At 31.7% G+C, this 144,179-nt stretch overlaps 2 protein-coding genes and 1 long non-coding RNA gene across 3 annotated transcripts; 1 reads left to right on the top strand and 2 right to left on the bottom strand.

The window, feature by feature from the left end:
* Positions 1-1,608: 1,608 nt before the first annotated feature.
* On the bottom strand, positions 1,609-4,848 carry LOC134715322 (uncharacterized). Its single transcript, XR_010106661.1, has 3 exons — positions 3,318-4,848; positions 2,457-2,517; positions 1,609-1,959 (listed from the first exon to the last, which is right to left on the bottom strand). It is a non-coding gene; the product is annotated as an uncharacterized LOC134715322 (long non-coding RNA).
* Positions 4,849-24,438: 19,590 nt separating this feature from the next.
* LOC134716622 (toll-like receptor 1) lies at positions 24,439-26,449 on the bottom strand. Its single transcript, XM_063579630.1, has one exon. It carries the CDS (start codon positions 25,702-25,704, stop codon positions 24,439-24,441), a length of 1,266 nt encoding a protein of 421 aa, XP_063435700.1. The 5' UTR covers positions 25,705-26,449.
* Positions 26,450-28,293: 1,844 nt separating this feature from the next.
* Positions 28,294-142,808, top strand: LOC134715321 (QRFP-like peptide receptor). Its single transcript, XM_063577431.1, has 3 exons — positions 28,294-28,514; positions 110,477-110,897; positions 139,875-142,808. The coding sequence occupies exons 1-3, from the start codon at positions 28,482-28,484 to the stop codon at positions 140,561-140,563; spliced, it is 1,143 nt and encodes a 380-aa protein (XP_063433501.1). The 5' UTR covers positions 28,294-28,481; the 3' UTR covers positions 140,564-142,808.
* The last annotated feature ends 1,371 nt before the right edge of the window (positions 142,809-144,179 follow it).

The raw sequence follows: 144,179 nt of genomic DNA, 5'->3' as shown, positions 1-144,179 counted from the left end.
GTGTACATATTGATTGTATATAAATAAAAATTAATTAGTTAACAATTTGTTTGTAAACTTAAGAATGTTTATTTTTAAGAAGCATAAAATGTCTAATGAATCAATGAAATGCAATTGATGATTAACATAAGCTAATAATATCAGATAGATAATTGTTGAAATCGAAATTTTTTTTTTGACAATTGATGAATAATTCATTGTACTGTTAGATGATTATCTCCCTTTTGTAAAATGTTTGATTATCTCCCTTTTGTAAACTGTTTGATTAACTCCCTATTCACTGCAGCATCAGTATGGCTGTGTATTGGCTGCATATACATTGTCAGCTTTCTTTTCCAATTTATGGTTTGTGGATATTTTGATCTACAAATAAAATTTTATATAAATAAATAGGAAATTAAGTCAAAGTTTCTAGCTAATGAAACAGTAAATTGTTATCTCCAGATGAGCAAAGTTGAGATTTTTTATCTTAATAAGAATATAATTAGACAAGTTGCTAAGGTCCTGTGTTATTTTCAGATGAGTACTTACAGTTATGATAGCAACAAGGCCGTTAGAAGGGCTACAGTATGTCTTCGGTGTCCAGAGGAGCACCCATACCAGGGCCCAAGATTCAGAGTCATAATCCACATTTTACTCAAACATGTAGAAATAACACAGGTTCCATATTACTGCTTGCTATGTGGATACAAAACCACCAAGGAGAGTCAGTTGAAGGCTCATCCTGCCTTCCACCAACATCATATAAAACAGAGGGAAGAGGCTATGGCTGCCAGGACTTTTGAGGGGGATAATTTTTACTTCCGCAAGAGTGAGCAACCGTATCAACCAAGGCCGGAGGAAGACTATAAATTGATGAGTACCAAAGGCACCCAACAAGATCCAATTTGCTGTTCATCAGGGGGAAGCACCTCTTCGTTGGATTTGACTGTCATAAGACCTTATGAACCTACCTATGGTCCACCAGAGTCCGATGCTGAGCTGGCCTCATCAGAATCATCCTCAATTCTGCCAGACTTCAGATTTGGGCAGTTGCCTTCTCCGCAAGATTGCACAGTTCCAGTCGAGTGCCAACCGTATGGTCCAGTTCCCGAACCTATGGAAGTTGTACAGGAGGTCCTGGAGCAGGCCTCCACCCAATTATTGACGGATTCCGATTTGGATTCAAGCTTTAGTTTCCTCCGATCACAACCAACCTCACCACTCGTCTCCACTCCCTCTTTAGCCACCCCAGTCAGAGAAGTAATGCTGCGAGAAAGACAGGATGACGAAGATATCCTGCAGCAACTGTTGCCAACAGCTATTCCGCTGGAGATAGACCTCACCCACCCTGCCAGTGAGTGGGACCACATCCCCCTGACACAACAGAGTAGAAGCCCAAGTCTGCCAAAGGAATCTTCGTCTAGTTCGTCCAGTTCTTCCAGTTCTACTTGCCATCACCTGGAGAACCTACAAGAGATTATAAGCACAGGTAATTGTGGATTGACGGTCGAGGTGGGTAAGGTTCAGGACCAGCTCCGTAACCTTACCAACCTTGTGACCACCATGTCAGCACATATACAGGGTTTAAGGAGCGTGGTTAGGCAGCAGGGAGAGGAAATACGGGGCTTGAAGAGCGATGACAGTTGTACCAGATTTGGAAGAAGAAGACCTTACGGATATTCATACAGCAGGAGCCAGAGACCGCAGACACCCTGGAGGAATTAAACTTTTGTTAAAGGTACTTTCATTGTAAATTTTGTTTTAATTAGAATGTATTAAGTATTGTTTTTTTTTATAAGTAATAATTTTTTAATAATGAGAAATATTTTGAACAGATAATGATCAGTAATTTCTAAAAATTAATACCTTTTGAGATTTATCTCCCTTTGGCTACTTTGAATTTGTTTTCTAACTTTAATTTTTGGGGTCTGAGTCTCTGAGGTCTGTTTGGAGTGTGGTCTTTCCTTTCCCTGGTGCCTACAAATATTAATATTATATACTTTATATAAATTCCAATATATAAAACTGTTTTTATAAACAAATCAATTTTAATGTAGGGATAATAACCATTTCTATTTAACTGTAGATCTAGTTTTACAGTATTTAAAACATATACTGTTATCAGTAGCCACTGATTCACTGTTGATACGGTTTGTCCAAGTATCATGTTATTAAAATAATTGTTAGGGTCAGTATTTTCTGACAGTTGCTTAAATTGATTTTTTTTTAATGTCGAATCAGTACAAACTCAAAAATTGTCCTGGGGAATAGAAGGGTGGATTTTTGAAACAGTGTAGAAGGTTTGCTCATAGTTTTTGTCGAGATGACAAAAGGATAATATTTAGCTCAGCCATGTTGTGTTCAAAATTTGTGTTCAAATTTTTAATGAGAATTTAGACTAATTAAAGGAGTCAAGGATAATGTTTGTGAATTAATTATTGTTAAAATAAGTGTATCAGGAAGAAAATGCTTACCATTGTTGGTTAACTGTTTTTTTTTATTTCAATTGTTGATATAAATTTTCTCTTGGGTGAACTGTGAAGAAAATTTAAATAGATATATATAATATGTTTGAGTGATTGAAGCATAAGCATATATGATGAGCAATAATGAGAGGATAATTTATTTGATAAATTTTTAAGAAGAATGAAAGATTGTGTGAAATTGACTGTATTTAATTATTTATTGAATCTGTTATTGTTAAAGTTTCATATTTTTGCTAAGGTAGAATAGGTAAATAAATCATGTTTGAAGCATAAATTCCGAGCTGTAACTGACAATTAAATGATTTGTTGAATTTGTGAGGACACGAAATTTCAAAAGGGGGGATAAAATGTAGCAAGGTACCCCCACCCTCTTTATTTTTGGTAAGAACACCCCTCCCCCTCTTTTGTTTTTGTAAACAGCAAAGAGTATTTAATTTGTAGGTGTAATGCTGTTTTATGACAAGAGTTATATACTGTGGTCTAGACAGCTGGCCAAAACAAAATTGGCTTTATAAATATCTTATAATTGTTTACATATGAGATTCTGTAATGTTTTTGAAGTTTCATTGTTGACATTTTTTTTTTGTTTATGTTTTGAACATGTTCAACAATTTCTATTTATAGCTTGGGGCTCTCACATATTGCTTCTAAGACTTTCTGGGTATAATAACTGTGTATAACTATAGTAGTCAGAGTATGCTTTTAGAATATTGATGTAGTTTTACCTGAAATATGTTTTTCAGGCCGTCTATATATTTTGAGATTTTCCCTCGTTGTAAAAGTTGCAGAAGACGTTCATTCACACGGACTTTTAGTAATAATTGGGCCATGTCAGCTAAAATTACTTACACAAGTATTTTACTGAAGTCGAATTGACTTTCAGAATTCATATAAGATCAGTGAGAAGTTGTAAATTACGGCTTAATCTGTCAAACATCGTGTCACTGCAACTTCTGCCATCCTCGCAATCCGCCATTGTTAACAAGTACGGTCTGCGATTCGATTGGCTGGGAAAACTAAAATTCTTTATTTTTATTCTTTTATTAAAATAACTTTGTACAATATACCATTTTTATGTACATACAAGAATATATATGTGAAACTTATTTTAAAATATGTTTTAATAATCAAATGTTCGATTCTGCTGTGTCAGTAGCACTGTAGCACACTAGCGCACATTTGAACTCTCGTAAGGTCAACGGTGTACTTGTGCAGATGATTTGATTGGTTATCGATCTGCAAATGCACAGTTGACCTAAAAGGGGTGAAATGTGCGGCGCGGGTAGTATAAAAAGGGCCCGAAAACGCTACTTCTACGTCACTTTTCCCATTTTGGCATAAGGAAGGACTCTGTCAAATTTATTCCAAAGAAAAGTAAGACCAGTTATTTTATATAGAAAATATTTAACGTTAACGTTTATCTCTTATAGGAAACGTTATTTTATTCCTTTTTGGAACTTTTAAATGAAAAGTGCATTAATAACAATGCTTTACTAAATTTAGATATTCTATTTGGAAATTATAAAAATGTTTAAATTCACGTTCACGGCAAGGAACAATTATTTAGAAAAGTAATAAAAACTTTTAGAAAAGTTGTTTAACAGAGTCCTGTAAAATTTAAACTTTAGAACAAATAAATAAAGATTCAGAGTCAGAAAGATTATTATTTATTTAAGTTTTCTATACATAGAAGATTGACAGTGTAAACTGGTTAAACATTACATCGTATGTGTTTAGATTCTAAACACTTAGGGAAATACTCAGATACACCTTTATTATTATAAGTATAGTTATAATAACCTGTACAGTTTGCTTATAGGTTATTTTGTGACCCATTACTAGTAAGTTTCTAGTACCCTTGTCCTCTATTTTGGACTTTCATTATTTGTAAAGACTTCAAATATACGTTACTGGTAATGTCTCCAGTATGAATGTTATTAAAAATTACCCCTTTTAGTGACCAAACACCTTAGCAAACTGTACCTTATATATTTACATGTATATATATGTATTGTGATCTCAGTATCTGTGCATCTGGAGAAAAACTAAATATTTTATTTAAGATAGCTCATGAAATAGCTCTGGTACAGTCAATCTAGCATTTTAATGTTTGTCAAATTGAGTAATATATTGAATTTTTGAATGAACATTCTGCCTTAGCAAAATGTTGAAATAAAGTATTGAAACTTGAAACGTATCCATTTCTATTAACATAGACTTATATAGACAGCAGACCTAGATTATATTATTTTTCGGTGTTCATCAATTAATTGGTCAGTGGTGCTTTTGGTCAGTTCTGGAATAGTTTCATGGTCTAATAGTGTTTGGAGATTTTGGTGGTCATTGATACCCTCTATCATCAAAACCCCTTGCGCGCTACAGTATATTGAAAAATGTCTTTCAGGCAATAACTCCTATCTTTTTTAGATCTTAGATTACAATCTTTTTCTAATAAAGATATGGGCCTTGAAAGCAGATGACATCGACTTCCATCTTTATTCACTCGGTTTTCTAACCAAAGATCGGTGGTTATCTCTGAGCATTCCTGCTTTCTCAAACAATGAAAACTGATTGCAACGAACTAGATATAAAGGTGCTTAAAATGGCGTTAAATAACAAGTCATATATCTATAAATTTAAGTTGTTGTTCGAAACATTTCGAAAAGAGCCTGTGTCGATATGAAATAGGACGTTGTTAAACAATTATAGTTACACTACATGCCATGGTAGTCTAGGAAGGTATCGTATCACCAGCAGTGATTGTGATATATGGCTGTGTACATTCTGAATATATGTTGTGTACAAGCTATCATTTTGTACACATTATAATTTGTACAAAAATATTGTACAAATTATAATTTGTATAAAACGTGCCTGTACAAATTATAATTTGTACAAAATTTGACCAAAATTCACTTATAACTTGTACAACAGTTTTAAATATGCATTTTGGTGAAAAATGCAATAATTCACATGATAGAATTGTAATTAACTGACCACACACTAAACCTTATTAACATGATACACCGTTTATAAAAAAAATTGGTGTATTTACTGTCTTCTGATTGGTTAAATTTATTAGTTTTATTTGCAATGTTGTCAATTTTGATGGCGACACGCCCACTCTGACGTTGTGTATTCATACGCCAACATGTGTGAACATTGTTATTGTTAACATAAATAATATTAAATGTTCTTTGAGCCTTATTTTTGATAGAAATTTATTTATAGTTATCAAAGGTACCAGGATTATAATTTAGTACGCCAGACGCGCGTTTCGTCTACATAAGACTCATCAGTGACGCTCATATCAAAATATTTATAAAGCCAAACAAGTAAAATGTTGAAGAGAATTGAGGATCCAAAATTCCAAAAAGTTGTGCCAAGTACGGCTAAGGTAATCTATGCCTGGGATAAAAAAAAATCCTTAGTTTTTCGAAAAATTCAAAGTTTTGTAACATGAAATTTATATTTATTGACAATACTATTAAAAAAAGCTTGGTAAAACCAAACTTTTAAAATAATACTATGTATGTAGACTAATTTAGTATATACATGTGTATTGGTTGGAAATATAAATGATTCATTTTGTGAATAAAAATATAAAACACTTAATCTAATTATACCAATAGTCTTTTATAATAGACTATCATGTATTTGTGTTTCGTTTATCCTGTCTCGCTATGCATTATCTTATATATAAAAAAGAAGATGTGGTATGATTGCCAATGAGACAACTATCCACAAAAGACCAAAATGACACACACATTAATAACAACTATAGGTCACCGTACGGCCTTCAACAATGAGCAAAGCCCATACCGCATAGTCAGCTATAAAGGGCCCCGATAAGACATGTAAAACAATTCAAACAAGATAACTAACGGCCTTATTAATGTAAAAAAAAATGAATATGTTTGTATATATTCTCCTCTTGAACACAAGTATGTGTCTGAGGTTATGCAAAAAATCTTTTGCAGGGTATAATGCTTAATTTTGATTAAATGGTACACAAATAACTTGACTAAACATGTATTTTCTACACTGGTTAGAGGTATAGGGGGAGGGTTGAGATCTCACAAACATGTTTAACCCCGCCGCATTTTTGCGCCTGTCCCAAGTCAGGAGCCTCTGGCCTTTGTTAGTCTTGTATTATTTAAATTTTAGTTTCTTGTGTACAATTTGGAAATTAGTATGGCGTTCATTATCACTGAACTAGTATATATTTGTTTAGGGGCCAGCTGAAGGACTCCTCCGGGTGCGGGAATTTCTCGCTACATTGAAGACCTGTTGGTGACCTTCTGCTGTTGTGTTTTTTTATTTTGGTCGGGTTGTTGTCTCTTTGACACATTCCCCATTTCCATTCTCAATTTTATTATTCATTATTAACAAATATTTTGAAAATTGTATATTTTTGAATATCATAAATATAGTTTTGAAAAAGAATAATCAGTCCCTTGCTTTCATGAAAATGAAAAATCTTGCTTCAATAGTGCAGAAAATGAATAATCTGTCCTCTCAGTTTACAAAAATAAATAACCGATCAAAAACAAATCCTCCTGTCTCCCCTTGGAATATCTAATGGTCGTCCCCTAAATGAATGGCTGTGACTGATAGCTACCACTATGACTGGTCTTCACTATTTCCAATGAAAATTGCACAATAGCTCGAGTTTGCTTAAAACAATTTGAATTCATAGGAATTTTAAAACATGGTTCCCCAATGTAAGTACCATAATTGTTATTGAAGAACTGATCATTAACGTGATACATGAACTGCCCGTAGGACAGATGTCTTGACTAAGACAGCGATAATGTCTATTGACCTCGTTGAACTATAATTAAAAATCATACAAAACTAGAAAACGAACCTATCTGTTTTGAATTCAAGCTCTAACTATTAATAAACTCAGGAAAATTACCTTGTTCAAACAATAATATATTTAAATAAAACACTATAACATTCGTCTTCCGACGTATACCTACGTGTCTTAAATTTAAAATACAAAAAGTATCGGTGAAATATGAAAAAAAAAACATGTTATTCATTCTATGAAACTGTTTGTTTTTATTTTACAGACATAACAAGTATTCGACAACAATTACTATTTTAACTTTTATGAGTCTATATTTATCATTTTACTGTTTTTATACAGTAAATTAATGGTTTTCTAATATTCACCACGTTCTGTTCGTTTGAACTTTGAATTTATATTAAGAAACATCATTAATACCAAGCTTGAGGTTTGTACGCCAGACAAATAATCAGTTGACAAAACAATATTTACCTACACAAGTTATTATCACGAACCTACACTTTTATTGAACCTACGTAGTTTTAAATGAAATCGGTCATGGTATTCATCATTTTCATATTTGTTCAATAAAGAGATATATTAAATTAGCATATTAATAGCATTTTAAATTATACAAAGTCGTATATATCATATGCATAAATTCATAGTTTGTTTTTTTATGAAAGGAGTTCTGATACGGACTGTGTATTGGTGAAATTTTTATATGTAAAAATAATTGAAGTACTGAAGTTATGTAATTTGAATGACAGTAAGTTGTTGTTGATGGTCAAAAGCACTTGTCTCAGAAAAAAATCACATATCTATACCTGAAACTGAGGTTAAAATATTATATATTATTACATGTATACATAATTTTCATCTATTTGTATATAATTCTATTTTAATCATAGTGAAGTGCAATTGCACGATGGACACTCTTCTGTAAAAAGTAGATTTTTCTAACAGATTGGATTTGACTAGACATACATATTTTCCAGCCAACCGATCTTCCATGCAGAGTTATCGGTCCTTGCTCTGACGTTCTTGAGATATTCTTCTGCATGCGTTGACAATTTTGACGTGTGTATAGATATTATCAATGATTTCATATTATTACTTTATGTTCTTAACAAAAATATGTTTAACAGTTTTCTTGAAAAAAATATATTTATAACAATGTTATTTCGCACTCGTTAATGTCCGCGTAGGTATCATGTTTATCGATCGGTTACAAACCCAACCCAAAAGGAACGTGCTGAAAATATAGACAAAAGCGTGACATCGTATTATAAAATCAAACAAATTTGTAACAAAGAAACTCAAAAGACCACAAAGACAAGGCACATACACATTATCAAAGAACAATGACGGGATGTATAAGTAGTCACGTCATATGTAACAGAGTAACACAATAAGGCATATAGACCAAGCATATTAGCAAAAATGAAATTGCAGAATACAAATATGTTTACCTTAGAACAATAAAAAAAATGCTGGGATGTATGAGTACAGCGCCACGTTAAATGGATATCACCAAAATCAGACTGAACAATAAGTAATATTCATACGGACTAGCAGTCGTATATTTTAACACGTTCATATTTTTCAGAAATTTAAAAGAACCTTTAAACGAATATTTGATATGCAGTGGTTTTGTTTTTGAGAATAAATGAATAGTTTTGAAGTGTGCTATTCACTAGAATAGTTCATTCCTATAGTATATACATGTGTCGAGTTATATTAAGTAAATCGTTTACGTTCGGTTTACCTTTGCTGATTATAATATACAAGTGAGCTACTGTTTTTAACATTTTGGAGCCATTAATTTCTAATAGTTTGTACTTCTTTTACAGTACGGTCTACAGTATGATCAATGAGTTTTATCATAAACAGGTTTAATAATTTCAACCAAAAAAAACGTCTCGTTTGTCATGAATGCTGGTACTGAGTTGACCGCGTATGTCAAATTGGAGGTTTGTTAAGTCGCGACTTCTAGGCGTAGGAAGCTGTGTCCGTAGTATATTTAAATTCTAGTTGTGTGGACTATATTAATGGAATCCATTCAGAAAAATTTGATTATTAATGGAAAAAACATCATCAATATATCTGAATGAGAAATTAAATGATCTGGATTCTTTGATTTTTTTGTTTGACAAGTGGTTGAAGAAACTCCGACTCATATTAAAATTGAAAGACGTCGTCAAAGAGAGAAATACAGTTCGATCCCATACGAGGCCGACAATTTCCTGAAAAAACTACCTCACTTTTCAACATTGTTTGTCAACAAAAAACTCATATTGATCACTTGTTCCTCTGTGTAGCATGTTTTATCTTTGTTGAAAAGCAACATAATTTATATTTATATGATGTGAGAGTTGGACTTATTTTGGGAAAAACATTAATTACTGGAGGTTATGTGCAATCTTTGCAATATATTCTTATGCAGTTTGTAAAAAAAATATGAACAAACGGAAACATGAAAAAGTTTCAGAACGATATTAGATTTGGACACATAATTTGTAATGGATATTTCTTTTGCATCTGATGTTGTTTTTCTCGGATATTACTTAATGTAAACAATATTTTATTGTGAAAATAATAGCATAAACATAACACATATGACAGTTTTATTAAGATTAGGAAACAAATGAATTATCAATTTTACAAACTCATCTCATATATGATATAATAAAAGATGAATTGCGTCGATAGTACAGTGTTTTACTGTACTAAGAATTCTAAAATGCATGTTGACAAAATTCAATACTGGTCTACGTTGATACTATTGAATACAAGTTATATAACATCTTCATGCCTTATTAACCATGTACTGTAGTACGCCGATTAAAATTGACTAAGAAAGGTAACACACTGCCACTGAAAGCTTTATTTTTGTGAAGCCCAGGTGGTCGTGTGGTCTAGCGCGACGGCTGCCATGCAGGCGATTTTGTGTCACGATATCTCAGTAGCAAAGGTTCGATTTCCGACGAGGGAAGAACAAAAAAATTTGCGAAAGCAAATTTACAGATCTTACATTTTTGGATTGATGTTTAAATATATATACATACGTCAGTTTATTCATGAATAATTACTAGTATTTAAACCTCAAAGCATGGATATTTGATTTCACACAAATCTCTTCATTTTGAAAATGAATTTGAATTATAAAAAAAGGGTTTTTTTTAATGTCGGGTATCGAAGGTTTTAAACCTCAAATTATGAATAATACTTTGACATGAACATGTAGTCGGCAGAAATTCTTTTAGTAAAGAAACTCGTCAAAGAAACCAAGTATAACATTTTGGACGCCAGACAGCCCTTTAATATATCTGGATCATGTTTTTGGCACTTTTTTAAATTATGTATATAATTACTATACTACTCAATATGCTTAAGGCATATAGCCGATTTCAATGAGCCTAAACTCCTTTGAAACCATAACAAGCTATTTATGATTTTACGTAAAATGTAATGTTTAGTGCTTTGTATATATGAGGGGTTGATTCCTAATGATTTTTTTAGATTTTATTTGTCAACAGATATAGATAGGTTTTTTTTTCTTTGAGTAATTTATTTGAATCCCCTTCGGTTATGTGAACAGATATTATGAAGCTCATACGGTTATTGTGTTAAAAGGGTAAAAACAACTAGTGAAAACTACACTTAGTCACACTTGTCTTTGGGTATTTAAATTTTTTATTTTCCAATCTACATGAATTATATTCCTCATTTTTATCACTTTAGACAAAAATGGAATTTTAATGCATTAACAGTGTACAAATCCTCACCTGTCCACACTCTTTGTTTCAATATTTTCCAAGTTGTACCTCGATTTCGCGAGCATGTTCTAGTGCGATAATATAAGAAGGTTTTTCAACTTCAAAGAGATGTACAAATCTGAGTCAGCAGTCATTGCTAAATTTTTTTAAGAAAACATGCCTGCATTTAGTTTGATGGGAAAAAAATCAAAATGAATAATACATACTAACGTACCGGTATTCCGTAATATGTAAGTTTAATTATAACAGATTTAAGTGCTACAGTTCTTAATAAAGTAAACACGTCTCAATTAAGAATAAATTTGTGAATATCATAAGGTTCCCACTATCTTTTGGCTTCCTTAGTCATGTATCAGTTGAGCACGAAACCTTTCGTATGTATTATGATATTTGCACTGAGAATTTGTTCCGTATTTCGTCAAGGTATTCGATTTGTATCAAAAGCAGCTTAAAATAAATACACACAAAACAGTAACAGATGAAGAATTCAATGAAATAAATTAACTTCACTTAAAGCACAATTACATCCATAGAAGGTTCAAGGGCATGACAATAACATGTAATAACAACAATATAATAATGACATTAAGATTTTCATATAAAATTTAAAAAACCTAAAATTAAAACACGAGCATCTCTAGTGCCCCTGTCCTCAGTTCCATAGTGTTTAATAAATGAGCCTAAAGATTTCACTTGCTGACTAGTTTGATTTAGCATATATTATATTTTATTATCAGAAAAATCTTTGTATTGAGTTTTTAAATCATTAAAAAAGACATTTTTTAAATCATCATTTGTTTTACATTTTTTTTTTAAAAGAAATGGGAATCATCATCTAGATCTTTGCACTTATTACAAAGTCTTTGAAGGCGTGGAATATGTTTATATCTTCCAGTTTCAATGTCGAGGAACTGACCACTCATTCTAAATTTGCATATAAGTTTTCTGGTATCAAGACTAGTGTATGTCATATAAAATTCTTGTTTATATTCAGTTTTTATATGCTAAAACAAAAGAAGTTTGCTATTTTAGTCGAGAGATGATAATTTTTTTATTGTCATAAGTTTACTTAGTCTCCCGTTTTTATTTTTGGCATCATCTTTTGGCTTGTTAATTTTATGTCGGACCTAATAAGATTTACAATAGGTAATATTAGTATATACCTTAATATTTAACATTGCCATAAAAGCACGAGGTTTGGCTAGCCGCAAAACCAGTTTCAACCAACCATATTTTTATTAAAATGTTCTGTACCAAGTCAGTTGAATTATGACTTTCGAACAGCGATTTACTATTTAATTATCCTTATTTAAGTAGATCAGACGCACACGTTGCCTCTGAACATGAGCAACACAGATATGTCACAGGCACTAATTTCTTTCTATTGCATAGTACTAGAGATTATGGAATAATGTCAATAATAATACAAATTTCAGAATGTATAATAAATATGCCTTAAATATCGTATAAAATATCAGCAAATTCTAAATGGAACGGTTCGGATTAACAACAATGTCAGCTACTAGTATTCAACGATGCATATCCTCTAAAAGGAAAACATCGTGTTTACATTTGTCTTATAAGAACAACGAGATGTTAACAAACAAATACTTACACATTGATGACAATAGAGTAAACGAATAATTACCAAATAGAATTCGTGAGATCGATGTTCATCGCTTCGTTGATATAAATCTAGTAAAACTCTCATTTGCGCAATGAAGTAGTTAGATTTCTAATCAGGCGCTTGTAGGAAATCAGTTCAGGTCAAATTTGAAGGATCGTATAACAAATAGTGGCAAAATGGTTAAGGATTTTGTTGGTCAATACATTTCTTGCAAGAGCAAATTGGAAACCATACATTGTATTTGTAGTATAATAACGTTAACATGAGCTTCCTGTTTGTTCTAATGAGATTGTAGATAACAACTTCAGCAAAAGTATACTGTTACGGATTCAATCCGGTATGAATATTAAAAATCAATTTGTAGGTCATTGTAAAAATTAAGAAGATTCTTGGGATCCGAGGGGGGAAATTCAAATCTTAAGTCTTACAATAGCGTAGTCAGTACAAACAAAAAATCACAAAACTATACATGGATACTGAAAACTACAGTTATTAACTTATGGTTAACACATTATCATAATTGAAAATTGTCTTGAATAAATTGAACATACCCTACCGCATTTCTAACAACAATTACAAAAAAGGCTTTTATGAAATCATCCCGGTTAGAATTGATGTTATGTTCGTACAAGTCAAATAATTCCTTCTGACACTTTGTCAAAAACTAAAGAATCAAAGTTAACCAGTTTTAAAATTATTTTATTTCATATTCCTTCAATTTGAGAGCAATCATTTGATTTATAAGCGGTGATTTAAGCTGAGTACCAAAATCTCTAATAAACGAAAATAATTTTTATTTTGATACAATGTAATTTAAATTTCCCCAATCTTGGTAGCTTTATACCAACTTCACCAGCATATGGAATTTACTTTCGGTCTGCAAGTGCTTGCATCTCCTTTTCAAAATTTACAAAATGTGTTTGACCAAAATGAAGAAGCAAGTGATGTCAAAGAACGTCTCTTCCTTTTTTTACTTGAGATATCCAGACCTTAAGGATGTTGCCTACTTTGTCTAAAATAACAAGCTTTCTTAAAGACTGTTATAAAAAAAGTCAAACCACAAAAAAGCTGAACTTATAAATTGATAGTATTATAAATAAAGGAAACTAAAAAGGCAGAAAAAAAAGAGCTTGTTTTCGAGACATAAACCATTGAAAATTTGGTGGGAAATAATTCTCTCTAGATTTTTCTTCCATATAACGTTGGCAACTTAAAGGTTTAAAAAAACTAGGAAAAATAGCAAGGATTTCATAAAAACAATCTGTTATAAATTATGAAAAGAAATGTGAGAATAGAGGACAATTTTGTTTTAATCTTAATACATGGATAAAAACCAGAGGATTCGGAAAATCTGACAAAAAATCAACAAGATAGAGGATAAAAAATCCTTAATAAACCGTATCAACTTCACAAATAATACTAGTTGTCTTGAGGTATAGATTCTAGGTACCAAGGTTGTTAATCATCTCATATACGTGGTAAAGTTTTGTTTTGTTTATCTTTGAAAATTATAATTTGTATCCGCATTTGACGTGGCTCGGTACTTATACATTCAGTATTTGTAACTTTTTTTTGGTGACAGTGATAAAGATTGTAACATAATGATGACTGCTGTACCCTTATTTTTATCATTTTTTACATAATTTGTCTGTTTGTTTTGTTCACACAATTTTCCTGGGAGCTCGGGTTTTTTTCCACTGTAATTCTTTAAATTACAAATGGCAAAAGCATAAGCTCAAAATCCCACAAATCAATCTTATGGTAAACGACTGTCATACTTCTGACTTGGTATAGGCATTTTTTTCGTAGTATATTATGATAAAGCCAACTATAAGACATTCGCTCACAATTCAATTTAGTATAACCACGGGTAATCAAAAGTAGAAAGCAAGAAACACGGTGTCGACACGCCTTAAAAGGTGTACATGATAATATCAATATTTAGACAAAGAAACAGTATGGGCGGTTCCAATTAGCACTCATGACAATCCAAGAACATTTTTGAAGATATATTACCAGGAAAGTTACTACGAGACTGAAAAGCAGCTGCCGTTGTCTTTACATCATTATGACATTTTATGTATTCAGACTTCAATTGGGACATTACATTACATACTCTAGTAAGAACATTGTGGACATAACTTTTGGCTATATCAAATTAATCTACAAATAAACTCCTCATAGATACCAGAATTTAGATAGCACAAAAACACAAAAAAAGTAAAATCACAAAAATACTGAACTCGAGGAAAATCAAAATCCTGTATGCATGCCGTCATACTTTGAACGACAAAATTATTTTTATGTTTAGCTGTGCGAATTTCAAACGGGCAATTTTACATCAGTACTGAATATCTTCTATCCTTTACGGGTAGATTTTACAAACATAAATTAAGTCGTATTTACAAACATAAATTAAGTCGTATAAGAAAAACAAAATTAATATGTTAAATTTGATGTATGCATTTTGTGCTTCTTCGTTACATTTGTTGTTTTTACAGTGATATTAAGATGATAACACATTGTTGACTGCTGTGCCCTTATTTTTGACATTTTTACTCTTTGAGTATGTTTGTTTGGTTCATTCATCGTTGACCATGTAATGGAATTTGATGCGACTGTCATAAAAGTGAGAGGTTTAGCTACTATAAAACCAGGTTCAATCCAATATATTCTACATTAGAAAATGCCTGTACCAAGTCAGGAATAATATAATCAGATGTCCATTCGTTTGATGTGTTTGGACTTTTAATTTTCCTTTTTGAATTTTCCTCGGAGTTTAGTATTTTTGGGTTTTTACTTTTAGAAAGTCCCTAATCACATGGCAAAACACATCAAAATCTAAAAGACAAGAACTGTCATATGCCTGACTTGTTACAGGCATTTTCAATTGTAGAAAATGGTGGATTAAACCTTAACCTCTCAATAGACCACTTTCGAGTTAATCCGTCACCGAAAAAAAAACTCGTCAATTATACGCGCCTTTCTGACGTCATTTACCAGATCAAGGGGGTTGCCTGTATCCCTGCACTACCTACGTTCATCAAGCGTCTTGGTGATCGTCATTGTGCAGGATAAACAAGAAATAAGGTTTGTTCTGTAGGTACTTAATAACACTTCCACAATGACAGCAGTGTTGATTTTCAATTTTGAGAATTCAATTTGGTGAATAATTTGTACAATATAGAATTATAGTTTCCAACCACTCGCCCAACATAGGAATGGATGTGACAATGCCCCTAAACGCAAAAATGACGTTCACTTATACCAGTTTTTGACGGAAATGCATCGAACTCGAAAGTTGCCTTAAACAGACATAATGAATAAAATAGTCAAAATATTGAAATATCTGCAAATGAACTCCTAGTGATACCACAACGTTGCAATAGTTTGCTTTTCTACAGCAATGGCTGGTTTACCACGAGACACATTTGGAAGGTTCTTGTTCCTATGCTAAACGTTAAAAAAAATCGCAAAAGTACTTCTGTTTAGTCGAAAATATGATTTGAAATCTCTACATGATAACTTTGTGGTCTAATGTGCTTTCTCATTCATCTTTTTAAACTGGTATGCGTATAATAGCATTTATGAAAGATGCAGTAAAAAAACTGATTAAATTTTAAAAAGTTTTGTTGTTCTCCTACAGTACATATTTCTATGTTAATATGCAAAGTTACAAGGATCTGTTTTGACGCCATGTCTTAGTTTTTGGTTAATCCGTTTAATTCTTTACTGAAACATGTGTTAAGTTTTACTTTTAACCAGAGGTTATTGGTTGAATTAAACTTAAAACATTTTAAAGAATATTAAACACGCCTTATATACAAGTTTCATTATTGTTATCAATCGAACCTGACTTTACCGAAACAATCTTGAATTTAATACAAATTTTAAATTACCAATCGCTTTGTTGAATTCATGCTTCATTGACCAAAGAAAGGCATTTGACTCTGTATTGAGGACAGCCCTTCTATTTTAACTATGCGAAATGTGAGTAGGAAAGTCTTTTTGCAGAGTAATAAAACCACAATATTTAAATTCAAAATTCTCTTTAAAGTGTAAAGATCATATTTCTGATTATTTTTACTTAACATAGAGGTTCATTCATAAAGTCCCAAATTTTTCAATATTTTTAATAGTGATATTTCTAAAAGGCTTGGAAGATGACAACTCAAGTCCATTGGATCTTAGCAATCTAGGCTCTCTCCTCTTTGCTGGTAATCTGCTTTTACTCTCAGCATCTAAGAAGGGTCTAAAATAGTATATATAAAGTTTCAATGTTTTGTGAAAACTGGCAGCTTTCTCTAAACATTTATAAAACACAAAGTATTTTGGTCTTTCAACAACAAAGCAAAAGTCTGAAACATCTATTATACTTGTCTCTTAAAACGATAAAAAGAGAATGTTTTTAAATATTTAAGTCTTCTGATTAAATCAAATGGTAATACCAGCCATAGCACAGCTGAATAATCTAAAAAGGCAAAAAATGTTTTGTTTTCTATTTAATCATATACTAATTCTCTTGTCAGCCTCCCTATCAGAGTGTCAAATAAGTTATATGACGCCCTGGTGAAACCTATATTGACTTATAATTCTGAAATAACATATTTACTTTGGACTCCTATATGAAAACTCAATCACTCATGTATTTTATAGAATAAATTGTAATGATATTATTCCACTGGTTGAAGAATCTTTACAAACAAAGATAAATATACATTCGGCAGGAATTTATTCTTGGTACTCATTCGCAGATAAATAAAAAAATAACCCAGAAAATTACTCTATTAATTTACGTTTTAAACCATCAACAAACGTGATAAATAGTTTTCAAAAGTACCAGGATTATAATTTTATACGCCAGACGCGCGTTTCGTCTACATAAGACTCATCAGTGACGCTCATATCAAAAGAGTTTAAAAAGCCAAACAAATACAAAGTTGAAGAGCATTGAGGACCCAAAATTCCAAAAAGTTGTGCCAAATACGGCTAAGGTAATCTACTCCTGGGGTAAGAAAATCCTTAGTTTTTCGAAAAATTCAAAGTTTTATACACAGAAAATTTATAAAAATGACCATATAATTGATATTCATGTCAACACCGAAGTGCTGACTACTGGGCTGGTGATACCCTCGGGGACGAAACGTCCACCAGCAGTGGCATCGACCCAGTGGTGTAAATAGTTTTCAAAAGTACCAGGATTATAATTTTATACGCCAGACGCGCGTTTCGTCTACATAAGACTCATCAGTGACGCTCATATCAAAAGAGTTTAAAAAGCCAAATAAATACAAAGTTGAAGAGCATTGAGGACCCAAAATTCCAAAAAGTTGTGCCAAATACGGCTAAGGTAATCTACTCCTGGGGTAAGAAAATCCTTAGTTAAATGTAATATAAGAAAGTGTGGTTCAGAGGAACATGAAACAACTACTTTAAATAAACTTTCAACAAGAAGCTGCCACAACGACAGAAAACCGGATTTATTAAAATTTATTTGTGTCCTTGGCAATAACACAAGAACCATTACCGATAAATGGTGAAAGTGAAAATCGTCAATATCAAATTTGACCTCCATTTTGTCATCAGTATCAACATATTAAAATTTGAAAAGCTTGATTGAATAGTTCATGAGTAAATGCAACAACTTGAATGGAAATGCCATTTTACGATCTTTCAAGAACCATAGTTCCTGAACAGTAAAAGTCAAAATCGTCATTATTGAACTTGACCTTTATTTTGTCATCAGTAACAACATATTAAAATTTGGGAAGCTTTGGTGGCACAGTTCATGCGTAAATGCACGGACACGACTGGAAACTCAATTTTTCAATCTTTCAAGAACCATAATTCCTGAACGGTAAAAGTCAAAATCCCCAATATTGAACTTGACCTTCATTATACCCTAGCTTTAAAAAAAAAGGGGGGGGTAACTGTTTTACCTCTGTCAGTCCGTCCGTCCCATGAATATTTTTCGTCGCATTTTTCTCAGGAACTACAATACAAGAATTTCTGAAATTAGGTTTCAGGATTAATCTAAGTCAGCTATACCGTGTGATGCGTTTTCAGATTGATCACTTGACAACTTCCTGTTTACCGAACACTTGTATGATTTTACACATGAAATCCAAGTTGAAAATTTTCTTCACATTTTTCTCAGGAACTACAATACAAGGATTTCTGAAATTTGGTTTCAGAATTTATATAAGTCAGCTATACCGTGTGATGCGTTTTCAGATTCATCACTTAACAACTTCCTGTTTACCGAACACTTGCATATTTTTACACTTTTAATATTATCCACTTGCGGCGGGGATATCATCAGTGAGCAGTAGCTCGCAGTTTCACTTGTTTAGTTGGTTGTCAGTAACAACATATTAAAATTTTAAAAGCTTTGTTTAAACGGTTCATGAGTTAATGCACGGACAACATTTGATTGCTGGCCGCCCGCCGTACATCCCCAAATCAATAACCGACATTTTTGTCCCAATAATCCGGTTAAAAATGGATTCCTCATCCAAACTTTAAATTTGTCTTAATGGGAAATAAAAAAAATAATTGTCTGTCTATAAAAGGAATATTTTAAAAATTGCAATAATGTCATACATATATAGGCAGTTCCTCTCAAAATTAAAACTAAATGAGCATTCTCTAGGCATTGAATTGGGAAGGTACAGAAACATTCCAAGAGAACAAAGATTATGTAACACATCCTGAACTTTTTGGAAACGATGTCGACTTGGTCAGCAGCTAGAACTAAACAGGTACAAGGGGTACAATCAAAATCACGTGATGGATATACACACACCGGAAGTAACAGTCGAGCAGACCGCTTGAAAGGTAAGTAGTCGTATTTACTTGTTTGTATCAATAAAATTTAATAAATAAGGTAGTGCACCGAATGTCGGATACTATCTAGTTTTGAAATACACAATTATCCTTGCTGTAAAGCGTGCAGTTAAATAAATGCTAACACTTCGACACAGTTATCCGTCGAAAATTTCGAATTGTGTCGAAGTGTTTGCAATAACTGCACGCTTTCTAGCAAAAACAATTGTGTATTTCAAAACTACATACTATCCGACATTCGGTGTGCCAACTTATTAATCAAAATTTAATTGATATAAACAAGAAAATGCAACTACTAACCTTTCAAGCGACGAGTTCAACTGTGACATCCGGTGTGTGTATATCCATCACGTGATTTTGATTGTACCCCTTGATGTATAGAGTTTATCTATAAGTGTTTTCGTCAAAACTCCCCAATTATAAGTATCGTCCTTACATAAAGATTCGAGGGAGGAGGGAGGTTATTAATACAAAATTTGCTACATCATTCAAGTAAATAAGTTACTTTAACGACATAAGATTCTCAAAAGACTTCAGTTTTCCTTTATTCTAGGCTTGCAATTTTTCCTGTTTGTGTAATGGTATATTATTGTAATAACATTCAAGACTTTCTACAGAAATCGCCTCCCTGAATTTCTTCTTTTTTTCAACAAAGTTTCAAGTTTTGGTTGGTTTTATTTCTTGTCCTTCTTGTCGTATAGAAACTTTTGATGATATATTAGTTGATGAATATTTATTACAAATCTTAACAATGTTAAAATCAAAAATAATATTTTGCAATCTAAATGATACCTTGTTCACTATAAATAGTTTTTGCATTTTAATAAAAAAAAAAACTAATTATATTTTCAACATTCGTGATATATGTTTAGACTCTTTTTCAAGAACGTCAATTTTATGTTATCATGTGTCTTAATTTAGATAATTGTTCGTTCATACTAGTATACGAATTTATAAATTACCTTTTTCATACATATTCTGTGTTCCCATACAAAACAGTGATACGGACTTTATTCTTAATGAATAAATCACATTTTCATTGGTATCACTGTCGCTATCAGTTAAAGGCATATTACTTGCATCCATAACTGAAGATAAGCAGCATCTAGATGGGCCAGACTACATTAGAGAGTGCCGCTGATACCATATTACACAGACAATGTGGCCATATCAGTCAACAGTCCTAATGCCAGCATTGCAATTACATAACCAACCTGTTACATTACCTAAATTAAATTCAATCCAGAGGGAATGTATGGCTACATTTGTGTGCCATTGTCAACTCACGTAAATTATCTATGGTGAGGATAGGAATAGCTGTGAGATCAAATGAGTTGACTGTCTGGTAAAAAGTCCTTTTACGCATCAGATTTCCTCCTCTACCGTTAAATGTTGTTGTTCTGTCTGGATTTCCCTAACATCTGCTGTGCCAATTGTTTATTAGCTTATGGATTATGATTTGACAATGGAGATCTACAATCATTGCAAATGGCACACACTATTCTGACAAAATCACCAATAGCTGTTACGTAGTGATAGTTTAATGCTTTATCTAGAAATCTTCAGTGATTAATTCTTCCGTTAGCACTCTCAACTACCCACCCCACTGTGGTTACAAGACGGGACTCTTCTGTTGAATAATGGGTCTGTTCCTTTTGTTTCCTTTAAATATTTTGGCATTTCAACATGCAGCTCTTGTTTTGCGAGGAGCACTCTATCCAGAATTGCAACATCGTTCTCCTGAATCCATTTCTTATATGTTCCTCATTTTTTCTTATGATGTGTTTTGTAAAAGACGCATCATTGTCTTTACTGTCATGTCAGAACGGTACGATCCCAAAACATTTATCACTGAGGTAAAGATCTCCGTAACTGCAGTTACGCATATCAAAATACGGGGGACGATGTTCTGTTCAATTTTTTTTTGTTAATTTTATAATAATAATGTAGTATTCTTCGGTTTTTTTGTGAGTCTTTTTTAACGTTTTACTAAATTTGAAACTGAAATACTAAGTGTTTTTGTCATAATTCAGCTGTTAAATAGAGAAAACAGCCTTCTTAAATATCGTGATGATGTGAGTAACTGCAGTAAATAAATTTTCAATGATATCCGTAACTGATTTTATTTCTAAATTATTCAATCATGTTTGAAATGAAATAACTGTCTCCGGGTATTAAAAGTGTAATAAATATGAATCAGAATTTTTCTTCGAAGTCTTAAAATTATTATATGAAAATATTGATCAGGCTACCAATTCTGATATAGTCAGCAGCATGCAAAGCGAGATTTAGTAGCTTATGACAGATGAAATATATAAGTAAAATTGAGAACAAACAGTCCTTTAGCAAATAAAAAATTCTAAACCTCAAACACACCAAACAAATTTGATTACAACTGTCTAATTCTTGATTTGGTACAAGCATTTCTGTATGTAGAAAATGGTAGACTAAACCTTGTTGTATAAAAAGCTAAGCCTCTCTCTTGTAGGAGAGTCACATAGAATTCCGTTATATTACCAGCAATGTTTTAGTAAATAAACAGACATGACAGAACAAAACAGGAACATATCATAATTTGGGGTACAATGTACAGTCAACATAATTTTTAAATCTTAATCCCTATCAAACAAAATTTAAAACTATTTCAGTAGAGAAACGAAAAATGGCATATAAACACTTTAAAAGATTAAGTTCATAATCCAAATTTGAAGGCAAAAGTACAAAATGACGATGTGTATGAATACTGAACCACCAAAAATAAAATAATCAAATTAAACATCAACATAGAGTAAACTTTAAGGTTAAAATGTACAAAGACAAGACACAATAGCTCAATATCACATAATCAGATGACAACTATTAAGTACATAAACACTACATTTCAAGACCCCTAAGAGTGACTGGGGATTGGAAAAATTGTATCCAATGGTGTAATTCCCCTACAACTTTAGCCAATGTGGAGCGTCCGTTTTGCTGTGCTGGATGCAAAAGTACGCAACCACATCCGATCAGGATGGAGACCTTCAATCAGATGCCTCGTGTAGAGAGAATTCCACGCTCTTTGTACGTTTATAACCCTCAATTGTAACAACTCTTTTGAGGGGTTCAAAGATGTAAGGTGACAAAGATAAAGTGCGTCTTTGTGCAATCTGCCATTCCCGTGGCAGTCCAAATTTCATCGACCTTCATCCAAGACGGCTCCTGATGCAAGACTTATACTTATAGTATTTATATATTTTTTTAACTTTTTCTCGTCCTGAGCATATATGTAATAAAAAGAAGTTGTGGTACGAGTGCCAATGAGACAACTCTCCACAAGAGACCAAATGACACAAAAAACAAGCTAAATTTTATAGGTCACCGTACGACCTGTAAAGATGAGCAATGTCCTTACCACATAGTTTGCTATTAAAGGCCCAGAAAAGACAAATGTAACACATTTAAAACAAGTAAAATAATGGCATTTTTTATGTTCACAAAAAATAAATGACGAAAAACATATATGTAACAGCAACAAACGTCAACCACTGAATTCAGGTTAGGACTAGGCAAATACAGAATATTGCGATGTTAAATATGGTATATGGATGTTTATCTGATATATAAATTGAAATAAAGTTGTTAATTTTTTTTAGTAAATGTAAATAAATGTGAAAAATTTATACAAAAAGTGTCCAACTTTAAAATATTGTCAAGCTCTCTGGAAATGCCCAGAATGCAGGATTTTGTACCATTTCTTCCATACCCTGCCAAAAAAAATCAGTTATTCTGCTTCACTAAAATAATATGCCTAGTTACGGCCTTGACTGATTTTATTATTAAAAAAAAAGTTATAAGCTAATGTCGTCTTATTGAAAAAAGTTTCATGGTCAATAGTTATCAAATGTATCGTGGTCAATATGCTGGAACATCAAGTGATTTGGAACGCAGTCGGTCATCAAATCATTTTAGCATAATGTACAGAGCTTTGAATTTGGTTTTGAGATCATCAGAATAGTATATAAAGAATAGTATTCGGAAGTTCGGTTCTAAAATTAACTTGTAAAATACCCAAGCATGGTTTAACAGATCGCACAGAAGAATTTCGTAAAGATGACAATCTAGATGCAATATCAGTAAACAATGCGTTGGTTATACCTGTCCTCATCTGATGATATAGTCCTCATCAGAAATGGAAGAAAGTTGGTCAAAATTAAGCTTTGAAGTTTGTTTTAATAAAGTAGCTCTTACATTTTTGAAGATAGTAACAATATCTGTCCGGTTAAAGTATGACCAATCATACTTTCCTGAATTTAGCATAACGTAAAACTATGATTTTGTAAATGATATCAAAAACATCTCTGTTTCGAGTCAATAAAAGTGCCTTTGTGAATGAAAGCTTGAGTCCATTCATCTCTTAGATTTTTACCTTGACTTGAATGTTAAAAATGAATAATAACGCTTTTCATAAAATTAAAAAATGCTGTATTTACAATAATTGCCATATAAAACACAATCACCTTTTACCTTAGAATTGTATTCAAGATAGTAATGTAATTTGACTCTTCTATTGTTATGTACATTTAGGAGGGGATAATGTATTGTGCAATGCTAGGCGGTGTTGTCGTAGCTTTCTCAAACAATACAAACTGATCACCACGAAATAGTATAAAAGGACTATAAGTGATGTTAAATAACAAGTCGACCGATTTGTACATGTACAGTATCTTATGCAAGTTTCATTTTAAAATTCTTTGTGAGATCTATAAAATTAACTCTCATAAAATATGAAGCAACAATATATTTATATTGTGTGTTGAGTAAAAAACGTAATTATTACAACAACCATAAAAAGATTAAAAAACATATGAATTAAAAACAAAATAAAATTAGATTTGTTTGACCAAAAACAATCTTTTTACAAACATTGTTGAATACACACGTTTATGATTCTACAGAACGGATACAGGAGGATGCTTCAATGGTTTTTTTGACAGCTTTCATGATAGCAGACCAAAACAGATCTTCGCCTAATCTCTTTTGATATTTCAGATGTGGTGTTGTGTCAAGTAAAGACCTGATAATAGTTGTCATGTGACTTGAATCTATTTGACTGTGCATTATAAGAATAAGTGCCTCTTTCCCATGACGTCGTCTTCTTTCTTGTACAAAGTCTACTTCCCATTGACACCATTCACTTTTTGTAAAGTTATTCGACATAACAACAATAATTTTCCAACTTTTGCCGACATACTTAGCAATGTTGTCTATGATGGATTCTCCAATATCAAAATCTCGTTGGTGTACGCAAACTTTCAAACCAATTTCTTCTAGGCGATTAAGAAGATCGTAATGGACCCATTGTCGATCGGAATCACAGTATATGACAAAAGCATCGTATTCACAGTCTTCGGAAGAACTAAACATGACGTAGCCTTTTCTCTTCCATGCGTTGACACGAAGAAGATACACAAGATTCCGAATGTTTGAATTACAGTTAATAATCAGCATCAACACTACAGTTACAATAAAAACTGACGAAACAGTAACAATGACTATCGTAAAAACATGACTCCATTTTGAGCATTCGGCGTTTGTCGGTTTATAATCTACGAGAAGAAGACCTTTCTTCTCCTCTGGGTAAACACACTGATAGAAATCAGGCCAATCATTTTGTATTATAGAAATGTTCGAAGATCGCAAATAATCAACAAACCATCTCTGAGCACATGTACACCAGAACTCATTATGCGATATGTCAAATTTCAACAACGCCCGTAATAGCTGGCTAGGAAAGGACGATTCATTAATTATTCGTATGTGGTTTCCATCCAAATACAGATGTCTCAATGATGTAAGATTTTCGAATACATTCCGACTCCAGGCTACAATTCTATTATCTTTCAGATTTAGGATTTTTAAAAATGGCATCTTTTGAAATAATCCTTCCGGCAATATCTTAATGCGGGATCCTTGTAAATTCAGTGTTGTCAAATTTGACAATCGATAAAAGAGTCTATTAATTGTCACAGGAATTTTTGATAAAAAATTATTTGTTAAATCTAATTTTTTCAGACTCGGTAGATGTTGGAAAATTTCACTCTTGAAATGGAGTCTATTATGACTGAATATTAGTTCTGTCAAAGAGGGTAATCTAAATGCCCTTTTTTTAACAACAAACAAATGACACATTCTACTTATCCAAAGCATTTTCAAATTTGTAAGACGAGAAAAAATGTCATTTTCTAAAATTTGTAGACGGTTTTTGTCTAAAATAAGATGTTTAAGATTATTTAGACAATTAAAAGATGTCGAAAGCAGTTTACGAATTAGGTTTTCTGTCAGATCCAGGCGAGATAACCTAGGTACTAATGACTGTCCTGCATCATCGGCACAAAAATTGGGAATCTCAAATATGTAATTATCGTATAAAGTTGATTCAGTAACTGCGTGTAAACCACGTGCATTTAAGAACACAATCTCATTTCGAGCAATGTTAAGCGTATTTATCCTGGAAAAGTACGACAGTAAACTACCATTAAAATTCCTGAATTAATTTCCATACTACGACATTCTTTTTATAGTGAAGTTTCTAAAATCAGAAAAGAAGTCAATTGGAAATCTGTTCCATGCATTGTTTTTAAAAATTATATTGTTCATTCGACGTTTGTTTAAACTTCGGAATGACATTTTCAGGGTCGAAATATTTAATTTTCTTTCCTGTGACATTTCTAAATATCCGAGATAATTCAATTCTTGAAATGTATCTGCAGTCAAGTCTTCTATTGAGTTGTTCGTGAACACCAACCTAGTTAAGTTATTGTTCGAAACATTTCGAAATGTTTCCATGTTTATATGAGATAGAACATTGTTTTCCAATTCGAGATTCACCACATACTTTGGTAGTCTTGGAATGTAACTTAAAAAGTTGCATATTGCGCTACGCTGTTTCTTGTTACAGACGCAGAATTTTTTTAAACATGGTACATCGCTCGTTTTTACCAGTATTTGAACATACGTGTTCAAAAGAACACAAAGAAGATACAAATGAAAATACTCCATGTCAACCTGAACTTTCGCATCGACAAGAAAAATGTTGACTAGATGAAATGTATTAGACCATTTCCTTCCAAACAATCTCACATGATTGAATTTGTACCATCATGTGTAATTCTCATACAGAGCAAACAATGCGTTACTTCCTTGTGGAAATATAAGCACTTGAAAATCATTTTTTTCTCTCGATTTTTTGGCATTTGAAAAAACAAGGAAGTCATGATAAACTTTTGTGTAATTCACCCTAATGATAAAAACCCACCTATTTCAATTATTTTAATGGATTCACTTACAAAAATATTATCCGGATTAATCGTGTTGTGAATTTGTGGTTGACATACTTTTTTAGCAATGTTTCATAAAAGTGGTTATAAGTAAGAAATGAATAATCAAAGCGAATATTGTTAAAAAGCAAAAGCAATAACAAAAAACTAGTAAATAAGGAATAAGCAATCTACTTGACGACCCTGTTAAGTACATGGAGAAAACACGATTTTCGGTACTTATACATCTTCGGATTTCAAATGTTTGGCTTTAAGCGTTTCTGATGAAGGTAAATCCAGAAAAGCGCTTCGGACGCAATAAATTATAAAACGTGTTGTTTTCCATTTTTTTTCAAAGTGGAAATATCAATAATTTAAACAAACAATATAATTGTATGTCAAAGGATGCACACATATCATGAAAGCAAGCTGGAATTACTTAACTTGCTGATGTAAATCATTTGACCGTCCAACCTTCTAACACTGGTTGCTGTTTTTCAAAGAGGATGTCATATAGCAACATCAATTTTACAGAACGGCAATGAAGAAAAGTATTTTAAGTACTGCTCTGTACTACGAGAATTGAAAACAAACAGTTGTCGTTTGTTAATGTTTAATAGAGATTAGACCGTTGGTTTTCCCGTTTGAATGGTTTTACACTAGTAATTTTGGGGCCCTTTATAGCTTGTTGTTCGGTGTGAGCCAAGGCTCCGTGTTGAAGGCCGTACTTTAACCTATAATGGTTTAATTTTTAAATTGTTATTTGGATGGAGAGTTGTCTCAGTGGCACTCACACCACATCTTCCTATATCTATATAGTATGATTATAACCGTTTTTAATATAAAGCACAAAGAGAAGATTTGAAGTACAAGTCATAAACTGATTTTGTTTATTTATAGATAATATCACCAAAGAATGCTTGAAACCATTTATTTACCCTGCGATTTGATACATTTTCTATATTTGTGACAAATTTAATTAAACATGTTTACCAATTTCTGATATCTTTATCCCTAAGTAAACTTTATTAATTAAAACAGAGACTATCAAAATAGCACTCTTTTGTTATAGAAAATTGTTTTGTTGTATTTTTTTCATAAACGAATAACTCGCACACACTATTCAAAGTAAGAGATTACAGTTTATAATTCAATATTAAGCATTCAAAGATCTACTGGCATTAGGTGTTATGTTATTTTGTTCTTGATATAAAATTTATCTTTCGGTGCATATCTTATGTCTATAACAATAACATTTCCGAAAATTAGTGATTTGTGATGTATTTTAGATTGTATCTTGTGTTTTATTGGTTTTTATTTTACAAGGTTGTCAAGCGATAACCAAATACTGTTGCTGAAACATTATGAACTAATTTGATAAATGACCGTCTTCCAGATATTCCCATTTGGCAAGTTAATTAACCAGTCTAAAGCTTTCACATGTTTCGCGGTTGTTCTTCCTAACTTAAAGACAGTTTAAACTCGATATCGACAGTTAACGATACTAGTGGAGAACTCTGCAGTTGATCGATATGTGTCGGAAAGAATTGTTGTAAAACATTTAGTCATTATCAGAAAATGCATGTACTATAGAAAGTCATACGACATAAAAACGTTATTTTATTCAAAGTTACACAGAATTCTTGAGATTTTTTTTAAACTGGATGAATGCAGGAAAGAAGTGACAATGAGTTACATAAGGTAAGGGTATTATATTTTTATTTTTTTTAGTTTATTTTTATTTTTGAAGTTTTCTGACCTAAAGCAAATGAACTATTTCAAAATTAATATGTTTAATATTATATATAGCATATAATAGAACATCGAATTAGCAATTGACGATGACATGACTTTCATAATTATGTCATATTAATATTTTATTTAATGCAGAAATGATGATAATTATAACTAGTACTTGAGGTTAACAGCATTCCAACCGTGTAATGTTTCTATTTTATATAAAGCTTGGGGTATTTTGCTTTACAGTAAAACTGTAGAAGTGCAATAAAAAGCCCCGATGACTTTTTGTACCATTTTGTTTTCCAATCTCACTTCAGAATTATTACGATACCTTTAAAGTGGTGTTTAAAGGTTCGTGCAAAACCATTCCGGCATTTTTCAAAACACATGTTTGAGTCATTATTAACTTTTATTTTAAATCAACTTATTTCCTTCAAAGTACGAGTTCTGAAAGATTTTGAATTAACATCTGTCCAGTCATGATGCGTTCTATATATGCGTGGTCAGTTTTGGGCAACACTGCTTTTGCTTTTTTATCAAATACATGAACCATTTTGAAAAGATACATGCATGACTTGTGTAATAGGAAAAGGTTAAAGACAAGCATTTATATTTGAAAGAAAACAGCCCCCAGTTTTTTTCTTTTGTTTTCCTGTATTATTGAGAGAATCTAACCTTAAATTGATTTGGCCACTGTGTTAAGGCAATTAGATTATACTTCATACTTAACTTGACTGGTAAAACTGGATGAATTGCATTGGGGACGAAACATTGAACAGTCTTTCTCTCATGACGCATTCCTTCATATATGTATAACCTACAACTGTCCAACAAATCATGCTTGTTTTGGTCTTAAATATGATATAATTCTCAATATTGTACGGAAATTCGAGATTATTTCTGTCCGTGTTTATCACTAAATTTTAGTGCTCGAATTAATAGGATGAATTTTTATACACCTATATTTTTTTTCGTACAAAGCAATTTTAGTATGCATCCTCTAGATCTCTTACAGATTTGTTTAAAAAAATACTAAATGCAATGATCTACAATGCTTCAGGTAGGCAAACACAATTTAATTAATCATTTAATGGAGATATGCAGATGTCGCAGTTCCATACCAACCAGGTGCTACAAGAGTAGCGCATATGATCTTATTTAAAGTTTCGGATGATCTCAATTGCGAGTAATCAAACACCTAAGGTGAACTTCCAGAAACAGATACTTGAATTTTGCATTTGTTTCATCAAGGTCATTCAATAACATGCACAATTCAAGTATCTATTCCTGGTAGTTCATCAAACACCTTGGAAATAAATGAAAAACTTCAAGTACTTTGGTATCTGGTAAGTAGCATCTTAAATCACTGTGAAAGGCAATCAAGATCATGCTGACATCTTGCTGTACAAATGTGCAATCATGCTTTGAATTTGTAAACGGTGCTTTCCTGAACAACTAATTGAATGATAATAGAATACGTTTTTTATTTGTTTAACGCTCCAAGTAATGGAACATATTATTCTGCGTGCATCTTAAGTTGATATTTTTACATAATAATTTTGGAATTGTGTATGCAAGGTTTTCAGGAGATACATTAACAACGTAAATTGCACTTGTAGATGAAAGGGATACATTAACATTTAAGTACAAGAATTCCACCGAAGCATTTCATAGACCACATATCCATGTTTAATGACAACTGAAGCCAACAGATATTAAACAAACAGCCCCTTAACGCTTGCTCGAACCACAACGTGAGGAAAGGCTGTTTCCCGGATAAAAAATAAATTGCAATAATACTTATATATCACTTTTTATTTGAAAGATGTTATAAGTTCAAATATACTATAAAAATGAGGCAACTGTTAAGATAAATAAAGTTACTTCAAATAAAGTTTTCTTCTGTTTTGTACTGAATTGTTTATTCAATCCTTTTTAAATTTGTGATCTAACAGTAAATTGTTTAACGTCAATATTATCATTAAAGCAAGAAATCAGGATCAAATTCGTCTTAGTCTACTTGGCACTTTGAAACAAGCTGCAGAGATACAAATGTGATGCGATAATTACAAACAAACGTGTTAGAAAGATTGTCTTGCTTGTTCAATGGCTTATTCATTTGACATGTTTAATTTGTTTGTTGTATAGCTGCCGCTCATCACTGTTATCAATTGATTGATTATTGTTCGTATTGACAAGTTTATATTTAAAAAAATAACATTATAGTTTTATTCCGGATTATATTATTTAAAGGTCATCAGAGCACCTGAGATCACCCCTAGTTTTTGGTGGGGTTCGTTTTGTTTATTCTTTGGTTTTCTATGTTGTGTCATGTGTACTATTGTTCGTCTTTTTCATTTTTAGCCATGGCGTTGTCAGTTTGTTTTAGATTTATGAGTTTGGCTGACCCTTTGATATCTTTCGTCCCTCTTTTAAAAATGACTTCGACGTCATTTCAAAGGGATCTGGTTCATAGAGAAACGAGGAAAACTCAAAACTGCATGTTATTCAAGCTATTGCTTTATTGTTCTGTTTACGAAATGGTGGAGCGTTGATACATGTAGTCACACATTTCTTGCATTGGTCCACACGTACAAGTATTTTGAAATACTTCAAATACATGTATCAATATGATATTGATTTCATTTGTCGGTTTTTTTTATCGTCCTTAACATGCATGCAATATTAGCCGCTTGACGTAAATCAACAAACAATCCATCAATGTTACACATATTTCTATCTTGATTTCGTGAACAAAGATAACCAATGTAAATCAGAGTTGCAATTTCGAAATTTGTACTTGTCGTTTACTTTTGTTAACCTTTATTTTGGGATACATATATATATTGATTCCCGAAGTAATACTTAAACGGTAGTCAGCTGTTATCTCACTTAGCTTGTTATTCTTACACTCTTCATATCGTAGCCATATGCAGTCTTTCAAATAACAGTCGAAAATGAAGGAATCACATTATATAATAATAAATTAAACTGACATTTATAATGTTTTTTCTTCCACTTTCTTCCATTATCTTCGAATATTCTTGAATACAAATGTATTGTTTCCTCTATTTATATTTTGCTCTTAATACGATGCGCACAACCACCGATGGTAGGGGATGGACTTCTTGTTTCATAAAGCGCTCAACACTTCCGAAGGTAGGGGTTGACTTATTATGGTATAGAGCAGAATGCTTCCAGTGGTAGGGGTGACTTCTTGTTTCATAGACAGCAGAGCACTTCCAGTGGTAGGGGGATTCTTGTTTCTGATAAAGCTCATCACACTCTTGGGGTAGGCACAGAACATCTGTCTTTTGTTAGACAAGCAAATGTATAATTTTGAATTGACTAACAGTTTATCTAAACTCGTAATGATTTAAAGTGTTCACACTGTGAACACAATGTAGTACATGTAGCCTGGTATCCTGGTTCAAACTCCTTTAAGCGACAATCGACTTTCGAGCAGTGAGCCATGATACTGTAATCACTGGATACATGTAGACGTTTGTCTATTGCGAATTCAGCATGTTATGTTACTGTTAGTTTGGCAACTATTTAATGAGTATTCACATTTTCCATTGACTAATTGTATGAACATGTAAGTTTTCATTTCTAAAAATCGTGCATGTAGTACACAAATCAATCTGTCAATAATAAGTAACACTTTGCATACTAGTTTGTACCTTGATTCTTCATTCAAATATTTTTTTACACATGCAATGTCAGATGAACATGTGTGTTCAAGTTCCGTTCATTCGTTGAATTAGACATATCAGATTTCTCATTTGAAAAACGTCCATCCTTGCAGAACCTACAATGTACCTATCGATTTTTTTATTGACTTGTGCACGTAAGAAACATCAAACGCTTTCCACTGGACGTTTAGCAAACAACAATAAATCAATAACTATAATAAGGCAAATCTTTTTTAGTTGTACATTGTATCTGGTAGATATGAAGTTTTTCATGTCAGATGTGCATTTTGTTTAAAAAATAAACTTTTTGGCAAAACAAAACGACAGATGCTAATTATAATTTTCAACAGTTTATTGTGATGCATTGTGTTAAATGACATATCTTATTTAGTTAGACAGTCCTAAAAGTGTGATGCATTTAATAACAATTTGTATTTGGCAGAACAGTAACGATATATTTTTCCATTTACAAAACCGATAATTATTATTTTTGATCAAAACTATAATTGTTGTTTCAAATATTTGACTACGGTCTAAATTCGGTTGAAAAAAACAAAATTTCAAATGGTGCATTACACCAAAGAAGATAGACAACGTTAAACAGTTGATGCGCAACATGTGCCAGTCTTCACCTTGTCAACGATGTGTTATTGACAATCGGATGAACTGTGGTATTAAGATACCAATTAATGCATTCTTAAGTGATGTCGTTATCCTTCGGAAGTCACTAAAGAATTATTGCATAATTATTAATCATACACAAATAATGACAGATGATGATTTTTTTTCATAACAGAAAGGTTACATCGTTAATCTCTACTAGTTTATACTCGTATAAACAAGTTACACAATCTATAGAAAATTTACTTTCATTGCTTCAAGACAAAAATACAGTATTGGTATATTGTCCTTTATATCAGACAAAGATGGATTGTTGGCACGTTGTCCGTCGAATTAAAAAAACATGTCCTTGGTATAGTGTTCTTAAATAAACAAAAAAGGGTTGTTGATACATGTTAATGAAGGCAACAGTAGTATACCGCTGTTTAAAACTCGTAAATCTATGGACAACAAACAAAATCGGGATGACAAACTAAAACTGAGGAAAACGCATTAAATATAAGAGGAGAACAACGACATAGCATTAAAATGTTTAAAATATTTAAATACGGCTACGTTGTACGTTGCCTACAAGTTACAGTTGACAGTATAATATGGTATGTTTTTAAAACTAGGTGTTACATAAATACTCCGTTCATTGAAAACCAAATTGAGTAACTGGCAAATTTTCTAAATTCATTTTTGATTCATCTGTGATGCTTCCAAAAATATGATACATTGTATAACACTAAGAGTTATACAGGATTTAAAACCATAAAATGTGGTTTCATTCGGCGATTCAATATATGACGTCCCTTTTGTTTACCAGAATTTAGAAGCATCTCACTTGTTCAGTTTAATCCAAATTAGCCTATAAAACACATAGCTGTGTTCAGTTGTTTTAAGAAATTTAAGTATTTAGACAGATATACAAATGCATAGATTCCATCACTGCAACACGTGTGTTACGATATTTGAACACTCGTGGAAGTTAAATTTTACTTTTAAAATATTTAAATTTAACTTTGGAGAGTAGAGAAGAGACATTTCTTTACATGATACGATTTTTTGGATCACGTCAAATGTGTAATTCAGAACAAATGTTAAGTTATTGAAGCTATGAAACATAAGGTTGTTTTCAGAGTAAGCTGAAAAAGTAAATCAGACAAATATTGGTATTCTACTAATCAAATTTACAGTTCGCTAGAATCCTTACTGTGACCATTATTGCGTCGTTATTTGTTAGTTAACAATTTAATAAATATCTAACTGGTAGGTAATTGTACAGCAATAAGGAAGTTGATTTGCAATCATTCTTCACAGTGGAAAAAAATCTGATCCGAGATACATTGTGATTTGGACTGAATTCCAATGAAGTGCTTTAAAGGATGAAGGGTCGATCAAAAAGTTATTAGGAGTCTTAAGTACGTTCACTTTCAGTTCAATGCCTAATTGATTTCTTTGACCTTATATTGAATAGTTCATCGATCTATAATGTGTGTAAATTCAATAAACATATATATAGACTAAAGACATTGTTAATCTTTATGATGGTAGGATGGGGGTATTTCTACATCTATTATCGTAATATGCGCAGAAAACTCCATCTAAAATTGTATAATAGAAGCCACTTTTGAGACGAAATTGCAAATTTTTTGGAAGATTTTTCGTTTAAATGAAGAGGTATATTCAATTTTATCTTATGATACGACTGTTTTACAACAAAACAGACAGACATGTTATTGATTCTAAACACAAAAATTATATGATAACGTATGATAACTTAGATAATTTAAATATTTTTACAGTTCTTTTTGAGTAGGCCTAACAGTTGTGATCTAAATAGAATCACATTGGAAATCCAATATAGTTTCTTCGTGTTTTTTATTCGTTTTTGTCCTGAAAATGCATGACATAGTTGTCAGATGATGTTCAGCGAAAAACAGATTATTTGGGTTGAATTGTTTTGTTGTGTAGTCTTACAATGTTTACCCCCAAATCTCATTCTTTTCATCTAAATAAAAGTAAGTGTAATCCTTTGTCAAATTGTCAGGTCTTATGACTGCATTTCCATCAATATTACTTTTCGCAGACATCCATTAAAAAAATACTCTCCTAAAAAGACCCGGATTATACCGTAAATAGTTATATTTGGGTCTATCCATCATTTTTCTTTATAGCAGAAACAAAGACTTTTAAATATCGAGATGTTATTAAAAACATGTTTTAACTTAATTCCTTTTTCATATATAGAGAATTGCTAACAGCCATTGGCTACGTGTGGGTCTGCTCTAAACGTAGAAATCATTCATATATCTATACAGTTTACGACATAAACCTTATTCATTCAAAACTAAATTATTGAAAGCGCTTTCTTACAACAATTAGTTAAAGCAAGTTCTTTCTGCTTTGATTGACACATGAGAGATATAATAAGGGAATTAAGGTAATTGTGTTTTAAATTACATCTCGACATTTATTTATTTGTTTCTGCTATAATTAGACAAATGATAAATAGAACCCAGGTATAACTATTTACGGTATAATCCTGGTCTTAATGTTTCTGGTGGAAGTCAGCAGCGACAAAAGAGTAATTTGAATTTATCTCCAGGAAACAAGTTGATTTTTGATTTGTGAGTTTGGCCGTCCCTATGGTATTTTTCGTCCCTCTTTTACAAATGAACATGATTGTATATATTCTAGATGACCTAGTGATTAACGTTGCTCTGGACACATGACACGTGATGCTGCTGTTGGTGTCTCAAGAGCTAAGCGTAGAATCTTTCGAATTTTACCATACTAGCTTGAAGGTACAAAGACAATGCAGTGCAGCTGTGAACATTATTTTGTTAAATTAGGGGGATATGTATCGTCAATTTTTATCTTCAATCTCCATTCTAAACTCTTTATTCAGCAGCGAGGACCTTCTAGTTTAGTGCTTATTTTTGGCGTTTCGAAGATGGCAATTATTGTTTGAATCATTGTTTGATGCAATGGTATTTGTAGCTAGTATCCTATTGCCATAAATTTTTCCAGTTGTGTCACTCTCTTCGACAGAATAAATAGATGTTACTTTATATAACTATATAAGAGTCCATTAGATGGTGACTACAACGTTATTTCACTTGTGACATTTCCAGAATTGTGCTTCCTAATTTTCCAATATTTATTATATACTTTTGATTATTTTATATTGTATTTTTCGAGAAGACGCCGAGTTTAATAATATATCAAATTATTTACTAAAGATTGATTACGTAACTATTTAACTACCAGACGGTGGCAGTATTATTTGAATAATATACAGCTAATAAAATTGGAGTCAATGTTCTTTTTGTTTTTATACCAAAAGTGCAAAAAGCAAAATGACTACTGATTGTATAAAAACGTTTGTTGTATTAAATGAAGCAAGCTTACATTGTAGCCATATTGTTATTATTGAAATATACAACAACAATATGGCTATTTTTAAGAACTACTTAAATAAAGTATTGTGTTACAGTTTACATCCATGTCGCATGGCATCAGCCAACTTTCTTTATAAGTATGCATGTGTGATAAATAGTCTGTTTAATGTTATCTGAGATGAAATTTCATTACTTCATAAGATAAATGACTTTGATATCAGCCTTTATCAAGTGTAGTCAATATATTTATTAGAAAAATGATTTTAATTTCAATGCTTTTTCATAAAATATGTAACTTGTCACGCCAGTAGAAAGCTGTTAACAGTAATTTAAATGGAACTCTGGCAAGCAACAGCGACATTTTCCTTCAAAGCTAAAATAAATCAATTAGGTTCAGAATTTATTACTTCCTTGATCACAATCTGCTGTAATATATTTTTATTTTTTGTAATCATTTTATCTTCGTAAAAATAAGATGTGGTATAATAACAAGTGAGACAAAATAGCGTAGAAGTAAGCGAAAAATACCAGAGGTACATTCACACTCATAGATCGAATAAAAATTGACAACGCATGTCTAAAAAAGAAAATGACAAAGAGAAAAACAAAATACACAAGACACAATATAACAAATGAAGGACTAGGCAACATGGACCTCACCAAAAACTCGGAATGGTGTCAGGTTCTCCGGAAGTGTAGGTAAATCCTGCTCCACATGTGGCACCAGTCATGTTGCTCATATTACTACTAACCAGGTAAATAGTCTTATTCAGTAGCTCACATTCGTGAAAGGGGACATCATTGTAGTTACGACATAAGGAACATATCTGATATCATCTGTGAATTCCATTTAGGACAACCAACTCGTGATGGCGTCCGTAAAATTTACGAAGGGTTGATTTCAACATCACCATTTGAAGCTCCTGTATGGAACGCCAACACTGTCTTATTATGCCCATTTTTCATTATATGTTGTGCATTTACCTTTATTTGATGTGCATTTACCTTTATATGATGTGAACTTGTCATCATATGATGTGCAAACACCTTTATATGATGTGCAAATATCCTTATATGATGTACAAACATCCTTATATGATGTACAAACATCATTATATGATGAGCAAACATCATTATATGATGTTCAAACTTCATTATATGATGTGCAAACATACTTATGTGATGTGCAAATATACTTATATAATGAGCAAATGTTCTTATATGATGTGCAAACATTCTTATATGATGTGAAAATATACTTATATTATGTTGAAAGATCCTTATATGATGTGCAAATATACTTATATGCTGTGCAAATATACTTATATGCTGTGCAAATATACTTATATGATGTGTACATATCATTATATGGTGTGCAGTTTCCTTTATATTATGTGCAAACATCTTTATATGATGTGTTTGTGTCATTATATTATGTGCTTGTAATCTTATATTATGTTGTTTTATTTACTTCATTATATGATGTCGAAACGTCATTATATTATGTGCGTTCATCGTCGTTATGGTCAATGAACATGATTACGATTAGAATGATTACTTAACTACGTCATAACTGTTTCCGATCTGCTTCTGTGGAATAACCGTTACTAATACTAGTAATTAGGATCAAATCTGTAGCTACCGTTTGGAAAATGGTTGAGACTTGAGATAAACCTTGGCATGTTAGTACCTCGTTTTAAGATGCAAAAAATAACATCTGATATAGTTGGAAAATTGTAAAAATATATATGAATTGCAAATTAAAGTTTTGTTTAAATCGACGGGTTTTTAATAATAAACATACGAAGTCTACAGTACGGTTTAGGTTTTTAAATCTAATAAATAATACTTTTATGTCATGCTCTATATGATCGTTTTAACGAGGGAAGGCATTATATTTGTAAATTTCGGTATACCTAACGTTAGCATTTTTTCTATTAGAAATACACGAAGTTTAGTATTGTCATTTATGTTAACATTGCCTTTCTGATCATTTTAGCTGTTCGAGTTTCTCTTTATATATTCTCAAGATAGACACAAACAATTCGGAAAAAGTCCGACTCTGATAGAGTAATGGCTCATATAAGGAACCGGTCATTTGTAACCAAAAAAAGAAGAGGGGGATAGGAAGAAATAAAGGGGGCCTTTCATTTTATCATTTTAGGAATGGAAAAGTGGCATTCAATTTTATATAGTTATAAATTTGCCGCGGTATAATGTTTTGGCGAATTCTTCGTCAACCGTAGGCATCAATCTTTACGCCTCGTTTCGCTCATCTGAATTGTTATAACCTGAAAAATTAGTTTCAACAATTTCTTCTAGCAGAGAATTTTTCATCTGATGCAATTATTGAATGAAGGTGTGGTAATAATTAATGAAACCACAAACGGCAAATCCAAACTAAGTTCCCTGAAGTCGCAAACAGCTTTCATACTTCAGTATTTTGATTATAAATGTCCTTGTCTATACCTTGCAAGAAAAGGTTTCTCTATTATTAGTTATCAAGATAATAGCAAATAAAACAACACATATCTGAAAAGCCAAAAGTGCCCAAAAGGAACCTTTACTATAGAGTATAATTCAGACACATTGCACTATTTTTTTTTTTAAATCTATTATGTTTCCAAGATAAACGCCCAATATTAAAGGCCGCTGTCGTAAATCTTCACTTTGAAAAATTCAAAACATCACTCTCTATCTGTAAGAGAACAACAGGTCTCAGTAATAAATGCAGTGTTTTAAGTTCATTTAGACACCAGATTAAAAACGCTCATTTCTCTGCTTTTGTTGGAATGATACACACCTTCAAAAATTTGAAGGCTGAAATTTCATTGGCTGATATAATATACACAAGGAAGGAAAATAAAATGACGTGTTGTAAGAACCTTGTATCCAAAGCTTAAACAGATGGTCTGTAAATTATATATTAATAAATAAATGTGTTAGACACCGACTCTAATTTGAGGGAAGGAGCACGTGTATTTTCTTGTTCGAAATTAATAATAATATTTTTTTTATTTTTTTAACTTTCATCATTGTTTTATTTTTTCCTCATTTTAAATGGAAACAAAATTTTTCGCTTCCCCTCTGAAAAACATAAAATCTCTTTCAAGAAATTTAGATTCAAACATTTACAAAACAACTTGCCCCCACCCCCACTGACATGATAAAAATATCAATGGTCGTACCCTGTTGAATTGAGTCTAGAGGTGTATACTAGTATATGAGCGGCTTCCCACGAAACCTTTTATATTGCGGGTTACTGCATGTCTAGTGGTGTTACTTTCGTCGTAGCATGTTCGCCTTGAGTAAGGGAGGTCGGGTCAAAACCAAAGACTTTAAAATTCATATTTACATGCTGCTTCCCGGCTAATTATATAAGCACGCGGGATTAAGGATTAAGAGCAAAAGCTGGTCGGCTCGGATTCAGAAAAATGTGTCTGAGTAAGGTGATATAAATGTCTTCCTTCGGAATGCTACCTTTTCAACTAGCATGTTAAAAAATCCGGCTCAGGGTGTCGGTCTATTACAAAACAGTGTTAATATTCATATCACATTAACATGTTCTTGTACGAATATGCATATATCAATTTGCCGCTGGATGTCAAGAATCCACCCATAATCATCTATAGTTGAAACTGTGAAATATATGCACAAAACCATGATAAAAAGCTGCACGTCAATATAATGCACTGAGTTCAGGTTCATTCCATATCTCCTTTAATCCAATTCGGGTGAAAGTGATGGGCGCTAGTTGGTCGAGTGGTTACATTGTCATTTCGGGTCCTTTTATAGCTGAATATGCGGTATGGGCTTTGATCATTGTTGAAGGCCGTACGGTGACCTATAATTGTCAATTTCTGTGTCATTTTGACCTCTTGTGGAGAGTTGTCTCTTTAGCAGTCATACCACATTTTCTTTTTATAAGTAGTCGAACTGCTGTGTCACTAGTATGTCAACACTTAGGTGTGCGATTTCAAATCCCGCACGTGGCAGGTAAGCTCGATTCCAATCTTAATTGACCAGAATTGTCTGTTTTCCAAATGAAGGTCAGGGGGTCTCTCCGGGCACTTCTGCTTTCTCCACCAATATAAACTCACCGCCACGAAATAGCACGAAAGTGTTGAAAGTGGCGCTAAATTACAGTCGATCAATCTTCCATACCGGTATACTTATGGCCTCTAAATCTATATATTTAGTCTCACAAAGTCAATGTTTGACATCAGTATACAGAATAAAAAAAATGATAACTTCTTACAGTATATACAAAACAAGAGAGAGAGAGGTTTCAAAAATATTAAGCCAGCTGGAGGACAAACGCACGTGACTATATATTTTTTTTTATATAAACGAACAAGCTAAAGTTGACATTTTACAGAAATCTTTGGAATTGAATTTGGGATTAAATTTGGGATTAAACATTTTTGGGATTAAACAGAAAAAAACATCCTTCCTGTTTTCAAGTTTTCGTACATGGCTTAAAGCCTTATCGGATAAATGTTTTTCTCATACTAAAATTTCCCGTTTTAGTAACAACAATTTCCAAATAGTTATATTGTTTTATCATCTCAATGTTAGTATCATTGTAAGAAAATTGGAGATTTTTTGGCTTCCGTCCATAAAAAAAAAACCAGTAAGACTTTAATTTTGTCAACTTTCCTTTCAAGTTCCAAGCCTTACAATAATCATGGAAAGCATTGAGGTGAGTCTGCAGGTCCTGTGCTGTTCCATCCAACAACACCGTGTCATCTGCAAACAATATAACAAAAAACTTTTCATATTTCGCGGGCACTACGTCGACTAAGCTTGCAGTCTTCGAAATTGGGTACTTTCTCACATAATTGGCGTTTTTTGTGGAAAAAAGATTGGTTCAAAGACAAATTAAAAGTAAAAAAACTACATGTAAACGACATATCACAAATATTTCCGACTTGGTATGGTTTTAGAGGAGTTGCGGCTCAATGAAATCGGTCTACTCCTTTAGTAGCATAGATTATGTGATATTCTAGATTTAATATCATTGTACATATTCAATACTTCATTATACATCTTACCATTTACAGATTAATATTATTCAATAACATTTTATAAAACAAATCATCTCGCCATATTATGCATCAGTAGATAATTTTATAGCTATTGTTATGAAATATTTTTGAAACAGACTTGGATTTCAATGGTGTCTTCTGCAATGAATAGAAATAAGCAGGTGTGGTATGACAGCCACTGAGACAACTCTCCATCCAAGTCATAATTTGTAAGAGGAAACAATTAAAGGTCATTGTACGACCTTCAACACGGAGCATAAAAAGCAAGCTATAAAAGGCTCTTAAATTTTGTTATAATATTCCATACCTGTCAACCTGTGACGATGAAAATGCAGGTCATGACCTACATTGAAGAATCAAATCTCAGGTCATAACGCGTACGAACTTTTTTTAGCTGAATTTCAGTATTTATGGTACATTTTCTTATAATGTATATCAAGATACCAAAACATCATTCAATGCATGTTCACTTGGTTAATTCATTTTAAATCCTATTAATTATTATTTCATTGCACTTTTAAGGATTTTTATAATTTTGTGTAACAGTCTTATGTTCTTTACTTTTTGTTAATGAATTTATTTTTGAAATGTAATATTTTTTAATGTTTACTTTTTGTCAATACAAGAATTTATTTTTAAATGTATGAGATACGGGCTAAGTAGCTTTTGAACATACCAACATATATATATTGAGGAAATTAGAGTATGATAAAATATAGATATACAGTTAAAGGAAGTATAAATGTAAAAAATATTTTTCAATTTTTTTTTAAATATTGTATAAAGATATAAAAATAATGAAAAGTTATGTTTCAATATGTATTTGAATTTTATATTTTTATGATTTTACCTTTTTCACCCATAAAACGTAAATATAAGGAATAATTTTGAATGGTGACAAATAAGGGGAAGTAACTGTCTAGTTGAAATATGTTTATACGGGTCAGGTGACAGGTATGATATTCTCCACAGCCTGGAATTTCTTTAGTTAGCTCCTACACTGTCAACATATAAACTGATCTTAATCTTCAACCGAAATTTTTGAAACGTATCTATAATACTAAAATTACGAGGTCCAATTTGTCAGCCGTCATCAGGTAAACACGATGAATCAAAGAATTCAACTTTATATATAACTAATATAGTACAATGCTGTTGATTAAAAATTACACCACTCCATACCCTTTTGTTTTCCACATAATTAATATTGCCAATAATTAAGAAGTTCCGGATCGAATCCGATACCGATACCAATAGTATATTCACCTGTTACCTATTACCTTATCTGTACGTTCCGCAATACAATACAATAATATTTTATTAACGTCTCACCATCAATAATACAGTATAAACATTTCACATTATAAAAGTAAACCTTTTTAAAAATTATTAATGCCATTCTAAAAGAATTATGAGAGACGGATTAAAAGGAACTAATATTTACAAATTTTCAAAAAGCAATTATAAAACAAAAGTTAAATGATAAAACATATTTACATCAATTATCGGTATAAAAAACGTCTTCTACGGTCTAAAATAAGCTTGCAGGTTTTGGCACTTTTTTGTATCACATTAATATTATCACTCGCTAAAATAAATGAAAGTTTCAAAGAATTCGGCAATAGACTAAAATGTTCGTATTCAAAGTTTAAAATCTTATACAGTTCGTCTCTTAAATCGTCGTATAACGGACATTCAGTCAATACATGCTCCTCGTTTTCAATTTTATTGTCACAAACAAAACAAGTTCTTTGATCTACTGGAAGACTCTCGTAGCGTCCTGTCTCTACACGTATTGGGGCAACACCACAGCGAAACTGAGAGTAAGCTCTTCTGTGTGAAGGTATAATCAGCTTATCTAGGTAAAGTTCTGTATATACATCCTGTTTAAATGTTCTATATGTACGTAGTTTGTTACCTCCTGGTCCATTTCGTCTAGAAGTGTCTTTATGCAGATCTTCATTCCATTTCTGTTTAAAGTCAGACATAAGTTTTACGTGTATAGCATTGTTAACTTGCTGCTTATCAATATCAGTGTCATCAAACCAGTTCGCTATACCACATGATTCGAATAGACTATAAATTCTAAAGTTTGAGTTTTTGCACACTCGATGACGCCTGAAATTCTGCTCTGCCCAATTGTCTATTTTCTTATTTATTCTATTTTCATCCATATATCTTAACCGATTCCAATAGTTTATGATTACCCGCCATTGTTTCACAGACGGTGGTGTCCATCCCGAATCTCCATTTACTGCAACGTTTGGGGTATAACGACCAACTCCCATGAAAAAACGGATTGCTTTGTTTTGAACGGCATTTATACACGAGAATGACTTATCTCCCCATACTGCAGCACCGTAACTAATAGTACTCCAAACCATAGAGTCGTACAGCTTTGTAAAAGTTCCAAAAGGTAAACCTCCTAGTCCCTTGTATTTCGATATTACAAGTCCAAGTGCTCGACTAGCTGCTGCTGCAATATACTTTGCCATGACGTTATAGTCCAAGTGTTCTGTAAAAACTAAGCCTAAATATGTGTAACGTTCTACTGTCTGTAAAATGTGGTTTCCGCAATGAAAGGTTGTTTGACTTCTCGGGAACGAATTTGGTCGAAAGTGAACTATATTTGACTTGTTATCGTTTATTGTCATCTTGTTATCGGTACACCATAAATCTAATGCATCAAGTAATGTTTGTAGCTCTGTTTCTGTGTTTGATAACAACACTAAATCATCGGCATAAAGTAACATGGACACCTTTTCCCCATCGATGTCAATTCCAATATCTAGTGAATCGATATATGTAGCTAATCCGTTTATATACAAGTTGAAAAGTAATGGCGACAACAAACAGCCTTGTTTAAGACCACATTGAACGTTGAACCAGTCTGTCTTATGTCCATTTATGCGAACACAGCATTCCACGGACTTATACAGAGACAAAATAGCGTTATAAATATTCCCACATATACCAAGGTCGAATAGTTTCTGGAATAACATCGCTCGGTTTATCCCGTCATATGCCTTACGAAAATCAATAAATGCAACGAAAGTCGATAAACGTTTTAATTTCCTAGTCTCTATTATTGATGTTAACGATTTGATGTGATCAATTGTACTGCGCCCTTTTCGAAATCCGTTTTGACCGTCATGAAGAATGTCATTTTCGTTCTCCCATTTTACTAACCTGTTATTTAGTATATGACAGTATAGTTTATAGCACACTGGTACCAACGTTATACCTCGGTAGCTCATTGGGTCTTTCGGATTTGATGTTGACGATTTCGGGATAGGGTTTATAATTCCCTTTGTCCACGTTGTAGGGATGAATCCACTCGAAAAACACTTGTTGAACAGTTTGTGTAAAAAGTTCAGTAAACTTGGGACTTTTAGGATTTCGGCCGGTATTTCGTCCACGCCAACGGCTTTGTTACGCTTTAGGCTACGCACAGCGTTCACTACTTCAAAACTCCGCATGTGATAGGCGCACCACCAAATGCTGTATTTAGGATTTTGCTACATTGTATATACACGGGTCGTAATCACAGGGTCGACACTACTGAATTCAATCATCCTCACATTGTTCCCGATTGTAGTATTTTAATCAGTATGACTTTCTAAGATGACAATACGAAGAATAAAAATCTGAACTTAAAATAAGGCGTATAGTTACAGCATGAACAGTTTTCAATTTGTTAGCCGGACTATGATGACTTAAAATAGCGAATCAAAGAATCATCAACTTTTATTTATAACTCATAAAAGACAATGCTGTTGATTAAAAAATACTCCTTTCCAGGCCCTTTTGTTTTCCAAATAAAATTAATAATACCAATAATTGATAAGTTCCAGGTCGACGGGTTCAAACAGAAAGATGTTGAAAGAAGAAAAAAACTGTGCATCTTATAATCGGCATGACTTTATCAGATGCCAATACCAATACTTAAATAAGGCTTACGCATGGTTATATTCTTTAATTCAGTCACAGACCCGCGATATCACGGGTGTGTTCTAGTACTATTAAACGAGAAGACCTCATTTTGGGTGTCGCTTCTCTTCTTTCCACAATAAATGAATCATCATGACTCTGTGTCCTGTGGGTTCATTGCATAATTGCATTTGTCATCCATTCATATGATTATTCAGATTATTTAAGTTATTTTGGGTGAACAGCGAGAAAAAAGACGTCCGGATATGTTTCCGTCATTTGGCGAAACTTTAAGTCAGATTAGACTTCCGGTTTGCGCTTTTCTGTAATACTTTGAACATACATTAGTACTACGAATACAGTGTATTTTCTGTCTTATATCCGTCATTGGACGAAATTTAAGTCAGATTAGACCTCCGGTATGCGTTTTTCTTTTACTTTGAAACAAATACATATACTACAATAAAGTGTATTTTCTGTCTGATATCATTTAATTTTTCAAGCCAGTTTACTATCCACGGCAGTCACAGGGTTTATTTAATAGGGAGGGTCTGAATAATATATCAATGACCGCTGTGGATCAATTATTAAACTGATATTTGACTGTAAAAAGAAAATACACTTTCAGGACGTCTGGAGCGGGTGTTTTTAAGATCGAAATTTCAGGATTGACCATTTCGAGATCCGGGATTTCTTTTTTCGAATTTCGGGATGTCGAGATATCAATCTAATTGAAATTAAATCTCTCACTCGCTATTTTTTTTATTCTTGGTCGCTGCGTGGGCTCCCACGCAGCGACCAAGAATAAAAAAAATAGCGAGTGAGAGATTTAATTTCAATTAGATTGTCGAGATATTTAATTTGTATAATAAATTCAGAACCTCGGGATTTCATGTTTTTAAGCCCGGGATATTGGGATCAGGGCCCCTCCGAAGTGGTGGATCCAGAAATGTTCATACGCAGGGGCCCGTTGACTGCCTAAGAAGGGGTCCGCTCTGGTCATGCTTTAGTGATTCCCTATATAAGCAACCAATTATTTTTCAGAAAAGGGGGAGGGGGCGGGCTCCCTAAATCCGCCTCTGCCCCGATCCCCCCTTTAATGAATGTTCATAATATACAGATAAGCGCTAAAACTATTCATGTGTCATTAAAATTAATAGAGAACAAAAAAAAACAATTGTGGAAGAAGCAGGAGCCGGGCTAGAAAAACAATTATCCTGTCCCAAATTACCTATGACTTTTGAAACCTTTTCTGAAATTCTCAAGTCGCTAAATGTTTCACAAAAAAAGAAGATGTGGTATTATGAATGCCAATGAGACAGCTCCCCACAAGAAACAAAAATGACACAAATTAACATTAAAAGGTCACCTTACGGCCTTCAACAATAAGCAAAAGCCGATACTGCATAGTCTGATATAAAAGGCCCCGAAATGACAATGTAAAACAATTCAAATGAGAAAATTAACAGCCTTATTTATGTACAAAAAATGAACGAAAAACAAATATCACTGAACCACTGAATTACAAGCTCCTGACTGGAATGATCATAATACATGTACACTAAATGTATGTTAATAATGACATTGATAGAAAACAAAAAATAAGTATTTTGGAAATAAAGAATGAGGGTTAATAAAAAAACATTTTCCTGTCCCCAAGTACCTATGACTTTTGATACTTTTCCTGAAATTCTGAAGTCATTATGTTTGCACGTAATATAAGGATATGTACACACCATATACGTATATTTGCACAGCATATAAGTATATTTGCACAGCATATAAGTATATGTGCACAGCATATAAGGATCTTTCAACATAATATAAGTACATTTGCACATCATATAAGAATGTTTGCACATCATATAAGTATATTTGCACATCATATAAGTATATTTGCATATCATATAAGTATATATGCACATGATATAAGTATGTTTGCACATACTATAAGTATGTTTGCACATCATATAAGGATATTTGCACATCATATAAGGATATTTGCACATCATATAAGGATATTTGCACATCATATAAGGATATTTGCACATCATATACAGGTGTTTGCACATAATATAATGACAAGTGCACAACATATAAAGATAAAAGCACAGCATATAAAGGTAAATGCACATCATATAAAGGTAAATGCACATCATATAATGAAAATGGTCATAACAAGACAGTGTTGGCGTTCCATACTCCTGGTTTGAAAGCTTCCTTGTTACATGTAGCAAAAAAAACTCCTTAAAGAAAATCATGATAAAAAAACAGCCCGGGACGATCTTCGTTTCAATAGGGAGATATATACCCCGTATGCAGACGCTGATGGAATGTTGCTACATAAAAATGGAAAGTTAACAATTGGGAAGCTGAAATTATTTCTTTCGTCGTTATGTTTTGTTTTCAACGTAAATTTCTCGATGTAAGTCAAGATATGAGGCCGACTTAATTGTATCTGTTGTATCCTTTATTTCTAGTTCATTGGAATAGATGCGTTCAACAAAGTTACCTAATTTTTGAAGTATTACGTGAGAGAAAATCATCTACAAAGCTAAAGGATATTGCTTACTTCTCTTATATCTTCCTCAGAAGTTCCTGTCAGAAATCAGCCTCATCGAATAAAGGAACAAGTCGACAAGACGAGGGGCACAATAGGTTCACATGGGAATGCCTAAAGTTTGTTTAAAAACACACCCTTCAAACGTAACAAATATGTTGGCAATCAAGAAACCAAGCTCGTGACAAGTACAATATCAGTAACCAAGGCCTTCAATGATCAAAACACTTACTAAATAACAAATACAAACGTTAAAGTGTGAACACGAAAAAACTAATGAAATCAGGTAGATTTATATACGTTTAAAACAATTACTCTCAGGTCGTCTGACTGTACTTGGTGTCTTTTTGTTGTTGGAATATACAAGTAACCGGCCACGTCCAATCTGTGTAGTATTTCAACTTTTAATTTACTAATAAACTAATGAAAAGATTATGCTGATAAAACCGTGATAATTTATTTCCATTACTATATTTTTATAATCATATTTTTTTTAAACTATTATCAATTTGTATAAGTTTGTGATATGAACGATTATCCTCTAATTTAAGTTTTCCAGATGGTATTATTGCTAGAATTTCAAAATTTGGCAGCGTTATATTATAATAAAAGTATTGTTTTGGTACAAATATATCAAAGTCATTTTAATCGTAAAATCACAAGTTTATGATAGTCATTAGTATCAATATCATTGCCATTTAGAAAAGTTCATTGTGTAATTGTTATTTACAAGAACAGCATAAATTTGTAAGAAACAAGAGAGCTAATGCATCATACAACTACATGGCACTGACAGAACTAGAATTTGATGAGGTTAATATGTTGAACTTTGTCAATTATCTTAATATTCTGTTATTGTTGGTTGTTAAACATCAATTGCTGTGAATTCATACGGGAAATTTAACTATTTGCACTGTTCAAGTACCTCTCGGTAGAGAGTTCAAGGTCATCTAACTATTAAGGATATTTATTCCATGATTAATTGTATCAAGTTTGAGTCACTGACTTTGTGGTATTATAGCATTTAAGTATCTCCTGGTATTTGATAAATTGAATAGCTCACTGGCTAGAATACAAATATACAAGATATAGAATTTAACTTCAACACCATATTAGCTGTATCGTTAGCGGTGTTGAAGTTCAAATGTTGGAAATAGAAAGGAACACCTATTCAATAGATAATTGGGTGAGTGATAAGATCTAAAGTATCAAAACCTAAATTGCTTTTAATGCTAATAAAATTTACTAAAATATATAGCAAGATTATCATTATAAGTCTTGATGAATATTAATTTATCAAGATTTACATTGCATTTCGTGAAGCATTTCACCACTTGTTTCTCTTCAGTCATAAGACTTTATATGCAAGTGTACCTTTAGTATCATGATAGTGAAATTTCCTAAGCCATGATAAGTTTATCAAAAAAGGCATTTTTAAGTTGCGTTTCGTTGTTATAAATGAATTACAGAGATCACCACAAATACCACACAATTCAACAGACCATTGTTATAAAACGTTGTTGGACATGACCATCGAAAGATTTTCACTTGTTTTCTACATGTTTTAACTCAAACAAACTCACTAGTGTTCTGTGTAATTCATATGGTCATCTCTTACTATTGAATTATATAATCATTACCAGTTTGACGAGGTTGATGTACGATGTCAGCGCTTGTCAATGACCAAATAATGCATATTGATATGTAGAAGCCTCTGTTAGTATTGTTTGGTTGCTATGACAATGACTTTCACCTTATATCTCTTTTTATCCAATTTTGCTCATTACTTTCCATGTTAACTTGCTATACTGTAAATAGGACACTTATTCGCTCATTATCAGTAGTTCAGTCAATACATAATTGAATTCAAATATAAAATTTAGAGATGTCAGAAGAGATTCCGTACGACCAACATCGATTTGTAAGGTTCTCGTTTAAATTGTTTCTCTTCGCCAAATAGGACATTAATGCATTACTAGACACCAAAGATGACTTAACAGACGGCGATAATTAGAATAATTGCATATTGTACTGTAGAATGACGGTCGATGATCTAATAAGTCAATCGTATTACTTTTGATTATAGAATAATTTGTGAGGAAAACTATTTCAAGAGTCTATTCTTTTCTCGCAACAAAATCTTGTCAAATTTAATTTCCTGTTCCATAAAACACAGTGCAAAAATGGTATTCTGTAATTAACTTTAAAGGTCGCTATATACTGTTTGAGAAAAAAAAATAATCAATTAAAAGTAAATTGATGGTTTTATCTAATTTCTTTTTCTTTCTTTTTCCAAGCTGTAAATGGTCGAACCGATCTAACATGTAATCATGGGAATTATAAACAAGTAATTTAATACACGTTTTTGTTATTTTGGGGTTATACTGAACATTTTTAATTAAAAAATATTCCAATCGATTAATCATTAAGATTAAGATTAAGAATTGTTATAGTTATATAATTTCATCAGAAATAAAAAAAAAAAAAAAAAAAAAAAAAATACTATACCGGCATCCAAAATGCTTCGATACTAAATGTCCTTTTTAGAGCAGTATTTTAATGTCACGGTATTCCAACTGTCATAACATAATATTTTGTTGCTTTAAAATGAGTTACATGTAAATTTCATCAAGTTTATTACAAATAGAAGTTTCGATCTTAAACAGCTCATTTAAAAGACATGCATGTTCTTAGTGTTTCTCAATACATTTCTTCTTTTATCTCATTCTTACTCTTACATTGACTGGGGGTATAGAAACATGTCAAACCCACGATTAGGAGAGCTACCGTGCGTCTGTTAAGTCGTGTGGGCTGAACAAATATACAGGAATTGTTGGTTTTTTTAAAACAAAACCTTGTGTAGGGACAGTGTCACGTGTAATAATCCTCCTAACAAACTATCAAGGTTTTCTTGTAGGCCGCCGATTTCAAAACATTATGCCAAATCTAGTCAACTGCCTGTTTGGCTCTCATTTATCTTTTCATTGCAGCTGTAGGGGCAAGACAGAATTAGTATCTAATTTTATCAACATCTTTAACGATTGTGTTCTAACCTTTGTTAGTAATCAAGGTTTACACTAATGACGTCATAACATCCGTCATGTTTGTATCAATTTACAGATATTCCTGTTGGGCATTTCCATATCTTAACTTGTCAATTTGCTACTATAATTATCAAGTTATATAATCTGATAGATTACCACAAGTCTTATTTAACTTTTAACATGAATGTTGTTTATGTTTTAATGTCAGAAAAGCTTGAATGTTGCAGGACTTAAACCATTTAAACTTCTATGTCATTTGGTCTCTAGTGAAGAGTTGTGTCGTTGTTCTTCTCATATATTTAATGCTTTTCCCTCAGTTTTAATTTGTTACCCCGACTTTGCTTTTTGTCCATGGATTTATTAGTTTTGAACAGCGGTATACTACTGTTGCCTTTATATACCACATTTTCTTATTTGTATATGGTACAAAAAGACAGTGTGACGATTCTTATACTTAGTAAGGAATTACAATGACTTTTCAGGTCAAAAAGATGTCGTTTTCAGCAGAAAAAAAATAATGGATATTTTCTATTGATATTAAGCTAATGGGTTGTGCACTCTTTATATTTTTGTATAAATAAGAGGTTTAGGGTTCTGAAAACAACGTTTAATGAAAAATCACCTGATAATCAGCAAAAATATTCTTTGGATTCGGAACACTTAGTCTACATCTAAGTTTATGATTTACGGGTTATTGTGTCATATTCATTTGAATAACTTAACCTTATAGATCTAAAGAAGACCTCTAGATTCGTTAAAGCCGAAAGCAACCTTACAAATATCCTACTCTGAATTACAATTAGATTACATGAACACAATCCAACCAAACTCATGTGAACTCATTTGTATGATCCATTTTTAATTAAGAATGTCTTGACTGTATCTAGAACAAAAGAGGTAAATATTCACTTGTTTGAAATTCGAAATTAACTGCATAATCTCTTTTCTTTTCTTTCGACCTATGAAAAAACAGTTAAGCATGTGACTCTTTCTGAATTATACAAATGAGTTCGACTTTTCAACACATAAAAATAGGATCTCAAATATTGCTTTCGTTTTGTATTTTGAAGAATAGCCAATTTTATTTATTGTTGAATATTTTTAGTTTTTGTTTTGTTTGTTTGGTATGTTTTTTAGTTCTTTGTTACTTAGATTGTGAGATTTATTTTTTTTGTTGGCTAAAAGCATTATTTTGAAATTGCCGAAACTTAATTACATCTCTGATCATCTCTCACTGCAGACGTATCTTGTAAATGTATTAGACTAATATATACGAACGTTCGATAAACAAGATGAAGGTACGTTTTGTATGCAATGTGATCTGAAGCATCCTTATCTTTTAAAGGTGACAATGTTATAATAGTGGTAACGACCGCTAAAAATAACTAATACATCAATATCTTCATTGCCGGAACTATTTTCATTTTCCTGATAACTAAGATTTGAATTGATAGCAATCTGATTTTACTAATATTAGTAGTAATAACTTTTCAAAATAGTGCTTATAGATAAGAATCATCTAACTTCAATGTCCGGTTAATAACCAGGTAGCATGCTCTAGAATGATAAAGTGTATAGGAATGACTTTGTGTTATCATATTGGAATGTCGAACTAGAATTCATATTTAATAAATTTCTTACATCTGCTAGATAATGTTTATCGTAATGAAGCGTTTTAATCACCATTAATAATGTAATGGTTGCAGGTCTAGTATTATAACTGTCAATTTAGATTTAATAATAAAAGTTCTGAACAATGTTTAATGCATTACAAAAACAATAATGTTTGTTTATTTTTTTTTTTGTATTTTAAATTATTTTGAATTCTGTACCTTTTTTAAGTGTTACCTAAACGCCACTTACTGAAATGGAATCTTTACTTTAAAAATCAACAATGACAATATTCATTTTTGATTTTACTTAATAATGTTTGTGATGTTTGGTTGCTGTTTCATTATGTATATACAATTTCTCCTTTTATTAATTCCAAAGTTCTGAAAATAAGGTTGGTATACTATAATTAATATTTAATAATTGTATGTTTTCTTGCCATCTTTTGCCCACACCATTGAATTCCAAAAGTGACATTTGTTATGCAAATTTCCTGAAAATAGTTCTCCCTTTGTTTTTTTTTTGTTTTTTGGCGCATTAGTTATTAATGATGTGTCAAATTTAACGTTGTCCCATAACAAATGGCATAATCAAAAGCTAAAAACATCAAACGATGGGAAAACCGCTTTCATATTCCTGCCTTGGAACATACAGGCGTTAATTTTTTCTTATGGTAAAAATGGTGGATAAAACCTGATTTTACAGCTAGCTTAACCTCTCATTTTTTTTTTGCAGTCGCATAAAATTGCATTATAATACCTACAATGTGCAATAAAAACAATCAGAGGTTATATAGGTTACTAACTCTTTCCGTGTCGTATATGATATATCATAACGTCTAATACTTTTATTAGATAAAGACTGTATTGGTGATGACATTAATATACAAAAAATCATCATTTGTAATAAGTATTTCCCTTAGGATAACAGATATCATACAATAATATATGATCCAAATCACCATGGAAACGGTATAAATATTTACCTAATCATATAAGTCTTTCCTTTACATCATAATTTTAAATGAGTTGCATTATCAAACTCTTATCTTTTCCGTCTTATAGTTTCCTGTCTGTGGTCAAAATATTTGATAAGTTGATAGCTGATACTAATATGAAACAATACTTTGGGGAAAAGTCTACAGACACAATAGCTTCTGTGAGATTAATTCTTTCTAGGTGACTAATCTTTATGAAATTAAAAACACTATGAACACCGCCAGAAAGTGAAATAAGGTCACATCTGATTCTGTAAAAAGACCACAATAGTTGAAAACAACAATTTGGTATTTCAAAAGTTTTGATGTACAGCATTTAATGATATGAGGAGGTTGGTTGAGGCATACTGTTGTTTCAAAGACATATAAAAAAACAGACGATGTCTAATGCAACTACCTTTATTTGTCAAATTCTTAAAACCCACTATCATTCAGAGTAGAGCGTTGAAGTTTATGATAACAATGATTTAAATTAACTTTGGTGGATACATATTTTATATTTGGCTTTATCATGAAGTTTTGAATTTAATCTAAGATGTTATAACAGATTGTGCTTCTTTCATTTATATTTTCGATTAATTATCTTTCAAAATACTTCTAACATAAAATGCGTTACTTCGTTAAATACATCTCTTCTTCTCTGGAATAAAAAAAATAAGATAAAAGTGAACTCTTGTACCTTTTAGAGTTTACCCAAGCTACATGTTTGGATGACTGCCTCAAGCCATCATAATCATGAGTTGTGGATCAGATTAATCAACATGTTTTCGTCATTTAAAAAAACATCAATTAATGTATAATAGTTAAAGGTTTGGCTAACCAGGTTTATCTACCATTTTCTACATAAGAGAATTCTGTTATAGACCTAGAGATATAAAGGTAGTCTAACTAGTTAAATTAGGGAAGAACTGTTTTGACTCAATAAGTTAGAGCGTTGCCTTAGATCTTACGATTGAAAGTTCGAATCCCGCTGGTATTATCCTTGGATTTTCAAAATGACGGTAGCTGCGAGCAATGACCTCATGTACATAAAAGTCAATATAAGTGCCGTATAGTTTGGTATGGTCATAAGGGTTGACCAGGTCATATGATGACCGGTTCATGAATGAATGACATTCAGGGAACTGATCAAAGGATTTTTGAGTGGTGGCTCGGAGTTGTACAATAGTGGACCTTTGAGTGGTGGCTCGGAGTTGTACAATAGTGGACCTTTGAGTTGCTCGGATAGACGGTACGCAGACTGAAAAAGGGGGGGACAGTGTGTTGTAGCCCTGAAGATATAAATAAAATGTAGTATAACTAGTTAAGTAAAGGAAGATCTTCTTTGGCTCAATTCGTTAAAGCGCTTTCTCTAGATCCCGAGAATAAAGGTTTCGAATAACGATGATAGATTTTTACAACAGGAAAATGACAGTTGTCCATTGGTTTGGTGTTTGGTCTTTTTTTTTTTGCCATTTGATTAGGGATTTTCCGTTTTGAATTTTCCTCGGAGTACGGTATTTTTGTGATTTTACTTTTTATGTTAGATATTGGATATCATCTTGTAAAGTAGTCTTTTTTGTATCTGACTCGGTGCAGTTTTAGAGCTGGACATGTATCAAAATTAACTTATGTTGATGAAGACATACATTAACCTACAAGCTGTTGTTTTGAGTTATTGGGTCGTTGATTTGCTAATTCACATACTTTTATGCTGTAATCGATCAATTTAAACAGTCAAAATGCGTTGACTGTACATGTTAATGTGATATATAGTCACTGAACATATTACCTTAAAGTCAGCCAACCACAGTAAAGCTAGAAAGTAATTTACAAAGCACTCCAACAGTCAAACACATGATAGAAAGACTTCTCGTTAATGCCATTTTACAAAAAATATACAAAATATCAATTGTTTATGTTCTGATTTTGTTGATGAAATTGCATAAAATATCACGTTTTTTTTTATGAAATTCATAATTCATACTGAAATGAGTTGCTCTCGTCTACCTGATCAATTCGACTTTAACTCCACAAAAAGACGTAATTATATTTCCACTGTTTAAAGGATAGACATCCCGACACGGAATTACAAATATAGTGGTAACAAAAATAAGGAAGTGTTTTGGTCTGTTTTGACTTGATACAAAAACTTTATGTAAGAATTCGGCATGAGATGGAGATAACTGTTCGGTAATTAAAAGCTTGGCATTCCCTCGGTTTCTAATAATTATCGTTATTATTTCAAGTAAAAACATTGTCTGTATACCAAGCATCTTTTTTAAATTCATCATTCATGACATAAAATTTACAATTGGTAGAGAGACCCACATTTAAAACTGGACACCTAGACAATTAAATTTAAAATGTGGCGAAATAGAATATAAATGTACATAAACATTTGTTTAACTATTTGTAATAGTTTTCTGTAATGGGGTCTTTTTTATTAATATATTTCTCCACTTGAATACTTGAATCTCAACAATTGTATAAGAGATGTCTTATATGACGGTGTCTAACTAAAAGACTTATTTATTATTTGTAACTTGTCTAAAGTATAAATATAGATTTTATTCTCGTGATAGGTAATTTTATTTCACTAAATTTAGTCATTATTCTGTTATTTTTCACTTGTTTTCCTTATTTAATACTAAATAAATCTGTATGTTTTCCTGTTGTTTTGCAATGTAACTATCTGTTACTTGTAAAATAGCTGTTTTGCACGCATGTTTTGATGAATCAATCATTTAATAACGTTTCTGGAATTCTTCTGTCTGGACATGGTGTCGTTATAATACTTCGGTGGTTTGACAGATATTGCGTCATTCATATTTTGATACAAATGTACAAAAAGATGTATGATTACTGCAGAAACATTATTTTTTTGTGGGGTTACAATTTCATGGTTTTGTCTCTTAAAATTTCATGGGGATTTACTTTGAATTCGTGGTTTTCTTCAAATGTGAGTGGCATTATATGGAGGTTAAATTTTCGTGGGGGTTTTAATTTTGTGGATATATTCTTTCCACGATATAAACGAATTTAAATCCTCCACAAAAATCCTGCTTTCACAGTATTTATTTACCCCGCGGTACTTCGTCTATATTTTTAAACCGTCCTTCGTATATAGTGTTTGTCCCGTCGTCCGTCACGGTTCTTCAATTATGTTGGTTTTCGAGTGGTAACTCAAATAATTTTAATTACAAAGGACTGTACCCTTATTATGATACAATCGTGATAAAGGTGTTTCTGGATTTAAACTCTAGAGCTGTTCCTGAGATTGATTGCCAAATATGAATGTGAGGAGAGCTCAATACATGATTAGATATTCGTTCTAAAATTTTAAAAATCATTATTATGAAACAAAAATATAAAATTGATTGAAATTGAAATTGACAAACTGATATAAAGAAAATAAATATATTTCATCGATGGTCCTTTATCTTCTTTCTCGATTATGTTCCATGTGTTCCTTGAATTCATTCTGTTCCTTCAAGTAAAAGTCAATAAAAAAATGCGCTTTGATTTTTATGAAAATGTTGCCCTTATTGACTTTTCTGCACTTATGTTTATTTGCATTTTTTTCCAAATGTTTCGACTGTAAGCGTGTCTCGAAAGTTTTATCAGAAATGTCATATCGTGTGCGGTTAATCAAGTCTTTTCAATCGTGGTATCATTTGATCTTAAAAATATTTGTTGTCAAGAAATTATTTATATACAGCTATTCATAGATTATGTATTTATTAGAGTTTATAATTCGATTATCTCAAAAATAGAAATAATAGCACATGCAATTCTGCGATTACTTTGAAATTACATAGAATCTTACCAGTATACAAATGCTAAGAGTTAAGAACATTTCAGTGTAACTGATCAATGTTTTCAAATTGAAATATGTTATTGAGCTTTTAAAGAACTCGGTACATTTTTTTTGTATTCTACGTTCTGATTAAACAGAATAAAATTGCCAAGAAAAATCAACAAATTCAAGTTTCAGCACGAGTACTGTTCTTTTTTTAGAATGTATCACCAACTACATGTACAATACATTTTTTTTTTCATTTATAAAGAGAGATATTTAATCAATGTCTTTTCTCTTTAGTTTAGACTGCATTCTTTACAAACTAACTGATAAACAAGATAATTGTAAAATGTGTAATAAATTTACGAGTACGTGTATATATTTATATAAGTTTTAAAAATAATAATATGCAGCTAAGTTACTCATGTAAAATGACGTTGGCTCGTCAATAGTTTTAAGGAAATAGAAAATGAACATTATGAAATTCCTGTGTCAATCATTTAAGGGAGTTCGCTTCTCAGTTTAAAAGTAATTAACTTTTCAAAACACTAGTTTATATTGAGAGGGAATTAATACAGGAATATAAAGAGCAAAATATATATATAGGTCACCGTGCTTGTTTTCGAGATAAAAGCCATTGAAATTTTGGCGGGAAAATATTATCTCTTGATTTTCATAGCTTTCTCATTGATAGGTTGAAGTTCTCATAAACTGTTAAAAAGTAATTAAAATTTTATAAGACTTCTACAGATAGCTTAGCAATATACATGTAAAAGATTTACAAAAAGAAAAATGGGGGTCACCGGGCAAATTTTTTCAAGGCTTTCAAATTGATAAAAACCAGAGGATTCCGAAAATCTGACAAAAAAATCAAAACATTACAAGCCAGCTTCCTTAATGTATCGTGACGATTATTTTGATCTGATGTCATAGTTTATTGTGACCTAGAAAAATCAGACTTACCCCTTAATGCCGATTCACATAAAGGGGACAACCGTCTACTTTGCTAGATGTATAAAAACACAACCACGTCTGCTAGAAATGTGAACGTAAACTCCGATTCATCGTGTAAAGGGGCTGCCACGATATTTGCATATAAAAGATTGAACAAGACAAAACGTTTGCCTGTTGCCAACATAGTTCCATGTTCCAATGGCAGTCCAAATTCGCAACCTTCAATCCCTGCGTAAAAAAAATGCAATGTTCGACCTCAGTGTTCTTTTCGCGTTCGTGATAGCCAAGAGAATAGAAAAACAAAATAACACAATCATCTACAAAACTATTAACAGAAAACGCTAGACCGAGCAACTTAAAACCGTTCTTTTTTATCATACAAAATCAAAATAAAATGTTATATAAAGAAAAGGACGGGATGTAACCATGACAACATGTAAGTGGTCATCTGACACACAACTATACTGAAACGGAAAACAAATTTTAAATTGACAAATGAAACAGCGAAGAAATATCCAGTTCTTGTTTGTACGGTATACATATTATAGCTGCTCACAAGATCAATGTTGAATGTTTCTTAACGTAATACCAACAAAATGATTGAATTTATTTGTGCCATTAGTGGTGGTATTTAAAGAAGCAATATTTCTACGAAATCAAGTAATTTGAATTAACAGAACATAACTGGCAATGTCTCTAGAATAGAATTTTAAAAGGCTTCGAATGAAATGGTTACACAATAAGCATTTAAGGAAATGCTGTAATTTAGAGTTGACATTTTTAGTGGTTATGCTGATAAATACTATTTTGCTTTTTTTTTTAAACGAAACTGAGCCGTTTAAGAAAAATAGTATGGCATAAAAGAGGTCAGAACAGCCACGTTACGATAACATAAGAATGACAAATGGGATATTAATTCATATGACACATAAGATACATCGAGACGGTCAACAAACTCTATATAGACAAATTAACGAAGTAAACCTTTTCTGTATTGAATTAAGTTAAAATATCTTTGTCCCAAAGTAAAATTTCAGCTGTTTTTTTTTCTAAATGTAATACCAAATTACCAACTATACGATTTCCTTTATCTGTGTCATTAGTGATAATGATGAAAGATGTCGTAGTTTTTAAAGAAATTAAATAAACTGTGTCAGATGACAAGGAATTGCCATTTAATTAGGTAGAGTGAAAAAAGTGAATTGGAAGAGTCATGTTACGACTGAAGTTCTATCACGTTAATCATATAATCAAAGCAGTTGACTATTTTATTGTCATGCGGATTTCCAAATTGTCACTTTACATTGTATTATTTTTTCATAAATGGTCCACCAAAACATAATTTATGTGAACAAATATTTCTAGGCTATTCACGTTCGGCTGAAAAACTTTTACTAGTGTGCTTGTTAAATGTAGGCAGTGGATGATGTATAAATATCCAACCATTTCTGATGAGAAGAGGTGCGATAAATCCGATTGCTCGTAAATATTGAATGTTCTGCTCATTACAGGTTATTTATCAGAATAGGCTCTATGAGAGGCCTTTCTGAAAGAATGTTTCTGCCTCTATCGGAATTATACTCACTTTCGAGAGGCAGTCCGACCTTGTCAACCTTTATAATGGTCGACTTACCTATCATAATATCTTACTATTGTGTTACATGTTATTTTTTTCTAATTCTGAATATGAATAGATTGTTTCTTCCCGATTTAGAGAAAAAAAAAACATCCATAAATTTCAACTGATAAAACTTTTTATTGAAAAATATTTTTTTTATTTATTTATTCACTCATTTATACATTAATTTTGATCTACCACAAATAATCTCAATCGTCCAAGTTTATGATCTTGATTTCTATTCCAGAAATACGCCCATTTTAACTAATTTCTACTGCCATAGTTTGCTTACACAATCCGTCAGAACATTAATCATTTGGTTTGTTACTGTTAGATACATAAGATTTACAGACTAAACAAATGAAATACTTTCCTGTACGTCTTAGACCTTCACATTGTCTGTCCATAGAAAGATAAGAAATGTAATTTGTCAACAGTACTGTAAACAAATACACTCTTTTTGTAGCATCTAAGTCACGAAGTGTTGCTTGCAATGCAACAACAAATAAAACAAAATACAGTTTTAGATGTATGATATACAAAATAGTTTTTATTTTACTTCATGTATAATTATTAACCTTCAAACCGCTGCATAAGTCATTTTTTTCTCTTGAGAATTTCATTTAAATTTAGCCTTTTCTTTATATTCATTAAAAGTTGGAATCCATCACCGAAGGCTTCAGTGGGAGGGAGAACTGATAAAAGAAAAAGAATAGATTATCGTTAATGCTTTTCATATCGGACTTTATAACGTGAATCAACGCTGGTTTAGTGGACGTTTCAAAAATATATAACACCATACAGACGCGCATTTCGTCTGGATAACACTAACCAGTTCTAATAGGTTTAAAAAAATTACTAACGATACTGTATGATTTTAATGTAGTAGGAAATAAGCTCGTTGCATCTACACAAGATTCATCGATGTCGTTGAAAAATTATTTTTTTTAAAATGCAAAAGTTGTGACAAATGTTATGCTTGAAGGTACAATCTCAAAATTGAGAATTGAAGCAAGCAATGTGTCAAAGAGACAACAACCCGACCAAAGAGCAGAGAACAACACAAAGCCATCAATTGGTCTGCAACACAGCGAGAAAATCGCGCATCCACAGGCTGTCTTCAGCTGACAAAATTGTACAGAAAAATGGTCTTTGCACTAAAATTCCAAAACATATAAATGAACAGGAATTTAAAATATAAACCTACAAGACTAACAAAGGCCAGAGGTTCTGACTTGGGACGGCCGGAAATATGAGATGGGGTTTAATATGCTTTTAAGTCCATAATTATAGAAAATGACAAAAACACCATTTTATTTATTCTACAATTTGAAATAAATATTTTTCGTACTGAACATTCGTCTTTCTTGTGTTCATGCAAAAACAAACCCTTTATTTCAAATCGGCAAGATACCTGTGCGATTAATTCTATAGCACTACTTTATAACAAAATCTCATTTGTAAAAAAGTGTTGCTTAAACCACTCTTCTCATTTATCCATTGATTTGTACTCGCAAAGATGAGTCAAAATTTTCAAAATGATATTGAAATATGTTAGGATGATAACCTTATTTATCTTGAATCGCTGATTCCCATTCCCGCTCAGTATTACATTACCAGCGATTACGTGTGACAAGCATTGTTGTTTATCAGCTAAGCTTATAGTTCAGTTACTGTTACATTAAGCTGTGGGTGCTAAGTGTGTCAATCCCTCGATAATTCTGTGGGCTAAATGTACTTTTATCCTAAGTAAGAAGTTTGAAAAATACAGATTATGATAACTGCACGTTTTGACCTCCATCATGCATTTTACAACTGAAAAGATCTTCGAGCAGACGTAGATATAAAATAATATCAAATCAAAGGTTTTACTATAAGGATGGATACCACATAAACCTCACTTACATGGGCTATTTTAGGGTAAGACAAACGCAATGCAAATACAATACTGATATTAAAGCATAAGAGAAATGTCAAATTCAAAGCCAAATCTGAACTGTTAAATAAAAAGTAAGATCACAAATATACTGAACTCCGAGGAAAATTCAAAACGGAAAGTCCTGATTCAAATGGTAAAATCGAAAAAAAAACCCACATCAAACGAATGGACTTCACCCTGTCATATTCCTGACTTGGTACAGGCATTTTCATTGAAAATGTAGAAAATGCATGGTGAATTGAATCTGGTTTTATGGCGCTTAACCTCTCACTTGTATGACAGACGCATCAAATTCTATAATATTGACAACGACGCGTGAACAAAACAGACATATAAGGTAAAATAGTCGAAAATAGGGGTACAGCAGTCATTACCGTGTCACAATCTCATCAGAACAAAAACAAACAAATATTTAACAAAAAAGCACAAAGAAGCATAAACATCAAAATTTACTGCCATGTTTATTTCGTACAATTTTTTTATTTTATTTAAGTAATATTAAAATCAACCCATAAAGGATTAAAGTATTTTAAGATAAGATTACACAGCAGAACACATTACAGACGTGCATGCATGAATAAGAATAAGGCTATAAGTTATTGGAATTTCTTCCCCTGGAATAGAATATCTTAGCAGTATTTGGCCAAAGTTTTCTGATTATGGGTCCTCAACGCTCTTTACATTCGAACTTTTGTTGGTCTTTTTAACTTGTTTTATTCCAGCGTCACTGATGAGTCTATTGTAGACATAACGCACGTCTGGTGTATTTGTTTTATCCTGGTATCTATGTTTTATAAAAAAGAAGATGTGGTATGATTGCGAATGAGACAACTATCCACAAAAGACCAACATGACACAAACATTAACAATTATAGGTCACCGTACGGCCTTCAACGATAAGCAAAGCCCATACCGCATATAGTCAGCTATAAAAGGCCGGCCCCGATAAATGTAAAACAATTCAAACGAGAAAACTAACATCCTTATTTATGTAAAAAAAAATGGACAAAAACAAATATGTACCACATAAACAAACAACAACCACTAAATAACAGGCTCCTGACTTGGGGCAGGCACACACATAAATAATGTGGCGGGGTTAAATATGTTTGTTTATTTATAAAAATCACTGCTTATAGCATGAAAGCAGGAACTTAAACACTGAGTCTATAGAAAATTACACACCACTATAATTACACTAAAACAAATAAGGAATGAGCTGTCAAATTGATGAAAAATTTGTATGAAACCAGACTTATGATTAATATTTATATGATCTTCATATATGATATATGAACGCGAACTTCAATTGTGTGACAGATGGACACATCAAGAGTTTCGATGGAAGACACAATTGACCGAATACCTATTTATTTTTATCTCGGAAATTTAATAAAGATGTAAATGGCCTTGCATAGATGACAATGTGGTATAGGCTTTGCTCATTGTTGTAGGCCGTACGATGACCTATAGTATGTAATTTATATGCCATGTGTTCTCTTATAGAGAGTTGTCTCATTGACAATCTTACTCCATCTTCTTTTTTATATAGACAGAAAGAGTGTGTAAACGTGAAATAATTGCAGCAGGAATAAAACAAGAAACTGCCTAATACAAAAGTTATAATTAATAGACCCAAAGGAGTATATTGCCTTTTAAATATTTTGGCTTTTTTGTGTTTCCTTTTTTTTTTTGCTGTTTTTTTCTGTGTATATTACCTTAAAAACTATAATAATTAGACAGAAACTGTAATTCAAAGTCTGTAAAAATGCAATGATGATTGAAACCATTTGTTGGTTCCGTGAAGGAATGGTTGCTTTTAAAGTAATATTTTGGGGGAATATTGCCTATTATCTTAAAACTATAAGCAATAGTTATCAAAGGTACCAGGATTATAATTTAGTACGCCAGACGCGCGTTTCTTCTACATAAGACTCATCAGTGACACTCATATCAAAATATTTATAAAGACAAACAAGTACAAAGTTGAAGATCATTGAGGATCCAACATTCCATAAAGTTGTGCCAAATACGGCTAAGGTAATCTATGCCTGGGATAAGAAAATCCTTAGTTTTTCGAAAAATATTCGGAAACTGTATATATAGCAACAATTGGTCCCCCAAAAATCTATAAAAATTAGTTTTGACATCATTAAAATTATTTATACAGTCTTAAAAGGCGTTATAGCACTAAACTAACAGTTTACGCATGTTAACTAATTATCTTGAATACTAGAGACAGCAAAAACACTCAGCAGTGTGAGATCTAACAAAATGACAAATCAGTAAGAGCATTATTCTTCTGTTTATAGGATTTAAGGCCCTTAATTGAATTTTTTGACGAATCTAGTCTTTTCATCTTTTATTTATAAACTTTTATGGACAGATTGACATATAACACAGAAAAAAATAATTTATCAATACAATGTAATACTACTATCGATAGGGACTCCGTATATATTTATTTAGACTTTAGTTATAGATCTTGACACTGATTGAGAATTAGGGACAATTTTCCGTGTATTTGATTCTATGTTATTGAATTCTGATTATTTATCAAAATTGCTTTTTGGTCGCAATATGATTTTGAAAACATTTTGATGGAAATTAAAGGAAACATTGTCATATCTTTCTCATGTTTATTGTTAAGCACAATAATACTTAGATGTTTTGCATGCGATGAAATATTTCTGAAAACATTATCTGTGTAAGTGCTAATGTAACAAATAATGCAAGTATTTAGTATATTCTGACAGTTAATAGTATTCATATGTGCAGTTAACTTGTTTTGATATGTTCGGATGAATAATGTGAAAATTAATTTTACAATTTAAAGTAATTCAACTTAGTCCAAAAATGACATTAACTTCATCAGAACAAGATGTCATGTACTTTTATTGAATTAAATGGTAGACCTTTTAGCTTGTTAGAACTTATGTTGGGTGTACATTTAAAATTAAAATTAGAATTAGATAAGGTGTCTTTATGAATTGGTTTAATAGATTATTTCATATTGACAGGGACATACATGTAATCACATTTTATAGCGAATAAAGTGTTAACATAACTCGTTTTGTATCAGGAAATGTGAACATTTATGTCAGTAGCATAATACAAAAATATGAAGATGTGATATAATTGGCAATGGTAAGAAATCAAATGACATGCAATTGTGATGTTGTAAATTGAGCCCGAAAATTTAGATACGATCCAGCAAAATTTAACGACAGACGACGGACGCCAAGAGATGAGAACATCCCTTTGGGCCAGGTGAGCAAACAAATTAGAAGCAACAATAGAACAAACTGCTAATATGACAGTAATCATTATGACTATAATAACTATATAGAAAATGAATTCAAAGACTAAGTCCATAGAAATGCAAAAAAAAATGAAAAAAATTATCTATTGCTTTGAGGAATGTTGCCCTTACATGATTATGATTTTTTATTTTTTGCACTTTTGCTTAAGCTTATTACTTTATAAACTATAATCAATATTCAGTAACAGAAATAATTATCACCAAAAAATCTATGAAAATTAATGTTGATAACAATGAAACTATTTATCAGTCCTTAAAGGTGTTATAGCACTCAACTATAACCGTTTAGTATTATCTTGAATACCAGCTATAGATAGCAAGAACACTCAGCATTGTGAGATCTAACAAAATGACAAACCAGTAAGAGCATTAGTCTTCTGTTTATAGGATTTAAGGCCCTGAATTGACTTTTTTTTTTTAATCTTTAGCCTTTTCATCTTTATTTTTGAAACTCTTGTAAACGGATAAACACCTAACACAGAAAATAAATATCGACAATACAAATCAATGCTAATATCAATAGGGACTCCATACATATTTATTTAAACTTTAGTTATAGATCTTGACACTGATTAAAACAAATACACGGAAGATTGTGCCTATTTCTCTATGTTATTGAATTTTGATTATTCATCAAAATTGCTTTTTGGTCACATTATGATTTTGCAAACATATTGAATGCAATTGAAGGAAACATAGTCATATTTATCTCAGATTTATTGTATAGCACAATACTGCTTTGATGTTTTGAAGGTGATGAAACATTTCTGAAAACATTATCTGTGTAAGTGTTAATGTTAGTAATTAGTATATTCTGACAGTTAATATGAATTACTAGTACTAACATGTGCAGTTAACTTGTTTTGATATGTTCGGATGAATAATGTGAAAATTAATTTTACATTTTGAAGCAATTCAACTTAGTACAAAAATGACATTAACTCCCTCAGAACACTACGCCGTGTACTTTTATTGAATTAAACGGGAAAATATTTTAGGCAGCAACCATTTGATTTTCTGTGGGGGGCTATGGTTTTTTTTGGAAAAAAAGTTTGTTTCCTGGTTTTGAGGAAAAAAATCATTTGTTTTGGACCCTGAGAAAAAAAAATGTTTGTTTCACCCTCAGCTGCCACTATATGTAATGCTAAAATTGAAAGAAAAAAATTGTTTTCGGTTTGTCGCTTAAAAAATAGATTGTTCTTCGCCAAAGGCGGAAAAAAAGTTTGCACAGAAAAAAAAAACCATAGCCCCCCCCAGAAAATCAAATGGTTGCTGCCTTAGCTTGTATGTTTGGTGAACATGTATCTGTAGAATTAGATATGATGCATTTGTGAAGTGTTTCTCTATTATATAAACGCTATCTCACGTTTGTTTAATAGATCATTTCATCTTGTTAGGAATACAGATGTAAGCACATTGTATATTGAATAACTTGTTTTCTATCCGGATATGTGAACATTTATGCCAGGAGCATAATATCAAAATAAGAATATGCCATTGTGGTTTAATTGGCAAGGGCAAGAGATCACACGACATACATTTGTGACGTTGTAAACCGAGCCCGGAAATTTAGATAAGATCCTGGTCAACTTGTTAACCTTTTAAATAAACTTATTCTAAATGCCCACTAAATGTTGAAAAAAAAATTCGTTCACGGTACTACAATCTGTTGGTACTTATAGTTTGGCAAAACACAAGATCATGGTTTTCTCTGTGACTGTAAATGATGTCTTATACTAAATTAATTGGATGTCGGATGTGTACTGATTGATGTTTTAGTCTTAGATACATGTATTTTAGCTCACCTGGCCCGAAGGGCCAAGTGAGCTTTTCCCATCACTTTGCGTCCGGCGTCCGGCATCGTCCGTCGTCGTCGTTAACTTTTACAAAAATCTTCTCCTCTGAAAGTACTTGGCCAAATTGAACCAAACTTTCCCACAATCACCATTGAGGTATCTAGTTAAAAAATTGTGTCCGGTGACCTGGTCAACCAACCAAGATGGCGGCCATGGCCAAAAATAGAACTAGGTGTAAAATGCAGTTTTTGGCTTATAACTGAAAAACCAAAGCATTAAGAGCAAATCTGGCCTGGAGTTAATTTGTTTATCAGGTCAAGATCTATTCTTCTCTGAAACTACTGGGCCAAATTAAACCAAACTTGCCCACAATCACCATTTGGGTATCTAGTTTAAAAATTGTGTCCGGTGACCTGGTCAACCAACCAAGATGGCTGCCACGGCTAAAAATAGAACAGGGAAAAATGCAGTTTTTGGCTTATAACTCAAAAACCAAAGCATTAAGAGCAAATCTTGCAGGGAGTTAAAATGTTTATCAGGTCAAGATCTATCTGCCTCGACAGTTTCAGATGAATCGAACAACTTTTTGTTGGGTTGCTGCCTCTGAATTGGTAATTTTAAGGAAATTTTGCTGTTTTTGGTTATTATCTTGAATAATATCATAGATAGAGATAAACGGTAAACAGCAATAATGTACAGCAAAGTAAGATTTACAAATAAGTCAACACGACTGATATGGTCAGTTGACCCCTTTTGAAGTAATTGCCCTTTATAGTGAACTTTTTACATTTTTCATAAATTTTGGTAGATTTTTAGAAAATATTTTTCACTGTAATTACTGGGCCACTTCATTATAGATAGAGATAATTGTAGCAACAAGAATGTTCAGTAAAGTAAGATCTACAAACACATCACCATCATCAAAACATAATTTTGTTATGAATTTATCTGTGTCCATTGTTTAATATGCACATAAACCAAGGTGAGCGACACAGGCTCTTGATAGCCTCTAGTTTATTAGTTGTTATTGACTTTGAACTAGCTTTCAGTAACTTCGAATACTCTCAGATCTGTACTTAAGGTTTTTTTTGTATTAATGTTACAGTACAAGATCACGTCAACTTCGTATGTTTGTTAGATGTATTTCTATTCGTATCCAGCTGATTAATTCAGCTTTTTCGACTGATTTTTCATAGTTTGTTCTTATGTTTTACTGTATATTGCCCCAGGTTGGGGGAGGGTTGAGCGCTCACAAACATGTTTGAGCCCACCACATTTTTCGTGTGTCTGTCCCAAGTCAGGATCCTTTAGTTCAGTAGTTATCTTAGTTTCATGTCTGTCAAACTTGTTTTTCGTAAACTACTTTGTTATAAATTAGGCTGTTAGTTTTCGCAATTGAATTGATTCATATGTTTTATGCCGAGATCTTTTAAGGCCGATCACACGGTATGGATTTTTCTCATTTTTGAAGAAGTTTGTCTTTCATTACTTACATCCTCTTCAATTGAACTTTGGGTGATAGCTGTTTTATTGACAAGTCTAACACGTATCTTTATTTTTAAAATGTAATGGTAAACAACTATAGAGGACTTTGACCATGAGCAAAACATATACCGCATAGTCGATATAAAAGGTCCCAAATTATAAATGTAAAACAATTCAAACAAGAAAACTAACGGCCAATTTATATACAAAATAATGAAGGAAAAGCAAATTTGACATAAAGCAACAAAGAACTACTTTTTTACAACTGAATTACAGGCTCCTGATTTGGGACATACAGAATATGGAAGGCCAGAAAGAATGAAACATAAAAAATGTACTCAGTGCTTTCACAAAAGGGGCATTTAAACATTTGGTAATCATCACCTACTGAATAAGTTCTGTTTTTGTACCAATGGTTCTGCATGATTGTCTGTAACTAAGTGAAGTCAAAATTTGAATTCTGGAATGTATTGACATTGTATTTTTTTTACGCATCACTAGACAAACTCAACTAGCGACAGAAAATCCTATGTTTAGCTTAGACCAAGCATCAAATACAGTAAAATTATCTCTTAGAATACAATAAGCTACATGTATCCAAACGTTTGAGAAATATTATTTTTAAATGAAGGAATCACTGTGTATATGTAGTCATATTCAGAAGTTTTTTTTATGTTGATATGAAAAGAAAGAAAAATCAACATTACCCTTAACTATATTTTGAATTCGAATCTTAGTTATATTATAGGTACTGACACGAGAATGGAAATACATTATTTCTTGCTATGAATAACCGAATACATTTTCTCCAGAGCACTCTATAGATCATTTCACACTTCTATCTAATCCTGTTATTGACTATATTTTTGACGTAAAACACTGTCATATTATTCCATCTTTATTTCAAAATATGCTTTTGATGTTGCGTAAGTAATGTGAGATTTCGTGAAAATTTATCTGATTTAGTGAAGCGCTCCTTTGAAATGCGAGTAATTAGTACAATTTAGCAGTTGGAATAAATTACTTCTACGTGGAATTTACTTGTTTACTTATGATTCTGTGAAGAATGCGAAAATTAATTCTAGAACTCGAAGCATTCAGCTTTGTCAACATTAATTTAACATTTATCAAAGCACTTGTACTTTTAGAAATTGAACGAAATTTTGACACTTTATATCTGGTTTGTGGTTTGGAGTATAGGTGCATAGTTGATGCCACCGTTTTTGCGTTTCCCTCGGTTTTAGTTTGTTACCCCGATTTTGTTTTTTGTCCATGGATTTACGAGTTTTGAACAGCGGTATACTACTGTTGCCTTTATTTTGACTCAAATTACTAGCGACGTGCGCGTGTTTTCGCTAAATACAAATAGTTGTTTGAGCTAAAAGGATGTTATTCCGGCCCACAGTAAAACCGTCTCCAAAATGGGGCGTCTGTTTGGCAGTGCCGGATAAACAAGTCTACCGGAACGTCCGGTCAGAATGGGGATGTTATATCCGATACCTCTGTAGAGAGAACGCCAAGTTTACGACACGTTTAGATCCCGTGTTACATCTGTTTAAGGGGTATGTGGCCTGCTGTAAGACAAATTATCTGTCCCTGTCTTATATACCATCAATTTCCATTGACAGTCTTAATTTTCCCGACTTTCCCCTGAACATCTTTTACAGAAGTACCTACCTAAATATTGTACTTATTTTTTATTTGATCTCGTCTGGCACATGCATGAAATAAACATGCATGACACTGGACGATTAACAACAAACATAGATTTAACAGTTGTTTGTTGTACGTCACTGGCCGATATAACCTAAGTCATAAAGTGCTTTTCAAGAAAGTAAACATATTGAATGTCGTTTAATAATAAGGTGTCACCTAACTTGTTTATAGTGTATTAAAGAAGACTTTCAAGTAGAGAGTTTTTGTAACTGGCTTCTTATCCTCATAATAACTTAACTTGTTTGACAGTAAAGTATTTTGAGCTAGTCATATACGACCAGTTTTCCTGTTTTGTCCAGTTATCACATTACATGCGACAAGGAAGTAGTTGATTATCATCTATCATGACATTCAATGAGGAAGAAAGCGGTTTTCTGATGTAACAAATCTTACTAAACGTTTTAACTCATATTACTACTAGTATCTTGATCAAAAGTTCATCGTGTGCACAACATGTATACTTTAGATAGCCTCGTTATTTCAAACAAGTAAATTAAAGAGTAAGTAGTTAACCGATATCCAAATCTGATAAATCAATTAGGAAGACTTGAGGACAAATCAATGTAACAAACAGAAACTGAGATAATTGCATGATCTCCAAAAGGAGCCAGATAAAGCGGCTTCTGCTACATATGCGAGACCCGTCATGCAAATACTCGCTCAGTCAAAATGTCACAATCGGTAAAATTACAGAGCAAACGACTATACTAACAAAATTCAGAATGAAAATGGGGAATGTGTCAAAGAGACAACAACTCTACCATAGAACAGACAACAGCCGAAGGCCACCAATTGGTCTTTAATGTAGTGAGAAACTCCCGCACCCGGAGGTGATTCAGCTGGCCCCTAAACAAATATGTATACTAGTTCAGTGATAATGGACGTCATACTAAACTCCGAATTATGCACAAGAAACTCAAATTAAAAATCATACTAGACAGAGTTGATAAATTATAAACGGCTAAATCGGGAAATGTTTGGAAATTAAGTTATTATATTAAAATGGAGGATCACGGCTTCCTGAATTCCTTGACAACATTAAATGTTCTTTAGCACATTAGGTTCAACATGAATCAATTAATGTGTGGCATCTTAATTGACAAGGGCAGCACACGTATCTATAATGTATGATTCTTGACGTAAATTCTCCCTTCTATATGTTAAAATAGATACCAGGAATCGCGTCGATTCTCATTTAACAATGTCCAAATTGTTGTTAAAGAGACTAAGTACCATGTAGTTAAACGTTAAGGAGATCTCACAAAATCTAACTGACAAGTCCGCAAATTGTCCGTTGCAAGGGCCCTATATAAAACATTCTGCTTTCTAGTGGCAGTCCGAATTTTCCGCCCCAAATCTTCGACCTTCCTTGCAAAACCTACCTGTTGTATAGAATGTTGCAAACAAATCAGTTAATAAAAAGAGGCTGTTAAAATAAATGAAAAACATTTTGACGATCGAACTTGTTACTAATACATGCAAAATTGAGAATGAAAATAGGGAACGTGTCAAACAGACAACAACCCGACCATAGAACAGACATTGGCCGAAGGCCACCAATGAGTCTTCAATACAGAGAGAAACTCCCGCACCCGGAGGAATCCTTCAGCTGACCCTTAAACACATATGTTTACTGGTTCAGTGATAATGGACGTCATACTAAACTTCGAATTATACACAAGAAACTAAAATTAAAAATCATGGAGTGTATGAAAATTCTACAGAATAAGCAGTGGTATCGACCGAAATGTCATCCGTACAAATTTGATGCTGTTTTGAAATTATCTTGGTAACCTTTCATCATGTGTAAAAAATAAGTATGCTCTGACAGTTGTTAATTATAACGAGGAATTGATTAGCCTTTTCAACTTTCAAAAGAAATTTATAAATACTAATTTTACATTTTGAAACATATAAACTATGTCCAAATGAATAGCATTTGAGTCCTTTAGAATAAAGAAACAGTGCGTGTTTTTTTAAAATTGAACAGAAAGTGATATTTTCCTCATTTTAATTATAGCTCTGATTGTCCTTGTTAAAGTTAATAGTAGATAATTATGCAGTCAATTCGAAGCACATGTCTGTAGAGCATTTCCTTAAGTAAAGAACTACCCAACTTGAGTGAGAGAGAAAAAACTTTTAAGGAAGAAAACATTTTTTTTTTGTTATACTTTTTCTTACATACTTAAATGCGAGTAATCTCAGATCTATATTTAATTGGTTACATGTGTTTTTGTTTCGGTTAAAAAAATCTTTTAACTATTTGTTATTATGGGGTCTTTTAAACACCTTTATTTGCGGCATTAGTTTTTTATTATTGTTTAAAGCCGTACGGTGACCTGTAGTTGTTACCTTATATGTCATTTGGTCCCTGGTGGAGATTTGTCTCATTGACATCATAAATTACATCTTATTTTTATATTGTATGTGGAAGAAAAGCTGGTTGTGTTTTTTATAGCCATTGGAGAAAACAAAAAAGAAGATGGTAACCTAGGACTCAAATATACAGTAAAACCCATTAACAAGAGCTGCTGTATGATATAGAAGGAATTTTGATAGTTTTTGGGAGTAGAGATAAAATTGAGAATGGAAATGGGGAATGCGTCAAAGAGACAACAACCCGACGAAACAGCAGAAAACAACACAGGTTTATCAATGGGTCTTTAACACAGCGAGAAAATCCCGCCCCGGAGGCGGGCTTCTGCTGGTCCAAAATATTATATTAACTATTGCCGTCGGAAAATGGACGTTAAACTAAACTCTGAAACATAAAATAAACTAAAAAAACTAAAACTTAAAAAACACACAAGACTAACAAAGGCTAGATGCTCCTGACGTGAGACAGGCTAAAAAATGCGGCGGGTTAAACACCCTAACTGATTCAGACGCAGTAGGTGAACATATAACCATTAAGTTTATCTGTTAATTTATTCAGCATTTTTTCCCTCAAATGTTAAACATTTTAAATTGGTTTAAAGTCATTCTATTATTCAACATCAGCCGACAATAGAAATTGTTTCAGAAGGTTTATGAGAAAACTTTCTACTTATTCGTTAATTATTACTCATTTCAGTTTCTTAAAGCATATTTTTGCATGGGTTTAGTTGTAGTAATTTTAAAAATGCCTAAAATAAGACATTTATTATTTTGCTGACTTCTTGAAGAAAATCAAATTCCCAATGGTGTAATAAAGAGACATAAGCATACTGGATGTTGATGCCATTTACGTCCATAAATAATTTGTTTACGGACATTAATTTCCAGTCAGGGCATATAATAAAACATATTGAATTATACCATAGTATCGATTACATAGTGGGTTTTTTTAACATGTTGGATATTTTCAGGCACTGCATTTATACTTTACACGAAAAGTACAATTATTTATTCGTATTTTTTCTCTAATTAAAAACTGTAAATCAGAAATTCTATTATACTTAACAGTGAAAATATTTGTTGCACTTCGGGCGTTTCTCCGAATACGTTTTAATTTTATCTTGTTCGTTGCTCATATTTCAGAAAAAGGTTCATGTTAGTTTTGATTTACGTTTCCAAAAGTTGTACAAGATATCCTTTTAAGGTATCAAGTCGCAGATGCTCAATGTCACGACCTTAGGCATGAGTGAAAGACCGGTTACTAGAGCAAATGTATATCACAGAAACCTGGATAGTATATATGCTATAGTGGATCTAGTTTGATAAAAATACTTACTTTCCGCAATAACATTATAAAATGACATCGGGAATAGAAGAAGTGTTGTAGACACTGCAAATGGCAAATGCGCCTGCCACCCAAATATTGTTCTTGTTCCGATATCAAATAAAGGAAACCACTGCCAATTAGTACCCGATTGATACAAATTTTGAAAATAATTCAGACAGGTAAAAGAAGACCGTGAATTTACCAATTTCGGACCAAAAGAAGACATAGTAGGCAATTCATATGCATAACTAATCACAAAAACGTATTAATAATATCTAAATTTTTAATATGCAACACACAGACAAAACAATTCAAAAGACCAACAACTGAACCAAACACAATTGACATATGACTCTCCATAAACTTAAGGCAAGTCTTAGTTCTTCACATTTAATTGCTTGTTATCAAAGCAAGATTAAATACCATATTTTTAACCTTGATATCGATTCAAATTCACTGCATGAACGACATTGAAACTAGTATGAAATACAAACGACAAAAAACAAAACTATAAGAAACAAAACAGGAAATGTAATTGGGTCCTCATTTCCAAGCTCAATTCCGTTTCAAACACTTGAAACAATTTAAGTGACTATAACAAAATCAAAATAGTACGTTACCTTTTTTATTTTATAAATCTTCTCGTCGTTTGTACTTCAAGATTCAAGTTAGGTATATTACATAAGAATTTTATTCTACTATTTTACAATTCATATCTTTCAATAATTAGACTGTAGACTTTTTCAATTTTCTATGTGTTCTAACAACGATTTCCACTAAATATGAAATCAAATCTAAAAAAAGGAGGATTAGAAACAAGCAATTATGCATTTTACAAATCAGCTCGACCGTTTTTAATCTTATAAATTGTTTTACTATCTATAACAATCTAATTGATGCATGTACAATATAAAATTGCATTCACACTGTTTTATTGGTATTTCAATAAGTTTTAAATATAAAGGTTGAGATGTTGCTTTGAATTAGTCCTTATTTGCAAGGTTCATTGAATTTTAAGTGTTAATGGCGATTGTTCTATATAAATGGTTATTTTCATGATTTAGGTCATATGCTTTGCTTGCTCAAAGTGGTGCATATGGCTTCATGTTGTATAAGTAGCTTGACAGTGGTTGGTTGAAACTTTGAATAACTAATACTTAGTAGGATATTGTGCCTAGAATGACAACACGTGCATTCTTGTAATTTGTATTGAAACAAAGACAAATTATTCAATTACTACCTATCTATTTGAAATAGGTCTGATGAAAATGCAACGAATTTTTATATTGAAGGCACAGCAAAAAGATATATAAAATTAGATGTGTTCTTTCCGATGTAATTTTTTAATGCACGAAATACAGCATAGAAGACCCTAAATTGAATGTATTTTTCTATATTTTCAAGTATGTTATACTATAATATCAAAATAGTTACGTGCACGCAACATTTTTTGTGTATCTTGGAAAATGATTCATATGACCATATTATGCATTGATTAACATACACGTCTTAATTAAAGTGCACCGGAAGGGTTCGAAGTTTATGTCCGTTATAATGTCACTCGCATCATTACCAATAGAAAAAAAAGTCTCATTTATCAAATTAACTCAGTTATAAAAAAACAACAAACAGATAAAGGTCAAATGAATTACAGTCTGCATATAGTAAAATCCGGTGAGACATAGTGGATGGAGAAAAAAAACAAGTTCACCGGGTGTAATTCTCAGTATATTTACTTAATAAACCAGTTTTTAATGAACTGTATTATGAGTTTATAACTGTTGGCTAAAATATTTCATCTCAATGACAAAAAAATACAATTTGTCATAGATTTTTTTTCTAATAAAAGTAATATATAAACAACCCATTAGCAAATAAATTAATTACATTTTCTCAAGGGGTTTGTTTGAATGTACTTATTTATTTGATATTGTTTAATTATAAATTGTTCAGAAAGATGCTTTGTATTGAAGTGCTGGTATAGTTTTTTACACGCATGCTTAAAGATGACTAGATGATGCTTTTACGTAAGGGGACTCTTTCATGGCAGCTTTTATTTTTTCTTATTTAGAGCACAGTAGGGTTAACAATGGATATGTTTTTGCAACTGCCTTAGAATTAGTATCCCCTGAATAGTTGGTGAGGACGGAGGACGGATTTGAAGGAGGCCCAGTGCGTGATTTCCCACGAAGAGCAATTTACCATAAAGTGTTTAGCTTTCTAGATTATATATATTTCAACTACTATTTCATTTGTCGAGAGGCAACACGGAAGGAATGTGTATTTGTCTGTCCAAATCATAAGCCTGTTAATCTTTGGCTGTTAGTTTTTTGTTCATTAATTTGTACTTGAATCTTGTCGATATTTTCTCGTTTGAACTGTTTTACGTTTGTCATTTTTGGGCCTATTATAGCTGACTGTAGTATGGGTTTTACTCATCGTTGAAAGTTGTGTGGTGGTGACCTCAAGGTGTTAATGTCTGTGTCATTTGAAGAATACGAAGAGTTTTCTCATTGACGATCATACTACATCTTTTTTATTTTTTTATAGAAGAGGTACAATCGGAAATCGTTGGGGGGAAATCGTTATGCAAATTTCACTACTGCACCTTTTGGGCTTCTCTTGTGCACGAAAATTATTTAAATTTTTGGTAACAAGGAATTTTGAATTAGTGGTCAAACCAATTTGAGCTTAATAATATTTTAAAGAAACGTTAAATTGAACATTTTCGTTCACTGAAAATTACATGAATTTACACGAATTCATTGACTGTTTTTCCCGAAAATGGCCGAAGGGTGTGACACGACCAGTTTTATACAAGCTAAACGGAAGAATCAGAAGGATTTTACTATGAAGTTATATTTTCATCATTTTCCCATAAAAAAAACTTAAGACACACCAACTCGGTAGTGTGGGTTGCATTACGTGCATTATGAAATCACTTCAAAATATTTGATGATGAACACACACATCTGTCTCGCTGTTCAAAATAATATCATAGTGTTGACATTGAACATACTTTCTAAAATTGAGATTATGTGTGTGTGTGTGAATATTTATTTTAGTTAATATCAATGAAATATTTGTTTAATCTGTCGAATGGGTCGGTTTTTGAAAATCGGTTGCGTTTTTATTGAACTCAAGTATCACCTGAAACAAAGTTTGTGGAAAATGTATTAATAAAGCTTTTAGAGAAATAGATCTTTAAAGAAATTACCAACTGTTGAAATTCATTAGGTTGAGTATATAGCAACCGGAAATGAACTGACTTGGTTAATGAGGAACACTCTGTTTTGAATGACATATTCTTTTATTGTCTACGTTCCACAAATTTTACCAATACAATGATAGATATTTGACAAGTGCTTGGCCGGTCACTTTTTGATGATATTAATCAGTCACTGTGAACCAACTTTGTCCAGTAGATGCGAAAATCAATAAAAGTAACTTTCTTTCTCACGGTGTGTTTGATAAAAGCAATCATATTACACGCAAAAAACAGACGGATCAAATCACAAAATGCGATTTTTTTCTGATTATTAAATATCTTTCTAAAATTTTGAAACTGAATTAGTTCATAGATGATCATGTTTGAACTTTACTAATACCCATTACCAAGTGAAGAGGTCACTGAATATTGTATGAAAGCTATGCTAAAATAGATTTCATTAGGTCACACAAGTCTAATTATAACATCAGATACGCAAATGACTGTTTGATCATGACAATATATATTCCAATACATTCATGATCAATTAGTAAGGCACACGTAATATACTAACTAAAGATGGATTTTTATGGAATTTGCTTCATTCCAATAAAAATCGTAATTGCACATCGAAGAATATATGTGTCACTGATGACCACGGATATATCTCGTTTGTCATAGTCATGACTCTATAATCTTTTCTCCTTTCATGGACGTCACGATAGCTATCATGTAGCTTGTCTAGTGCAAAAAATGAAGCAACCACTGCCAAAAAGTATTTAGCCCATTGTGAACATTTTGTCAATACGATTCACTTTTATTAAGATTGTATGCCTCATAGATGTGGGTTAATATGTTATAATTAACTTTTCCAAATATGTTTACAGTTACATGAAACCTTCATTTCAAATTGTCAAAATTTGCATGAATGCGATTTAAACTCTTTAAAGCACTCTTCACTCGCAATAATTATAAGCATTTTATATCTGATGAGTTTTAGACAACTAACAAATGCGAAACAAAACATTAGGAAAGCAATTGCTTGCCCTTTCACCCTAAACTTTTGTTTGCCATTTCTTGAATTGTGTTATTTATGACGTTTTATAGCAAATTTGACAAATCCCCATCTTTTCCATTGCGGGTTAATATATCAAATTATATGACATATATTGAACATGACTTATAAAAAGTACAAACCAAATACATTTAGATTAGAACTTTATCAAGAGTTTGCTTAGCACATTTACGGAAATCCCTTATCGGATGAACTTAGAATATATTGTGGTTTGACGTCAAATGGATTTGAGGTACATAGATCAAGTCAATACAATGACAATCGAACTGTGTGATTTTATTTTTTTTCTAGTCAAAACTATGAATATAAATTTTCTACAAACACAAAGGAAATCATATAAAAGAGCGATGAGTTTGAGATAAAACATACTCCTGACTTTATTGATCACATAGACTAAAATATTGAAGCATTAACATTCTTAGAATGACACAAATTAACGACACAACACACAATTTAACCGTGACCAAAAACTATAATATATAATCACACTTTAATATACCGCAGCTATATGTACATATATAGTTTGGCAATTTTTCAATATAGCATCTAAATGTACATGTACATTTGAATTTCATCTCATTTGGAAAGCTCAAACTTAAAAGTTATGAATTAAAGCATGGATTGTATAATTAAAAACCTATGTACGTGAGGTTCGAGACTATATTTCTTTACCGAAAAGGGATCAAAATGTCCAAAAACAGAATTTATATATAAACGATTATGATGTCTAAGATGTACAACGTTCACATTTTCTTGTTTTATTTTATAGCCGTCAAAGTGTGATTTCACGATGAACAGGAAATAGTTTTTGACTTAGACGTGTTTTTTTTACTGCGTACATAATTGTTATTAAGCAAAACGATTGCGAAAGGCACCTTGTTTGATCTTAAAAATATAAAAGCTGGCAAACAAAGTGCAGGAATGGAAATCTTTATCAACCATTTCATAGGACAATTACCGACTTTATAAACTCAATAGTGTTGTAACCTTGCTACAACAACAAAAATAAACAGACAAGACATTTCAAATTCTATTTCTAGAAGGTATGCTTTTAACGTTGGTTATTTTTTACAATATCAGATTTGTATGGTCGTAATTGCTTCCCCAGGCAACTCTGATAAAGCGAAAACTTTCATCGTGAAGAATGTATTGTAACAATAGGTCCAAGGACACAGTTATCGTCCTTTGGTTTTCGTTGTATACGAATATAGTCCCTAGTGTAAACAGTGTATAACTTGCATGTCTTATTTGATACACTTTCCCAATTTATTTCTTGATATTAAATGCATGAAATATCAAGTAGGGGGATGTAATAACATGTAAAAAAAAATTGGGTGCTGAATCTTTATGTTAAGAAGTAAATTGGTCCAGTTCTAAAAGGTCAAATTTTAGCACGTCTGAAGCTGTCAAACTGAATTTTACACCCCCTTAACACAGAATTGTCAATATTTTGAGTTAGAGCTGGTAGAAGTTTCTATAATTTTGATATTATTTGTCTCACTGGTAGTACACTACACTGTAAAAATCTTTTTGAGAAAGAGCAGGTGCGATTTTTTTAATTTGAATTTATTCTCTAAAAGAAATGCACTACGAAATAACTGTGTTCTCGGGCCAATACCACTTTTTCAATGTCGAAAAAACAAACTAATTGTCGTGGTGTTGCTCAGAGGTCATTATTTGTGGCAGAAAAATATGATCATGGGTTTTGTGAAGATAAACAGATATTGTTAAATTCGTATATCGACCCTAAAGCGACAAACAAGAAAGCATTTCTAGATATACAAAATTTAATGTAAATTGACTTAGCAAAAAGTAAAATCACAAAAATACTGAACTTAGAGGAAAATCAATTCGTAAAGTCCATAATCACATGGAAAAATCAAATAACAAAACGTATCAAAAACGAATGGACAAACTGTCATATTCCTGACTTGGAACAGGCATTTTCAAAAGTAGAAAATGGTGGATTAAACCTGGTTCTATAGCGCTAACCCTCTCATTTTAATGACAGTCTCATCAAATTCCGTTATATTTACATTGATGTGTTAAATAAACAGACACAATAAATAAAATAGTCAAAATATGGGTACATCAGTCAAACAATTTTATAAAGAAATCGTTTTAATCTAAATCTATTTTGCTAAGGACATGACTACATAAAGTTATGAAATTTTGGTACGGTATCATGGTTCTGAAAAAAATATATATCATGCAGAAACATATGTTATCATGCAAAGTTTTGTATTAGTTTTGACTTTATGAGAAATATGAAATCATATATATTTATAATCGATAGAAAGTTCAGTTACAAATTTGGATAGACTTTTAAGTTGTAGCAATATATATATATTCAATCGCAGAAAAGATTAATGGGGAAGGAGTGCCTTTCTATCCGTTTGACAATGCACAGTTAGATAAAAGTTTGTCATAAAAATGGTCCAATAGCTCCAAGTAAATAAAAAATGAAACCATTGAAAAAAAATGCCAAACATTTTTTTTTATTATTGCCATTGCAATTGGTTCATACTCAGCCCTGTAGCACTTTTTTAAGCAGGAAGGAATCCATTGCATGGTAAAAATCGATTTCAAATCTAGTATATTCAGATTCCACTGAACCAGGTCTGGACAATCGTAGTCTCTTAAATTTGTTACCCCCTATAATATACATGAAATGTTTGCCATAAGACATAAATAAAGTCATAAACAGAACATACAAAATCATCCTTTTCTTAATTGACATCACATTTTTATTACATTCCTGGAGTTGCTTCTCTTTGTGTTATATTTGTTTACCCTAGATGTTGATGTAAAAAGCTGATAAATTATTAAGTATTTTTTATAGTTGATATCGAAAAAGAATAAAATATTTGCTTGACTTTAGACGGTATACATGTAGAAGAACATGTTGGCCAATTGGCAGTACAATACGAAGGGTTTCATATTATTTATGACAATAAATGTTTTCTTCTGGAGTAAAGTTTGACTGTACGACTAGTTCTGTTTTATAGACGGTCGTAATATTAACATAACAATCTGTTTGGGATCCGGATAAGCTCAACACCAATTACCCAAATTGATCGATTGTCGTTTTCTTACTAATCAGCGGCAACATTTTAAAAAATATTAACTACTGGCAAATCTATGCCTATATCGAATGGGTAAGTTCCTCAAAGTATGCTCATCGAGTTTGGAGACGTAAATGTAAAAGTTGTCAAGTTTAATATAGTACATGTAAATAAATGAAAATTTATTAGGGCAATGACCAACGAAAAGCACTGGATTGATAAGAAACAGATACATTTAAATTCTTCTAAAATATACATGAAATGTTCGCCACTGGGCATAAAGAAATATAAAATCATTCAAAACAATCTTACTTTCCTAAACTTTTTTATTCGATCGTTTTGTAGATGAAATACGCGTCTAGCGTTCAAAATATTAAGCAAAGGAATCTTTATTGACTTCACATTGCAGTATATTCCTGGAGTTGTCTCTCTTTGTGCTACATTTCCAATTTTTATCGCGTATGGCGGAGATCAATTATTTACTTGTAATCTCAACAACAATAATATATGGTTACTATATTCTTTGATATAGAATTAAGTTAACCTTTAACATTTATCGTTCTCTATTTGTTGGACCTAATTCTAAAAATGTCAATCATGACGGTTTTTTAATGACAATTTTCACCCACCATTATTAAATAAACGTGCTTTGATAAATCATATAGTGAAGGCGATTTACCACTATATATCTATATTAAGCAAGTTATTAACTAGAAAATTGTGTTATATGAACACTGTTCGCGGAAATTATCAAGTATATAATATTAAGTGCTGAAAGAGAAGTAAGGTTTCTTAAATTCGGTCAACTTTGGTATCGTATTTAGTGTCATTGCTTTGATCGAATTTGTAACTCGTGCCAAATTTGAATATATATATTTATTTCACAATAGAACCACACATGACAAAGGATAATATTATGTTCAGATTATCTCACCACATTCCCGTCCTCCTTCTTTCGAATGAGATTCGTCAACCAATGTGCACTTTCCATGAGTAACACGACAGGATATGATTACCATTCTTGAGAATCAGAGGTCACTCCCAATATTTGGTTGGTTTTGTGTTGCTATGTGTAGTGTTTTGGGAATTTGTTTGTCTTGTCATCATTTTTCGTATATTTGTTATGACGTAATTAGTCCTCTTGATTGTGAGATTTGAATGTCCCCTTAGTATCTTAATTTGACCTCTTTTCAGCAGCTGTTCAAAGTACACTAAATGGAGAGTTAAAAATAGTTTTTGTTGAAATATTTAATTTTTTAACCTGAAATTCACCAGGCAATGAAATCAGTGTTGGGTATTGTTTTTGTGTTCGAAATTTTTTTTATTTTTCAAATCCGATACAATTATACTCATTCAAACGTTTTTGTAGAGGCGGTAAATCGAATACATATGTGCTCACTGTAAAAAACTGTCTTTTAGTTTGTGTTAATATCACCATTTGTTTCTTCTTAAAACATAAAGTAGGAAGTGAGGCTGGCGTATTTGAAAGGCAGAATAAAGGACAAATATGAGGGTTAATTTATATAAGATTTAAGATTTATTATCGAGAATCAAATAGACATTTAATTCAAAATCTGATCGCCTTTGTGTTTTGGCTTTGATATTTATGATAAAAATGATTAGGAGTTACTCCGCCTTATACATGTTATATATATTATTTTCAAGATTTTACTTGTTTTTTTTATTGAACTGTTTTAAAAGATCTCAATTTTTAAGATAAGTATATTTTACGAGCGAACAATATTTTAATATTTCCATGCGTTATTCAAAAATTATTTGTTACTTTTTGAGGAATTGATCAACGCATCTGGATGAGCACATTTTTCACCACTGTGCAATAGAATATCATTGGTTTCGTACTAACACAATGTATGCTCACTTCTGGAGCACTTGACATTTCTACTGATTTATGTACATGTAGGAGGTCGAAACATAATGAATAAAACTGATGTTGTTTTGAATTAGTTCACTTCGCTTTCAAACGTTATAGAGCCTAGGTTCCGCGTTGAAGACCTACCTTGACCTACAATCATGGTTTACTTTTATAAATTGTGACTTGGATGGAGTATTGTCTCATAGCCGACCGTGCAAGGGCTGTATAGCCAGTCAAGGTGGTTAAAAACTTCCATTTGTTGTCTTGTCTCATTGGCACTCATATCACATCTTCCTTTAACTATAATTACGTTTAGGTTTGCAAAGCTTACACATAAAACGTATGGAGGCATGGATATATTGAAGTACCCGGATATGAGGAAGACCAATACATTTTGATTTGCAGGAGGGGTAGGAGCTCAGTATTTTGAAAATGAATACATTGGCCTGGACCATAACGACAAACAAGTAATCGTAGCAAAAGCATTATCCCTTCCCAAAAAATTAAGCGAGTTTCCTTTATCTGCTTACAGTATTTTGTACTCCTATGAAATTATAACTTAAAATTTGTATTGATTCATACAAATAGGCTCGTTTGACATAAACTAGACATTGTGTTTTCAAATATATACTACATGTACTTGATATCGTAGGTTATGATTCACGCTGTTATCATTCATGTATGTTTATGTGCGATTTAAACTAAGTTGTAGGTGTATGATTGACATCTAAGTCTAGGCAGCGAGGGGAAATTTTATTTCAAAATAATAACACATCTATATTAACTAATTTTAAACAATTCATACATATTGAGGTCATTTAAAACCTAGCCTTAATTCATCATTATTATAGTAATGTGACAGTTGTTATCCATTCGTATAATGTTTTAAAAACAACTTTGAACTTTTAATTATGCCATTAAACTATGAACTTTCCTCGTATTTCGGTATTTCAGTTATTTTTAAATTACTATTTTATAGAATGATTTGTTTTTGACCAAATAAAAATGTATATGACTTAATTTTTTCGAATAAAATACAATTTTCTTTTTTTTCAAAAGATTTCCTAATATTTAAAGCAGATCATCAAATCCTTTCAAGCAGGCAGACTAAAAAAAAATAAAGAAAAACTAACCTTTGGTCTAGCCATAAAACGCAGGAGTTAAGTGTTCAATCTTAAAAACAAAATCAAAAGTGCTGTTGTTGTTATTGTTTTGTTTTGTTTTGATTTGATTATGATTTATCTATTTACTTTGGTAATACTTCTGATTTAAATAATGACATTTATGTCCACGTTGTTATTGTTTACCTCAATTCAAAGGAAAATGCCGTTCGCAAGTTTTGAAATTCTGTTTGCTTCGTACGTAGTTTTCAATGGTATTTGAGTTTAGTTGACGTCACAATGTTAATAAAAACAAAGTTTAACGTTTTATTGATATTCATGTTCGAACAATCACAAGAACCCGTATTTAATAACACGCACTTAAAGTGTCGCTTTTGATGACAATTCAAGGGAAATATGTCATTTATTTACATGATTTCTTAATGTTTATAACCATTGATGTTGAATCTCCTGTGATTAATATTCCAAAAAAGCAGCAAACATGTTACAATATGTCTTGTTTAGACATACGATATGCATACCTACATTTAGTATGTATTTCAAAAATCTTAAAATATTTATATGCAGGTATTGGTGCAGTATGTCATCTGGTGGTACAAACGAAGTTAGTGTTTTGTTTTAAGGCTCATTCTGTTATCGGAAATTGATGGCAAACTCCCTAATTAAATGTGAAGCATTTTACAAAGATAATGTCAATATTGGATATTGATTTATAAAGACAATTTATTCTTTGTGTCACGCATAACTATGTCCTAGCATTTTCGTGACGTTCTTCCGTTCAACGTAAATGGTAATAATTAATTAAAGGATATATTCAAGGTGAGCCAGACAATGACCTCTGCGTGATGTTTATAGGACGTACAGTCTATTTTAGTTATTTGCCATTAAAAGGAGATTAATAATGCCAAATAGTATACCAATAAAACAGCAACTCAGCGACCAAAAAACAAATATATAGACATTTTGAGAACAACAGAATGTGCCTTCAAAAATAGACAAATAGATATAAGAAAATGGGGTATGAGTGTCATTTAGAAAGTTATCAATCCAAGTAATAAACTAAACTATAATAGATAATATTACATGTCTATTTGATATGCCGGGTACAAAAATAGAATGATAAAAATAATCAAACATCAAACATCGTGAGCAAAAGCATATTGAACAAGAGACAACCCGTAACGCGGATTTTCAGTTGAGACAGACTCGTCAATCTAAGACTTTGTCCAGGCAAATTCTTATGTAGAAAATGGAGAGTTTAAGCCTTGTTTTATCGCTAGCTAAATCTATCACTTGTACATGTATGACAGTCGCATAAAATTCCGATCGTTTGACAACGATGTGTGCGCAAAAATATAGGGGTACAGCAGTCAATATTTTGATATAATCCCAATGTCTATATAAAACAAACAAATGTGTCAACAAAGATAACCAAAAAGGTATAAGCAAAAACGAAAAACAAGAATACAATAAACCACAGCATATTTAAACAATGACGGGACGTGCAAGTAACGAGCCACATCAAATGGACAATACGTAAAATAGACTTAACAGTGAACCTTAAAGTTTGATAACTTTTAATAAAAGTAATAATTTGCAAAATTCAAACGAAAGAATACTGCAAAAAAAATCGTGTACTATTTGTGAAGTTAATACGGTATATTTATCAATAAAGTGTTGGTATTTGCGAATCAACTTTTAATTAGATATAAGAATAACAACAAGAAAAGCAGAGTTTGAGAAAAGTACATCAACTGTTACATATGTAATTTTTCTAGTTCTTTTACACATCGGAATAAAGGCTGTTTGTATAATTTCTAATTTTATTAAAATTATACACAAACCTGTTATGGCAAATTTTGAAACAGGATCTATAAAAGACACAATTGTGTATTAGTATTCTATAACAAAAAGTCAAGATAATCAAGCTGAACACATTGTAAGTCGACATGTCGACATCAAACATCTAGATTAGTCTCGTTTATTGTATTGATTTTAATCTCTGCTAATTGTCTAGTAGTATCAGATCAAACCTAATTGATTTTGTGTGTTATATAAGATACAGTAAGTACAAAAAGTCACATGTACTTATACTGTTCTAAAGAAGTAGGGTTCAATGTTAATTAATGATATGGTTTATATATATATAAGTTGAAAATGCTTACATTTACAGGACAAATGATTGTGTCATACATTGAGATATTCATTTTCAATACGATGTAGTTACGATAGCAACGTAGCACATAATATTAAAAGCATTTAAACAAAAGACAGCACTAGACCCCATTACATTCTGTCTATGTCTGTCCCAAGTAAGGCGGCTGATGTCGGTAACTAAGGCTTTCCTACCTCATGAATAGATTACCTTAGCTGTATTTGGAAAAAGTTTAAGGAAGTTTGGTCTTCAATGCTCTTCAACTTCGTACACTATTTGGCCTTTTAATTTTATTTTGATTCGAGCGTCACTGATGAGTCTTTTGTAGACGAAACGCGCGTCTTGCGAAAATATCAGATTTAAGTCCTGGTATCTATGATGAGTTTATTTGATGTCTATATCTTATTTGGTTTTTTATTTTTCATTTATTGTTTTGAACATAGATCAGGTCGTTGGTTTTTTTCGTTTGAATTGGTTAACATTTCATGCTCTTCAAGTTCGGACATTATTTGGCCTTGTTAACATTTTAGGTTCGAGCGTCTATGGTGAGTATTTGTAAGACGAAACGCGCGTTTCACGCAAATATAACATTTTAATCGACGTATCTACGATGAGTTTATTTACAACCACTTGGTCAATGTCACTGCTGGTCGAGTTTAAATTTCCTGAAAATACGACTAGTCCAGTAGTCAGCACATCTGTGTTGATTTCAGTTATCATTGATATTTTCAGAATGAAAAAAATACCTGTTAACAGAACTTTGAATCTTTGAAATTCTAAGACTTTGTGCCTCAGGAATAGATTACCTTAGCTCTATTTGGCCAAACGTTTAGGAAGTTTTGGTTCACAACGCTCTTTAACTTCGTACTTAATTTGGCTTTGTTAACAGTTTTAGATTCGAGCGTTACTAATGAGTCTTTTGAAGACGAAACACGCGTCTGGCGTTTATATATAAAACTTCAATCCTTGCAATTGTATCTATGATGAGTTTATTTACAACCACTGGGTCGATGCCACTGCTGGTAGTGGAGGTTTAAATACCCGAGGGTATCACTAGCCAAGTAGCCAGTACTTCTGTGTTGATATGAGATATCATTGATATTTTTTTCATAATTATAAATTACCTGTTAAAAAACCTTTGAATCTTTGAAAAGCAAAAGCTTTTCTACCTCAGTAATATCTGTATTTGGCAAATCATTTCAATGATTTTCAACTTCATACTTTATTTGGCCTTGTTAACATTTTTATATTTGAGCGTCACTGATCAGACTTTTTGAAGACGAAACGTGCGTCTGGCGTTAATATAAAATTTCAATCCTCTTATCTATAATGAGTTTATTTTCACTGAGTGGAAGCCACTGCTGGTGGAGTTTTAATTCCCCAAGGGTATCATCAGCTCAGTAGTCAGCCTTTCTGTGTTGATTTTGAGTTATCATTGATATGTTCATAATTATAAATTACCTGTTCAAAAACCTTTGAATCTTTGAAAAGGAAAAGCTTTTCTAACTTAGGAATATCTGTATTTGGCAAAACGTTTAAGATTTTTTGGTCCGTAATGATTTTCAACTTCATACTTTATTTGGCCTTATTAACATTTTTATATTTGAGCGTCACTGATCAGACTTTTGAAGACGAAACGTGCGTCTGGCGTAAATATAAAATTTTAATCCTATCCTCTTATAATCTATAATGAGTTTATTTTCACTGAGTGGAAGCCACTGCGGGTGGAGTTTTAATTCCCCAAGGGTATCATCAATTCAGTAGTCAGCATTTCTGTGTTGATTTTGAGTTATCATTGATATGTTCATAATTATAAATTACCTGTTCAAAAACCTTGGAATCTTTGAAAAGGAAAAGCTTTTCTAACTCAGGAATATCTGTATTTGGCAAAACGTTTAAGATTTTTTGGTCCGTAATGATTTTCAACTTCATACTTTATTTGGCCTTATTAACATTTTTATATTTGAGCGTCACTGATCAGACTTTTGAAGACGAAACGTGCGTCTGGCGTAAATATAAAATTTTAATCCTATCCTCTTATAATCTATAATGAGTTTATTTTCACTGAGTGGAAGCCACTGCGGGTGGAGTTTTAATTCCCCAAGGGTATCATCAATTCAGTAGTCAGCATTTCTGTGTTGATTTTGAGTTATCATTGATATGTTCATAATTATAAATTACCTGTTCAAAAACCTTGGAATCTTTGAAAAGGAAAAGCTTTTCTAACTCAGGAATATCTGTATTTGGCAAAACGTTTAAGATTTTTTGGTCCGTAATGATTTTCAACTTCATACTTTATTTGGCCTTATTAACATTTTTATATTTGAGCGTCACTGATCAGACTTTTGAAGACGAAACGTGCGTCTGGCGTAAATATAAAATTTTAATCCTATCCTCTTATAATCTATAATGAGTTTATTTTCACTGAGTGGAAGCCACTGCGGGTGGAGTTTTAATTCCCCAAGGGTATCATCAATTCAGTAGTCAGCATTTCTGTGTTGATTTTGAGTTATCATTGATATGTTCATAATTATAAATTACCTGTTCAAAAACCTTGGAATCTTTGAAAAGGAAAAGCTTTTCTAACTCAGGAATATCTGTATTTGGCAAAACGTTTAAGATTTTTTGGTCCGTAATGATTTTCAACTTCATACTTTATTTGGCCTTATTAACATTTTTATATTTGAGCGTCACTGATCAGACTTTTGAAGACGAAACGTGCGTCTGGCGTAAATATAAAATTTCAATCCTCTTATAATCTATAATGAGTTTATTTTCACTGAGTGGAAGCCACTGCGGGTGGAGTTTTAATTCCCCAAGGGTATCATCAACTCAGTAGTCAGCATTTCTGTGTTGATTTTGAGTTATCATTGATATGTTCATAATTATGAATTACTTGTTAACAAAAAAAAAGATTTTTTGAAAACTAAGGCTTTTCTACCTCATGAATAGATTACCTTAGCTGTGTTTGGCGAAACTTTTAGGATGTATGGTCCTTAATGGTCTTCAACTTCATTCTTTATTTGGCCTTGTTAACAATGTTAGATTCGAGTGTCACTGGTGAGTCGTTTGTAGACGAAATCAACGCCTGGCGTAAATATATAAAATTTTAATCCTGGTATCTATGATGAGTTTATTTACAACCACTGGGTGGATGCCACTGTTGGTGGAGTTTTAATTCCACATGGGTATCACCAGCCCAGAAGTCAGCATTTCTGTGTTTATTTGAGTTATCATTGATTTGTTCATAATTATAAACTACCTGTTAACAAAACTTTAATTTTTGAAATACAAAGGAATTTCTACATAAAGAATATATTACCTTAGCTGTAACGAAACGCGTGTCTGGCGTATTACATTATAATCCTGGTACCTTTGATAATGATTATTATTAGCAATTTTCAATGCTCTTCAACTTCGTACTTTATTTGGCCTTGTTAACATTTGTAAATTCGAACGTCACTGATTCATCTTTGGAGACGAAATGCGCGTGTGGCGTATATATAAAATTTCGATTTTGTTATCTATGATGAGGTTTTTTAGTCATTTTATGACCTACACTGGATTAGTTATGTCGTATTGGTTTTTGTTATTGTTTAATGTTAAAGGCGGTAACGGTGCCCAGTAGATCTAAGCCAATTGGTTTTTTAATGAATAGTGTTCATTCTTTTTAAATTTTTAATCATTTTGTAGAATAAAACCCGAATGCAAAAGCAAATTGGGTAAGTACTATGCAACCTGTTGAGATGCTGCTTTGATGCTTGTGAAAGGTAACGTGCTTCGCAGTCGATACACGTTTTATTCAGTGGGAAAAGCAAAATGATTTTAAAAAATGTTGAAATGTCAGGTGCTATCAAGAATCACATAAAAGAGAAGTCTAGTAAGATACTAGATATATTGACTTATGATTAAGGACTAAGCCGTTATCATGCAGAGTATTGTTTGCACTTCAATGAAAGTAATTTTAACAAACACTATGGAATGCACATGAAACCTATGCCATATTAATGCTCTGAAAGAGTAGTTTTGAATCATCCTTTTAATCTAGAGCTTTAAATTATAATCCCTTTTCTACAGAAACTTCTCAGTTGTTTTGCTTCAATCACTGTACTTTTCTGTTTAGTGCGGCGGTAGTTTCAAATTCAATTTCTATTGAAGATTGTAGTTAAAAAAAATATCAAAGATAACGGGCTTGTAATTTTGTACGATAGACGATCGTTTCGTCTACAAAAGACACATCATTGACAATCAAATCATATAGTTAACAGGTAATTAACTGTCCTCTCACGACGATTACATTTTACTTCCTTATTTATTTCATCAAACAAAATTTGAGGATTTTGCTTTGACGTCAATACGATAAGTATTGTCAGATGAAGCTTCATAATAAGTGCTCCCGTTTCATACGACGTTTAATTAATTCTTTCCTACTTACTCCAAAGATATACCCTTTGGCGAAATGTATGCTCCAGATTTATTCGGAAGAAGTCATAGCAATGATGATTTATGTCTTGTCTGTGTAATTTGAAGTGTTTATTGCTCTTTAAGTCCATTAAAACTAAAGTCGTGACAGATATTAATTTGATCAATGTTGAAGATATACGTAAAGATTCCTGTAAAGCGTTTTTCAAAACATTTTGCAATATTTTAATTTCATTTCAAGTTCATATTTGCTCATTTTGGCGGTATCAGTGACTTCCCAATCGGAGGTATAATTAGCAGACATTTTGACTGACTATTACATTAACATCTTTAATGAGGGGTATAACATATTATAACATATGTGTAGTCCTATTGACGCATCCCGTATACCCTAGATAGTTCATACAATGACCGCATTTTTTTTCATTACAAGGTCCATAGTTTTGTACGCATTTACAACTATAAACTTGAGTGTTCGAGTTCATCGCTTAAGATGTTCTAGTTCTGATTAAAATGGTTAACATGTTATAAAAGCTATTTTTTCTCTTAGAAATCAATGGGAGGTACATTTGTAACTGTAGTCTTGAACTATCCAGCGGTTTTCAAATTTGAAAATAAATCACTTGTGAAAACACTTAATAAATCTCACGTCCTATATCGAGTCAAAAGTTGAGACTAACACAGTCACCTCGTTTTACATCAACGTAGATGATCTTATATTCATGATAAGTTGACTAACCTTTGTCGTAAAATGTCAAAACATCACGGTTTTGTCATCTAGCAAATAATTTAAATCCACCCACAACCAATAACATATCTAATTAGATTTGAAATTATAGGAAACAACCGAATTATACATTTGACGTCAGATAGTATATGTTACAGGTGACAAGTTGATTCTAAACTATGGTATTTTCTGTCTCAGAGTTTTCTGTAGTCTGATAGCTTATCTAAAACATATGTCCCTTTTAATGCCATACATCATATAACCTTGCCGTTTGTTTCCGGTAGAAAGCGATTATCGTCGTAGCTCTAATATAATTCCTTTTCCTATTTATTACTGCTATCAAGATATTTTTTTGTGTATGGTTTTATAATGTCTAAATGAATTGATTACCGTTGTTTATCTATTTGTCAAAGTAATATATCTTTTTCATAAGAATATTTAAATGAAAAAATCTATTGAATATAAGCAGTCTTCTATAGTTCCAAATTGATTTTCTAAATACAAAAAAAGATATGGTATAATTGCAAAGGAGACAACACTCCACAAGAGACCAAAATGACACAAAAATTCTTAACTATAGGTCACCATACGGTTTTCAACAATGAGCAAAGTCCATACCGTTAGTCAGAAATAAAAGACCCCAAAATCACAAATGTAAAAAAAATCGACGTCTTGTCAACTGAATACTTATAAAAGAGAAGATGTGGTATGATTGCCAATGAGACAACTCTCCATTAGAGACCTAATGATATAAAAATTAACAACTTGAGGTCCCCATACGACCTTCAAAAATGAGATAAGCCCATACCGCATAGTCAGCTATAAGAGGCAATGTAAAATAATTCAAACGAGAAAACTAACGGCCTAATTTATTATAAACAAATGAACGAAAAATAAATATATGTAACACAAAAACAAACGACAAATTCAACAACTAAAATTACAAGCTCCTGACTTGGCACAGACAAATACATACATATTGTGGTAGGGTTTATAATATTAGCGGGATCCCAATCCTCCCCCTAACCTGGGACAGTGGTGTTATAGTACAACATAAGAACGATCTAAATAAATCAGTTGAAAAGTCTTAACTCATCCGATGGCTACCAATACAAATACAACACAGAGTGGACATGTCCGGGTATTTGTATATCCCAACAACAAAAAGGTACAGATATGAGAGTACTTGCACTTACTGACAGCTTGTTCAAAGCCACTAACAAATCAACTAATGAAATATTGCACGAACACTTGTTTATTCTTACTCATTATGGTGTTTATTTTCCGAAACTACAATCAAAGAGTCAATAAGGGACGACAAGCTTTACATGTTCATTAATATGCCCTGTGATACATTAACAAACCAACCACTTAACATCACTGTTTACAGAATACTTAAAAGTGTGAATCAGTGAACAACATTTCTTAGTTTCATCTTGCTATTCAAGATTCAAGTCCTAAATTGTGTTTTATTTGAAAGCAAGTTATTATTTAATACAAGACAAGACCTAATATACGTTTAAACACTTTTCAATTACTCGGTGGAAGTCCCTTATTCCCGCCTTTCATTCTGGTCGATATCTAAATTACAGAATATACATTTGTACATCTTGAATATGCATTACATAACTGGGTGTAAAACAACAATCAATCAATATATTTTGACATTAGAAAATGGCTTTGAACTGGCCCTCAGTAAGTGTAAGTACTCTTATCTTCTGTTTTGTCTTTTTTGTTATTTATATCTGTATTTCGTGTCGATTTGAGTGATCTACTTTTCATACGATTTTCAAACAAAATATTTTGTGTTGTACTGTTTCATCACTGTTTCAGGTAAGGGGTGGTCGAGCGCTAACAAGCACGTTTAGCTTCGCCATATTATTTATATAGATAATTGCTGTCGGTCATATTTATTTTTCACGAATAGTTTTTTTTAAACATCCTTATACATGCGTAAATTTGGTGCCTTTTAGTTGGGAATAAAATAAATAATCCAAAAGGGCACAGACAAATAACATTAAAGAATGAAAATTTTGTTGACATTTTCTGAATTGTTTTCTTTTCAAAATCATGACATTTTTTGCAGTTTTGTATATGTTATATACTTCACATTTCTTGTAAAACGTTACTTATTTACGTAATTGTGGACGATGTTCCTTGTTTGATATTCTTTAATTCAGAGATACACTCCGTAACTTACGTCATCACAAAACTGTTTATTATTGATATTCATTTCACATTTATTTGTAAAAACAGATGCAGACAATTGAAGTATCATAATGCTTCTACCCGTGTGCCTTTTTATTTATATATTATTCATGGATTATGAAATTAATGTGAGATGCAAAATTAAACAGACCAGCTGCGTCTTTTCTCTAACATCTTGTCACGTCTCTTTTACTCTATAGTTAAAATGATTGTAGCTTGCAATGTTTTCCTTTTTAATCACGACTCTTCCAAGCAAATGTTGATCGTTTATCAAAGTTAATTATTTAGGTTGACCAGCATGACAAAAGCGTCAAAATCCAATGAAGTTGTGCATATGTTACAGTAAATAGGTGAAATTAGGAATTACATGTAATTACTAAAATTTAGGAATTACAGGTAATTCCCAGTGCACTTAGTTAATACAAGTAATTCCTGAAACGGCCCAGTTATTACCAGTAATTACTAATTTTAAAATGAGTTTTTACACCTATTTACTGACTGCTAAAACAATGTTGTGTTATGGTCAGATCATCAAAAGTTATGGTAATACTTACTAGAAGATCAGTTAGTACTCTTAAAATATTGAATGGTTGATTTGTATTCAAAATATCTTGAATAAATATAGACTTTCAAATATTTGGTTACATCAGGGTAACTTTAGTTTGAATCCAAAATGGTTAAAGTTGAGCATTATACAGATAATGTTTGACCAATTTCAGCAGACATGGAAATCAGATATGGAAAATTCTCCCAACGCATTATGTTTTAACAAAAAATCTTTGAGTTTGAAGAATATTTAGACTTATTACCTTATAAAGATCAGATAACGTTGTGAAGGTTAAGAATTGGAATGAACTGTTATGTGCATTAGCTTCGAGATAATTTTTTTTTGTTAAATCATTTGTAAAAATGATATAGTGAAATTATAATTCACTGTTAGTAGCCAATCTAGTTCTATTTTGTTAAATTAGCTGAGAAACAAGGTTAATGAGTTGTGCACTTGCGAGTGAATATTTGGACCTCATTGAATATGATTGTATTCATGTGACCTTCAATTCAACACCTAGCTGAAGATTGGTTATCGATGTATTGAGCTATTAAAATTGTAAGGGTTTTGCAAAATTATGAAAATTTATGAAAATCAATTTTGAATTGATATCATTGTCTTGCATGCATATATTTATGGAGTTTTAAGACCTATAAAACAACCATTTTCCAGTTTCAATTCACAAACACTAATGAGTATGCACTTTTGATGTGCCTTCTATTCCTACATCCCCAAGTAAGCTCCCTTAAAATCTCTACCCCTTTACTTTCTTATTTGGTATCTTGAGTTATGTTTTTTTCAATTTTAAAACAAAAACATCAAGTTAGTAAATAGCTGTAAAAATGACAAAAAAAATCAGTAATTACCAGTAATCACTGAAACAACTAGTAAATACATGTAATTACTAAATTGGCTAGTAATTACAGGTATTTACTGAAATGTTTAGTAATTACGTGTAATTCCTAATTTCACCTATTTACTGTAACACATATACTGTAAAGTTTGTCAACATATTTTGTGTTGACATAGAACGACGCTTAAATTATCTTATTATCTGCTAAGACCAGCCAATACTATGTGGCTGATTGTCTTTTATTGACATTCATTCAATTATTTTTCCATAATGGCAAAATGCAATGGTTTTTCCCTTGCTAGTACTCCTTCGATTTTTGATAGACAAAATGAAAGTAACACTTTAAGAATTCTATGCATTCGAAGCGCTTTTCTTGATTGACATTTATCAAGGAGGCTCAAAGCCGAATATTTGCCACCAATGTATAAGAACTGAACCGATTGAGGATGTTTATCACAAAAACGGATCTCAACTTAAATTTTTTTTCTTCAACGTAACATTTATAAAAGATACAAAATATTTCAATAAATCAGAGTATATATTTGTTATAATAGTTATCAAAGGTACCAGGATTATAATTTAGTACGTCAGATGCGCGTAAGACTCATCAATGACGCTCAAATCAAAATAATTATAAAGGTAAACAAGTACTAAGTGGAAGAGCATTGAGGATCCAAAATTCAAAAAGTTGTGCCAAATACGGCTTAGGTAATCTATGCTTGGGATAAGAAAATCCGTAGTTTCTCGAAAATTCAAATTTTTGTAAACAGTAAATTTATAAAAAAAAAACAAACACCACATTATTGATATTCATGTCAACACAGAAGTGTTGACTACTGGACTGGTGATACCCTCGGGGACGAAACGTCCACCAGCAGTGGCATCACCCCAGTGGTGTAAATAGTTATGAAAGTACCAGGATTATAATTTAGTACGCCAGACGCGCGTTTTGTCTACATAAGACTGATCAGTGACGCTCAAATCAAAATATTTAAAAAGCCAAACAAGTACAAAGTTGAAGAGCATTGAGGGTCCAAAATTCCAAAAAGTTGTGCCAAATACGGCTAAGGTAATCTATGCCTGGAATAAGAAAATCAGTAGTTTGTCGAAAATTCAAAGTTTTGTAAACAGGAAATTTATAAAAATAACCACATTATTGATATTCATGTCAACGCAGAAGTGTTGACTACTGGGCTGGTGATACCCTCGGGGACGAAACGTCCACCAGCAGTGGCATCGACCTAGTAGTGTAAATAGTTACCAACGGTACTAGGATAATAATTTAGTACGCCAGACGTAGTCTACATAAGACTCATCAGTGACTCTCAAATCAAATATTTATATAGCCAAACAAGTACAAAGTTGAAGAGCATTGATGATCCAAAATTTCAAAAAGTCGTGCCAAATACATACCTGATAAACATTACGCATACTTATATACGTTACGCATACTTTATTCGTTTTATATCTTCTGAAAATACAATAATTGGAAATGCAAAGAAAAGATTAAATCTTTATGCTAAGCTTATGAAATAAACTCCTCATAGATACCAGAAATGAAATCTTATATTTACGTCAGACGCGCGTTTCGTCTACAAAAGATTCAATTGTGGCGCTCGAAACCCAAGTCTATTGATAAATTGGTGATAAAATACGGACTAAAAAATTCTTACAAACAAATTAAAAAATGGTAATGTCTGCAATATTTAAGTAGCGATTGCTTTTGCAGTAAACATAACCAAATTGATACGATATGCTATGCCATGTATTTGCTTTCATGGTGTCCTTGAAATAGGGTTGCTGTTTACAAGGATACTATATATGATGAAATCATAATCTTTCAGTCAGTTTAATTGAAGTCTGGAGCTGGCATGTCAGTTAACTGCTAGTAGCTATAGTCTGTTGTTATTTATGTATTATTGTCATTTTGTTTATTTTCTTTGGTTACATCTTCTGACATCAGACTCGGACCTCTCTTGAACTGAATTTTAATGTGCGTATTGTTATGCTTTTACTTTTCTACACTGGTTAGAGGTATAGGGGGAGGGTTGAGATCTCACAAACATGTTTAACCCCGCCGCATTTTTTCGCCTGTCCCAAGTCAGGAGCCTCTGGCCTTTGTTAGTCTTGTATTATTTAAATTTTAGTTTCTTGTGTACAATTTGGAAATTAGTATGGCGTTCATTATCACTGAACTAGTATATATTTGTTTAGGGGCCAGCTGAAGGACGCCTCCGGGTGCGGGAATTTCTCGCTACATTGAAGACCTGTTGGTGACCTTCTGCTGTTGTGTTTTTTTATTTTGGTCGGGTTGTTGTCTCTTTGACACATTCCCCATTTCCATTCTCAATTTTATAGTATCAATGGCTTCAAAGGGTTTTGTTGAATTTTTCCTTCGAACATCTTCTAAACGCCATCATGATTAGGTTGGCGGTTATATTATATCCCAGATGACCACTATGGCCTACATGTCTAATCCTTACTCCCGTGCTGTTTTTGTTTGTTTATTCCTATTCGTCGAATTTTTACTATAACTTAAATTTTCTAATTATAAGGGTAACAATCAGAACAGGAACTGCCTATCCTCAAGGTTTTGATAGGGTGCGTGTAATACAATTTTTAGTTTGATGTGTATACGTACAAATATATTGTTTGTGGAAATGTTGTTATGTTTTTTTTTAATGAGTTGTATGTTTTAATTTGACTTATTATATCTGGTTGTCAATTCGTATCTCCTTTGTCTTTTTCTCCATTGTTTGCCTTTTAAGGTTCTTGGTTTTATTAAATATTTGCGTGCAATACTTTATGTGTTCACACAACACTATAACTATGTCCATCAACCATTTTCTACATTTGAAAATGCCTGTACCAGGTCAGAAATATGACAGTTGTTGTCCAAGTTTTATCATTTGATTTTGGTATTTGGTAAAGGATGTTACGTTTTGAATTTTCGTCGGAATTCAGTATTTTTGTGATTTTTTTTTCTTATAACAATGTCCTGATAAAAATACACATTGTAACAATGTTCACAAAAGGTTATGAAAAGAAGCTGTAAAGTAGAGGTTAGTGAAGTATATTGAAACTGTAGTATTGCTATATTACATATGGTTTCCATCTTATTAGATTTCTAAACTGTCATAACATGATCTGTGGATACTGAAATTCAGCTGAAAGCTAAAAAATCTCTATAGAAAATGTCTGTACTTCACAAGGCCATGTAAGCAGAACAATATCCGACTGCTCGGTTTGTGGTGACATTTAACGATAGGATATGTCTTCTTCCACTTAAGATCATTTGTAAAGCAAAATTTAATGTCATTGACATATTAGTTTTTCTCAGTTCAAACCGGAGAATAATCACTTATGTTCGTAATTGTACAGACCAATTAAGTTTTTTATACCTAAAATTAATTATTTTTCAATGGCAATGTTTTCAAGTTGCTGGTCTTACCTAAACAAGTATGATCACGATAAATTATGCAAATTTGATTATTTTGTTGATATTGTGGCACATCTATTGTATCAGTATAAAACATTTTAAATAATTATACAGAACAAAACCCTACAGTCTTTGCCTCCAACATCAAGGGTTTTAATTTGTCTCTTTTCAATACAACTTCGCATTAACTAAGATGCAAACGTTTTCAAGTTGTTGTCAAACCTAAACAAGTATAATCACGACGAATTATGCAAATTTAATTATCTTGTTGATATTCTGGCGCAGTTATTATATTATTATATTAACAATGTAACATACCATACTGTACTTCTTTAAATCATTATTATAAAAGAAATTTCTTGTACAAAAGGAATTCCTTAATATTGTAGTTCTACTAATTATTTCTTTATTTGTTCCTTGTGACATGCTTCGACTTTGACACATTTTCCGAAGTAGGAGTTACCTCTCCTTGTGATATTTATGTAAGTGTTGTGTTGCTTATTGTCATTGATGTGTGACTTGTTTTGAAAGCGATATGACGTAATCTTTATATCTGAGTAATGGCCAATGAAAATTAATAATAAAATTATTCGTTTATTTCTTAATAATTGTACATGATAAACGTGTTTGTGTTTATTGCAATGATGTCGATGAAGGTCATAAGGTAAAAGACCAAGGTCATGATAAAGATAAGGATTTTTTACTTGTTATCCTATTTTAAGGGTTTCAGGTTTTTCAAAAGCTTTTCGAACTACATGTACTTCGAATCTGTAAGAGGGTATTTTGCCCTAACAGAAAGAAAACCTTTTAATTGTTTACAAACATTGAGTTTCAATTATTGCTATAAGTATAATTGTATTCACAAGTAACTGTCCGTGACTTTTGATATAATCATGATCTAAATATTAACATGGATAACTTTGACTTAAACGTTTGATGACCTCTTTGGCTGCTAGTAGGTTACTAGAACATCTGCGCCGTAATTAATATAATCAAATCGGCGATAATAAGACAAATGCATAATTTGTAACTTAACTATCATGTAAAATTCTAGTGGAACTCATTTTCGCAGTTTAAGTGTGATTGTTCAAAACCAATGCTTGAATTGCTATCTAGTAGGTTTATAAATGTTATAGGGGTTTCGTTTGTTCTGACTATTTTTCAGTAAAATTTAAGTCCGATTTTTTTTAAATATTTCCGACGCTATCTTTTGGTGGTTGTTATTTTTTTGTTGTGATATTTCAATTTTAGCTTGTTATCACTTAAAAAGATTATTTCGACAGTTTCGAATGGCTTTGATTTGACACGAGCGGTCCATTATCATTATTACTCGCGTGCCTACTAATATTTGGACAATGGGGAATCTTAATTATATATAAGAAGAGATTAATCATATTACTTAAACTATTTTGGTCAGAAGGTTGACTATCAATGTTCCAATTAAATACTGTATGCATACAACCTAACTTAATTCAAACCATCAATAAAACATATAATTGCGATAACATCTTTCTTGTCTATCAGAATGAGCTAAACTAGTCTTTACCACAGACACAATAACGTTTTCCAGATATAGACTTACTGAGACTTAACCTTTCAATTTGATTATTCAAGGACATCTTTCAAGTTTCAGACTTCCTGTCAAAGAAATGATTATCAAGGCTACTTATGTATATATATTTAGATGGCATCATTCAAGAATCGTTACAAAACATAGGGAAACGAATTCCGTGCGCAAATCACGTGTTAATGGGATGTTCCTAATCTTAAACTTTCAATCAAAGACATTGTTGTCAAGGTATATTTTTTAAACGTTAGGATTGCATGATTCGTGAAACATTACAATATAATTATACAATTATAAACTCATCATTTATACCAGGATTAAATTTTGTATTTACGCAAATCGCGCGTTTCGTCAACAAAAGACTTTTTATTAGCTCATATGGCCCACTTGGCATCCGTCGTCCGGCGTCGTTGTCGGCTTTGTTTGAACGGTTTTTATTAGCTCATATGGCCCACTTGGCATCCGTCGTCCGTCGTCGTCGTCTGTTGACCTTTACAGAAATCTGGTCAATATAGACCAGAGTTGTCCTCAATCATCATTAGGGTATCTAGGTTTTTTTTTAAAGGTATCCGAAAACCGGCCTGCCAATCGTAGTAGGCGACATGGCTGAAAATAGAGTATGGGTTAAATTCATTTTTTGTCTTTAATTTTGAAAATCGTTATAAATAGAGAACATTTGACGATCATACATGTTTAAAATGTTGAACTCTACCAATAGTTTAAAACTTCAAAATTGTCCGTCGACTTTTAGTAGATATTATTGTCATTAATTGAAATATTTTACGATGTTTCCTTTTCATTGTTGCCTATCTTCTTGTAAACTATTATAATAGACAAAGAGAAATTTCAATGCAAAAATTATCAGGAAGACAAAATCTAAGACAATAGTGGAAATCGTCTGACGACCACTTCTTTCAATCATTATACATCCCGTCATTGTTTTATTGTTCCATCGTACATGTTTTTTTTATACATTTGTTTGTTTTAAGTAACTTATATCAAATTGATCAGATTAACACTATGTTGACTGCTGCACACCTATTTTGGACATTTATATCAGCCATGTATGTTTGTTTTGTTCATATATCGTTGTCCATATAATGAAATTTCATGCGACTGTCATACAAATGAGAGGTTAAGCTAGCTATAAAATCAGGTTTAATTCACAATTTTTCACATTAGAAAATGCATATACCAAGTAAGGAATATGCCAGCTATTATCCAATCGTTTAATGGGTTTGTGCTTTTAATTTTTTTCAATTTGATTAGAGACTTTCCTTGTTGAATATACCTCGGAGTTCAGTATTTTTTGCGATTTTACTTTTTGAGACTGAAAGTTCCGACATAGATGAACAAAAAATGATTATGATGTGCAAGACCAGTATTTATGTGATAAGTCTTATTGAAGAGGGGCGGGTAGTACACAACAAATGATTGACAAGAAATTCCAAATCTTAAATAGTTATAAATTGAAATTGACTGGTAAATGGTTTTTACCATGGTCCATACTTTTTCTGCGATATTGTTTGTTTACTACCCCATGTTTCATAATGCTGATTATTTTTCTGTTTTTCTACACACTGTAATATGTAAGGTCGCCTTTCGAATGTTTTCCTTCGCGACACACATAATTTCTGAAACATCTGATACCACTAATGACTTTATCAAAGTAGTTGTATCAAAGGGATAAAAAAAGCAATGATGTTATTTCGGTCGATAAACACACTATGCAAAAAAAAAGTTGTAAATTTTGCATTTTTAAATTCTAAATTTGATAATCTATAGTGCATTTTGAATAGATGAGTCAATGTGTTTATTATGGCTATTCTTACATTTTTAATTTTATAGGTAAATTGGTAAAACTGTATTTTGAATTTCCCAGATTTCTTTTGTTAACAATGGGATTATGTTGGATTATGTTGTAACAACACTAAGCCAATGAACAAAGATACATTCACGTGAATCTCGTGGAAAAATGAAGAAAAAGAATAGTTCACATAACAATATTTTATTTAAAAATTTAGAGCACATTTGATATTCAAAAGCATAATATAAATTTAAAAATACGCTGTTATTCACAAGCAATTTGAATTATTAAGGATGGAAACATCAATATATACAAGTAAATAATATAAATTGAAATATTAAAAATATTAAAATTGAGGCAATTATTCTTTTTAACCAAAGTACTGAATTTAGATTTACACATTTTCATTGAAATAAAGCACGGAAAAGTACACTGAATTGACATTAAGTTTAGCGCTATAAAACTAGGTTCAATACACCACTTTCTACATTTGACAATGCTTTTTGCAAGTCAGGGATATGACAGTTGGTGTCAATTCGTTTGATGTGTTTTATCATTTTATTTTGCCATTTGATAAGGCACTTGCCGTTTTAAATTTTTCTCGTAGTACAGTATTTCGGTGATTCCTTTTTTTTTTCTCCGGATGAGTGTGATATCATTTTTTCGCATAATGATTTCTCTGAATGTTGTGAAACTAAAACACCCTTAATGTTGATCTTAGGTAAATAGTTATTTGGCTATGTATATAGTACTTTTGATATCATATTCTTTAAAAAAAAATGATGATTTATACAAAAATGAAATTAAACTAATTTATATTTACATTGACTTTTGGTTGTTATTTAATTAAAAGATTTTATTTTTCAGTCTTCTAAATGCTTTTACTTTATTTATTTTCAATAAATTCTATATAAGAAACCCTTGTACATTAATTTCAAATGTATAATTATTTGTATTCAATTTCTACACATATTTTCACATGTGACCTAACTAGACACCGGTGACTAAAATAACATAATGTTCAATAACAACATATGTTGTTCTCAGTACCATAATCTCCCATGTAGAAATAGACAGCATAGTAAACATACAGAAGACAACGATTCAATGCGTCCAATTGTACGTATTTTCTTAAAGTATATTGTAACCTTGAAATTGATATCGAAAAGGTAAATATAGGGTAATCTTCACAAATCAATATTTTTATAATACTTAACATTGAACTAGAACGTTTTTGTCTGCTAAATATATACAGATATGAACTGTTTGACTAATTCTATAGTCTTTTGTAATTAATTTGTTTTAAATACGAAATTATGATGGCTTTCAAACTGTAAAGGTCAATCTTGTTTTAAATGTGATTCCAAAAATGAAAAAAAAATACACAATTATTATAGTTGTAGACACTCATTAACTATACTTGCTTTTTAAGGGTCGCGTTTTAATACCATTGTGGTTCATTTGAATGATATCAATAACTTTTTTTTATATTTTTGTAAATGAATCGTGTAATAGACAATTACTTACTCTAGGTGAATATAATCCTTTATCTTGATATATAAAAATGGCAAAAGATAGCACTTATGAAAATATTAATTGGTTTTTTCTTCGATTCTGTTTTTAGAGTTAATATAAAGGAATTAAAATCAAACAAATGAAAGATTTAGCTAGCTATCAAAACCAGGTTAAATCCAGTATTTTTCACAAATTTAAATGCCTATATCCAGTTGGGAATATGAAAGTTGTTTTCCAATCGTGTTTTGTGTTTGGGCTTGATTTCGGCATTTGATAAAGGACTTTTCGTTTTGAAGACAAACGTACTCTTGAATTTTCCTTTGAGTTGGGTAGATTTCTTGTTTTACTTTCATGCTAACATTACGTAAGTCGTGTTGAGTTTGTCCATCGATAAGGGACATTTATAAATAAGATTGATGTAGATATTTAATTACCTTGATGTCAGTCAAATGAATTTCCATCGTCAAAACAAATTGATCTTCTGATGTGAAACATAGAAGGATACCATTGAAAGGGTACTACAGAGAAAATACAAAAGTAAACCAAAACAATCGACAAAAACTTGAACAGTACTTCATGATGATTGAATCAAGAATAACTACTGACTTTTAAACCTTGTTCAAATGACCAATCATAAAACTACTAAGCATGTCTTTTTGATATCATTCCCCTGCTCCAGAAAAGTAGGATTGGTTGCTCTGCATGCAGCACCTTTCATTCCTGTTGTGTTTGAAATTGTGAATTTACATCCTGCAATCAGTTTTCGTTTGAAAACAACACAAGGAAAAACATTTAGTTGAAGAATAATACAACATATTAAGCTTATTTTTTTCCAAATGCAGATTATAGAATTTATTCAGTGTTAATTCAGTAGAGTTAAAACCAGGTAGGATACTTCTGATAAATACTAAATGGTCGGCTTTAGATTAATACCAGCTGATATGTTTCTAATAAGAACTCTATGATAAGCTTTTGGAAAGTACTTAAAATCAATTATTTAAAATAAATTTTAGGCAGGTTCCGACAATTTGATCGACTAGGATTAAAGGCGTAAAATCAGGACTGTCATTGGTAGACAAAAGTACGTTTTTGATTGTCATACAAAGAGCACGACACTCTCATATGATCAAATATAGGCAAAAGATACCAAAGTGATATTCATACTCATGAGTCGAACATAAATCAACAACTCCAGGGCTAAAAAAAAGAAAAAAGTAAAACAAGAAAACAACAGTTCACAACACAGAAAACTAAGAACTGAGCAACACGAACCTAACCATAAACTTGGGTGATCTCAGTGCCAGGTACTCCGGAAGGGTAAGATCAAAGAATCGTCATAATTTCTTTTTGTACGTTTGTTCAATTCTAAACATCCCATTAAAACCAACGTTAGAAAACTTAACCTTTGTTTTCCTTAATTTTACTCGAAATGTTGTGAAATTAATCAAATCGATTCGTGTATGACAATTTTGCGGTAAACCAGTGAGTTTACGTTATTCAAGTTGAACATTCTTCTTATGTCTTAAAACCTTCAACAATATTTTTAAGTCTGAACAAACAGTATACCCCAAAGTCAAATTACATAAACACAATGTTTACTTTGAAAACGGATTTGAAATGGTTTCAAAGTCGATTGGTCAATCATGGTTCAATGTGATTCCGAAATTCTATATGTGCCTGTCCGAAGTCAGGAGTCAGTAATTGAGTGATTGTTTTTGTTGTTTTTTTATTTTATGCAATGTTTATTTTTATTTTTATACAGTTCTTGCATTGATCTGTTGCACCACTATTCTAGGGCACGAACAGTCAGGCGCCGACTAACACGTTTAGCTCCGCCACATTATGTGTGTATGTGCTGTCCCATGTCCAGAGCATGCAATTCAGTGGTTGTCGTCGAATCTAATAGTATGTTATATATTTGTGGTCCTTCATGATATTGTACATTAATAAGGCCGTTAGTTTTCTCGTTTGATTTGTTTGACCTGTCATTTCGAAGTCTTTTATTACTGATTATCTGGTTTTTGCTCATTGTTGAAAGCAGTAATGTGACTTATACTTATTAATTTCTGTGTCATTTAGTCTCTTGTGTAGATTTGTCTCATTGGCAATCATGTCATATAGATTAAATGTTTTTATACTCATACGCTATACTTGTTTGTTTAAGCTTCGCCTTTAATACCATTGTGGTATATCTAAATGATTCTCAGTAACGTTTTATTATATTTTCGTAGAGTATATGGTGTAATAAAACATTTACTTGCTCGAGGTGATAATAACCCCATACCGTGATTTATAACAATGGCAAAATATACCACTTATGGAAATATTAATTGCTTTTTTCTTCGATTCTGTTTTAAGAGTTGATATCATCGAGATTATCATTGCGCTAAATGGGTCAAACCATAATAGAAAGAAATATGGCAGATGTTTTAAAATCTGAATATCTTTTTCCAAGAGAGGGAAACGGTACCAAGACTCAATATCGTTTGTTATACTACATTTACTAGTCGTGTTGTATTTGTTCACTGATTAGTGACATTTAAGAACGAGATTGATACTGATATTAGATTAACCTTGATAACCATCAAATAGATTTTCTCTGTCAAAACAAATGTAACCTTCTGATATGGATAATAGAAATAAAATTGACAAAAGCAACTGTGCTACACTAAATAATCAAGAGAAAACCAAGAGCGACAAGATGCAACAGCTGAACCTCCTTTCATATAAAGCAAATATTAAAATGAAATATGCATGATAGCATATGCTCTGTACGGGTATAATGTCTTGCTCTTGATGGAATACCTTGAACCCTAGTTATGTAAGAGATTCGCGACATAAAACTAGTTTTGGTAGACATTAAATTGTCAGGTTATATAATAGTATGAATCAATTCAGGAAAAAACAAATTAAAAGTCCGAAGTCTTTTTTCCTCAACTTCCCCACAATGATGGGCTTTTGGTTGGCAAAGTGTTAAAATTAAATCCCAGGGACAATATATTAGTTATAACTTTGCATTGCATAGAACTGTTTCTGTTGATTTGACATCTACAGAATGTAGCTGTCATTTTGTTGATTTATGTCGCTTATTTACTGTATATGTACCTATACCACAAACTTCTTTTATTCAAATCCTAGTTCTGATATTGTACTGAGCGTGTGTCCTAGATCCACTAATCTTGTTATCAAATTTGTTTACTATATATCACATCATACTAATTATCGAACATTCAATAAAAGAGACCTAGGATTGGACTACACAAATTCAGGAAGAATTTACAATTTAGCAAGACAATGTTTTATCTTAAAATGTTGTAGATCATTTAAACATACATACATGTTTTGAGTGTCGTTTTTTGGGACCTTAGTCAGCTTTCTCTTCATTTCTATAATTATTTTGATTTCTCAATTAACTAATTAGCAAACGACTATGTCTGTATTTAGTATTTTGTAGTAAAAATAGACAACTCTGCTATAACATAGCTTTACATTTTACGCAATCGTTTGTCCTTTTCAGCTAAGTAGTCAGTACTTCGGTACTGACATGATTTAACAATCTGCTCTAAAATTATCCGTTTATAAATTTTGAAATTACCTCAAATCTTAGGTGTCAACCCTTTCAAGCAAGGTTGACTTTAGATGAATTTGGCTATTTATTCTAGGTATTTTTTGTCATATAACGTGTATACATCTTGGGATTTCAAATGTTTGGCTTTGCGCATTCCTGATGAAAGTAAATCCAGAAAAGCGCGTCTGATGCATGCAATTATTAAACGTTTTGTTTTTTGAAAGATCTGGATACAACAATAATCATATGCATATGTGAAACAGGGTCGTTTTTTTCCCCGTTTCACAATAATGTTAAAGGTCATTGCAGGCCAGTTGTCAGCACTTCTGTGTTGACATTAATAACCATATAATAATATGGCCATAATAATAAATGAAGGATTAACAAAGTAAACAATTTTTCGAAAAACTAAGGATGTTCTTACTCTTGAACAGATTAACTCAGTATTTGACAAAACCTTTTGTAATTTTGGGTCCTCAGTGCTCTCTAATTTCGCACTTATTTTCACTTTTATTACATTTTTATTCGAGCGTCATTCGTGAGTCTTTCGTAGATGAAACGCGTGACTGGCATACACAAGTAGAAGCTTGGTATCTTTGATGTGTTTTTGCCCATGTTAATGTACATAACAGTTGAACCTGTCGAGTTTCAAGTGTTTGTTGCATTGTTCCAATCAAGTCAGGGAATTGCAATGCAGGTATTCAAGTGCAAATAGCTGTTTTTGTCATAAAATTGTAATCCTGGAATCAATGAGGAATTTAGTAATATTTAAAAAAAAATCTCACGTTTCTGCAACCCTATGGATCGGATAATATGTAGATTCTTACTCAATGACATTTTATGAAGCAAATATCAAGGGAACATTAAAAACTATAAAATTTAAGCGTTTTACCTTTTAAATACCTTTAAATATTATCATCTGGGACAAGGAAATGACATATTTGAAGCCGCATAGACAGAATCAGAAGTGATAAGCTGATTTACGTAATTAAAGACAGTGCATCGACCCGCATTACTTTGATCAGACACGTGGCAAGCCACAAGTATTTATCAAGATTATACGGTTTGAATCCTATATTTCAAATAATTATTAACTCATAAAAATAAAATCTCTTATTTTCAGAGAATTTCTTCCAATCAGGAAAACAATATCATTACTTAACTATCACACTGTCTGGTGTTTTGTCTTACGACTATCGTAAAACGGCTTCAATACATAGCATGATGCTTATAAGAGGATTTTGATGTGATTGTATTGACAAAGTATTTTTTATGTGTACCAATTGAAATCTCAGAATGTTTTTATTTATACATTGTATTGTTTTAATCATCTTTCATTTAACTGTGATTGATTTACTTGGCCATATATCAAAGGGGAAACACACAGCTTAACAAATTGCAAAAAAATGATCAAATTATTTTTTTAAAGTTTAAAACAAGCACTGTATGCACAAATCAAAAATGTTTAAAACTGAGGAATATGGGAGAAATTTTTCTAACAAAGTATATAACATTCTCAATACATTTATATTTTATTGATCTGAGCGCCACTGATGAGTGTGATAAAGACAAAACGCGCGTCTGACGTATTAAATTATAATCCTGGTACCTTTGATAACTATTCATCAAACATTATTCCTGAAAATATTTTTCAAATAAACAGCTTTGTTAGTGTGGGCAACAAAATTAAGATAATTAAGACTATTAAATTAAGAGCTATTTGCATATTATCTCTTTTTTCATTTTTTAGTGAGTGGGATACTATCTAAAAGACTGGCCTATAATTGGTGCACACGATCACAAAAGTTAAGTGCTAGAAAAAAAAGTTAAATATTTCCAGTTTTAAAGATTTTTTTTTTCAAATCTAGAAAGGGAGGGTAAAATTATCTTCATGAGGAGAATAAATCAAATTTTTAGTGAATTAACAGTTGAAATCATGTTGATGTTGTCCTTAATTTAGAGAGATCCAACACATCAATGTGATTCAAAGCATTAAAACATAATGCATTCCATTGGGAACTACACACGATCATAAACAAAACGAGATCATGATAAAAAAGAATAGGTGTAAGCAATTAAGGGTCGGATACAATGTTGAACCCACAAGTAAAAATCTATATTAATGATCGACTTGAGAGAGGATTCAAAGACATAGAAGCTGTGACGATAGATATGTTATTCCTATGGCCAAAACTTAAAAGAATTCTGATTTGTTCTATAAATTTTATTGCTACGAGTATCTTTTCAAAATATCAGTTGATATGATATTCCTATTATGATTCTTTGATAGAGGGTTCTCCCAAGAAAGCTATTAAACCTAGCGTTCGAAATGGGTAGTTGAGGTCATTCATTCGTAAATTTTACAGATGACATCACGGGTTGGTTTCACAGATGATATCGGATCTGTTCCTTATTTCGTGACGACAATCCACTTCCATTTTTTTGCCAAAAATGTGACCTACCGAATTATACTATTTACAGTGTTCGTATTAACATGAGCAACATGACGGATACCAAATTTGGAGCAGGATCTGCTTACCCTTCCGAAGCATCATAGCTCAAGATTATCCTCAATTTTTGACTGGGTTCGTGTTGCGTAGTCTTTAGTTTTCAATGTTGTGTCTTGTGTACTATTATTTGTCTGTTTGTCCTTTTATTTTTTAATCATGGCGTTGTCAGTTTATTTTCGATCTATCTTTCGCCCCTCTTTTGCTACTTAAACTTCTTTTAAATTACTGTCTCTTGTATCCATTTGTGAAACTTGTATGGCCCCTTTGGACAACGATATAATATGAATTGAGAAATTTTTTGTTTACAATTCAAATTTTAAACAAATTCTCATGTGAAATATTTGCTCTGGCGGTCAAAACTGGTACAATAAAACAAAACGCAGACAATCGGAAATAGATAAATATATGTCAAACAGACAATCTGTTCATAAGGATAGTCGTGAAAAATGCGCGTTGATAGTTATCTTAATAACTTAATTCTTGAGCAAAATTCTAATGTCTATGTATTTTTGGTCAGCATTATATTTAAAGCAACTAGAAGTACCCATTAAACTGTTTCATCATTAGTAAATTCTTTAAGCTCAGATTTTTACATTAACAATTTATATTTCAATGTTCATTTCTTTGTTCTTCAATTAACAATAATAGTACTTGATCTATCTCATAACCCTCGTATTTAATACCGGATTGGTTGACGAAATCGATTCCAGTATAGCTATTCGATAAGGAAATTAATATAAATAGACGGACAAAGACTATTGTATAAAAAGACCAGTAACTTACTTAATTTTACAAAATAATAAGAATATTTTGCAGAAGGTTTCTAAGTAGAATAAATCTGTAAATATTAAGTGATAATTGCTCGTATCAGTTTAAGCTTGCTTTATCTGAAGAATTAAATTCTGGTCAAATCATCAATAATTTATCATAACTATCTGAATGAGATTTACTTTGACGTAAATCCCTGGTATAACAATGGAATCTCATGCTATATAATTGTCAGCGGATTGTTAGTTAAGTCATAAAGGTAGCTCATACTGGTTTCAATATTTTTCAGGTCGCGGATGGGAAGCATGTTCTTGGCATGGATCAACTTGCAGATTGGTTTGCTTACAAAGACCTAATATCGCGAAACAACTTAACATGGAATCGTGACTCGCCATATAACTTTTCTGATCCTGGAAGTGTTTTTGAAGAATTCCAGAAAGGACAATTCACCATCCATGAATATTCAACAATAGTTCTGCTAAGTTTGTATGTTATTATTTTTTTTATCGGACTTCTTGGAAATGCTCTGATCATCGTCACAACGATAAGAAATGGACAATCTCAACATTCTAAAAATTACTTTTTGATAAATTTGGCAGTTGCTGATTTAGCAGTGACCTTATGTTGTATGCCAACATCGTTAGGAACCATCATCTACAGAATATGGATATACGGCAAATTCCTGTGCAAGTTTGTTGCCTTTTTTCAAGGTAAGGTTGTGTTTTTAATATTATTTTCGTGACAGTTTTACTTATTTCAAAAAGGTAACGAAATTATAGATAAGAATTAGTTTAAGACTTCCGTTTTTGTATTTATGTAGAATTTCTACTGCTACAATGAACAAATTCGGTAAAACAACAAATATTCATTAACAACTACACCATTCATGAGAGTAATTAATAAAATGAATATACTTGAATTGATACTTTATGTCTGAACCACCCAGATGGTTAGTCATGAAGTACCGCTTAAGACCCGAAAGTTTGATTGAACTAATACAAGTGTTTTAAGATTTTATTTTAATGAATAACTACAAATTTATTGTATGAGTTGTTTAATGCATAATTTAGGTAAAACGATCTAGTTGTTAAAATGAAATAAAAATAATGACGTGCATTTGGCAACACTAACAAGCACAAGTTTAAAAAAAACTACATTACGGGTTATTGTCATGTACTAATTAAACCAAGTGTGTATTGCACATGTTCGTATCCTTCACATATACAAGAACATCGTATTCAAAGCAATAACAAAAATACATGTTCAGAGCTAAATTAGTTGAAATTTAAAATCATTCAAGCACGCCATGCCATCACAATATCATTATGCTGTGTTGACTAATTATTTAAATATTACTGTGGTATTTTCATGCCCGCCAACAAAAGTTAGGGAATACTAGTAATGTATTCCGTTTCGCGTGTCCCTTATTAAGTAAAAGTTTTGATAATGGAAGTTTACCATAAAATTATTGACACATCAGCTTGAAATTAGCAAATATATTCATTGTGATAATAACTTTTACAAATGTATGCCAAATTAGGGGTTTGACACATATTTGTCGCATATTAGAAGATGCAATGTGATTTCTTTAGCAGGGGCATTCTGTCCTTTTGACACATAACCTTATGACTTCTTTTCAAATTTATATGATTATTTCTAAAATAAATTACGTCGAGGTTAGTATCAATATTTTTTAATTCCTGAAATTTTCTTGAAGAAGATTCTCTATGCAACACAAAAGACTGACGTTCAATTAAAGTTCATACAAATGAAAAAGCACACGTATGATACAGTTTACGTTTTGCAAATTGTCTCTGCTAATTCTGTGTCATTTTGCAGTTTTTGTTAACGTTCAGTTCGTAGTACCTTGCCCCAAGATTAGTTTGGGGTTGTCTGCCCGGTCATTACAATTGATGCTTCTCCATCTAATGATATAAAAGTACGAATAAGAGCAAAAACTTATATCGCCGTTCAGGGAAAAGATTATTTGTCGTAGTTGGATAACAAATCGTCCGTATGAACCAGCGTATTAACGTACATGACGTGTTCGTTTGCTAAATACAGAAAATCTTATGAATGTGCTATATGAGGAGCCTCAATAGCCGAATAGTCTAAATAGTCGAACTACTGTTTCTCAACCATGTCAAGACTGAGGTGGTGTTTTCGAATATAGCACATGGTAGTTGCTCTCAACTTCAATCTACTTTATTGATTGGCATTTTAAGTTTTCTTATCATAGGTTGGTTGGTTCTCTCCGGACACTCCGGCTTCCACCGCCAATATCAGATGACCGCCACAAAACAACACAATGGTACTGAAATTTACGTTCAATATCAATCAATCAACAATACATTATATAATGAGTATACTGTCGTGTAACATATCACGACAGATGCAATCAAATAATGATATTTATGAATTATTGACCGAAATTTTTGAATAATTACAAAAAAGTTAAATCACAAAAATACTGAACTTAAAGGAAAATCAATTCGGAAAGTCCATAATCACATGGCAAAATCAAATAACAAAACGCATCAAAAACGACAAATCATCAGAATATACGAAAAGGACAAAAAACAATTATCATACAAAGAAAGATGTAAAAGGATAGGGTATGATCTCGTCCTGCATAAAACATTTGCAAACGACTATCAGTCAACCAACAATGTAGTTGTTTAGGGGATGGAACATTTTTAAAAGGGTTTGTCTTCTGTTACAAGTAAATCACGAAATGCATCGGATTAAACTAATGTAAAGGCTTCTCTAGTAACGAATGCTGCATTTGTCTTCTTCAATGTCTGAATTGAAACTGAAAATAAACGAACGTAAATATAATTGACTCTAAATTCATGTTTATGTCCCTTATAATCGGAAAGTAAATCAATTTAGGTAATAGACTGAGTAAAAGTTTAACGACTGCACATGAACTATTGACACCATTGTCACAAAGGTTTCCAATATATAAGTTTGATTTAATAATACATTATAACTAGTTTTGCACACGAGGACTATTGTTGGCAATAATTGCATTTTGTCAATGATCTGATAATAGATTTCATCATATAAATGATCGTCTTATCCATTTTTATCATGTTCAATAATTGGTTGGTACCTTTTATTGAAAATAATAATTTTGATATAATCAATCGGATTTTATTTTTAGCATACGTATGGACTAGTTTCAGCAGTTGTTTACCAAGAATTTACTGCTCAAGCTAAATCATCTTGTGCTTTAGGGAACACTTTGGTAGAATTAACCACACTATGATTAGCTGAAAATTGTAAGAAAAGTGACATTGATTTAAGTGAATTTGTCAGTGTCACAACTGGCAACGCTCTACTTTGACACGTGAGCTCAAACCATACCATCTGTAGTTGATTAAAACAAATATTATAGATAAATGAAAACTCTTTTGAAAACGTATCGTCCTCGGGTGTTTTGTTGTTTGTCGACTTATTGGTTTAATGAGATATTGCACGTTTATTTAAGCGACTGTTATACTACTGCGCTGACTTAAATTAAGTAGAAAGATCCAAAGTTATGAAAAATGTTCTCGCATGTTTAATGCATCATTTATAAGATCCAACAAATTGACATTATTAGATATTAAACAATTGAGATAACATTTCATTTTCAGAAATACGCACATATCAAACATGATCTTTTAAGATGTTTAATATTCTCGAAAAGTTTTTAATGTCTTATGTGGTTCTGTACATGGTTCCAACCGTGGAAGTTACTCTAATTGATTGTAAACGGTGACGTTCATATGCTTCAAAGAAAATGCTGATTTAATATTAGGAAATTAACGATTGGTATATTTGTATATTTGACATGTGTATGATATAAAAAGGGATATCCGAGCTAACAAGTCGACCACACAGTGACAATACTACACGACCATAAGACAAAAAAAAATAACAAAACAGTACAAAGAAAAGTAAATTCGGGTTCTTCTCAAAGATTACCAGATAATGATTTACATGTAACAAAACTTGAAATACTAAGGTTTTTCGACCTCTGGAATAGGTTACCGTAGCTGAATTTGGCAAAACTTTTAGTAAATTTAATCTTCGTACTTTTTTAACATTTTTTTTCGAGCGTCACTGATGCGTCTTTTGTAGACGAAATGCTAGTCTGGCGTAAATATCAACTTTCAATCCTGGTATCTATGATGAGTTTATTTACAAACACTGGATCAATGCCACTGCTGGTGGATTTTTAATTCCATAAGGGTATCACCAGCCCAGTAGTCAGCACGTTTGTTGTGACTTGAGTTATCATTGATATGTTGATTATTGTGAATCAACTGTTAACACAACTTTTATATTGTAAAATACTTAAGCCTTTTCAACCTCCGGAATAGCTTACCTTAGCTGTATTTGGCAAAACTTTTAGGATTTTATGGTCCTCAATGGTCTTCAACTTCGTACTTTATCTAACCTTTTAACATGGTATCTATGATGAATTTATTCGCTTGTTCCTTCATTATATTTGTTGATCAGTGATCGGTGTTGACATGAATATCAATTATATGGTCATTTTTATAAATTTTCTGTTCACAAAACCTTGAATTTTCCGAAAAACTAAGGATTTTCTTACCCCTGGAGTAGATAACCTTAGCCGTATTTGGCACAACTTTTTGTAATTTTGGGTCCTCAATGCTCTTCAACTTTGTATTTATTTGGCTTTTTAACTATTTTGATCTGAGCGTCACTGATGAGTCTTATGTAGACGAAACGCGCGTCTGGCGTATAAAATTAAAATCCTGGTACTTTTGATAACTATTTACACCACTGGGTCGATGCCACTGCTGGTGAACGTTTCGTCCCCGCGGGTATAACCAGCCCAGTAGTCAGCACTTCGGTGTTGACATGAATATCAATTATATGGTCATTTTTATAAATTTTCTGTTCACAAAACCTTGAATTTTTCGAAAAACTAAGGATTTTCTTACCCCAGGAGTAGATAACCTTAGCCGTACTTGGCACAACTTTTTGTAATTTTGGGTCCTCAATGCTCTTCAACTTTGTATTCATTTGGCTTTTTAACTATTTTGATCTGAGCGTCACTGATGAGTCTTATGTAGACGAAACGCGCGTCTGGCGTATAAAATTAAAATCCTGGTACTTTTGATAACTATTTACACCACTGGGTCGATGCCACTGCTGGTGGACGTTTCGTCCCCGAGGGTATCACCAGCCCAGTAGTTAGCACTTCGGTGTTGACATGAATATCAATTATATGGTCATTTTTATAAATTTTCTGTTCACAAAACCTTGAATTTTTCGAAAAACTAAGGATTTTCTTACCCCAGGAGTAGATAACCTTAGCCGTATTTGGCACAACTTTTTGTAATTTTGGGTCCTCAATGCTCTTCAACTTTGTATTTATTTGGCTTTTTAACTATTTTGATCTGAGCGTCACTGATGAGTCTTATGTAGACGAAACGCGCGTCTGGCGTATAAAATTAAAATCCTGGTACTTTTGATAACTATTATAACTTATATCAAGTGATCAAGTGATTAAGAACTGTGCAATAATGGTTTTGTAATCAACTCTGATATAGTTCTTATCCATAAATAAATCCAATAGCCTGATCCAGCGGTCACGCAAATTGAAAATCCTTAACTGAAGCTTTGTAAATAAATTGTGTTAGATATAAAAAATTAACAACGCCGTATTTTTTATTTTCGTATTCCATAAAAGTAAGCTACTAGATCTTTCAATTTAAATAAATGTATACAAAAAAGAAATTAACACACAAAATATAGTCACGCAGTTGTATGAAATATCAAAGTCGTTTGCGCTTTATTACTATTTCGATCAGTCTTCACAGATCTTTTTACCTGAAACCGAAGAACTTAATCATGTTTTCATGATGTTAAGGATGAAATAAAGTTCATTGATTTGAAGATTATTAATTAAAGGACATACGTTACAGTAGAATAACATATAAATAGATTGAGTTATAAAGTAAACGTCAACGATTCAGTAACTTTATAAAACAAATAACAACTACTTATTGAATAAAATAGTAAGAGACACAAAAGCTGGTAGTGCACATCTAAGGGTTAGTTCCTTGTATGAGAATATGTCCTCTATTCTATATTTTCATATTTGTTAGCCATATATGGTGGGGTTCGTGTTGCTTATTCTTTAGTTTTCTATACTGTGTCATGCATGTGTACGTTTGTTTGTCTGTTTGGTTTTTTTTCTATTTTTTAGCCATGGATATGTCAGTTTATTTTCGATTTATGAGTTTGACTGTCCTCTGGTATCTTTAACCTTCTTTTGAATAAACTCGTCCTTGTATGTTATCACCTGTGAATTGTAGTAAGCTATACATATATATTCTCTGTATCGGTATTAACATCGAGTTTATATCTTACAAGTTGAATTTACATAATCGAGCATGTATAACTATTAAGGTATCAACATTCTGTCGTCGATCCTCATAGTTTGGTATTGCACAATATCATGCTTTTTTGGCGAACATAACGTTTTAACACTAAAGATATCGGGAGATTATTCTCATATTGTTTACACTCTGTAGCCTGTTGTATTTTGTTGTTTATTGTTGTGCTGAGCATTGATCTTATGAGTCAAACGCTTTACTTCTAATGTTTTCTATTTGTTCTCATGTATTGCTTTTTTTAATGTATCAGATTAGGACAGGGTTTAGTGCTCACAACTATGTTCAACCCTCCTATTTCTTTATGTACCTGTCCAAAACTCACAAACTAGCAAATTCCGTTGATTACACATTGTTATATGTGTTTTCATTGTCAGAGTATGAAGCAGGCTGTTCATTGACCTTGTTAATTGTTTCATATTTGACATACAGGTGGTTTTAAGATTGTTTAAGACAGTAAGATAACCGGTTGTTCTTCATATAGTTGTCATGTCAATAACCAAATTTCACAGTGCCGATTTGACATTTAGCTTTGAAAAAAAAGATACTTTTGGATCTTTATCCCTTGACACAGGTTAACGCTTACTGTTTTAGCTAAAAAAAAATGATTACAGCATTATTATAGTTGAAGCTATATTCTTTCAGTTTTACTAGTTTAATTTGTATGTCAATAGATGTTTGAAAATGGTGAATAAAATTTTGTTGTATGGCTAGCTTAACCTGTCACTTTTAACACATTTAACCTTCGCATTTGAATTCTTAATGTACTGTCTACATACATACAATGGTAGTAGTGGGGTTTTTTTTATATAGAGAATGCGAAATGAAATATCCTTTGAACATGTTAAAAGTTGTTTTCTCAATTAACATCTTTAGTAATTTACTCTACAAAAATAAATGGGACAGCATAAATTTGAGAATGCACTTTGAAAGGCTTTACTTTAAAAAAATAATAGTGGCTTGCTTCAATGTTTGATTCATATAATGAAATAATTTGCAGAAATGTATTGTAGATAAATACAAATACAAAAACTTATTTTTGATTCAGACATGAACGTTTAAAGGTTGCTGCTCACAAGGAAGCTATTAAACCAAGATTTCCAAATGGCGAAGTTGAGATCATCCCTTTCTAAATTTTACGGACGCCATCACGAGTTGGTCGACTGTTATGGAATAACCGTTCACAAATGATATCGGATATTTACCTTACGTTGTAATAACAATCTCCTTCCAATTATACTGTTTACCGGATTTGTTATAACATAAGCAACACGACGGGTGCCACATTTGGAGCAGTATTAGCTTACCCTTCCAGAGCACCTTAGATCACATCTAGTTTTTTGTTTGGTTCGTGTTGCTTATTCTTTAGTTTTCTATGTTGTGTCATGTTTTCTTTTGTTTGTCTGTTTGTCCTCTTTAATTTTTAGCCAGACGTTGTTGTTTATTTTCGATTTATAAGATTGACTGTCCCTCTGGTATTTTTCGTACCAAGCATCTAATTTTAATACATTGTACCACTAGTCAATAACAGTTAGTATTTTAGAAAAGACCTGTCTTTATATCAAAACATTCACAATAGAAATGTTGAAACCATATATCTCTCAACATCAAATTTTCTTTACAGAATTTCTCTCCGTGAACCTTCCATATTTATCGTTATAATCTACCAGGATTACATCCATAGCAATTATTTCATCGTACTCGATATTCGATGAACTGCTTGACTAATGTGCTTAGCACTTGAAAATCAAAGACGTGTTAATAATTATCAACGTGACCTCCCATCAAAGCAGGACTCCAACCTCTTGTTAATGTATCATAGTAAGATATTAAGTTCTTTTTAGTCGAATATTGTCTGACTATCTGTTATAGTTGTCAGATGGTTACACTTATGTTTGTAAATCACAGTTGTCATATAAATTGATAAAACGGAAAGAAACCATTTAGTACAGAAAAGAAATTTTTCCTTTCGTAAAGGAATCTTATTTTCTCAGCAGTAAGCTGTCTTAAAATAAACATCCTCAATAATGAGAGTTCAAACAATAATGCAGTCACGTTCTAAAACAGCTTCCTTTTTTTCTAATTCGAACCAAGTAAGTGTTTACAAAAATATTTCAAAGTTATTTTTGCCAAAAGGTGACGTTTGATGTCACGCATACATTAGTATAAATAATACTCTAATGAGCCTGTGTAGCTCACCTGCATCTTCAACAAAGGTAAATAATTAGTTCAAACCATCACAAAAAAGGTATAACTCTATTATGAGCTAACTAAATAAATGACATACATATTTATAGATCTTATCCTGCTGATCATTTTCCTTTTTAAAGTCTCGATTTTTCGATTATTGTTAAAAAATAGTAGGGTATAAACGTAAAAAAAAAAAGTAAAAATTATAATTATAGGTTCATAATTCCAATAATGAACATTTTTGCCTTCTGTAATTTATTTGTAGATCTTGTTTTGTTGATCATTTTTACCACTTAACGTATCTATCAATATATTATATTCTCAAAATAAAAGGCAAAATTGCAAAAACACAAATGGAAAAATGTATTAAAGAGCTTTAACTTTAATTAGGAGTCGAACTCAACAATCCGTTTATTACTGTGTTTCCTGATGGTTCTGATAATATTGATATATTTGTAGATCATGTCTTTCAAAATCACAATCTTGCCAGATGTCTTTAAGGTAGATATAAAGGGTGAAATAAAATAAAATACTGAAATCCAATTTTCTTTTCACAAGAGGGTAAATTCGGGGCAAGAAATGTTAAGTTCCATAGTACAAGTCTGATTGAAATTAAACAGTTGAGCGGATTTCTTACGAACATTTACAAATTGTCTTTAAATGATAAATCACTATTACATCTGCTACAATTTTGTGATTAAATCTCAGATGAAGGGATACTATCACATCGTCCCATATTATTATGAATATAATTGTTTCAAAGTATATGAACATGATAAATTGATTTGCCAAACGTTTTTGACAGTTTTTTATTAGTTTTATTACGTTAAGGTTAACAACGACTATCTGAAACTAAATAAAGTCCGTTCCACGTTTACTTTGTTTATGTTATCCTTTATCTTATTGTTTTTAATAACCATATCAGGGTTAACATTCTTCAATTCTGAAATAAACTCATCAAAGGTACAATGTACCATGCAGGATCAAATTTTGAATTTACGGCAGACGCGCGTGTCGTCTACAAAAGACTCATCAGTGACACTCGGATAAATGATGTCTTCGTATCGTTAAATATGATTACTTTTTAAATAGATAAAAAGTAAATAAAAGGAATGTGTTAAAATGGTATATCGATATTTTGTTTAAGTTTCTGTTTTGTAAAACTATAATTTGATGACAATTTTCACATTTTGTAAATTATATATAGAAGTGAAAGAGGGTAGTGACACATATTATTGAAAGGTTTCCATGACGTCTTAAGATTACTTAAATTGATAAGTAAATGAATATGACCTTTACATAAAGCGTATTTCATGTCTTTATCCAATTTCCGAAGTCGTACTATAGCAAATAACTAATTGGCTTTTATCAATGACATATTTGTATATTGAGTTATATTTCTGTATATTTTTATACAGTATTTTCATTTTGATTTGCTATTCTTATCTTTAACTTGTTTTTGAATTACTCAATAATGAAACCATCAATGTTTACAAAAATAATCTTAAAATAATTTTTAAGCGCAGTTATTTCCCACAGGAATACCAAAAATTTGTTGAGAAAGACTTCATCCGATTTCATCAAATATGTTGTCAACAAGAAAGTCAAGCATACTGATCACTTTTTCTTCTGTGTAGTATTTTTACCTTTTTGCTCACTACTAACAAAATGTCGTATGGTATTTAAAATTAATAAATTAAAAGAGTATGCTACCATTTTTATATTGAAAACTGTTGTTGATCATTTCTTTAAGACGATATTCAATTTCTAATCTTTACATATTGTATAAGGACGTGTCTATTCAAGAATTTAGGTTTTCCTCTAAATGTGTATTGTTTACTTTTGGATCGCATTCCCATTATGTGTAACACTTTTTTCTTCTTCACGGAAGTGTGCGCATGAGTAGCCTAGGTTTGTCTTGGTTAACCACCTGATACAGTCGAGACCTAAAAGCCTACGTTGTAAACCGCTACTCTCGTATTAAAACCGAGACAATGGACCCCATCATTTCACAGAATACTTATTACAAACGTAGTGTTCGTTTGAAGAGTTTCCGAGTTTCCATATTTCCAAACTATATATCTTTTTGTCCACTGAAAGGTGTTTGCATGCAAGCTTTTTGAAAACAAAAAGTCCGTTAATCTATGAATTTTATGCAAAATTATCTTCTACAACTCTCATTACTTATATTAATTACATTGCCAATTGTGGGTATATAACTACACTTTATTACCATCATGGCCTAGAATAATAATTGCTCTATCAGTGTTGTATTCAAATACTATTTATATTAAGCTTAAATAAACTGTATATGACCCTGCCTTTGGTAAAAATAGTAAGAGCGGGTAATTGATGTCCTTGATCCAAAGACAAACCTAGAAAATTAAGTTGTAGCACGGAAGAGTTATTTAGCAGAGAAATGAAATTAAACTGTTTGGCAGCATTTAATGGTGCAATAATGTAATCATGAATTTCATTTCCAAGATATAATGTTTGTTTTTTTATAAACAATAATCAAATGCGACTTTTTTTTCTAACGAACAGGAAATTCAATTTCTATATTGACAAAGAACAAACTTATAGTAGTTACATGTTAAAGTGTAAAGTGATTTTATTTTATTTTTTATTTTTGAAGAATATCAACTTTTTTTTTATATTATGATTTTACTATCGGTTTTATTTATTTAACAATTATTTTATCTATCTTATAAGGTTTTCTGAACTTGTGATATTGCTATTTGTTTGATTTCAAATATTCTTTCTAGCCATGATATTGCTTTTGCGCTAATGCGGCGATAATCTGAAATCAAACAATACACCACCATTAAACATACATGTCAAATACTAGTTAAACTTAAGACATCTTTTCACAGAATTCAAAAATATAACTACTTCAAAAAACTGAATTTTGATTTCTAAATGTTCGCTTTGCAAAACGCTTATTGTATAAAGTATTTACGAGTTATTGAAAATATTATTAATCATAAAGAAAATAAATAATCTCACTTCATATTAGATATGAAGCTACTCAATCATGTCAAAAAAGTGTAATTTCATACACAATTTCAAGACTTTATTAAAGTTGTTATAAATGAATACATTTATATTAAGACACCTTCATTGAATTTATCTTAAGATTTATAACCTTTCAAAAAGAGAGAAGATATAAATGAACGCGGTGTATTTAAGTATAGTATTTAGGTGCTGCCGAATGGGGATACTAGACAAGAAGCCCGTTAAATGCAACATTCTGCTGTCAAAGAAATACATCTTGCATTACAGTCTACAACACTTTTAGAAACCTTTTTTTCTGTATTGAGACAGCAATGTATGTAAGGATCTTGGGAAACAAAATGTGTTTCATATGACATAAATTATGTTATAACTGTAATGATATGTCAGTTCTATCCTATTCATGTATGAACAAAACTACACAACCCTTTCCCAATTATTCTTAATAATCAAATGCGTAGAGTACAAAAGATTTCTGCAAAACTACTTCTAGCCGAAAATTAAATAAGATTTACTTTTTTTAAATAATTGATTTCCATTGAATGACATTAAATAAGGCATTAGTTTACCGAGTTTTTCCAATTATACTGATGCTATCGGTCATAAATAAATGAAAACAACACGTTTTAGAACTCATGCGTGCGAAGAAATATCTGTAAAATCAAATGTAATAATTTATCTATGAAAAGGAGTAGGTCCGGTAAGGGCCGATTTCGGCCTCAAATTTCAGGTTCATCTAACGAAAGTTTTTGGACACTTTTTAAACGCATAAGTGTCTATTAAAATTGATTCGTTTAGTTTATGTGAAGGATTTTAACTGATTCAGTCATTTAAAACGCTCTGATTCAAGCTTAAATATGAAAATCTATCAAATATGCCAAAAACCGTCACTTTTCAGATGTTTTTGTCAAAAATGAAAGTGGTGGCATCCGTGTTCATCCTTAAACTTTATATATGGTTTGTATAATCATCAAATACAACTTAAATTTTAATAAAATGAATGAACACGAATGCGGCCACTTTCATTGTAGACAATAACCGTTGAAGATTTCATTAATTTAGCATGACTAAATGATGCTAGAACGCGATATTTGTTCATTTTATTGTAAAAAAACAGCTCATATTTGTGTAGCAGAGGCATTTGCTTTCCAAAATATAGCTTAAGAATTACATTTTCACAATTTTGTAAAACCGCTATATTTTGGGGCCAAAAATGGGTCTTACTGCACCTACTTCTTTATATTTGTTTTGGTACCCGCAAATTGGGATAGAATCAACATTGGAAGATCTTCCTAAACCTGCAAAATCTATATTAGCTACGATTAAGACAAAGATCTTTTTTCTTCTTAGCTAAAACATGCATAATTGTTTTACATTTATATTCCTTATCGAAGAGAATAATGGTAGATGAAACGATAAACATTTATAAAACATTTTAGACAAGAGGAATACCAAACGAAAAGATGAAATGTTTTATAAATTTGAGAAAAGAGTAATAGAAGATTAAAAAAATCACATTTATAAACCTTTCACCAAAGAAAAATATTAGATGAAAAGATACACATTTGAAATGTAGATGATAAGATTAACCTTGGTTTTGGTTTTAAAATAGAGGAATCAAAGAGGAACATTTAAACCTTTGTAAGCCTTTTCGAAAACAAGAATAGTAGATGAAAAGTTTCACCTTGATATCTTTTAGCAAACAAGCATAGAAAATGAAAAGATCTTTTTATAGTTTTTTAGAAAACAAAAGGGTAAACTAAAAGATTCACCTTTGGATACCTTTAGAAAATCAGTTATGTTTGTTTTAAGTACAGATAAAGGCAACATTAATATACCGCTATTCAAAAGTCATAGCATCAACGATCACAAAGCGTTGCCATCATATTCTATGAAATTTCATTTTACCTTTAACTGTTGTTGTTTTTTTTTTAACTTGAAATCAATTTTATTTGGTTAAACATCTATTTGAATAAGGATTCGTTGTAAATAATATGTAGCAACATTTAGGAATCTTGCCATAATTGGTTAAAAAAAACTCCTTTCTGTGTCACAAGAACGAAAACACGTAAATCAATTATACGAAAACCACAGTCTCATTATTGACAATAATTGTGTTGATACATCATAGAAATAACCAATAATTTGACGATTTATGTGGATTAATTTGAAGTGTTCATCTTTACAGTGGTAGCAGCTTGTATTTAACCGTACCGGTTCAATAAATTCCCATGTTGACGGATAAATACAGCTTGCTGATAGATTTTGACATTTAGAATAACAAGGTTTGAAGCCAAACCAACGATTTATAATTCTGATAATGTTGAGTTTAATGATCCGTTAATATTTCAATATTGATATCCTTGAAATGGCATAATAACAATAAATAAATATAAAATATTTACTTCCATCGGTTGTTTAATGCATGTTGTTTTTTTAGTCGTTACAAATACTCCAAAAACCATTGTAAAATTCTTTTTCCAGTTGAAAAGTTTTAAAATAAGATAATTTTACTATTACCAGCAGTTTAACTCAGGGACTCTATCTAACTGTGATATACTAAGTAATCAAATATATGAGGTATGTTAATTCTGTAGCATTGCTATGGAAATCAAAACGGTTTGAATTGAAAATTCTGATATATCAGAGTATCACTATGATAAAAATGTAACATCAAATATGCATTACAAATTATGTCAGCAGGTCAAATCAACACAAAAGAACGATATGACAGTACTGGCAGTTACTGAAACTAGTTAAATGTCAAAAACAATTTATGATAAAAAAACATATCTCAACATCAGAGACTATAAAATCAACTAAAACACGTCCCAGGGATTCAGTATTTTAACGCTATTTACAGTCTAAGAAGACATGACTTGTGCAAGCCAAAATAAACGTATCAGCAGTAGGATATAAGATTTAACCTTATAATGAATATGTCAAATGTTGAATAGATAAAGAAATGCCTGAGTAGATATTTGAACGTGGATGTGTATTTATACTTATTTGTTGATGAGATAATATAATCTCGCTTTTCGTTGTTCACGAGTATAGTACCTTTTAACTTATATAGATTTATTTCGTCTTGATTTTTGTCCTTCCCTCTCTCATTTATTTTTTTTTTTTTTGGGGGTAGAAATTAAAAAAAAAGAGCTGAAATAAAGTTTGGGATGTTTAATTTTAACTGATTTTAGCGCTATAAAACCAGGTTAAATCCACCATTTTCTACATTTGAAAATGCCTGTATCAAGTCAGGAAGATGACAGTTGTTTTCCATTCGTTTTTTATGTGTTTTGTCATTTGGGTTTCCCATGTGATTAGGGACATTCCGATTTAATTTTCCCCTAAGTTGAGTGTTTTTGTGATTTTACTTTTTGATATCGAAAGAGTGATATGAGCAGGTGCAAACAGGTTGTATTGAAAGTTTTCATAACATCTTTCGACTTGTCTATAAAGATATGAATGTGTATTGGCCAATTTTGTATGATTTAAACATGTAATTTTTTCTGAAGTTAGATATATTTTTGAACTTATACTGTACAATACACACACAACATTGACAAAAAACAGGGATATAGTTTTGCATTTGCATAAACTGAGCTCTACATGAAATTTTTACGAAAGTCACTACTTTCAAATCACCTACTGAGTGTCTGAACCTAATGCAAAAGTGTTTAGTCAGTGAGGATATATCAGTTGTTCAAAATTAAAGTACAAGATTCAAATATGATATAAAGAAGGTCCAATTAAGCACATTTCCTTTAAAAGGGATACAAGAGATTTTGCGCATTGATTTTTATACTTTTCCTCAAATGTTTTCAATGTGCCTCTGAAAACTCAGTGGTTGTACTTGTTGTAAATTCGATGTTGTTTGTGATACGTAATGCAAGCAAATACACCTTTTGGACATATTAAAAATACGTTTCCTGTTATTTTAGCCTAGCGTCATTTGTTTAGCATTCATGGTTATTGGTTTGTAAACATCTTTAGTATTTTTCTCAACAAGGTTGAAGGGATAACCGGGATTAGAGGATGTACTTACACAGACTTTCACTAGAGAGAAAAAACAGACCGTCTAACTTCCTTGTTTCTTTCCATTTAATGAATACCTTTAAGACATTTCTGGTAGACTTATAAAATACAAAGAACTTATATTCGATTTAAACATAAAAATAAGGAGACCAACTGATTATATTTAACAGTGAATAAACATCCGGTTAAACCCCTTTAGGACAAAACATGTTTTTCAATGACGGACATTGTTAACGGAACAATTATGAAGTTAGTAAACATTGGTCTTACAATTCTAAATAAAACAAAATGTTTCAACTCTTAAGGTGGTACCCAACACTTTAACTAAAATTAATTTGGCTCCTTTAATTTTCATAAAATTTGGACAATGTATTTACTTTGACCCTTTAACAAAAATATAAAATTTCAAACATTTTGAACCAACCATTTTGTCAGACAAATTACACTGGTTATATAGCAGTTTGACAAACACCAATTTTGATCATTGAGAAGCCTAATATTCCCTTTACAACACAAAGTAATTCAAACGTTCAGCTGAATTTACAGAGTTATCTCCCTGTAGTGTTAGGTACTATCTTAAGTTTCTTTTTTTTTTGTTCACCAGACCCACAACAATGATGTTGTGAGTTAAAATCCGGCTTCATCAAGGCGTTCAATCTCAAATGTTAATTGGCTAGAACTGCCAGTTTTCCTTCCTTATGTCAGTGGTTTTCCCGGGGTTCTCCTGTATTACCAACTACTAAAACTGGTCGTCAATATTTTTCCAAGTGTGCAGAAAAGGGCGCTAAACACCAAATCAAAATCATTAAGGTCCGTGTAGTTTTATGTTACATCACAAGAATTCATTAATATGACGACATTCAAATTTATCTATCCTAAATGGTTATATTGGGTTTTATTTTTGCAGAAACTATCATTGTTAGAACAGGAGTACGGGTATATGTATGACACATACTTCATTCGATATGCATGTGACAATAAATAAGATGAATAATAATTTTATTGAATAGTTGTAGACATCAGACGACGAATTGAAGAATTATGCAACACTTACACAATTGTTTCTTTTCTTTCAATTGCCAAAACGTTTACTGCTTGCATAGCAAATTCTCGTCGAAATTACACGATCGCATTTTGCGTTAATTGCATAAGAACTCCATATAAGTCGGCTGCGGGATACTCGATGGTGTTGAAGGGATTACTTGCTGTTAAAATGAATTTAAACCCATAGTAATTGAAGAAAATCCAACCTTTATTTCTATAAATGTCTTTCTGAAAAGATAAACCCACGAAGAAATGTGACAACATATCTTAAAATCTGAACTAGGTATATAATATGTTGTATTTGTATAAAACCACATCATGGTTTAATAGCTTTTTCGTGACATCCTAATGTGTAACAATTAATTCGCGTATCCCTTTATAGCAACTCTTTTGATATCGAAAACATGTTTTAGATATATAATTTATAGTTGTCTGGTGGTTTAAACTCTGTATAGTTTATTATTAAAATAAAATCTCATTGAGTTTTTTTTTTTTATTTGTTTACCCAATATATGTGCTAGAATGTGCCAAAATTAACTTGATTTCATTTGAGAAGAAAATGTTGTATGGTGTAGGAAAACGTTATTATTGATTTTTCGCATATACATTTTTGTAATTGAAATTTCTTTGATATAAGATCTTCTATCTATAGGGAATAGGGATTATGAGGAAATGTTAACATTGTCTTTCATAACAACACACATACAAAGATTTGTTTGAGAGGTTATAGGGAGTAAAAAAATCTGAATTATTTTTTTTATCTTTTTTTTTTGTAATTATTTTATTTTTCAAGATGAAACATGTGAAATTACATAATACAGTATTATACACAAGGTATAAAAAGTTAATTAATACTTGTCAGATCGATTAAATCATAATGGTATAATAAGATATAAATATTACAATTAATTTTGTTAATTAAATGCTGCTAACAATTGCCACTTCTGATCCATTTTTATTTTTTGTGTAGGGGTTAAGAAAAATACAGAGTATTTTTCTATTGTAATCCAATACTTTAAATATTCTATCCCACCCTATCTTGTGGGCAATACACTCTTACATCTACATTTGTATATATAGTATTTAAATAACAACAAGATATTATTAACTGTTTTACTGTTGACAGAATCCTCAGACACACCTAAAATGACCTCTTTTGCACTAAAAGGCAAGAAGATTTCATAATTTCTAATCCAATCTATAATGCATAACCAGAAGTTTTGTGTTACATTACATTCCCAAAAAATGTGAAAAATATTTTCTTTAACTTCTGAACAAAATGTACATAGTTCAGTTTCTTTTAATTTACATTTATATAAAAAGGAATTACATGGTGAAATCCTATGAACAATCTTAAATTGAAAATTTTGTAAAAACGAATTTTTGGTTATAATGAAGGGCATGGAATAAATAGCATTCCAATCTTCAATCTGTAAATTTAAGTCTATTTCCCATTTGTTACGGGAAGAAAGAGATAATACTTTATTATCCTCCAGAAATAAATTATAGAAAAATTTCCAAGACTTAGGTTCTTTTTTAACTGTATCTACTAATTTATTTTCAATATTATCAAGTTTAGAACTACCTACTATCCTACTTTTCCATATATTTGGAATAGCACTTAAAATACCATAAAACTCTACAAAATTAGTATTGAAATTATACTTTTTCTCAAATTCTTCATATGAGAATAATGTATTATTATCTGACACCAGATCATTGATGAAAAATATGCAATTTTCAATATATTTACCCTTCAAAATCATCCTGCCATCCATTTTGATGTTTGGATTTAGCCATATGGACTGGGACAGAATATCGGTGTGGTTTTCAACTTTCAATTTATTTTTCAATTTTGAAAAATTAACCAGGATATCATGCCAAAATGGATTGACTTTTTTTGCTAAATAAAGCAACCCTTCCTTACTTAAATGTAAAATTTTGCCCCCCCCCCCCCCCCCCCCAAAATTTTTTGTATTTAACTAAGCAGCAAAACTTTCCAAGGAGAGTAATTTTGGGGGTCTAGTAATTTATACAGCCAAGACATTTTTACGCTATAACAAAAATGGTAAATATTAGGCATCTTAAGACCACCATCACAGTGTTCAGACATAACCACTGTTCTTTTCACTTTATCTGGTTTTCCTTTCCATAAAAAATTGAAAAATATATTTTGAATCTCCTTCAAAACCCCATCTGGAGGGTTAGGGATGACAGTCAGAACTTGAACCAGAATGGGAAGTGCTAAAGTTTTAATCACAACCACCCTCCCAATATATGTTAGTTCTCTATAAGCCCAAGTATTAAGAAGTGACTTGATACTGTTTATCTTGGCTGTAAAATTACATAGAGTCTTATCCCTTTTTGCAAGCTCAAACCATATACCTAATAGTTTGAACCTCCAAGAAAGGTTCCAAACAAGATTTTTTTCTGGTAAAAGTTTTTCCATACTACCCTTTTTTGACCCAATCCATATGGCCTCAGTTTTGTCAAAGTACACCTGAGTCCAGCACATTCTGAAAATTTATCAAACAAATTTAAACATTGATTTAGAGACTTTTGGTCCCCATCCAGGACAAGGGAAGAATCATCAGCATATTGACTCAATAAAAATTCTGAGTCATTAATAGTTACTCCAGCAACATCAGGGTCATTTTTAATAGCTGCACTGAGTAATTCCAAAACTAAAATAAATAGATAAGGAGACAGAGGATCCCCTTGACGAACCCCTCTTTTCAATGAAAAAAAATCTGAAATATATCCGTTGTTTAACACTGCACTAGAGGCATCACAGTAGCATGCCTTAATCCAACTTATAAATGTTTGATCAAAGCCATAAAACTGCAACGCCTCTAGTATAAAAGACCATTCGACCGTGTCGAAAGCTTTTTCAAAATCGACTAAAAGTAAAAGTCCAGGAATGTCGTTTTCCTCCATCTTTTCCATTAGATCATAAATAAATCTAGTACATTCACCTATGTACCTACCTTTAAGAAATCCTTTTTGTGTTTGACTTATTATTTTTACCAGCACCTTTTTTAGTCTATTTGCTAAACTTGCTGTAGCTATCTTATAGTCTACACACAAAAGTGTGATAGGTCGCCAGTTCTTTAAATAAAATTTTGACTTACCCTCCTTTGGTATACAAGTAATGAGTCCCTGCCTTTGTGTGATTGAGAACTTTCCATATTCTAAAGCCTCATTTAAACATCTTACCAATGGTATCTTAATATCATTCCAAACGAATTTATAGAATTCAACAGTAAATCCATCTATACCAGGTGATTTGGAATTCTTCATAAGTTTAAGAGAGGACAGACATTCCTGCATTGTCAAAAGTCCCTCACAGGAACCCACCTCTTCCTCATTCGGTTTTGTAATAAAAGGATTATCATGTTGAAGAAATGTGTCCCTGTGAGTTTCAAGTAACAATGGTTTACAACTAGTATATAATTTTTTATAAAACTGTTTTTGCTCATTTCTAATAGTACTAGGATCTGTTATCTCAGTCTCGTCCTCCAAAATAAGTTTGGGAATAATTTTTTCTGTGTAATGTTTTTTTTTCCAAATTACAAAAATAGTTACTTCCCTTTTCCCCCTCTACTTGCCATCTTGCCTAAGCTCTTGTAATTATGCCTTTTACATTTTTTTCCCTCAATATTTTTAATTTTAATCCCTTCCCTTTCTTGGTATACTGATGGCAAGTTATTCTCCAAAAGTTTTTCATCTAATAATGATATCTTATATAGTAAATCTTTTTCTTTTTTATTTCCTTCTTTTTTCTGGAAAGACGAAAAAGAGATTGCAGACCCACGGACATTCATCTTAATCATATCCCATAAAAGCTGATAGCTTATACTAAACTGTTTATCCTCTGTCTCAATATCCATAGATGGATCAGACTCATATTCTTCAATAACAGTTTTGATGTCCCCTTTTACTTTCTCAATAAATTCAGTTTCCCTTAAAAGACTGTTATTAAATTTCCATGTACCCTTCCCTATTATCTGACTAGAAAACTTTAAATTAATCAATACAGGAGAATGATCCGATCTATAACTTATTCCTATATCTGATGAAACTACAAATGCTTCTATATCTGATGTAATCATGAAGTAGTCCAAACGACTTTGTTTGTGATTTGGACCCCGCCATGAGTACCTTTTATCAAAAGGGTGCTGTTGGCGCCATATATCTAATAGATCTAGTTCATGCATTACCTCATGAATCTTGGCTTTTGACTGGGGGTTGTTTTCACTTCTATAATGTAATGTGTCCATGTCATAGTCTTGAACAACATTCCAATCTCCCGCTACTACATTTTTTTTTATCTTCAACGATTGTTTTGATTTATAAATTCTTTTCTAAAAGTGTTACCGCAGATTTCAAATGTTAAATCTTATTTCTATCGATATACACATTGAACGAACGGACTAACTATACTTATCCATTCGGGGAATGCCATAAATGTGTTAATGGGTAGATCAATATTATATTCAGCAAGTATCTACCTAACTTTATAAGCTCCTTCTTCTAAATTCATAATAAATCATTTTACCAATAGTCGACAGAAATAAGAAAATTCACCCCTGGTATTATTTAGGTTTTCGCAGATTGTTCATTCTTAAGTGTTTCTTGTTTTGTGCTTTGTGTTAACATTTTTTTGTCGAACTATCCTTCACAGTAAAGTTTTTATAACACCACGTAAACATTTCGCAAGCAGTGCTTTTTACAACTTTGCTGAATATTTGCTTTTGGATGCCTCTTGACTCATCTGATTGCAGATAAGTCCGATGTAGACGTTACACCCCTATGGCTAACCAAACTACACACCTGGTATCTTTGATGTATTTATTTTGAGTGTAGAAAAGGTTGGTGTATGAAATATGAGAACAGTAGGCTCATTTGTTGTACCACTCTCATACTTTCATGATAATATCAAAAATAACAATTGTCACAATAGATTTACTGCTTTGATCTTCCTTACGTACTTTTATAAAGTCATATCAATAGAATATAAAGTCTTTCATGTCGTCAAAGTGTCTGGCGGCTGATAGTAGAAACGTTTATACCTTAATATTTTACTTTGAAATCTAAATTTTTCTTCATGTGTGAGAGTACCTGCTTTCGTATTTTAAGATTACTAAACGATTGTTGCGTTTATTCGTTTTTTAATTTGTTATTTGTATTGTTTCTGTCATAAAAATGTATTAACAACGTACACAATATTATATTGTTTAGTACGTAATATGTGTTTTTGATGATGTGAGTTTAAATCTGAAATTAAAACCTTTCCATTTCAGAGCTGTTTCGTAAATGTTATGAAATCAAAGAATTACATCAAATAGCCTTCTGTTTATTAAAATATCATAATTAACATATGACTTTTAATATTGTTTTATTAATCTATTGATATAATTCAGTGTGAAGTAGAGCTGTATAATCAAGGCTTAGGAAAACGACAATTCTAAACCTCTTTGTTTAAGACCTTCATGATAAGAGATTACTAGAGAAACTTTTAAATCAGATTGAACATCTATAATATATGGTTAATACTTCAGTATTGATTTGCATTTGTGTGTTGAAAATATATGCAAAAAGTAAAATCACAAAAATACTGAACTCAGAGGAAAATCAATACGGAAAGTCCATAATCACATGGCAAAATCAAATAACAAAACGCATCAAAAACGAATAGACAAGAACTGTCATATTCCTGACTTGGTACAGGCATTTTCAAATGTAGAAAATGGTGGATTAAACCTTGTTCAAACATGTCTGAATATGTAAATTTATTTAAAATATATTCTTTATCTCGTTTTGCTTCGTGTACACATTGTGACTTAGATTGGGAGTTGTCTAATGTGCACTTATAACACATCTTATTTTCATTAGATGCCAGTCGGTTTGGTGGGTGTTATACTCATTATGACTGTGCTACTATATGGCTTTTATAGCTTCTTAATTAGAATAACACCTTCCAAATCTGTATGTATTATATGATATCACACATTGATTTTTGGATTGCATCTTCTCTTTCTTGTGTCTTACCTAAAACAGAATAAGCAAAAGCGAATTCTTCAATTTTGTTTTGTCTTTCACGTCAAGACTGCATGTAATTCGTTTAGAGTATTACATTAGGATTTAAAGTGTTTATCTCAATTGTTGCACAGAAAACAAATTTCAAAGGAAGACAGATACTTTTATTCTTGCTTGTTTGACTTTTGAATTGTAGAAATAATACTCAATGTTAAAAACATCAAAATCAGACGCGCTTTTATTCTACAAAAGACTCACCAGTGACACTCGTATAAGAGATTACCTTGGCCGTATTTGGCACAACTTTTTTGAATTTTGATCCTCAATGCTCTTCAACTTTGTACTTGTTTGGCTTTATAAATATTTTGATATGAACGTCACTGATGAGTCCTATGTAGACGAGACGCGCGTCTGGCGTACTAAATGTTAATCCTGGTATCTTTGATAACTGTATGAAACAGTTAAAAGGGCTAATAAAATACGATATCGAAGAGCATTTTAATTCCAAAGATTTTGCTCAATGCTGCTAATGAGGCTAATGCAGTCCATTCTTTGAGCTTACATTCTTTAGTATTTCGAATGATTCAAAGTTTAATGAACAATAAATACATAAGTTTGACCATATCAATGACAGTTAATGTCAGCAAAGCAGTCCTGACTACAAAGTTGGAAATACTCTCGGTCCTTCTTCTTTGAAATTTGTTATCTCGTCGGCACTCAAACAACATCTCTTTAACGTATATAGAGGTCATATCACAGAAATTTAACAGTAGTTCAATGTTGACATGGTATCCGAAGCTCTGAATGACCTCTAGTCTACAAATATGAATGGTTTACCTTGAAATACTACCCGAAATTTGCCATTTATACCAAATTCCCAACTTATGACCGACAATATTAAGTCATAAAGTTATAAGTTAAAATACCACCATTCGGTGCGCGGTTTGGTTGCGTTCATATTTATCAACCTTCAGACTTAAACAGTAGACACATGTATATAATATACATGTATCATACGCTCTGTAATTCCTCTTGTCTTAGTTTCAAATATGAAGGAATAATTTTTAAAAGACTACCCCATCTTCCCATCTTATGACCAACAACATAAATTCATAAAGTTATAAAAGACCACCACTCTCTGCAACATGACTTGAAATTTCCTGCTTGTCAATCTTTTGCTTAGTATATATTCTCTACAGATTTCCGTCAGTTTTCATTTCATTAATATAAAATCAATAAATATATTACATCATTTTCGATTCTAATTTCTCAAGTGACTTCCATTTAACTTTTTCCTAACATATGGTACGAACTTTAATAATTGTAAGATGCTTTAGGACAACCAAAAAGAAATTGCATTTTGCATAACAGAACGTGTATTATCATCTAAGAGATAAAACGAATGAATACTAAACCATACTCGAATATAGAGATGAAAAAGGAAGGCTCTTGATCTTTGATGATATAGTCCTTCATCCTCTATTATTGTTTATCAGAGACCATTACTAAAACAAATTATTATGCTAAAACAAAATTACCGAAAACAACTGTAAGCAGATAGCACCAATGCATACCTGCTATCCCATTATTTGTATAGATCTTGTTTTCTTTGCTGATTGAAAACCCCAAAAAATATTCTCTGTATAAACCATAATATAAAAGGCTATGCAAAATGCCATTATTTGCTTATGACTCTATGAATCTTGTATTGAAATGCAGTACTTGGTTTGGATGAGTTGTGAATTAAATTACCGAAGGGTTAGCTATAGAATGGACGGATATACGTCATATTTGTAATGTCAAAAACATTGTTGTCGTAATACAGCTTTTAAAATTGATTCCCTTGTTATTTCCTATATTATTTCACTTAGATTAAATGGATTGTATGTCTTAGCCAGTAATTTGGCATTTACGATGGTTTTGTCCGAGAATGGCTTGGTTTATTCACGACGACGTATATTTACGTCACCCATGATGAGACGCAAGATTTGTAGACGCAGAATGTTATAATTGGTTTCCCTTTACTGTTTGACAGAATCAATTTATCATGTCACATCCAACTGACAAATTTACGATAGGCCTATCATCTCATCAGCTCTGCTTTACTAATATGACTTGTAAGTGAAAAATAGTGCTTTGTTGTGTCTCTATAACTGTTTATGTCCTTGGAAGGTAATATTGTAAATTCAGCTTTGTATTTCATCCACTGAACGTTTTTACAGACTCTCTGTTCAATATTTGATAAGCTATTATTTAGCTATGAACAGAACATAATGTCACCGACCGTGTAAGGGCTTGCTGTATAGGCAGTCAACGTCGTTAAAAAACTTACATTTGTTGTATGTCATAGGTCTGCAAGTTGTGTTTTAGGTTTTAGTTTTTCGGGTGAAAGAATTTAAGGAGAAAACAGCAATTTTTAAGAAGGATAACATAACTTATAAACACCATGCACTTGTATATAGTCCATTTGTACAGTCGCTGGTCTGAACTCTAGTCAAAAAGATCATCAAAAAAATAACGATGACTTGAAATATCTCTTAACCATTTTTTTTTTTATTTCTTGTAACCTGTCTCTGTTTCTCAACTCACATAGATCGACGGATACCAATCAAAGTACCAATCTGCCCCTTATATTTGTTTGTCGTGTTTAAGGTTTTTAAACGGTTTAAATTAATTCAAAGTTGAAACGAGTGAAGGTTTGTGCTTGCAAAGTAAGAGACTATTCCTACAAGATCTTCTGACCCTCCCGATTACATGAAATACATCCTGCGTAGTTCTTGTATCTTTATAACGGTTTGCTATGTTCATATTTGACTAATGTTTGTCTTCTGGGTCATTTTGTGGTAAACAAGGGAGTTATCAGTTTATTTTCGACCTATAGGTTAAAATATTTCTCAGGTATCTGACGTCACTATGTTACGCACTTTAATTCACAAGCCGGAGTTAAACAATCCCAATTCTGTTCATTCCTGATGTCGTCTGTTTAATACCTCGGTGTATGAAAGAACAATAGAACATTTCTAAATTAGAATTTTAATTTCGTATTGGTAAAGGTTTCCGAAACAGTCTGCTTGTCGAAAATATACATGGCTCTCTGTTTTACCACGCTCGTGCTTCTTCTGCAACATTTTTTGTTTTGTTTTTGTCATGCACGGAAACATATTGTATATCAAATACCCAGCAATTATAACAAAGAAGTATAATTCATATCTTTATAAGTAAAGCCCAGCATTTGTTTAACTATTGTTTGTCAAATATTGGTTTTGTTCGTTTTTGGAAATTTTCTATTTCGGATATTTTTCTCTCGGTTGTAGCTATTTTGAAATTTTTATCATCCAATCCTGTACAGTTGTATGAAAACCGTTTGATGCATATTTATTTGATTATTTAGGCTTTTTTTTTTACCTAAACTAGTACATTAGTTATGCACTGCAACGGCTTTTTTATTTGGAATTAATCAGACAAGACTGAGGCTGAAATATTAAATAAAAAAATCTGTTAGCCTTTTAGTCGTCTGTTAGACCAATAACTGCAGTAAATTCAGTAGAGTTCAGACAATTCGCTTGCGTTCATTTAATATATATTTGTAGTATATTTATTGAGTGGTCTGTAAACTGATATCCGCTTGTATTACGCTTTACTATGAACAAAGTGTAATGGTCAGCCGAGAACCAACTTTAAAATCGAGTGGTCAGATACTGTAATATATATGTGTAAAACAATAAGTAATGAATGCTTAGCAAAATGATTGAACAGTGCTGGATGTTCGCCAAGAAACCCTTGTACACTTTACCAAAAAGAGTTAAGATATACCAAAGGATCAATTTGTCTTTTCAGAATCTAACAGAACTATGGCTGATCTTATTGTTCTTATATCAAGATGTTATTTTTCACTTTTTCTCGTACAGAATAAAACTATTTTTGTTGATTACAAAATTGTTTTTTCCTCAAAATATAAAGCGCATGAGAATACTACCACAAAGAACTTTTATATATATTTCTTGAAGCTTTAATTATTTTTTTACTTTCAAAAAGATTGTACCGAGAATAGTTATTGATAGGGATAATAGTAGCGTTACTCATTACAAAATATGATGTTAATCCGATTGTCTTATAAAAGTGCAAAAGATGTTATGACTAGCTGTATTCTTCATGTCATGATTTAAGTTTTCTACTTATATTTTACAAAAGGCATAGAGCCTCCTTGATTATTTGCAAATACCGTACAGCAGAGATTCTTTATATAAGTGCGTAAAAATATCGAATTTTTTATGAACTTTTATTAAATTCCAAGGTTAGTTTTTCCGATAATTATTTTAATCAGATATATGCCAGGAATACAATGTATATTATGTTACTTCTACTTCCTAAGGTTTTTAATAGTTTTTCATCTTCAAATCCTTACTAGTATTCATTCTTTTTCCTAGTAACACTTGTGCATCCTTCATTGAAAATATCATAGTTAAACACTACGGTTAGTTTGATTAATAAAAAAAATGAAAATTGAAACCTTGATGCGTTGGTGAAATGAACGCCACATTTTATGGGAAGCAAGATATGAGCAAGTGCCAAAATTTCGTAAAAGTAGTCACTATGTTAAGTTGAACCTCGAACTTCATGACACCGTATTGCAAGTGGTAAGGGGAATTTATTCAGATACTGGATGCATGACAAAATGTGTACAAACTTTAAGACAAATAGTCATTCTTCTATCAAATTTGAATTGAGAAACGTTTCGTCAACAAGCATCGAGTGCCACACATGCCAAAAAGTTGTTGCCAAGTACATTTAAGTTAATAAATTCCTTGGTTAAAAGATTAATCAAATTTTTAAATAGATATATATAAATTTAACCAACACAATCAAGCGAAGACCAGAAATGAAGCTTTGCAAAATGTCTGACAACATATAAGACAATGCGTATAACATGCGTGATAGACAATCATAATAAGTTACTTAGTACACGATATTATTGATATCATTGCCTGTTAAAAGCCTTCCGGATAGGAATCTTTTATACTAGCAAATGAGTGTAAATTACTCTACTAAAGCAAGAGAAATGAAGCATTACAATGTCTTATTCTCAAATGTATAAACACATTTCAACAGCTAGAACTGACCTTCAACTATATTACGAAATACTATTTAAAACCTTAAGTATTATAGCTTTGAAATACGAATATAGTCATATCATTTGAATTGTTTTGACATTGTCACTGCACAAAAACTGATAAACGAGATTTGTACTATTTTTATAGGTTTTTTTTTCTTTTTTTCTTTTTTAAGATTGATCAATTTCACATTCACTGATGACGTCTTCGTGTTCGTCCTTAATTAGTATGGTATAAATTAATGTACCTTTCATGTCGTTATAGCCAGTAATATGTCATTCATGTGTTACAGGAAGATATAAAAAGTGGAGTCTAAGATTAAAACCGAAAATAGAATACTGATTAACAAATAAAATAAAAACAATTTATTTTCTTTCGTGGCATTAATTTTTGTCCTTGGAAACGTTGATTAAAAAATAATAAAATAAAAAAAACGGCATTACAAAAACAAACAAAATTCTAAATCCTGGATATGGCATCGATATATCGGAAATATCTTTCACATGTAGACGGTATACATATTTACTTGTCGTTTCCCCTGTTTAAGCGGCTCGAATCAGGTAAAGAGTTATAATACCTGTTGGCTGCCTTGTGTTATTTTTAATGTAAACATACAAAACACCTGGATCACTCACCTCCAGCTAATAGTCAAATTAAAGAAGTGCATGCCTAAGGTCCTAAATGAGGTAGACCTATTGATTATCAAGCAAATAAAACTTCAGCGGTGTTTATATCTTTTTTTTCTTTTTTTAATCAAAATGATTGTTGACACCGAATTATCATTTCAATATTTCGCTTTTATTCATGTTTAAAACAAAAAAAGTTTTGAACTTTCTTTTGATTACACATTTTACTAACTACTGTCTTGAATGGTTTATTCAAATAACGACATTGAAGTTTAGTTGTTTGATTGGTGACTAAAATGTATGTTCAACTAAATTGTATTAATATACATGGAAAGATCATATAGCTCTAAACATTTGTACGTATATAAACATCCCTGGCTGCAAATTTTCGAGCATTCCTGATTATAGCAAATCTATAAAAGCGCGTCAGACCCACTGAATTTATAAAGTGTTATTTTCATTCATGCGTATCGTATGATGGTGGAAGTGTTTAACCTAGACTGGCTATTCAGCCCTCGGTCGGTATCGTATCTTATATGCATTTCTTTATAATATAATTTATTTTGGATGTAATACGTCTTCTGATTTGCTGACAGTATTTTATCTATCAGCTCGTAGACATAATTTTGTCATGTGACCGTGACGTCGTCAGCGGATTTGTCTTGATCAAATCAAGTTTTGAATGGAATTTAGAATAAAATTAGAAGGAATGACTGTAATACGTGTTCTGTATATTCGACATAACATTAAAAATACGGTTCACACTTTTAAATAACACGCTCTTCGGGTTAATTAGTGTGGGCCTCATTTTTTATGTTATTTCTTCATAGACATAAAAACAAAAAAATATTACAGTGATTCCTTAAAAAAAAAGATGTCAGTGTTAAATTTGTTTACTTCGCCTAATATTTTGCATTGCAGTAATAATTAGTCGGAAAAACATCATACAGGGCGTAAATATTGTAAGAATTAAGTTTTTACGTTGAAATACATGACAACTTGTAACCGCTCAAACCCAAAATCTTGCTTGCAGGAAAATAATTGATAATTACCGGTAATTACCTTTATAAAACATTGACAGACTTAATCCTAAACCAGAAGCATTTTGTAAAATTGTATTTAAATGATTGAAAGAATTAATACGAATGCCGTCTCTTTGCCGAATTCACCATACTTACTTTTATTCATGATCATTCTGTTTTATCTTTCAGGAGTAGCAGTTGCTGTCAGTGTTTATTCTCTAACAGCAATGAGCATCGACAGATATTTGTCTATTCAAAATCCGATGGCATCAAGAAAATTCATGACAAAGCGACAATGCCTGATCATGATCGCAGCCATGTGGATTATATCAGTCTTGTTTATGGGTCCATTGCTGTACATTAAAACGGTCGACACTATTGAATTGGATAGCTTGCCGTCTGTCGACTTTTGCATCGAACAATGGCCACAAGAGCGAGATCGTAAAGCATACGTTTTGTTTTTATTGTTTGTGGTATTTCTTATTCCCGGTGTAACTCTGGCCGTCTGTTACTCGCATGTTGGACGCGCCCTCTGTTCAAAGGACATGACACGTGAAGGGTCTGATACAAGTACACGTGGATTGTTTTCCAGGAAGAAAGCTGCCCGAATGATCATTATTCTCATCATTGTGTTCATGTTGTGCTGGTTGCCTTATAACATTGCGTCTCTTGTATCTGATTTGTCAGATGACTTTGTCCTTATCCTCCTTTTCTTCACATTATGGCTTGGACATGCACATAGTGCTATCAATCCTGTCATGTTTTGGTTGTTGAACAGGCGTTTTCGGGAGAAAGTACGAGTTTTGGTCAAATCTGTCAAAAAGAATACATTCTCCTGTACCTCAACCAGTAGCATGTCTTTGCCAGCCTACGTATAGAACACTTAGTGAGGACAGTATATTTAGTAAAGGTGATCTTTACATGTTAAAACAATCAAAATTCCTCTAAATTTGTGTTGTTTGTGACAGATGTTATTCAATACTTCCTTTCGAAATATTACATGTTATGATGTTGAAAAAATATATATGGTATGATTACGGTTCAAAATCTTGATCAACAAGCAAATCAAGAAATTGAAAAGGTTAATCTATAAATTAATCATAAGAAAAACAAATTCCTTTGCGTTTAAATTTAAATTCACATAAAATTTCTTTAAATCATCTTTCACGATGGACATCGAAATTTACGTACATATTCAAATATCTACGAAACTTTACGACTGTTCCATATATATATATAAGTTAACTTATTTCGTATGACAGAGATTGCCCTTTTTTCATATAAGAAACATTTAGGTAATACGAGTAATATAATCATGTAGCCAATGAAAGTTCATTATTTGATTGAAGATTTAACAGAAAAAGATAACTCTTGAAGTTTATACACATATGATCTCCCGATAAGCTTTAGCGAGTTGTTTAACCAAACCCACCAGAACATTTGTCAAATATTTATCAACAAATACAAACTCTTTACAATAATAGAACAAATGTACAACTATTCATGTTAATGTCTAAGTCTTTCTCAATAATTAACTTGAATGGAACTTTAGATCGCAATGTGCTGTCATTAAGCTTGAATCATAATTCCAATGTATCGATAATTTATGATATTCTATTCGGGAACGATTCTTTGCAATTGTGTGCTATCAATTCCAACTTTTTCTATTCTTTTTTTAACATGTTAATTATATTTTGACTACAGCCCAAAAAAGGACCGTTTGACAAATAGGAAATATCAGTGAAGAACCTTAAAGAACTTTTTTCGAGATCAGAGTATGTTTTGTAAAATTTCTACCCGGTTAGATAGATATGCCTTATATATTTTTTATACAAGTGTCAATGAACTCCAATTGTAATTTAAGAACTTGTTTTATATATTTTATAATCCATAAACTGAAGGTGCTACAGTAAATGTAAATGTTTTGAGAGTAAACAGGTCAGCCAAATGTTTAATAGAAATTCATACAGTATTTCGAAAGTATAAACGATTGAAGTGTGACTGATAGGGGAATCTGAATTTCTGTAGGGTGTTCTTGTTCTTATGTTATACTTTTTATCGCTATTTTGTGCATTTTACCTTTGATCTTTTTGTGTGATAATGTTCATATCATGCTTCTCGCTTGATATGGATAAATTATCGCTAGAAACTAAGGAGGCCACGTGGCGTTGCTAACGAAATTGACATTGAAATTGACAACGTCGTCATAGATAAAATAGCGATAAACAGATTATCATTGGTCATCTCAACTCGATTGCTTTTCTCGCTTTCGCTGTACCAGCTCAAGCGAGAAAATCAATCTCGTTGGGATAATCAACGATAATCTATAATTCTATAGCATCTTAAATGCCGATAACGACGTGTTCAAAAGATAAAACTTTAGTGGCATTGAAAATGATAATACAACATACTTTGTTTTGTGTATTTTATTGTGACTTTGTTGTGAAATGTATTAATTTAAAAACCATGCAGTAAATGTAGCAAATTACTCGACAACATATAGGTATAGTTCTGACATTTGTTAGTAATACGATTAGGTGTTAAATTTATTCTGGTCGGCGATTTTGATTATTTACAATTTCTCGTAGTTGTCAAAAAAGTATTTTAATTTTTGAAATAGTACGTTTAAGTGACTTGTGGAGAACAATTAAACATATAAAAAAGACACAGGAATTTATATGGTTACATTGTAAACTGTTTATGTGAGCAAATTAGGAGGCGTAATCAGCTGATAGAAACCGTGTTATCATTTAAAAACTTTAACCATCCAATAAAATAGTAACATCATGTGCCTGTCATACAAGTGAGAAGTTTTGCTATTTATAAAACCAGATTTAATCCACCATTATCCACATAAGACAATGCCTGTACCAAGTCAGGAATGTGTCAGTTGTAATGCATCCGTTTGATACGTGACTTTTATTTTTGAATTTTCATCGGAGTTCAGTATTTATGTGATATAACTTTTTTCCTATTGAAAGAATAAAATGCCAATCAAATAGAATCATAAGAAGTGTAACAATATTCATAAAATCTTATAACGATTCCATAGTTTGAGGTGTTTAATGCCGAAAGTGCTCGCTTAAGTAGATTCTCTGTAACTAAATTAAGGTTAAAACATTTTTTTTAAAAAGTTGTACATGTCTGATTGTCAAGCAATGAGACAACTCACTATAAGATACCAAATGACATCGAGGTTATTTGTATGTTATTTCATTCCAACATTTACTGAGCACGAAAGTCTTATTCCTTTTTCCACTTTCCGTCAGCGTGTAGATGTACCTTATTATTTAGATAGTAGATGCTATTGTTTATCGACATTTGTATGACTAAGCCTACTTTTGAAGGTCCAGACATTTTCCGGAAAACAAGTATTATTTTAGATAAGTTAGATGTCGAAACAGTTATCTAAATTTAGAAATGTTGTTTATTCCTTTACAATAACTAACTGTTGTTTAAATAGTTTTTCTATATTAGAATTTTTTTGAATATTTTTTGTTAAAAAGGGTATCAGTATGAAACTAGTATAAAGATTGTCTCATGAATGCAAACCACTAAATATATAAGTTAAAAATGACCAGGGTTTCAACAGCAAAATTGACTCCTAATAAGTGATTTGATAGTAAAATCAACAATGTATTTATTGTTTAAGCAAACGATTAAACAATTAAAAGATAATTAAAATGTAAAAAAGAAATATATTTTATTAACTTGTGGAACAAATAAACAGACACAGTTTTAGTTCGTAATAACTCATTTATTTCCTTTTTCTCTAGGGGAATTCATCTCGCAGTTTTTGGTTTTAAACCAGACAACCTTCTTATATGATTATGTGACAAAATTAGACCTTTTTGATGGAATTGTATTTTATAGTTTATGCTTTGGTAGATTGCTGGTTTTGTTTATTTCATTTTTTCTTCTTCAAAAGAATATCAAAAAACCAAATGTATGCTTCTCTTGTGAAATATAAAAAAATAGTATTATTATTTTGAACAACCAGTATGCTTTTAATGTTGAATAAAAATATTTTCTGGATGTATGTTTGAATTAGCATTTAGCTTGGTTAAAAGTTATAATTATTAGATATAACATGTAATTCCAGCCTTTGAAAACAGAACAGTACATATAATTTAAAACATGTTTTTAAAAAGACCAGGAAGTTAAAATAAAAAAAGGCAGCAAATAATACGAGGACATTCATAACTCAAAAAGTCGAGAGACAAAAAAAAACGAACAACGTCTTAGCCAAAAACGAAGCACAACAGATAGATGAGTTAGTCAACCTACACGTCATAGAAAACTAAAATTAAGCAAAACGAACCCAACTTAGTTCAAGGGTGCACACAGTTGCTCCTGCAGGGAAAACACTTCCTATTTTACCCGTGGCACATGGTGTGTTGAGTACCAAAAAGATATCAGACTAAATAATTATCAAATGTACCAGGAATATAATTAATTACGCCAGATTCGCGTTTCGTCTACATGAGACTCGTC

The sequence above is a fragment of the Mytilus trossulus genome, chromosome 4 (genome assembly GCF_036588685.1).
Source record: "Mytilus trossulus isolate FHL-02 chromosome 4, PNRI_Mtr1.1.1.hap1, whole genome shotgun sequence".
NCBI lineage: Eukaryota > Metazoa > Mollusca > Bivalvia > Mytilida > Mytilidae > Mytilus > Mytilus trossulus.
Note: the sequence above shows the minus strand (reverse complement) of the source record. Positions and strands in the feature narration are given on the sequence as shown.

Excerpts from the sequence above, each read along its gene's own strand:
- LOC134716622 (XM_063579630.1), bottom strand. The coding sequence starts at position 25,704 with ATGCTTTGGATAAGTAGAATGTGTCATTTGTTTGTTGTTAAAAAAAGG.
- LOC134715321 (XM_063577431.1), top strand. The coding sequence starts at position 28,482 with ATGCAGGAAAGAAGTGACAATGAGTTACATAAG. Across the intron at positions 28,515-110,476 it reads GTGACAATGAGTTACATAAG|GTCGCGGATGGGAAGCATGT; the intron begins GTAAGGGTATTA and ends AATATTTTTCAG. Across the intron at positions 110,898-139,874 it reads GTTTGTTGCCTTTTTTCAAG|GAGTAGCAGTTGCTGTCAGT; the intron begins GTAAGGTTGTGT and ends TTTATCTTTCAG.